Source organism: Ranitomeya imitator, chromosome 9 (genome assembly GCF_032444005.1).
Source record: "Ranitomeya imitator isolate aRanImi1 chromosome 9, aRanImi1.pri, whole genome shotgun sequence".
NCBI lineage: Eukaryota > Metazoa > Chordata > Amphibia > Anura > Dendrobatidae > Ranitomeya > Ranitomeya imitator.
Genome location: NC_091290.1, coordinates 31,034,010 through 31,178,188, shown reverse-complemented (window position 1 = coordinate 31,178,188; position 144,179 = coordinate 31,034,010). Strand labels below are relative to the sequence as shown.

Genomic DNA, 144,179 nt, shown 5'->3' with positions numbered 1-144,179 from the left:
GGTGGTATTAGTGTCTTCTCAGCAGGCTGGCTCTAGCTGCTCATGTGATGCGATAATGATGACTTATGGCATTTATAGAAGACAACATAAGAATATAATGCAGGATGAGAACTAAGAATGAATGGAAGAACACAAGTGGCTTAACCATATGGATGTAAATGCACCCTGTATATGAGAAGTGCATCGTGTGAGAGACAATCAGGTGGGAGTGCGGGAATAAAAAAAAAAATAGGAGTACGTCTTTACATTTCTATTTAACTGTAATCTACCTATAAATGTTGCCTCAAGATGGAAGCTAATGTTATTGTAAGTCTATAGCAAAAACTGCCTCTGCAGAAGAGTCCCAAGGGTTTTAGTAAGTGCTCACATCAATGTTCATTATTTCTCCGTCATTTGTTTCAGGGCTGGAAAACGATCTTCTCTCCAGGTTTTCAAGTCATATATTAGTCGACAACGTTTTTTACTACTTAGAATTTTGCAAACAAAAAGTAGAATTCTTTCATGCAACTCCTTTAATTCTTGAAGGGAATAAGTCACTAGATTTTTCATCACAAACTGCATAGATTATTAAATAGGTCGCTTAGACCTGATGAGGTTGGTGTACTCACTTTGAAAATACATGTCAGCATAACTGTATGATAGTAATATTAAGATGACATTTTACGAGTCTAGATCTGGCTCGAAATGTCAGAAGTTTTGATGAGTAGGGGTTCAAGATGCTTCTTGCTTACTTAAAGCAGCTTTAATCTTGAAGGGGAGCAGCCTTCTACTCTAAACTTTGAGCGACACCAATAGACCCTAAATGGTACAGAGCTCAGCAGACAGAAGTGCACAGCCGCTGTTTAGGGGGTACGGATTCAATAGAAAGTATAGGCTTTGTGGTCAATACTTTCAATTCAATTCATACTCTGCTCTGTGTGCACACCATCTAGGGGGGTTATTAAGTGATTGGTGTACGTCTAAGGACCCTGCCCCCCCACCGATCTGCAGCCAGATCCCTGCCAAATATGAAAAAACACTCAAAGTTTTATTATTCTTTAGTGATCAATGGGGTCCTTAGTTCTTAGAGCCTTAATATAATTCTAGAACACGTCAAAAGTGTTCTAAAAGTGCGCTTACATGTTATAATACTTATCATGGTGTCTGAGGTTCCAAAATGGCAGAATATCTTTTTTTTTTTTAAATCAGAATAATACTCTTACTTATATATACAGTCCTGGCCAAAAGGGTTGGCACAATTGATATTGTTCCAGAAAATGAAATATTTCTCCCAGAAAATTATTACAATTACCAAACACGTTTTGTTATATACATGTTTATTTATTTTGTGTGCATTAGAACAACACAAAAAGAAGAAAATAAGGCAAATTGGACATAATTTGGACAAAAAAGAAGTCTAAGAGGAGACTTAATAGCTGTCTACAAATATCTGAAGAGATGTCATAGTGTAGAGGGATCATCCTTATTCTTATTTGCACATGGAAACACGAGAAACAATGGAGTGAAACTGAAAGGAAGAAGATACAGTTTAGATAATAGAAAAAAAACTTTTTGACAGTGAGGGTAATCAATGAGTGGAACAAGCTGCCACAAGAGGTGGTGAGTTCTCCTTCAATGGAAGTCTTCAAACAGAGGCTGGACAGACATCTGTCTGAGATGGTTTAGTGAATCTTGCACTGAGCAGGGGGTTGGACACGATGACCCTGGAGGTCCCTTCCAACGCTAACATTCTATGGTTCTATAATAATTTCACACAAAACCCCTAAAATGGGCCAGACAAAATTGTTTTGCCAGCTTTCCAAAATTGTTGGCAAACAACTTTGTTTCAAGCATTTGATGCTCATTCAGACTCACCTGTGGCAAGTAACAGGTGTGGGCAATATGAAAATCACACCTGAAACCAGATAAAAAGAGGAGAAATTGACTCAATCTTTGCACTGTGTGTCTGAGTGTGCCGCACTAAGCATGGAGAACAGAAAGAAGAGAAGGGAACTGTCTGAGAACCAAAATTGTTGATAAATATCAACAATCTCAAGGTTACAAGTCCATCACCAGAGATCTTGATGTTCTGTAAGGAGGTTGCTTCCCCTGCTCCTTGCCTGGAACCACTTAGTCAGACAGCTGGGTTGTTGGGGGGGAAGACTTTCTGCCCTGGACAGAGGGAGGGGACGAGGTGACTGCTGGGAAGAGAGAGGGAAGAGAGAGGGAAGTGGTCATAAAAGTGCGGGAGAGAGAGCGCGCCAGAGAGGGGACAGCTGTTATGACCTGGTGGTCAGGACAATAATGGACCTGGTGGTTAAGAGCACACGGAATGACCTGATAGTTACTGATAATAAAGGACGAGCTCTGGGACGTGGGAACTCTGCTGACCGCAAACCCTAAACCTATCAAACACACTAGAAATAGCCGTGGATTGCGCCTAACGCTCCCTATGCAACTCGGCACAGCCTAAGAAACTAGCTAGCCCTGAAGATAGAAAAATAATGCCTACCTTGCCTCAGAGAAATTCCCCAAAGGAAAAGGCAGCCCCCCACATATAATGACTGTGAGTAAAGATGAAAATACAAACACAGAGATGAAATAGATTTAGCAAAGTGAGGCCCGACTTACTGAACAGACCGAGGATAGGAAAGGTTACTTTGCGGTCAGCACAAAAACCTACAAAAAGACCACGCAGAGGGCGCAAAAAGACCCTCTGCACCGACTCACGGTGCGGAGGCGCTCCCTCTGCGTCCCAGAGCTTCCAGCAAGCAAGACAACAAATTAAATAGCAAGCTGGACAGAAAAATAGCAAACCAAAGAAATACAAGCTGGAACTTAGCTTCTGATGGGAAGACAGGTCACAAGAACGATCCAGGAGTGAACAGACCAATACTGGAACATTGACAGGTGGCATGGAGCAAAGATCTAAGTGGAGTTAAATAGAGCAGCAGCTAACGAATTAACCTCGTCACCTGTGAAACTCAGAAACACCCACCAGAGGAAGTCCATGGACAGAACCAGCCGAAGTACCATTCATGACCACAGGAGGGAGCCCGACAACAGAATTCACAACAGTACCCCCCCCTTGAGGAGGGGTCACCGAACCCTCACCAGAGCCCCCAGGCCGACCAGGATGAGCCAAATGAAAGGCACAAACCAGATCGGCAGCATGAACATCAGAGGCAAAAACCCAGGAATTATCTTCCTGACCATAACCCTTCCACTTGACCAGGTACTGGAGTTTCCGTCTCGAAACACGAGAATCCAAAATCTTCTCCACCACATACTCCAACTCCCCCTTAACTAACACCGGGGCAGGAGGATCAACGGATGGAACCACAGGCGCCACGTATCTCCGCAATAACGACCTATGGAACACATTATGGATGGCAAAAGAAGCAGGAAGGGCCAAACGAAATGATGCAGGATTGATAACCTCAGAAATCTTATACGGACCAATGAAACGATGCTTAAACTTAGGAGAGGAAACCTTCATAGGAACATAACGAGATGACAACCAAACCAAATCCCCAACACGAAGTCGGGGACCCACACAGCGCCGGCGGTTAGCGAAACGTTGAGCCTTCTCCTGGGACAATGTCAAATTGTCCACCACATGAGTCCAAATCTGCTGCAACCTATCCACCACAGTATCTATACCAGGACAGTCTGAAGACTCAACCTGCCCTGAAGAGAAACGAGGATGGAAACCAGAATTGCAGAAAAACGGCGAAACCAAAGTAGCCGAGCTGGCCCGATTATTAAGGGCGAACTCAGCCAACGGCAAAAAGGACACCCAATCATCCTGATCAGCAGAAACAAAGCATCTCAGATATGTTTCCAAAGTTTGATTAGTTCGTTCGGTTTGGCCATTTGTCTGAGGATGGAAAGCCGAGGAAAAAGACAAATCAATGCCCATCCTAGCACAAAAGGATCGCCAAAACCTTGAAACAAACTGGGAACCTCTGTCAGAAACGATGTTCTCCGGGATACCATGTAAACGAACCACATGCTGGAAAAATAATGGCACCAAATCAGAGGAGGAAGGCAATTTAGACAAAGGTACCAAATGGACCATCTTAGAAAAGCGATCACAAACCACCCAAATGACCGACATCTTTTGAGAGACGGGGAGATCCGAAATAAAATCCATAGAAATATGCGTCCAGGGCCTCTTCGGGATCGGCAAGGGCAAAAGCAACCTACTGGCACGAGAACAGCAGGGCTTAGCCGGAGCACAAGTCCCACAGGACTGCACAAAAGAACGCACATCCCGCGACAAAGACGGCCACCAGAAGGATCTAGCCACCAAATCTCTGGTACCAAAGATTCCAGGATGCCCAGCCAACACTGAACAATGAATCTCAGAGATAACTCTACTAGTCCATCTATCGGGGACAAACAGTTTCTCCGCTGGGCAACGGTCAGGTCTATCAGCCTGAAATTTTTGCAGCACCCGCCGCAAATCAGGGGAGATGGCAGACAAAATTACCCCCTCTTTGAGAATACCCGCCGGCTCAGGAACACCCGGAGAGTCAGGCACAAAACTCCTTGACAGGGCATCAGCCTTCACATTCTTAGAGCCCGGAAAGTACGAAACCACAAAATCAAAACGGGAGAAAAATAATGACCATCGAGCCTGTCTCGGATTCAACCGTTTGGCAGACTCAAGATAAGTCAAATTCTTGTGATCTGTCAAGACCACCACGCGATGCTTGGCTCCTTCCAGCCAATGACGCCACTCCTCGAATGCCCACTTTATGGCCAACAATTCACGATTACCAACATCATAGTTACGCTCAGCAGGCGAAAACTTTCTAGAAAAGAAAGCACATGGCTTCATCACCGAGCCATCAGAACTTCTTTGCGACAAAACAGCCCCTGCTCCAATCTCAGAAGCATCAACCTCAACCTGAAACGGAAGCGAAACATCTGGCTGGCACAACACAGGGGCAGAAGAAAAACGACGCTTCAACTCCTGAAAAGCCTCTACAGCCGCAGAAGACCAATTGACCACATCAGCACCCTTCTTGGTCAAATCAGTCAACGGTTTAGCAACAGTAGAAAAATTAGCGATGAAGCGCCGATAAAAATTAGCAAAGCCCAGGAACTTTTGCAGGCTCTTCACAGATGTCGGCTGAGTCCAATCGTAAATGGCCTGGACTTTAACAGGGTCCATCTCGATAGTAGAAGGGGAAAAAATGAACCCCAAAAATGAAACCTTCTGAACTCCAAAGAGACACTTTGACCCCTTCACAAACAAGGAATTCGCACGAAGGACCTGGAACACCATTCTGACCTGCTTCACATGAGACTCCCAATCATCCGAAAAGACCAAAATATCATCCAAATACACAATCAGGAATTTATCCAGGTACTCTCGGAAGATGTCATGCATAAAGGACTGAAATACTGATGGAGCATTGGAAAGCCCGAATGGCATAACCAGGTACTCAAAATGGCCCTCGGGCGTATTAAATGCTGTTTTCCATTCATCGCCTTGTTTAATACGCACAAGATTATACGCCCCTCGAAGATCTATCTTGGTGAACCAACTAGCCCCTTTAATACGAGCAAACAAATCAGACAGCAACGGCAAAGGATACTGAAATTTGACTGTAATTTTATTAAGAAGGCGGTAATCAATACAAGGTCTCAAAGAACCATCCTTCTTGGCCACAAAAAAGAACCCTGCTCCTAACGGTGATGACGACGGGTGAATATGGCCTTTCTCCAAGGATTCCTTTATATAACTCCGCATAGCGGCGTGTTCTGGCACAGATAAATTGAACAATCGGCCCTTAGGAAACTTACTACCAGGAATCAAATTAATTGCACAATCGCAATCCCTATGAGGAGGTAGGGCACTGGCTTTGGGCTCATCAAATACATCCCGATAATCCGACAAAAACTCTGGAACTTCAGAAGGAGTGGAAGACGAAATAGACAAAAATGGAACATCACCATGTACCCCCTGGCAACCCCAGCTGGACACAGACATAGATTTCCAGTCCAATACTGGATTATGAACCTGTAGCCATGGCAACCCCAAAACGACCACATCATGCAGATTATGCAACACCAGAAAGCGGATATCCTCCTGATGTGCAGGAGCCATGCACATGGTCAATTGGGTCCAATACTGAGGCTTATTCTTGGCCAAAGGTGTAGCATCAATTCCTCTCAATGGAATAGGATACTGCAAGGGCTCCAAGAAAAAAAACACAGCGCCTAGCATACTCCAAGTCCATCAAATTCAGGGCAGCGCCTGAATCCACAAATGCCATAACAGAATAGGATGACAAAGAGCAAATCAGAGTAACAGACAATAGAAATTTAGACTGTACCGTACCAATGGTGGCAGACCTAGCGAACCGCTTAGTGCGCTTAGGACAATCGGAGATAGCAAGAGTCGAATCACCACAGTAAAAACATAGCCCATTCCGATGTCTGTGTTCTTGCCGTTCAGCTCTGGTCAAAGTCCTATCACATTGCATAGGCTCAGGCCCCTGCTCAGATAGTACCGCCAAATGGTGCACAGCTTTACGCTCACGCAAGCGTCGATCGATCTGAATGGCCAAGGACATAGACTCATTCAGACCAGCAGGCATGGGAAACCCCACCATGACATCCTTAAGGGCTTCAGAGAGACCCTTTCTGAAGATTGCTGCCAGGGCACATTCATTCCACTGAGTGAGCACAGACCACTTTCTAAACTTCTGACAATATATCTCCGCTTCATTCTGACCCTGACACAGAGCCAGCAAGATTTTCTCTGCCTGATCCACTGAATTAGGTTCGTCATAAAGCAATCCAAGCGCCAGGAAAAACGCATCAACATCACGCAATGCCGGATCTCCTGGCGCAAGGGAAAATGCCCAGTCTTGAGGGTCACCATGTAACAAAGAAATAATGATCTTTACTTGTTGAACAGGGTCACCTGAGGAGCGAGGTTTCAAGGCAAGAAACAATTTACAATTATTTTTGAAATTCAAGAACTTAGATCTATCAGCAAAAAACAAATCAGGAATTGGAATCCTAGGCTCTGACATCGGATTCTGAACCACAAAATCTTGAATGTTTTGTATCCTTGTAGTGAGATTATCCATCCAAGAGGACAGACCTTGAATGTCCATGTTTACACCAGTGTCCTGAACCACCCAGAGGTAAAGGGGAAAATAGAGACAAAACACACTGCAAAGAAAAAAAAATGGTCTCAGAACTTCTCTTATCCCTCTATTGAGATACATTAGTACTTTGGGCCACCTGTACTGTTATGACCTGGTGGTCAGGACAATAATGGACCTGGTGGTTAAGAGCACACGGAATGACCTGATAGTTACTGATAATAAGGACGAGCTCTGGGACGTGGGAACTCTGCTGACCGCAATCCCTAAACCTATCAAACACACTAGAAATAGCCGTGGATTGCGCCTAACGCTCCCTATGCAACTCGGCACAGCCTAAGGAACTAGCTAGCCCTGAAGATAGAACAATAAAGCCTACCTTGCCTCAGAGAAATTCCCCAAAGGAAAAGGCAGCCCGCCACATATAATGACTGTGAGTAAAGATGAAAATACAAACACAGAGATGAAATAGATTTAGCAAAGTGAGGCCCGACTTACTGAACAGACCGAGGATAGGAAAGGTTACTTTGCGGTCAGCACAAAAACCTACAAAAAGACCACGCAGAGGGCGCAAAAAGACCCTCCGCACCGACTCACGGTGCGGAGGCGCTCCCTCTGCGTCCCAGAGCTTCCAGCAAGCAAGACAACAAATTAAATAGCAAGCTGGACAGAAAAATAGCAAACCAAAGAAATACAAGCTGGAACTTAGCTTCTGATGGGAAGACAGGTCACAAGAACGATCCAGGAGTGAACAGACCAATACTGGAACATTGACAGGTGGCATGGAGCAAAGATCTAAGTGGAGTTAAATAGAGCAGCAGCTAACGAATTAACCTCGTCACCTGTGAAACTCAGAAACACCCACCAAAGGAAGTCCATGGACAGAACCAGCCGAAGTACCATTCATGACCACAGGAGGGAGCCCGACAACAGAATTCACAACAGACAGCTGCACAGAGAGAGGGCAGGCTGCAGCGTCGTGCTCCCCATGACAGAGTGCTCCCCGTGAGGGCACTAAGGCTGGAGTGAGAGTGGGGACTTGGAAGCCTCCATAATCTGAGAAGACTCTTCCCCTGACAGTGCAGAGACAGTGACTCAGTGCAGCCCTGGTGACCACAGTGACAAGCAAAGATCCCTGAGTGTGATAAGTAACTGCCCAGTGTGTGTGACATCGTTACTACAGAGAAGCTGCCAGGCTTACATATATATGCCATTTGGATCTAACTGATTGTTCAATGTGGAACAAGTTTTAAATGTTTTTAATAGTGTGTTCTGTCTGTTTTTTCTTTGGTGTGTCAAATAAAACTTTAATTTTTGTGATTAGCATTTTGCTGTCTCGTGGTTGATCCTACAAGTATATGCATGTACCTGTCTCTTTGGTTTCTGGAGAATTTTACCCCTGTTAATAAATCCCCTTCAACAGTTGGTCTGTCTGTTCCGTGGTGACATACTCAGTACCTGCATACTATTACAGTTCCTTTGTCCACGGTGCGCAACATAATCAAGAAGATTACAACCCATGACACTGCAGCTAATCTCCCTGGACGTGGACGGCAGAGAAAAATTGATGAAAGGTCTGAATGGTGGATAAGCAGCCCCAATCAAGTTCCAAAGAAATTCAAGCTGTTCAGCAGGCTTGGGGTATATCAGTGTCAGTGCGAACTATCTGTCGACATTTGAATTAAATTTAGCGTTATGGCAAAATATCCAAGAGGACCTCACTGTTGACACATAGACATAAAAAAGCTATATTGAAATTTGCCAAAATGTACGTGAGTAAGCCAAAATCCATCTGTGAAAGCATCTTGTTGACAGATGAGACCAAGATAGAGCTTTTTGGTAAAGCACATAATTCTACTGTTTACCGAAAAAGGAATGAGGCCTACAAAGAAAAAACACAGTACCTACAGTCAAATGTGGTGGAGGTTTAAAGATGTTTTGGGGCTGTTTTTCTGCCTCTGGCACCGGGTGCCTTGGCTGTGTGCAAGGAATAATTAATCTGAAGATTAGCAATAAATTTTCGGTCGCAATGTAGTGCCCAGTGTCAGAAAGCTGGATTTGAGTCCTCGTCGTGAGTCTTCCAGCAGGACAACGACCCCAAACAAACTTCATTAAGCACCCAGAAATGGATGGAAACAAAGTGCTGGAGCGTTCTGAAATAGCATCAATGAGTCGAGATCTAAATCCCATTGATCACCTGTGAAGAGATCTTAAAATTGATGTTGAGAGCAGGTGCCTTCCAATATGAGAGACCTGGAGCAGATTGCAAAAGAAGAGTGGTCCAAAATTCCAGTTGAGAAGTGTAAGAAGCTTGTTGATGGTTATAGGAAGCGATTGTTTTCAGTTATATGTCCAAAGGGTGTACAACTAAATATTAAGTTGATGGTGCCAACAATTTTTTCACCCCATTTATGGGATTTTGCGTAAAATTATGTCCAATTTGACTTTTGTATTGGAACAACACACACAAAAACAAAGGGTGCCAACAATTTTGTCTGACCCCTTTTGGTTTTTTTTGTGTGTGAAATTATGTCCAATTTTTCTTTTTTTCTCCATTTTTTGTTGCTCCAACACATACAAGTTAAATAAATATGTGTATGTGAAAACGTGTAATTTTAATAATTTTCTGGTAGAAATACTTCATTTTCAGGAACAATTTCAATGGTGCCAACACTTTCAACCATGACTGTAAATTCCATAATAGATCTAGAGGTATAAATTCTTGCTCACTCTATGCATAGGAGTCCAGTGGGTGGTCCTACTCAGTTATTGATCGCTATCTCTGTATTATACTTCCACACAGGGAAGGCTGTTAATCGGTAAATGAAACCACCTACTGGACTCCAAAAAAAAAGGACTCAAAGTTACTTTTTCCTATAGACCTATGTGTTAGTCTACTCAGCCACTCCTGCTCTATAATATGCTGCCCACAGATAGACCTGTAGGTTCAATATAACAGATTCCCTTTAACCCTGCTGTTGTCTTCGGTCAAAAACGACCGACCTTGAACTTCAATATTCTTTAAAATATTGAAGATGCGGCTCTGAAACCCGTGGCCGACCGACCCATCCTCATTTAAGTCAATCAACCACAAGTTTCAGAACCGCATCTTGAACACTCCAAAAATACCAAAGTTCAAAATCGGTCTCCCCAGACCGAAGACAACAGCAGGGTTAATAAAAAAAGGTAAGTAACAACTAGCTTTACTAGTATGGCTAAACTGATACCTGAAAATCTTCCAATGTTCTCAGTTCTTTCTGGATTTGGAGCCACTTGTTGAAGCTGTTTCTTAGGCTGAGATAAAACTCGGTAGCTCTTTAGTTCCCCGGTATCAGGGTTGTTCACGTACAGAATTTTACTATTACTGTTACGTAATTCCTAAAGCAATGTGAAAATAGGAAACATCTAATGTTATAGCTCTAGCCTTACAAATTCCCATGCTACTTGATTGACTAATTTAGGCTCCGACCACATCTGTTTTTGTAGGCTCCTTTGGAGTGAATCGCTATTTTTCGAGTCAGGATAACGGCCATCTTGGTGATGCCAATGGGTTCTGTCGGGTGTAATAATGTCAGTGGTGCAACACATCCGTCTCCTCAATAAAGCAAGAATTAGCCCTTAGTGGTTAGTTTGAGTTAAAGAAGGGAAGTATTGCCCAGTGTGTGCAAGGCTGTCACTATCATCAAGTTATGGAAAAGCTGAATACAGCCAATTCTTTAAGTTTGCAATTAATTTATAAGCTGTTATTTGGCACTTAGCAATGCAAATAGCTTAGTTGGCATAAATTGCAGTAGGTGGAGGCACTGACATGCTATTTGGGTGGTCCGCTCTACCTCGTCCCATAGAAATTCCATAGGACTATATATATATATATATATATATATATATATATATATATATAAAAAAAAATATATATATATATATATATATATATATATATATATTGGTAGAGAGATTTAAAGGGAACCTGTCACCTGAATTTGGCGGGACCGATTTTCGGTCATATGGGCGGAGTTTTCGGGTGTTTGATTCACCCTTTCCTTACCCGCTGGCTGCATGCTGGCTGCAATATTGGATTGAAGGCAATCTTGCCTTGCGCAGGCGTGTACTACGAAGGACACAGCATGAACTTCAATCCAATATTGCAGCCAGCATGCAGCCAGCGGGTAAGGAAAGGGTGAATCAAAAACCCCAAAACTCCGCCCATGTGACCGAAAACCAGTCCCGCCAAATTCAGGTGACAGGTTCCCTTTAAAGGGAATCTGTCACCCCCAAAATCGAAGGTGAGCTAAGCCCACCGGCATCAGGGGCTTATCTACAGTATTCTGTAATGCATTCTGTGATGCTGTAGATAAGCCGCTGATGTAACCTGAAAGATGAGAAAAAGAGGTTAGATTATACTCACCCAGGGGCGGTCCCGGTTCTGTTCTGGTCTGATGCGCGTCGCGGTCCAGTTCAGCGCCTCCCATCTTACGATGACGTCCTCTTCTTGTTTTCACGCTCCGGCGCCGGGAAAGGTCAGAGAGGCCCAGCGCCTGCGCACTGCAGTACTTTGCTCTGCCCTCAACAGGGCAGACAATATACGCCTGCGCCGCAGCATGAAGACCAGAACAGGACGTCATTGTAAGAAGATGGGAAGCCCCGGACCGGACTGCGATGCCCATCGGACCAGAACAGAAGCGGGACCGCCCCTGGGTGAGTATAATCTAACCTCTTTTTCTCATCTTTCAGGATACATCAGGGGCTTATCTACAGCATTACAGAATGCATTACAGAATGCTGTAGATAAGCCCCTGATGCCGGTGGGCTTAGCTCATCTTCGATTTTGGGGGTGACAGGTTCCCTTTAAATGGGACGTCATAGGAAGATGGCGCTGCACTCACTTCTCCCTTCTGTCACCCTGCCTGTAACAGGATATCAGGGGGCTGATGTCCTTGCCTCGTTTGTGTGAAGGTGGTGGGTGTGGACTCACTGTGCCACTGGGTTTACCCTGGAGGAGAGTAACTAAATGGCTATGTGGTCTTCACTAGAGCCTCTGATAGTGAGGATAGGCTTGGGCCATTAGGATAGCCTCCAGGTACCACTCTAGGCCAGTGCTCGGACCAGCAGCAGCTGACCGAAGTGTCAGAGGCATAATACGAAGTGCCAAGGGCAAAGACAGAGATGTGATCAGACAGTCCAAGGTCAGGATGGGCAGCACAGGATCAAAATACAAACCTGGTGTCAGGAGTGGAGGGGTCAGACAAAACAGGTGAACAAGCTGGGACGGTAAGGCTACTTTCACACTTGCATCGGCCCGACGTACTGACGGACGTTGTGAAAATAACTGCACGACGTGGGCAGTGGATGCAGATTTTCAACGCATCCGCTGCCCATTCTGCAGTCCGGGGAGGAGGTGGAGGAGTTTCGGCCACGCATGCGCGGTTGAAAATGGCAGACGCAATGCACAAAAAAGTTACATGGAACTTTTTTTGTGCTGACAGTCCGCCAAAACACGACACATCCGTCGCATGACGGATGTGACGTGTGGCCATACGTCACAATGCGTTGCTAATGCAAGTCTATGGAGAAAAAACGCATCCTGCGGGCAACTTTGCAGGATGCGTTTTTTCTCCAAAACGACGCATTGCGACGGAGGCCAAACGACGCAAGTGTGAGAGTAGCCTAATAGGAAAGTCAAAACAAACTTGCACCTTGGCAGATTACTAGAGACGGACTGAAACTAGGAACCTTAGTTCAGGCAAGGTGTAGACGGAGAAGCTGCCTAATATATCCCCTGTTGGCAGAGGATAGGCCAAGGAGGCAAAACTAGGCAGGACACAGCGGGTTAAATTCCTGCAGAGTCTGGCTGAGCCTCCCTAGAGCCAGGTGGAGACTCTCCAGTCACATGAGGATGCAGCAGTGCTGGGCGTGCTGCTAGAGACAGTTCAGCATGATGGCCTGACACTGGAAGGAGCAGAGCGGTGAATGCAGTGAGTAGGACGGCGCTGAGAAGGCGTTTCGAGTTACCGGCTCAACAATTTGGAATAGCTCAGTTCTATCAATTTTCTCATTGTAATGTGAATTCACACTGAAAATGATCCATGGAAAATTTGATCACTTGCTCTTATGCTGCATGCTGGGGCCACAATATCCATATAAAAAAAGGGCCGGGAGGGGTGGGGGGTCTTTAATAGAGCCTGTACATGCATATAATAATACACAATGCATAATATCACTAATAATATACTACACAATCACACCTATGTGCATGACATATTTATATTTACGGGTCACGCTGAGCGGGAGATAATGTAGGATGCACAATATAATCTATACATATAATTGCCTAAGGGTTTTTCACATTCGTCCTCCTCAATCTTAGTTTTTTTATGCACCTGCTAAGTTATAACTTGGCAGGTGGATAAAAAAAATAAACATTAAGTCTTTGGTGACCTCTTGTGGTCAAAAGTGGTATTAACAAATAAAAAAAAATGCAGTCTATCAAAAATTGATGAAAATTGATTTATATATTAATCCTGCTATGGAGCCACAAATAATCCCAATACACTGCTGCAAACATTGTGGGAGATTTCACTTTTGAAAATGAGTTCTGATCCCTACTATAAGTAAAACTGGCTTGTCTTTTTACCTACTGACTTTGTGCTTTTATGCCGGCAGTATTGTTAGGACTCAAATCATTTGCATTTATTTTCTCATGCCGATTGCATGCTGCAAGTGGCTATAGAATTCAGATCAAGCGCCCCTATAGAAGTCTATGCGTGCATGTGAAACATGGGACTGCACTCAGATGTCATCCGATGGACGCTCACAGAGACAATGGAGAAGAGGGAGAAATTAACTTCTCCATCTTCTCTGAACCTGTCCTCCCATTCTCTCAGGCGAGAGAATCGGATCACATTCAGATGACTCCCGGATTAAACTATTCTCTAGCATGAGAGAATATACGCCAGTGGGAGCAAGCCCTTAAAGGCACATGGTGGCCTTTAAATCAGCGGTCATGTGCCGGGAAAGATGCGGGCTCACAATGCAACTAACATTAAATCTAGATGAGGGTCAAACAGAGCACATAACAAGATGAACGTCACAGTCAATGATGCACTTACGTATTGGTCGTCACGGGGAGTGTATAAACTCGCAAAACTTTCTGTTAACAAGCAAAAAAAAAAAAAAAATTAAAAAGTCAAATTTTCTTCTTCACATTTTTTCTCATCAAGGCAGTTCCATCATGAAGGTGATATCATGACTACAAATCGCATGACCGCTGCAGCCAATCACTGGACTCAGTGGCGGCTCTGCAGATGTAGGCAGCACAAGCTGTTGAGACCAGTGATTGGCTGCTCGGAAGTCAGCAGCAGAGAGTCAGCGCCCATGCAGGGGGTCGGTCAGTAAAGCTCTGCTTGATCATTTAAACAGGAGTATGCAGATAGGTTTTTAAAAATTATAAATACCCTTTAAACTTTTTTTTATATATATATTTTGGTGATTTTTTTGCAATTTTCCATAGATAGATGGATGGATAGATAGGTGGATGGATAGATGGATGGATGGATAGAGGGATGGATGGATGGATGGATGGATGGATGGATGGATGGATGGATGGATGGAAGGATAGAGGGATGGATGGATAGATGGATAGTTGGATGGATGGATAGATGGATGGATTGTTGGATGGATGGATATATGGATGGATGGTTGGTTGGATGGAAGGATACAGGGATTGATGGATGGATGGATGGTTGGATGGATAGATATTTGGATGGATGGTTGTATGCATGATGGATAGAGGGATGGATGGATGGATAGAGGGAGAGATGGATAGAGGGATGGATGGATATATGGATGGATGGATGAAGGATAGAGGGATGGATAGATGGATGATGGATGGATAGACGATGGATGGATAGATGGATGGATGGATACATTGATGGAAGGATGGATAGAAGGATGGATAGATTGATGGATATATGGATGGATGGTTGGATGGATGAAGGATAGAGGGATGGATGGTTGGATGGATAGAGGGATGGATGGATGGATAGAGGGATGATGGATATATGGATGGATCGATGAAGGATAGAGGGATAGATAGATGGATGATGGATGGATAGACGATGGATGGATAGATGGATGGATGGATACATTGATGGAAGGATGGATGGAAGGATGGATAGATTGATGGATATATGGATGGATGAAGGATAGAGGGATGGATGGTTGGATGGATAGAGGGATGGATGGATGTTGGATAGATAGATTAGATTAAAAAAATGCTGAAATCTTGCAGTTTGTACTCTGACTGCTGGCCTTCATAATAGCCTGACACTTCCTTTTCTGCAGCAATCACTCCTCAGAGGTCATCTCATCCTCACGTTACTTGTACAATCTGCAGCGGACGTACCAGCAGCGAAATCTGAAGCAGTTGGAGGACGAATGAGTCCACTAAGTGGATGTACGTGTAAGTCCAGTAATCCGGTATTGTCACTATGATATGCTATATATGGCCTGAAGTCCTGCAGGGAAAGAAATATTACTACTCACATATCATAAATCTGCATAATCAGAAGTTACATAATGTGATGTGATATTAAAATGAGTATTTTACAAGTTCAAATAGAGAATTAAATCTCAAGCTCAATCTCCACCAATCCAGCCTGACTGACAGCTGCAGCTTGTACTGAGCAGCGTGAGATCTCAGCCGCCACCAGGTAGGAGAGACAATGAAGAGTTGTGAAACGGTCTGCGATTCAGCAGCAGGGAGGAGGGTCTCAGAGGAGCTGTCAATCAGGCTAGGAGGATAGAGACTCAGTAGCAGCAGGAAGGAGGGTCATTGAGGGGCTTTGAATCGGGCTACATGGGTGGAAATTCTGTAAAGGGAGGGGGTCACTGGGGAGCTGTGAATCAAACTAGGTGGGTGGATATTCAGTAGCAAGGAGGAGGGTCACTGAGGGGCTTTGAATCCAGATAGGTGGGTTGAGATTCAGCAGCAGGGAGGAGGGTCACTGAGGGGCTATGAATCCAGATAAGTGGGTTGAGATTCAGTAGCAGGGAGGAGGGTCACTGAGGGTCTATGAATCCAGGTAGGTGGTCTGAGATTCAGTAAGAGCAAGGGGGGGGGGGTCACTGAGGAGCCGCCAATCAGGCTAGGAGAGTGACAACTCAGTAACAGCAGGGAAGAGGGTCACTGAGGAGCTCTGAATCAGTCTAGGTGGGTGGAAATTCAGCAGCAGGATGGGGGGTTAGTAAAAAGCTGTGAATCAGGTTATTTTGTTGGATATTCGAAAGCAGGGAGGAGATTGAGATTCAGCAGCAGTGAGACGGGTCACTGAGGAGCTGTCAATCAGGCTAGGTGGGCGGAAATTCAGTAGCAAAGAGGAGGGTCACTGGGGAGCTTTAAATCAGGCTAGGTGGTTGGAGATTTGGCAGGAGCAGGGAGGAGGGTCACTGAAGGGCTATGAATCCCTATAGGTGGGTTGAGATTCAGCAGCAGGGAGGACGGTCACTGAGGGGCTATGAATCCAGATACAGTTAGGGCCAGAAATATTTGGACAGTGACACAAGTTTTGTTATTTTAGCTGTTTACAAAAACATGTTCAGAAATAAAATTATATATGTAATATGGGGTGAAAGTGCACACTCCCAGCTGCAATATGATAGTTTCCACATCCAAATCGGAGAAAGGGTTTAGGAATCATAGCTCTGTAATGCATAGCGTCCTCTTTTTCAAGGGACCAAAAGTAATTGGACAATGGACTCTAAGGGCTGCAATTAACTCTGAAGGCGTCTCCCTCGTTAACCTGTAATCAATGAAGTAGTTAAAAGGTCAGGGGTGGATTCCAGGTGTGTGGTTTTGCATTTGGAAGCTGTTGCTGTGAGCAGACAACATGCGGTCAAAGGAACTCTCAATTGAGGTGAAGCAGAACATCCTGAGGCTGAAAAAAAGAAAAAATCCATCAGAGAGATAGCAGACATGCTTGGAGTAGCAAAATCAACAGTTGGGTACATTCTGAGAAAAAAGGAATTGACTGGTGAGCTTGGGAACTCAAAAAGGCCTGGGCGTCCACGGATGACAACAGTGGTGGATGATCGCCGCATACTTAATTGGGTGAAGAAGAACCCGTTCACAACATCAGCTGAAGTCCAGAACACTCTCAGTGAAGTAGGTGTATCTGTCTCTAAGTCAACAGTAAAGAGAAGACTCCATGACAGTAAATACAAAGGGTTCACATCTAGATGCAAACCATTCATCAATACCAAAAATAGACAGGCCAGAGTTAAATGTGCAGAAAAACACCTCAAGAAGCCAGCTCAGTTCTGGAAAAGTATTCTATGGACAGATGAGACAAAGATCAACCTGTACCAGAATGATGGGAAGAAAAAAGTTTGGAGAAGAAAGGGAACGGCACATGATCCAAGGCACACCACATCCTCTGTAAAACATGGTGGAGGCAACGTGATGGCATGGGCATGCATGGCTTTCAATGGCACTGGGTCACTTGTGTTTATTGATGACATAAGAGCAGACAAGAGTAGCCGGATGAATTCTGAAGTGTACCGGGATATACTTTCAGCCCAGATTCAGCCAAATGCTGCAAAGTTGATTGGACGGCGCTTCATAGTACAGATGGACAATGACCCCAAGCATACATCCAAAGCTACCCAGGAGTTCATGAGTGCCAAAAAGTGGAACATTCTGCAATGGCCAAGTCAATCTCCAGATCTAAACCCAATTGAGCATGCATTTCACTTGCTCAAATCCAGACTTAAGACGGAAAGACCCACAAACAAGCAAGACCTGAAGGCTGCGGCTGTAAAGGCCTGGCAAAGCATTAAGAAGGAGGAAACCCAGAGTTTGGTGATGTCCATGGGTTCCAGACTTAAGGCAGTGATTGCCTCCAAAGGATTTGCAACAAAATATTGAAAATAAAAATATTTTGTTTGGGTTATGTTTATTTGTCCAAATACTTTTGACCTCCTAAAATGTGGAGTGTTTGTAAAGAAATGTGTACAATGCCTACATTTTCTATCAGATATTTTTGTTCAACCCTTCAAATTAAACGTTACAATCTGCACTTGAATTCTGTTGTAGAGGTTTCATTTCAAATCCAATGTGGTGGCATGCAGAGCCCAACTCGCGAAAATTGTGTCACTGTCCAAATATTTCTGGCCCTAACTGTAGGTGGGTTGAGATTCAGCAGCAGGGAGGAGGCTCACTGTGGGGCTATGAATCCAGATAAGTGTGTTGAGATTCAGTAGGAGAGAGGAGGGTCGCTGAGGGGCTATGACTCCAGATAGGTGGGTTGAGATTCAGTAGGAGCGTCACTGAGGGGCTATGAATCCAGATAGGTGGGTAAAGATTCAGCAGCAGGGAGGAGGGTCACTGTGGGGCTATGAATCCCTATAGGTGGGTTGAGATTCAGCAGCAGGGAGGACGGTCACTGAGGGGCAATGAATCCAGATAGGTGGGTTGACATTCAGCAGCAGGGAGGAGGGTCACTGTGGGCTATGAATCCAGATAGGTGGGTTGAGATTCAGTAGGAGGGAGAAAGGTCGCTGAGGGGCTATGACTCCAGATAGGTGGGTTGAGATTCAGTAGGAGGGTCACTGAGGGGCTGTGAATCCAGATAGGTGGGTTGACATTCAGCAGCAGGTGGGAGGGACACTGAGGGGCTATGACTCCAGATAGGTGGGTTGAGATTCAGCAGCAGGGAGGAGGGTCACTGAGGGGCTATGAATCCAGATAGGTGGGTTGAGATTCAGCAGCAGGGAGGAGGGTCACTGAGGGGCTATGAATCCAGATAGGTGGGTTGAGATTCAGCAGCAGGGAGGAGGGTCACTGAGGGGCTATGAATCCAGATAGGTGGGTTGAGATTCAGTAGGAGGGAGGAGGGTCACTGAGGGGCTATGACTCCAGATAAGTGGGTTGAGATTCAGTAGGAGGGTCACTGAGGGGCTATGAATCCAGATAGGTGGGTTGAGATTCAGTAGGAAGGAGGAGGGTCGCTGAGGGGCTATGACTCCAGATAGGTGGGTTGAGATTCAGTAGGAGGGTCACTGAGGGGCTATGAATCCAGATAGGTGGGTTGAGATTCAGTAGCAGCGAGGACGGTCACTGAAGGGCTATGAATCTCTATAGGTGGGTAGAGATTCAGTAGCAGGGAGGAGGTTCACTGAGGGGCTATGACTCCAGATAGGTGGGTTGAGATTCAGTAGGCGGGAGGAGGGTGGCTGAGGGGCTATGAATCCAGATAGGTGGGTTGAGATTCAGCAGCAGGGAGGAGGGTCAATGAGCGGCTATGAAACCAGATAGGTGGGTTGAGACTCAGTAGCAGGGAGGAGGTTCACTAAGGGGCTATGACTCCAGATAGGTGGGTTGAGATTCAGCAGCAGGGAGGAGGGTCACTGAGGAGCTATGACTCCAGATAGGTGGGTTGAGATTCAGTAGGAGGGAGGAGGGTCACTGAGGAGCTATGACTCCAGATAGGTGGGTTGAGATTCAGCAGCAGGGAGCAGGGTCAATGAGGGGCTATGAATCCAGATAGGTGGGTTGAGATTCAGTAGGCGGGAGGAGGTTCACTGAGGAGCTATGACTCCAGATAGGTGGGTGAGATTCAGTAGGCGGGAGGAGGGTCGCTGAGGGGCTATGAATCCAGATAGGTGGGTTGAGATTCAGCAGCAGGGAGGAGGGTCTCTGCGAGCTGTGAAGGCTAGGTAGGCAGGGATTAAAGTTACACCAGCCTCACCGGGTCTGAGTTTTATTTAGTAATGTATGCAGTTTTTGTGTCATGAAATCTGGTGATGGATCCGCTTTCAAATAGCCATAAAATTTGCATTTCAAAATACAAAACGTAAGCAGGACTCAAATTCGACAAACCGCCTGACAATTTGGTCAAATATGGAGAAAATGAAATAGCTAAATGTTATAACTGATATAAACTGTGCGAAGATAACACACAAGGGATAGATGGGCATGTATAGGGTCGGCTATATTATGGAGCACATTGTGGCAGGCACTGTTTGGAGGAGGCCATTATCACTAGCACTGTATATAGAGAAAAGAGGCTCCACATTAACTTACATTATTTGGAACCATAATACCTGACACTATATGTGGGGGATTGTGGCTACCACTTTTTGGTGGCTTTGTGGCCCATACGGCTATGGGATTTACTCTAATAATACACTCCTTATCAGCTGCAGAATCTAATTTTGAAATGGAAGAACGTAATTTATATTCTATTAGCGACTGACAAGGCGCCCCCCCATCTCTTCACAATGATGTTCCGCAGCATCTCATATATGCATTATAAGGAATAATGTTCCATACTATAAAGTATTAAGACTATTAGAAAGTAACGGAGAATTCTGTGTAGAAGCCCCTGGTCCTCAGCCACGGGCTTTTATAGTGTCACGGCGACTTCTAATAGTCATTTATTTACAGTATGTGGTAAAGTTGAGAGAAATTCCCAAAGTTTGAATTAAAAATGTAGAGAAAATTATCATCATTTTCAATAAAGAAAGGACGAGCTGCTGAAACCCAACATAACAACACACTTATTAGTCCTAAGTTCATGTTTTCATTGGGTGAGTAAGAAAAATGGATCCATTACAAAAAATACATTAAAAATAATCGGGACTTTAATTATATTTTTAATTCTGGACGTAAAACAGATATATGGATGCCAAAAATGGAAATACAGAACACCATACAAGTTAAAAAAAATAGTATTTTTCTAATATCTTTATAAGGATATTGAATCATCCAAGCTCTCATAGGGAATGTTCTCAAAACACATTGACGATCGAAGGCAGATGTGCAAAGTTTCATTTACTGATTATTAATATTTTTGCTACTGAAGGTGTGTTATTATTACCAGTATTGCAGGTGGTGTCAATACATAAAAGAACAATTATTTTCTCTTGGTTGTACAATCTGGTCTTAAAGGGGGTTGTCTGGTTCAAATCTATCAAGTCTGCAGTCACTCTGTGTCGCCGATTTCTGACCCGAGACCGGAAGGTATATATCTTAGGCCTGTCCCACACGTCCAGATAATTCCGGTACCGGAAAAATCGGTACCGGAATTATCCGTGTGTCCGTGTGCTCACGTGGCACATCAGTGTGGCACACGTGCGGCATCCGTGTGCCGCCCGTGTGCCGACTGGGTACCACATGCACCGTGCAGGAGACAGTGCTACAGTTAAGCGCTGTCCCCTGCATCTGGTGCTGAAGCCGCCATTCATTTCTTCTCTCCAGCAGCGTTCGCTGGAGAGAAGATATGAAAAATCTTTTTTTTTTTTATGTTTTAAAAAAAAGATCCCTGTCCCCAACCCCCTCCCACCCCCTGTGCGCCCCCACGCTGTTAATAAAATACTTACCCGGCTCCCTCGCTGCTTTTTCTCCTCGCCGCAGCTTCTCCTGTATGAGCGGTCACGTGGTGCCGCCCATTACAGTGATGAATATGCGGCTCCACCCCTACGGGAGGTGGAGCCGCATATTCATGACTGTAATCGGCGGCACCACGTGACCGCTCATACAGGAGAAGCTGCGGCAAGGAGAGGAAGCAGCGAGGGAGCCAGGTAAGTATTTTATTAACAGCAGGGGGAGGGGGGGGGGGGCGCACAGGGGGTGGGAGGGGGTTGGGGACAGGGATCTTTTTTTTAAACACCAAAAAAAAAAAGATTTTTCATATCTTATCTCCAGCGAATGCTGCTGGAGAGAAGAAATGAATGGCGGCTTCAGCACCACGCTGGGGGGACAGCGCTTACTGTAGCGCTGTCTCCTGCATGGCACACGGACTGCACATGGATAGCATCCGTGTGTGGTATGTGTTTTACACGGACCCATTGACATTAATGGGTCCGTGTAATACGTGCGCTCCCACGAACACTGACATGTCTCCGTGTTTTTCAAACGGATACACGGTCCGTGAAAACACGCTGACATGTGCAGAGACACATTGATTTTAATCTGTCTACGTGAGTCAGTGTCTCCGGTACGTGAGGAGACTGTCACCTCACGTACCGGAGCCACTGACGTGTGAAACCGGCCTTATACATACTCCTGGCCAGATCCCGGCCAGTTGGTGCTGCCTTGCTCTCTATACAAGTGTATGGAGAGTAAGGCCGCACCCACTGGACAGGCTCTGACCAGGAGCATGTTCAACACTTACATACCCTCCGGTCCAGGCTCAGAAATCGGCAAATCCCTATAGTGCACTGTACGTAGGCTGGAGGGATTCATAAATGTGCAGTCGCACAGTCACTGCAGACTTATTGATTCGGACCAGACAACCCCTTTAAAGTAGATCTCTCACCAGAAATGAAAAAATACAAACTGCATACATTATTAAAAAGATCCTGATGAGGTTGGTATACTTATTTAGAAAAATCCATGACAGAATGACTGTACAATCCTAATATTATATGTAGCATTTTATATTGTAGTTTTAAACCCTTCCCAATATTCAGCGTTCCCCTAGGGAAACTAAAATTAAAAAAGTAAATATATATTTTAATTATAAATTGCTAGAATTGCTGTTTTTCATTCGCTGCACCTCTCCAAAAAAAATGCAGTAAACAGTGATCGAAACATAATACAGTGGTATCAATAAAAACTAGAGCACACCACACAAAAAGCAAATCCCCAAACTGCTCCATCATCATTACAATAGTCATGCAGGGGTGGGCACAGAAAGGAGAGGGTCCATGTGCAAGAACAGTATACAGGACCCTTTCCAGTGCAATAGTGTGTCTGTGACAGAATCGGTTTGCTGTTCTGGAGGTGATAGTGGCCCCCTAACCTCTTTGGCCAAAGTGCGGCTGCAGAGATTACATCAATGATATGTCCGGTCATGTAGCCGTAGATTATCCATCTATTCTGACATCGATTTTCAAGTACACCAGCCTCATCAAGTCTAATACAATACAAACTGCATATATTAGTAAACAGACTTTATGAGGCTACTGTACTGACTTTGAAAATCCGCACCATAATTTCTGTGTTTGCCTGATATCGAGATAAACATCATTCATGTCCTGATTTCATTGTGCTTGAAAATGTTCAGAAATGGCCATTTTTCCACGGAGTTTCAAAGTAAACACGCCAGCCTCATCAAGTCTAATAGATCTATTTAGCAATGTTTACAATTTGCATTGTGAAATCTGCTGATACATCTGCTTTAATGATTCTTTTTCCTCAAGCCCTTTTTCTTATATACAGAGGTAAGGTGTATTGCACCATAAAAAAATCATTTAGGCTTACAGGAGACTCTCTGTCGTCATACTGACATCCTCCGCTTTCACTGCGCAGAGTATCGGGGTACGTGATGGTGCTATCACTCTGTGGTGCCGTAGACGAGAACAGAGGAACCCCGTATTCATGGGAACTCTCAGGATCACGGTTAACCTGGGTCGTATCTGGCCTCGGATTTAGGTTCCCAAAATCATCAAAATGTGAATATCTATAATTCGCCATTGTTTCCTGTATGGGATGAAGATCTTCGGTGATCACGGTCCTCGCGTCTCCGCCAACTTCAAACATTTATTTGCTGACAGTCACAGATAGCAAACCTGCGGAGAAAAAAATAAATGTTTCTGATTAGTTTGCTATATAACATGTATCTGATAGTTCTTAATAACTGGACAATTTTTTTGCTTTTATTTTTTCCTCCAAGAACCAAACCCTCCCCCTCATCTACATCGCCATATCAGGGCTTATTTTCCTCTGAAAATTGTATTCTGAAATTACACCCTTCAATTTACCGTGTGATTTAACAAAAATGGCACCAAGATTCCAAATCGGGTGAAGTGTAAATAAAAAAAGTGCAATTCTGTCATTTGATATATATATATATATATATATATATATATATATATATATATATATATATATATATATATATATCAAATGACAGAATTGCACTTTTTTTATTTACACTTCACCCGATTTGGAATCTTGGTGCCATATATGTACAGTTACGGAAATACCAAACTTGTGTATTTTTTTATATACCTTATATATTTTAATGGTCAAAAAGAATTCTGACGTTTGTAATAATTTTTTTCCATTTGTTTTGCCATTTTCTGAAATCTGTAATTTATCTTATTTTTCCAAGGATGGATCTATATGAGTCTTTTTTTTTTCTCTCCATGTTGAACTAACGTTTTTACTGATACCATTTTGGAGTATATGTGAAGTTTTGATCACTTTTTATTGACATTTTATGAGGGGGAGAAGGGGTTGTGGCGATTAAAAAAACAGCAATTCTGGCACTTCAAAATCTTTTTCACTCATTATAAAGTTTAGAGGAGGCAAAAATGGTATGTGCCTGCAGCCAAAGTGGTAATCTGCATGAAAATACCATTTTTGAAAAATCTGCAGGTGTCTTAAAGGGGTTGTTCAGGTTTGGGGTACACGGCTGTAGCTACTCTAAGTGACTGCAGACTTGTGAATCGTTACAGCGAGCACACTGTGTGCTGTCAGGATTCTCCGGTGGTCATGTGACCGCAAGTAAGTTATTTACTTCTGGCCACATTCTGACTAGACGTGACCAACCTCACTTGTATTGAGCAAGTCTAGTCGGCATGCGACCGCTTGTATGCAAATCCCATACTTGCAATCACGCACCTGTCAACTCCCGATGCCAGATAATCCTGACAGCGCGTATTGTTTATGCTGTGAGGATTCACTGGTCCGCAGTCACATAAGAGTGTCTGCAGACTTGTATCCAAAGGCCAGACAACCCCTTTAAGTGCGGCTGTAGGGAGAATATTTTGTTTTAGTCTCCCTGCAGCCGCCTATTTTCGGTCATCAGAACAGCGTCGGGGGTGTAGCACACTGTAATCATTTCCTCCACGATCTGATTATCATCCTGATCCACAGCGTGTACTCAGCACGATGTCAGTCATAGAGCGGTGAGCAGGATTACAGCACACTCACTGTGTTTAGATCGCTAATAGTGATGAGCAAACGTGCTGGAATAAGGTGTTATCTGAGCATGCTCGGGTGATAACCGACTGTCTTCTGCGTGTTTGAAAAATATGTTCCAATCCCTGCGGCTGCATGTCTTGCAGCTATTGGACAGTCACATCAGATGCATGGATTGGCTGTTTGTTATGCAATCCCTCCATGTGTTTCGGCTGTCGAATAGCAACGAGACATGCAGCCGCAGGGACTGGGAAACATATTATTCGAGCACGCTGAAGTCGCTCTGTTAGTACCTGAGCATGCTGAGAAAACACCTTATCCCAGCACTTTCGCTCATCACTAATCGCTAACTATAAGGGCTCATTCAGACGTCCATATAACAAGGTCCGAGATCAGACTGCAAGGTACGGACTGTCCTCTGGTCTCCCGCTTCATAGAAATAGAAAAAGCCGTCACACTTGGTTTGGGAAACTTGTAGCCAGTCCGTGCATTGCTGACTTACAGTTATATGAAAAAGTTTGGGCACCCCTATTAATCTTAAGCTTAATGTTTTATAAAAATAGTTTTTTTGCAACAGCTATTTCAGTTTCATATATCTAATCACTGTTGGACACAGTAATGTTTCTGCCTTATAATGAGGTTTATTGTACTAACAGAAAATGTGCAATCTGCATTCAAACAAAATTTGACAGGTGCATAAGTATGGGCACCCCACCAGAAAAATGACATTAATATTTAGTATATCCTCCTTTTGCAAAAATAACAGCCTCTAGTCACTTCCTGTAGCTTTTAATGAGTTCCTGGATCCTGGATGAAGGTATTTTTGACCATTCCTCTTTACAAAACAATACCAGTTCAGTTAAGTTTGATGGTCGCCGAGCATGGACAGCCCTCTTCAAATGATCCCACAGATGTTCAATGATATTCAGGTCTGGGGACTGGGATGGTCATTCCAGAACAGTGTAATTGTTCCTCTGCATGAATGCCTGAGTAGATTTGGAGCGGTGTTTTGGATCATTGTCTTGCTGAAAGATCCATCCTCTGCGTAACTTCAACTTTGTCACTGATTCATGAACATTATTGTCAAGAATCTGCTGATACTGAGAGGAATCCATGCGTCCCTCAACTTTAACAAGATTCCCGGTGCCGGCATTGGCCACACAGCCCCAAAGCATGATGGAACCTCCACCAAATTTTACTGTGGGTAGCAAGTGTTTTTCTTGGAATGCTGTGTTTTTTGGCCGCCATGCATAACGCCTTTTTGTATGACCAAACAACTCAATCTTGGTTTCATCAGTCCACAGGACCTTTCTCCAAAAAGAAATTGGCTTCTCCAAATGTGCTTTTGCATACCTCAGCCGACTCTGTTTGTGGCGTGCTTGCAGAAACCGATGCACAGTGACACCATCTGCAGCAAGTTGATGCTGCAGCTCTCTGGAGGTGGTCTGAGGATTGTCCTTGAGGATTGTCTCACCATTCTTCTTCTCTGCCTTTCTGATGTTTTTCTTGGCCTGCCACTTCTGGCCTTAACAAGAACTGTACCTGTGTTCTTCCATTCCCTTACTATGTTCCTCACAGTGGAAATTGACAGGTTAAATCTCTGAGACAGCTTTTTGTATCCTTCCCCTGAACAACTATGTTGAATAATCTTTGTTTTCAGATCACTAGACAGTTGTTTTGAGGAGCCCATGATGCCAATCTTCAGAGGAGATTCAAACAGGAGAACAACTTGCAAGTGGCCACTTTAAGTACCTAGCTTTTCTCATGATTGCATACACCTGGCTATGAACTTCAAAGCTCAATGAGGTTAGAAAACCAAAAAAAAAGTGCTTTAGTAAGTTAGTAAAAAGTAGGTAGGAGTATTTAAACAAGAAAATGATAAGGGTGCCCATACTTATGCACCTGTCATTTTCTGTTAGTACAATAAACCTCATTATAAGGCAGAAACATTACTGTGTCCAACAGTTATTAGATATATGAAACTGAAATAGCTGTTGCAAAAAAAAACAATTTTTATAAAACATTAAGCTTAAGATTAATAGGGGTGCCCAAACTTTTTCATATAACTGTATGTAGATATCTGAACAGGGCCGCCATCAGAGCATTACTGCCCTGACTGGTGTATGGGGCCCGGTGGGCAGAAGGGGCCCGCATTGGGCCCCGTCTCTTCTGCTGCTTCTGGCCCCAGTGGCAGGCGGCTTCTATCATGAACCTGCATCCGAGACGCAGGTTCAGTTTGCCTTGCCCGCAAGGCAGTCGTTAAAGCCGCCAGCCAATCGGAGGCTGGCAGCTGACATCAGCGCACATCGCAGGCGTATGACGTCATTGTCATTCGCCGGCGATTGCGTGCTGAAACGCCGGGAGGGATCTTCGCCGCAGGAGTGTGGCCAGGTAAGAAGAAAGGTTTTTTTAATTATTTTAATTGAAAGCGGCAAGCCGCAATGTTTCAGGATGGAGACACAAAGACGGGAGCAGGATTGGAGACACGGGGCAGAATGGAGACAAGGGGGCAGAATGGAGACACTGGGGCAGAATGCAGACACGGGGGCAGAATGGAGACACTGGGGCAGAATGGAGACACTGGGGCAGAATAGAGACACGGGGGCAGAATGGAGACACTGGGGCAGAATGCAGACACGGGGGCAGAATGGAGACACGGGGGCAGAATGGAGACACTGGGGCAGAATGGAGACACTGGGGCAGAATGGAGACAAGGGGGCAGAATGGAGACACTGGGGCAGAATGGAGACAAGGGGGCAGAATGGAGACACTGGGGCAGAATGCAGACACGGGGGCAGAATGGAGACACTGGGGCAGAATGGAGACACTGGGGCAGAATAGAGACACGGGGGCAGAATGGAGACACTGGGGCAGAATAGAGACACGGGGGCAGAATGGAGACACGGGGGCAGAATGGAGACACGGGGGCAGAATGGAGACACTGGGGCAGAATGGAGACACGGGGGCAGAATGGAGACACTGGGGCAGAATGGAGACACTGGGGCAGAATGGAGACACTGGGGCAGAATGGAGACACTGGGGCAGAATGGAGACACGGGGGCAGAATGGAGACACTGGGGCAGAATGGAGACACTGGGGCAGAATAGAGACACGGGGGCAGAATGGAGACACGGGGGCAGAATGGAGACACGGGGGCAGAATGGAGACACTGGGGCAGAATGGAGACACTGGGGCAGAATGGAGACACGGGGGCAGAATGGAGACACTGGGGCAGAATGGAGACACTGGGGCAGAATAGAGACACTGGGGCAGAATGGAGACACGGGGGCAGAATGGAGACACGGGGGCAGAATGGAGACACGGGGGCAGAATGGAGACACTGGGGCAGAATGGAGACACGGGGCAGAATGGAGACAAGGGGGCAGAATGGAGACAAGGGGCAGAATGGAGACAAGGGGGCAGAATGGAGACAAGGGGCAGAATGGAGACACGGGGCAGAATGGAGAAAAGGGGCAGAATGGAGACACAGGGGCAGGATGGAGACACGGGGGCAGAATGGAGACACTGGGGCAGAATGGAGACACTGGGGCAGAATGGAGACACGTGGCAGAATGGAGACACGGGCAGGATGGAGACACAGGGGCAGGATGGAGACACAGGGGCAGGATGGAGACAAGGAGGCAGAATGGAGACACGGGGCAGAATGGAGACACGGGGCAGGATGGAGACACGGGGGCAGAATGGAGACAAGGGCAGAATACAGACACTGGGGCAGAATTGCAGACAGGAGAGGCAGAATGGAGACACGGGGCAGAATGGAGACAAGGGGCAAAATTGAAGACACGAGGGCAACATGGAGACACGGGCAGGATGGAGACACAGGGGCAGGATGGAGACAAGGAGGCAGAATGGAGACACGGGGCAGGATGGAGACACAGGAGCAGAATGGAGACAAGGGCAGAATACAGACACTGGGGCAGAATTGCAGACAGGAGAGGAGGCAGAGGGGCAGAATGGAGACATGAGGGGCAAAATTGGAGACACGAGGGCAACATGGAGACAAGGGGGCAGAATGGAATAACTGGGGCAGAATGCAGACACGGGGCAGAATGGAGACACTTGGGGCAGAATGCAGACACTGGGGCAGAATGGAGACACTGGGGCAGAATGGAGACACTAGGGCAGAATGGAGACACTGGGGCAGAATTGGAGACAGGAGAGGCAGAATGGAGACACGGGGCAGAATGGAGACAAGGGGCAAAATTGGAGACACGAGGGCAAAATGGAGACAGGGGGCAGAATGGAAACACTGGGGCAGAATGCAGACACGGGGCAGAATGCAGACACTGGGGCAGAATGCAGACACTGGGGCAGAATGGAGACACGGGGGTAGAATGAAGAAACGGGGGCAGAATGGAGACACGAGGGGCAGAATGGAGACACGAGGGGCAGAATGGAGACACTGGGGCAGAATGGAGACACGAGGGGCAGAATGGAGACAGTGGGGCAGAATGGAGACACGGGGCAGAATGGAAACACGGGGCAGAATGCAGACAAGGGGCAGAATGGAGACAAGGGCAGAATGGAGACACGGGGCAGAATGGAAACATGGGGCAGAATGAAAACAAGGGGGCAGAACTGGTGACACGAGGGGCAGAATGGAGACACGGGGGCAGAATGGAGACAAGGGCAGAATGCAGACAAGGGGGCAGAACTGGAGACACGAGGGGCAGAATGGAGACACGGGGCAGAATGGAGACACGAGGGGCAGAATGGAGACACTGGGGCAGAATGGAGACACGAGGGGCAGAATCGAGACACGGGCAGGATGGAGACAAGGGGGCAGAATGGAGACACGGGGCAGAATGGAGACAGATTGGGCAGGAATATGGGGCACGATGAAGACAGATGGGGCAGGATCATGGGACAGATGGGGCAGGATGGAGACAGATGGTGTAGGATGGATACGACAGAGACAAATGGGGCAGGATCATGGGGCAGGATCATGGGACAGATGGGGCAGGATCATGGGGCAGGATGGGGAAATCATATGGGGCAGGATGGGCCATCACATGGGGGCAGGATAGAACATATGGCTGGAGCCAGGAATGACACACACGGGGGCCAGGATGGGGAATATTATTAACATATGGGCTAATTAAGGGATATTATTACTGCAGTAATATATTTATTTTATATTTTGAGGATACTGTTTTAAGTGGGGGTGGGGCGGTCCTGTTAGTGTGCAGACCAACACTGTCGCTTTTTTCTTCATCTGTTGTAGTTTAGAATTTGGGAAAAAAATAAGTAATGTGTTCTGCAAGCGGTGCTCTAGATAACTGTTATTTCCTGCAGAAACGAGTCCTGGCTGGATGAAGTGACGGCGGTCTGTGCTGGATGAAGATTAAAAGCAAAGATGAAGGACTTCACCTAGAGACGTCACTGGTGAGTCAGTGTGTTACCTGTACACTGATGATATACACTGAATACTATATACAGAGCTCCTGTGTATAATCTCACCAGTGATCACTGTATTACCTGTACACTGACACTGCATACTAAGTAAAGATCTCCTGTGAATACTGGCACTTGTGTTTTTTTTTTTTATTACTGATCAGTATTGTAGTATTCAGTCACTATGTGGTGGTAATATGTTGTCCGGCCACGGTGTGGCGGTATTTGTTCCTTATATGTGCTATTATTTGGTCACTATGTGGTGGTAATATGGTGCCTGATCATGGTGCAGTGCTATTTGTCCCCTGTATGTAGTATTGGTCATTTTAAAAATTGAAAAATAAATAAAAATATACCTAAATTGTATTGGATACTTTAACAAATGTTTAATAGGTTAGAGTAAGGTAGGGCCCGACCATGTCGTGGTGGCGGCTTTAAAAATCTTTTGACTGTGGACAGTGCAAGGGGTGGAGGCTCAAGGCGGCCCTGAAAATTTTGTCAGTATGGGGCCCCGAAATTCCTAGTGGCAGCCCTGTATCTCGATTAGGCCGGGGTCACACTTGCGAGTGCAATGCGGGAAACTCGCGCGAATCTGTCACATGAATCGCCGGCACTCGGGACATAGAAATACATGCAACTGCAACCAGGGCCGCCATCAGGGCATGACGGCCGTGACTGGCGTATGGGGCCCGGTGAGCAGAGGGGGCCCGCATCGGGCCCCGTCTTATCTGCTCACCGGGCCCCTACCGGCAGCCGCAGGCTGAACCGGGCCCTTAGCGCCGACGCTGCAGCTGTTTAAAGCTATTGACGTGCGGGCGCGGGCCCGCACGTCAATAGTTAACAGCTGCGGCGCCGCCAGCCAATCTGAGGCTGGCAGGCGCTGACGTCAGCCGCAGCGTGCGTGCATGTCGCCGGCGTCTGACATCATTGTCAGTCGCCGGCGAGTGCATGCACGCTGCAGCTGCGTGGAGACTTCGCCCGCCGCAGGAGCGCGGCAGGTAAGAAGAACTTTTTTTTTTTTTTTCTTGAGAGCGGCGATCCGGGGGCCCAGGGCAAAACACTGGACAGAGATGGGGCAGAGTGCTGGGAAGAGATGGGGCAGAGTGCTGGGAAGAGATGGGGCAGAGTGCTGGGAAGAGATGGGGCAGAGTGCTGGACACAGATGGGGCAGAGTGCTGGACACAGATGGGGCAGAGTGCTGGGAAGAGATGGGGCAGAGTGCTGGGAAGAGATGGGGCAGAGTGCTGGGAAGAGATGGGGCAGAGTGCTGGGCAGAGTGCTGGACAGAGATGGGGCAGAGTGCTGGACAGAGATGGGGCAGAGTGCTGGACAGAGATGGGGCAGAGTGCTGGGCAGAGTGCTGGACAGAGATGGGGCAGAGTGCTGGGCAGAGTGCTGGACAGAGATGGGGCAGAGTGCTGGACAGAGATGGGGCAGAGTGCTGGGAAGAGATGGGGCAGAGTGCTGGACAGAGATGGGGCAGAGTGCTGGACAGAGATGGGGCAGAGTGCTGGACAGAGATGGGGCAGAGTGCTGGACAGAGATGGGGCAGAGTGCTGGACAGAGATGGGGCAGGATTGGACACAGATGGGGCAGAGTGCTGGACACAGATGTGGCAGATATGCTGGACACAGATGGGGCAGAGTGCTGGACACAGATGGGGCAGAGTGCTGGACACAGATGGAGCAGAATGCTGGACACAGATGGGGCAGGATTGGACACAGATGGGGCAGAGTGCTGGACACAGATGGGGCAGGATTGGACACAGATGGGGCAGAGTGCTGGACACAGATGGGGCAGAGTGCTGGACACAGATGGGGCAGGATTGGAAACAGATGGGGCAGAGTGCTGGACACAGATGGGGCAGAGTGCTGGACACAGATGGGGCAGGATTGGAAACAGATGGGGCAGAATGGAGACAGATGGGGCAGGATTAGAGACAGATGGGGCAGGATGGATACGATGGAGACAGATGGGGCAGGATGGGGAGATCATATGGGGCAGAATGGATACTCATGAGGGCAGGATGGGAGAACATATGGCTGGAGCCTGCAATGAGACACACGGGGGCTAGGATGGCGAATATTACCATAGGGGCTAATTAAGGGATATTATTATTGCAGTGATGTATTTATTTTATTTTTTGAGTATACTGTGTTAAATGGGGGGAGGTCCTGTTACTGTGTAGAGTGATACTATGACACCTTCTTTATGTGGTGTAATGTAGAGGCTGTGAAAATTAGGTAATGTGTTCTGCAAATGGAACTCAAGATAACTGTGTTATTTCCTGCAGAGACGAGTCCTGGCTGGAAGAAATGATGGTGGTCTGTGCTGGATGAAAGATGAAGGACTTCACCTAGAGACGTCACTGGTGAGTCAGTGTTAACTATACACTGACACTATACACTGTATACTATATACAGAGCTCCTGTGTATAATGTCACCAGTGATCACTGTATTACCTCTACACAGACACTGCTTACTAATTACAGATCTCCTGTGCATAATGGCACTGGTGGTGATAGTATTGTGTTTTTTTTTTTTAATTACTGATCAGTATTGTAGTATTCAGTCACTATGTGGTGGTAATATGCGGTCTGGTCATGGTGTAGCGGTATTTGTTCCTTGTGTTTGATATTATTCGATCACTGTGGTGGTAATATGTCATCTGGTCATAGTGCTGTGGTATTTGTTCCTTGTATGTAGTATAATAGGTCATTTTAAAAATTGAAAAATAAATAAAAATATATCTAAATTGTATTGCATATTTTAACAAATATTTAGTAGGTTACAGTAGAGTAGGGCCCGGCCAAAAGTGTCAACCGTGTTCTGGTGGCGGCTTAAAAAATCTTTTGGCCAAAACAAAAGCTGCAGCTATATGTGTGATCTGGTGATGGGAACTGTCAATGTGTGATTGGTGAGAAGTGGAGATTTTCCAAGAGAGAGCGGTGGGACTGTGGACAGTTCGAGGGGTGGAGCCTGGAGGCGGGGCTGGGGTGGAGCCTGGAGGCAGGGCTGGGGTGGAGCCTGGAGGCGGGGCTGGGGTGGAGCCTGGAGGCGGGGCTGGGGTGGAGCCTGGGCGGAGTCTCAAGGGGGCCCCGAAAATTTTGCCAGTATGGGGCCCCGAAATTTCTAGTGGCAGCCCTGGCCGCAACCTCCGGTCCCGAGTGCAGGGTGTTGGCGCGAGTTTCTCACATGTGTGTGTGTCAGACCCCCTGCTGTCATGGCAACCCGCGAGAAACGACCATGTCACCGGCACATCTATGGGAGTGTGTGACAGCGTCATTTTACAGGATAACAATCTCCAGCAGCTCCAGACTTATTTTTCTTACGCTCCCTAGGTCAAATATTGGCTTCAAATCCCTTCGTGTCAGGGAAGACGCCATTGTTCTACCTCTCCTGCTGCACGCTGGCCTTAATACACACACAGACCGCCGAGCTGCGCGGTCACCGGCTCACAACAATGAGAGAAGCAGCCAGCACAGGAGGCCGCAGCAACCGCTCCCGTTGCTAAGCAGCGGTTCGAGGCCTTCTCGACGTACGAGCCTACGTTACGCATTACGCAGGAGGAAGAAGCAAAAAAAAAAAAAAAAAAATCATCTCCATTGAGCTTTTATTGTCCCTTTCCGGCTTCCGTACATAGTGGGAAGCGGTTGCATCCCCGCCCCTCTCCGGGTGCAGCGTCACGTGGTTTTCCCGGAGCCGCCGGTGAGTGAGATCACGTGACGTCACCAGCCTCTTCTCCGTCTCGGTCTTGTGCATAGAATGGCGCGTTTCTCGGTATCTGCTGCAGGAGGCGGTTGTGGCGCTCATTCATACCGGCGCATTGTCTGCGGTCACACACGTGCATACATAGATGTGCCGCATGTCAGTCCCGGGGAGGTTAACCCTGCATGTGCTGGGATAGGGGGAGCCTGCTCGGCTGACCGGACTCCTCACACCGGTCTATTGTTTTCCTGGGTGTCTGGCAGCACATAGCTCATCTATGGGGATGGATTTAAAGGGAATGTCTGGAACCTTAAAGGGGTTGTTGAGGTATCTCATGTTGATGACTGATCTTTGGGTCAGGACATCAGTGATTCCCAGAAGCCGATCCATCAGCCATGGTGGTGATCAGTGGCCTCTGGATGGAACCACTGATCAATCCTGAGAGCCAGGGCTCTTCTTTTGATTAGTTGCCTGGTGTGACGCACCATCGTCGCTGCGTGTCGCCGTGTGAATCCATCGTCGCAGTGTGAATCCATCGTCGCTGCGTGTCGCCGTGTAAATCCACCGTCGCTGCGTGACGCCATTGTCGCTGTGTAACTCGGCATCGTCGCTGCGTGATGCCTTCGTCGCCGGGTGACTCCATCATCGCCGCGTGACGCCATAGTGGCTGCATGACTCCCATCGTCGCTGTGTGACTCCATCGTCGCTGCGTGACGCCTTCGTCACTGCGTGATGCCTTCGTCGCCGGGTGACTCCATCATCGCCGCGTGACGCCATAGTGGCTGCGTGACTCCCATCGTCGCTGTGTGACTCCACCGTCGCTGTGTAACTCGGCATCGTCGCTGCGTGACGCCTTCGTCACTGCGTGATGCCTTCGTCGCCGGGTGACTCCATCATCGCCGCGTGACGCCATAGTGGCTGCGTGACTCCCATCGTCGCTGTGTGACTCCACCGTCGCTGTGTGACTCCATCGTCGCTGCGTGACGCCTTCGTCGCTGCGTGAAGCCTTCGTCGCTGCGTGACTCCACCGTCGCTGCGTGACGCCGTCGCCGCGTGAATCCATCGTCGCTGCGTGATGCCTTCGTCGCTGCGTGACTCCACCGTCGCTGCGTGAATCCATCGTCGCTGCGTGACGCCTTTGTCGCTGCGTGACGTCATCGTCGCTTCGGGACTCCGTCGTTGCTGCGTGATGCCATTGTCGCTGTGTAACTCGGCATCGTCGCTGCGTGATGCCTTTGTCGCTGGGTGACTCCCATCGTCGCCGCATGACGCCACAGTGGCTGCGTGACTCCCATCGTCGCTGCGTGACTCCACCGTCGCTGCGTGAATCCATCGTCGCTGCGTGATGCCTTTGTCGCTGGGTGACTCCCATCGTCGCCGCATGACGCCACAGTGGCTGCGTGACTCCCATCGTCGCTGCGTGACTCCACCGTCGCTGCGTGATTCCATCGTCGCTGCGTGACGCCTTTGTCACTGCGTGACGTCATCGTCGCTTCGGGACTCCGTCGTTGCTGCGTGATGCCATTGTCGCTGTGTAACTCGGCATCGTCGCTGCGTGACGCCTTCGTCACTGCGTGATGCCTTTCTCGCTGGGTGACTCCCATCGTCGCCGCGTGACGCCACAGTGGCTGCGTGACTCCCATCGTCGCTGCGTGACGCCATTGTCGCTGTGTAACTCGGCATCGTCGCTGCGTGATGCCTTCGTCGCCGGGTGACTCCATCATCGCCGCGTGACGCCATAGTGGCTGCATGACTCCCATCGTCGCTGTGTGACTCCATCGTCGCTGCGTGACGCCTTCGTCACTGCGTGATGCCTTCGTCGCCGGGTGACTCCATCATCGCCGCGTGACGCCATAGTGGCTGCGTGACTCCCATCGTCGCTGTGTGACTCCACCGTCGCTGTGTAACTCGGCATCGTCGCTGCGTGACGCCTTCGTCACTGCGTGATGCCTTCGTCGCCGGGTGACTCCATCATCGCCGCGTGACGCCATAGTGGCTGCGTGACTCCCATCGTCGCTGTGTGACTCCACCGTCGCTGTGTGACTCCATCGTCGCTGCGTGACGCCTTCGTCGCTGCGTGAAGCCTTCGTCGCTGCGTGACTCCACCGTCGCTGCGTGACGCCGTCGCCGCGTGAATCCATCGTCGCTGCGTGATGCCTTCGTCGCTGCGTGACTCCACCGTCGCTGCGTGAATCCATCGTCGCTGCGTGACGCCTTTGTCGCTGCGTGACGTCATCGTCGCTTCGGGACTCCGTCGTTGCTGCGTGATGCCATTGTCGCTGTGTAACTCGGCATCGTCGCTGCGTGATGCCTTTGTCGCTGGGTGACTCCCATCGTCGCCGCATGACGCCACAGTGGCTGCGTGACTCCCATCGTCGCTGCGTGACTCCACCGTCGCTGCGTGAATCCATCGTCGCTGCGTGATGCCTTTGTCGCTGGGTGACTCCCATCGTCGCCGCATGACGCCACAGTGGCTGCGTGACTCCCATCGTCGCTGCGTGACTCCACCGTCGCTGCGTGATTCCATCGTCGCTGCGTGACGCCTTTGTCACTGCGTGACGTCATCGTCGCTTCGGGACTCCGTCGTTGCTGCGTGATGCCATTGTCGCTGTGTAACTCGGCATCGTCGCTGCGTGACGCCTTCGTCACTGCGTGATGCCTTTCTCGCTGGGTGACTCCCATCGTCGCCGCGTGACGCCACAGTGGCTGCGTGACTCCCATCGTCGCTGCGTGACTCCACCGTCGCTGCGTGACTCCACCGTCGCTGCGTGACTCCACCGTCGCTGCGTGATTCCATCGTCGCTGCGTGATTCCATCGTCGCTGGGTGACGCCTTCGTCGCTGGGTGACTCAATCGTCGCCGCATGACGCCATAGTGGCTGCATGACTCCTTCGTCGATGCGTGACTCCACCGTCGCTGGGTGACGCCTTCGTTGCTGCGTGACTCCACCAATGCTGCGTGACACCTTCGTCGCTGCGTGACTCCACCGTCACTGCGTGACTCCACCAACGCTGCGTGACACCTTCGTCGCTGCGTGATTCCACCGTCACTGCGTGACTCCACCAACGCTGCGTGACACCTTCGTCGCTGCGTGACTCCACCGTCACTGCGTGACTCCACCGTCGGTGCGTGACTCCACCGTCACTGGGTGACTCCACCGTCGGTGCGTGACTTCACCGTCACTGGGTGACTCCACCAATGCTGCGTGACGCCTTCGTCGCTGGGTGACGCCTTCGTCGCTGGGTGACGCCTTCGTCGCTGCGTGACTCCACCGTCGCTGGGTGACGCCTTCGTTGCTGCGTGACTCCACCGTCGCTGCGTGATGCCATTGTCGCTGTGTAACTCGGCATCGTCGCTGCGTGATGCCTTCGTCGCCGGGTGACTCCATCATCGCCGCGTGACGCCATAGTGGCTGCATGACTCCCATCGTCGCTGTGTGACTCCATCGTCGCTGCGTGACGCCTTCGTCACTGCGTGATGCCTTCGTCGCCGGGTGACTCCATCATCGCCGCGTGACGCCATAGTGGCTGCGTGACTCCCATCGTCGCTGTGTGACTCCACCGTCGCTGTGTAACTCGGCATCGTCGCTGCGTGACGCCTTCGTCGCTGCGTGACGCCTTCGTCACTGCGTGATGCCTTCGTCGCCGGGTGACTCCATCATCGCCGCGTGACGCCATAGTGGCTGCGTGACTCCCATCGTCGCTGTGTGACTCCACCGTCGCTGCGTGACTCCATCGTCGCTGCGTGACGCCTTCGTCACTGCGTGATGCCTTCGTCGCCGGGTGACTCCATCATCGCCGCGTGACGCCATAGTGGCTGCGTGACTCCCATCGTCGCTGTGTGACTCCACCGTCGCTGTGTGACTCCATCGTCGCTGCGTGACGCCTTCGTCGCTGCGTGAAGCCTTCGTCGCTGCGTGACTCCACCGTCGCTGCGTGACGCCGTCGCCGCGTGAATCCATCGTCGCTGCGTGATGCCTTCGTCGCTGCGTGACTCCACCGTCGCTGCGTGAATCCATCGTCGCTGCGTGACGCCTTTGTCGCTGCGTGACGTCATCGTCGCTTCGGGACTCCGTCGTTGCTGCGTGATGCCATTGTCGCTGTGTAACTCGGCATCGTCGCTGCGTGATGCCTTTGTCGCTGGGTGACTCCCATCGTCGCCGCATGACGCCACAGTGGCTGCGTGACTCCCATCGTCGCTGCGTGACTCCACCGTCGCTGCGTGATTCCATCGTCGCTGCGTGACGCCTTTGTCACTGCGTGACGTCATCGTCGCTTCGGGACTCCGTCGTTGCTGCGTGATGCCATTGTCGCTGTGTAACTCGGCATCGTCGCTGCGTGACGCCTTCGTCACTGCGTGATGCCTTTGTCACCGGGTGACTCCCATCGTCGCCGCGTGACGCCACAGTGGCTGCGTGACTCCCATCGTCGCTGCGTGACTCCACCGTCGCTGCGTGACTCCACCGTCGCTGCGTGACTCCACCGTCGCTGCGTGATTCCATCGTCGCTGCGTGATTCCATCGTCGCTGGGTGACGCCTTCGTCGCTGGGTGACTCCATCGTCGCCGCATGACGCCATAGTGGCTGCATGACTCCTTCGTCGATGCGTGACTCCACCGTCGCTGGGTGACGCCTTCGTTGCTGCGTGACTCCACCAATGCTGCGTGACACCTTCGTCGCTGCGTGACTCCACCGTCACTGCGTGACTCCACCAACGCTGCGTGACACCTTCGTCGCTGCGTGACTCCACCGTCACTGCGTGACTCCACCAATGCTGCGTGACACCTTCGTCGCTGCGTGACTCCACCGTCGGTGCGTGACTTCACCGTCACTGGGTGACTCCACCGTCGGTGCGTGACTTCACCGTCACTGGGTGACTCCACCAATGCTGCGTGACGCCTTCGTCGCTGGGTGACGCCTTCGTCGCTGGGTGACGCCTTCGTCGCTGGGTGACGCCTTCGTCGCTGCGTGACTCCACCGTCGCTGGGTGACACCTTCGTTGCTGCGTGACTCCACCGTCGCTGCGTGACTCCACCGTCGCTGCATGACTCCACCGTCGCTGCGTGACTCCACTGTCGCTGGGTGATTCCACCGTCACTGGGTGACTCCACCAACACTGCGTGACGCCTTCGTCGCTGCGTGACTCCACCGTCGCTGCGTGACTCCACCGTCGCTGCGTGACTTCACCGACGCTGTGTGCCTCCACCGACGCTGCGTGCCACCTTTGTCGCTGCGTTACTTCATCATTGCTGCGTGACATAGTCGTTGCATTATGATGTGGTACCAGGCCGGCTTATCAAAAGAAGAACCTCAGATGCCAGGCGGTGAGGGGCGGTTTTCAGGGCTCCGTCTGATGGTTCTAGATGGAAGGGGTCCTGCACATCGATTTGCACCAACTCTAATCATCAGTATCAGATTATTGGGGTCCCGCACGTCCCCCCTCTTTAAATCATCTGTTAGTAACTGCACAATAGGAGCAGTTTTTGGCAGCAGCGGATCGGAGGCGACCGCGTGACGGGGATGACCTCCAACCATTGATGACCCATCCGAATGCTTTGTTGTGCGCCCTAACAGCAGGAGAAAATGAAAAAAATACATTATGTGTAAATATTTACGACTAAACAAGCTAATTGTACATACATTTAACAAATGGATAAAATGGCCGCTGCTACCATTGAGATGCATTGTGCGAAGGCATCTGCTTGAGCCAGACATCTCTGAACTGCTGAACATAAAGCTTTTGGGGGGGAGGGGAAGTGGAACTGCTAAAAAAAATGCCTTAAAGATCACTCAAAATGTGTTATGGTTTTTCCTATTGTGTTTTTGAGACATTTTACTCATCACTTAAAGGGGTATTCTACATTTGTAAGTTCCCAACTGCAGGGGGTCCGACTGCTAGGCGATAATGTGAACTGCCCCTCTGTTAAAGGGAATCCGTCAGCAGGTTTTTGCTATGTAATCTGAGGACAGCGTGAGGTAGGGGTTGTCCGGTCCAAACCGATAAGTCTGCATCTAAGTACTCTGTGTCACAACTACTGCACCCAGTAAGTGACACATCTTTGGAATCAGGGTCTCTGCCCCTACATCATGCTGCTTAGATGATGTACCAAAAAACTGCTTGCAGATTCTCTTTTTAATTCTCTATGGGAGGCTGCTGATTTCAGGTCAGGAAAAGTCTGTGTCCAATCTGTGCATCACGGGCTGAGTATGGACTGTGAAATTATGAGCCACGATTACCCCCTCCCCCAGTTCCTGAAATCATCATCCACTCTGGGTTAAAAAAAACAAACAAAAACAAAAAAACAGCTCAAATCTATCTGTCAAGAAATGATGGATTGCCAGGTCACTGCGGGATCAGGTTACAGCTCCTATTCTCTATAAAGAGAGAGGACTCAAGAACACTCAGAACTGGGAGAAACCAGGCAGATTGTGCTGCAGCTTTAGGCCGGTTTCACACGTCAGTGGCTCCGGGACGTGAGGTGACAGTTTCCTCACGTACCGGAGACACTGACTCACGTAGACACATTGAAATCAATGTGTCTCTGCACATGTCAGCGTGTTTTCACGGACCGTGTGTCCGTGTGCAAAACACGAAGACATGTCAGTGTTCGTGGGAGCGCACGGATCACACGGACCCATTAAAGTCAATGGGTCCGTGTAAAACACGTACCGCACACGGACGCTGTCAGTGTGCCGTGCAGGAGACAGCGCTACAGTAAGTGCTGTCCTCCCCCCATGGTGCTGAAACCGCCATGCATATCTTCTCTCCAGCAGCGTTCGCTGGAGAGAAGATATGAAAAATCCTTTGTTTTTAATTTTTCGTGTTTAAAATAAAGATCCCTGTCCCCTCCCCCTCCCACCCCCTGTGCGCCCGCCCGCTGTTAATAAAATACCCGGCTCCCTCGCAGCGTCCTCTCAGCGCCAGCTTCTCCTGTATGAGCGGTCACGTGCCGCCGATTACAGTCATGAATATGCGGCTCCACCTCCCATAGGGGTGGAGCCGCATATTCATGACTGTAATGGGCGGCACCACGTGACCGCTCATACAGGAGAAGGTGCAGTGCGGAGAGGACGCTTCGAGGGAGCCGGGTGAGTATTTTATTAACAGCGGGCGGGCGCACAGGGGGTGGGAGGGGGGTGGGGACAGGGATCTTTATTTTAAACACGAAAAAAAAAAAAAGGATTTTTCATATCTTCTCTCTAGCGAACGCTGCTGGAGAGAAGATATGAATGGCGGCTTCAGCACCAGATGCAGGGGACAGCGCTTACGTGTAGCGCTGTCTCCTGCACGGTCCGTGTGGTACCCAGTTGGCACACGGCTGCCGCACGTGTGCCACACTGATGTTCACGGTAAGGCTACGTTCACATTAGCGTTCCGCTAATGTGCATCGCTGTTGCGTCGGCGATGCGCCCCTATGTGTAACATGGGGGACGCGTGCGTTTTTTTTGTTGCGTTTTCCGACACGTGCGTCGTTTTCTACGCTAGCGTCGGACGCAAGAAAATGCAACAAGTTGCATTTTTCGTGCGTCCGATTTTCGTCAAAAAACGACGCACGCGTCGCAAAACGCAGCGTTTTTGCGTGCGTTTGCGCGCGTTTTTTGTGCGTCGTGCGTTGCGTCGCCGGCGCGCAACGCTAATGTGAACGTAAGCACATGGACACGGATAATTCTGGTACCGATTTTTCCGGTACCGGAATTATCTGGACGTGTGAGACTGGCCTTAGGAAATGTATTTTACTTCCATGCTGGATTCACAGTCGCACAGCTCAGTACTTCTGTATAATGTCCTCTATGCTGCTGTCTGTGCTCTGCGTAGAAGTGAGAGCAGGAACCTCTTTCCTTGAGTGTAGTATATTGAAGGTTTTATAATAGTCTTTTCCAACGAGCGCATGCTTGATCTCACATTTCATGAACCTGTGTGTGTTACTGTTGACACATGGCCGCAATGCTCTGTACCTAAACCACCTGATAAAGCCTGGGTGAAACACATGTCTCTCTGTCTGTACAGTTGTATTAAAATGTATTATTTTGGAGACTCCTGATGTTAAAATATTCTCATATCTATATCTAGAAGATACATTTAGGTTTATACTCTCCTGTAAAAAGTTTCACCATGATGACAAAGTATCACCTATCCTTACATGGCGGTCCATACCTGTGCTGTGAAACGCATGGATTTGTGAAACTTGCCCATGGGCCATTTTCATCTGTCCCCCAGCCTTTGGAGAAAATTTGGGACCCTTGTCTCATTATCAATGGGGACCCCGGTGGTGGGACCCGTATTGGTCACGCACTTGTCTCCAATCGTTTTGATAAATCAGTGTTCCCCAAGTCCGGTCCTCTAGAGCCACCAACAGGTCATGTTTTCAGGATTTCCTTAGTATTGCACAGGTGATAATTGCTTCACCTGGACAGGCAAGCATTCAATCACCTGTGCAATACTAAGGAAATCCTCAAAACATGACCTGTTGGTGGCTCTTGGGGACCGGAGTTGGGGAACACTGTGATAAATGATAAGTTGTAGTCTCGAAAAAACGTACATGATCCATCACCGTTGTACCCTTGTGTTTCCTATTTCTAGAAATGTCCGAGTGTTCAACGCTGGAAAGCCTCATAGAGATGGGATTCCCCCCGAGCAGAGCGTAATATATATATATATATATATATAATTTCTTTTTTCACCTCCTCTATGGTACAGTATGAGAAAAAGAAAAAAATCCTACTGAAACAGCGTCACGAGTTGTGTGTGATATTGCGGCTCAACTCCATTGACTTCAATGGCGCTGACCCGCAGTACCAGGCACGGCCAATTAACCGATAGTGCTCACAAATACAAGCTATTTTGCAATTTTCTGCTTATTAAAACTTTCAGTCGTTCTTGAGATATTAACACTTTTCTTCTTGTTTACAGCTCGTTGCCTTGGAGACCGACCACTGCTGGACAGCAGAACCTGCACAGTGCTTACTTTTCTATTGGGCTTGTTTTAAAGCTAGTCAGGATAGTTGGAGAGCGCCATTTATTTCCATATCCCTGGCAGTGCTTCCAAGCTAGACAGCAGCGTTGGTCGGTCTCCTAGGCAACGAGGAGAAAAACAATAGAAATGTGTTAATATCTCAAGAACTTCTGCAAATTTTGATTAGCAGTAAATTTCGAAATTGCTTGTTTATAAAAGCACTATCCGACAGTAATCGTCTATGAAGACGAGGAGAACTCTATATGGTAAAGGGGACAATATGGCTGAGCAAAAGGATTTGCAGGATTCTGGTCCAGTGTTAATATCCTTGGCCGGCACTCAAAGGTGGCATCCTTGTGATCAGTAGACCCCCGTGACGTCGCATTAGGCCAAGTCACAAGTCGTTAGATGACGTCATTTGGGGGGTGCTCTAGATGTCGGCATTCAAGTGTTGGGCGAGAAAGTCTGGGTCGTCAGCCACCGATACCAGCGTAGACATCGGACCAGGGTCCTGAGAATCTCTTACTATGGGACACCCATGATGGGTGGGGTTATTACATGGTCGGACACTTTTATTCCCGGTGCCTCTGTGAAACTTAGAAGAGGCAAGACATAGTTGGTCTCACTAAAGCCTTTGTTGTAGGGTCACAGTCAAATGATCAGCGATGGAGCAAAAGAAAGTGGATCGTTTAGGCCATGATACGTCAACCCGTTCCCACAAGGCAGCACCTATGCCATAGATCTGAGCTACGGGTGACTTGATATTTGCAAAATCTGTCCACCCATATTTACATTAAAGGGGTATTCCAGCCTAAACTCCCTGGTTTGGTTATAACTGTTAGACCGGTGAGTGTCCCTGGACACAAGTCTGTGGTCATTAAAGGGTGAATGGTGCAACAGGTCCATCGCTCAGGGGGTCCAGCCAGTGGGATCCTCACCAGTCTACCAGTTTAATGGCTAAGGATGAGGACCACTGGGCTGTTGGTTATTTGATTGCACCCTATTCTGTTGAATGGCTTAGAGGGGTCTCTTTTTCAGGAAATTCTGATCTAAGGCGGACAAACCGTGCTTTACTCCCTCTCCCCGTGTCGAGCGCCAATGCTTCCAGTGTTAGTTTTTGGCTGCTGTGCCGATGTCGCGTGGATAGCTCGGCAGCCAATCACTGTGCGTGTGTAGACGGAACACGCCCACTCCAAGCTCACTGATTGGCCGTCGTTGCAGACAATAACACAGCACACAGTAAGCAGCGGTGGAGACCCCACTCTGGACCTGGGGAGGGTGAATAAAGAATAGTGTATAACAAACACTGAATTTTCTGCCTTTAGGTGCTAAACTGCAGAGAGCGTATGTGCCCTATGATCAGCACCTCGGTAATTTGGCGAGTCCTTTTGGCAGGAACTATAGTTGGTGCAGTAGTTAGAGTTGCACCCGTGCCCAGGAGCCTAGGAGGGGCTCAAAATGTCTTAATGAATCTTTGTACCATCTCTTCCTGGAACAGGGAAAAGGCTGTGGCTGCCACTGGAAATCAAGGCATAGAGTCGGCCATGGACTGGTAAGGAGCGTCATCTCTGTGCACAGTGTAGACAGGTCCCAATGTTTGCTGGAGTCTCATTGTGGCTCTTCCAGGCTGGTGGAACATGAAGACGATCCTGACATCGATGAGCCGGCTGTGCTGGACACCAAAGAGGATGCGAGCGGGCAGATGCCACAAGAGATGGACACAGGTTCACCGGAAATGGACGCAAGTTCAGGTCAGAAATTCTAACCTATATATTGGGCAGGACCAGACTTTGGCTCCATGTCGATGGGCGCTCGGCCCACTGTTCTTCAGGTACACCGTCATTGGGGGCTTTAGTCGGGACTACCCATGGTCAGACACCGGCGAGCGGGGTGACATCACGTGCTTTATCTAGGGAGCCAACCTCCGCAGTCAGGCAGGGCTTATCTTTAGGATCCATCAGTGAGAGAAAATGTTAGGACACCCCCCCGGGCTGATCTTGTATTCAGTCCTGTTTTCTATGTGACGTATTAATTGGATATTAGTTGGTCACCGCATATGTGCAAGTATTTGTTGGCCAGGAATTACTAAGTTTATTTCCTTTTAATAATATTAATAAAAGCATAATTTTTAATCATAAGGATTTATGCACCTCGGTAGAAAAACATTATATATATATATATATATATATATATATATATATAGTTATTATATAAATATATATTATAAATATATATTTTATATATATTATATTTTGTCAGTGTGTGCCACAAAATCTCCAATGTCATTATGTCTCACTGGTGTTGACCCTTTTGTTTCCTATTAAGATAGGGCATCTTTAACCGAGGAGGAGAAGGAGCGGCAGACGAGAAGGTAAATTTACTGAGAGCATCGGGGTCTGTAGGGTTCGCAGACGGGGGGCTTATATATGACTAGTGCAGATGGGAAAAGCGATGCCCCAAGCAGCCGCCATTCAGCATATAACTAAACTATCATTATCCGTTACGAGCAGCCTCACTAGGGGCAGAGCCGCGTTGTTGTTTTTTTACGCATGGGCCTGCAATGAGGTTCTCCATAGTTTTTCCCCTCCTGCTATTGATGATGGACATGTTACTCCCTTCCCGACGTTCGATGTACACGTACGTCACGCCCCTGGCTTGGATGTATGGAACGGGCTCAAGAGCTGAGCCTGCTCCTCACACGGTGGCTGCCTGCTGTGTTATACTGCCTGCGACCAGAACTGGCTCAGATTGCTCCAATGCCACCGTCCATCTCCGATCGCAGAGACTTACTATATCTGGTGGCCAACGCCATGACGTGGTTGGACGGACGGTAGGAGACCCATCATTTTCGCTGCAGTATCTACGGCGCCCCCTACTGTTCTTATAATTTTTCTCAGAGTGTCCATGTAATGTGCTAGTGATAGGAAGCCACTGATTCTTATGGACAGCCCGTATGATAGTAGGAATCCCTCTGTAGTTCTTCTGTACAAACTTCCAGGAGGTGGAATTGAGCATGTGTGACTGCTGGTAACGGATAATCATGTGACATTCCCTTTGAAGGGGTATTTCCATCCCCAAAATCCTAAGCCAATATGTAGTAGGTGCAATAATAATATTAGTAAATACCTCCAATTAGAAATGTGGTATAGTTCTCCTGATAATCCATATGCAGAGCATTGCATTTGCTTACGTATATATGGTTACGACCACTCGTATAGTGACAGTTAGTTATAGCGATGGATACATAAGATACTGCAATGTCCTGCACACGGGGTAAGCGACATAGCGAGTCAGAAGAACTATACTACATGTTTAAATGGAGGGATTTGCTATATTATTATTACTGATGACAGACTGAAATCTGTGAATACTACACTAAATGTTGGGAATGATTCCTTGCCGATATCTGTCCACAGGATGATGGAGCTGATAGCACAAAAGCAACAAGAGCGAGAAGAGCGAGAAAAGCGGGAGCGAATCGAGCAGGAGAAACAGAGGCGGAAGCAAGGACAGGAGTTATCCGTAATCCGACAGAAGATGCAAGAGCAAGAAATGCAGAAAGCAGCGGAAGACAGGAGGAGGGAGAAGCAGGAGGAGAGGATGGCAAGGTGACGCGACCGCTGGCAAAAATGCTGATTTAACCCCTTCATGACCTTGGGATTTTCCGTTTTTCCGTGTTCGTTTTTCGCTCCCCTCCTTCCCAGAACCATAACTTTTTTTATTTTTCTGTCAATATGGCCATGTGAGGGCTTGTTTTTTGCGGGACGAGTTGTACTTTTGAACGACATCATTGGTTTTACCGTGTCGTGTACTAGAAAATGGGAAAAAAAAATCCTAGTGCAGTGAAATTGCAAAAAAAAAAGTGCAATCCCATGCGTGGTTTTTGTTTGGCTTTTTTGCTAGGTTCACTAAATTCTAAAACTGAGCTGCCATTGTGATTCTCCAGGTCATTACGAGTTCATAGACCCCAAACATGTCTAGGTTATTTTTTTTATCTAAGTGGTGAAAAATTCCAAACTTTGCTAAAAACAAACAAAAAAAAAGATACCTGTAGCATCTCCATTTTTCGTGATCTGGGGTTGGGTGACGGTTTATTTCTTGCGCGCCGAGCTGATGTTTTTAGTGATACCATTTTGGTGCAGACACGTTCTTTTGATCGCCCGTTATTGCATTTTAATGCAATCTCGCGGCGACCAAAAAAGTAATTCGGGCGTTTCGAATTTTTTTTCTCGCTACGCCGTTTAGCGATCAGGTTAATCCTTTTTTATTGATCGGGCGATTCTGAACGCGGCGATACCAAATATGTGTATATTTGATTTTATTTTTATTGTTTTTATTTTGAATGGGGCGAAAGGGGGGTGACTTAAACTTTATTTTTTTTTTCATTTATTTCATATTTTTTTAATCTTTTTTTTAACTTTGCCATGCTTCAATAGCCTTCATGGGAGGCTAGAAGCTGGCATAGCCTGATCGGCTCTGCTAAATAGGAGCGGCGCTCAGATCGCTCCTATGCAGCTGAATTACAGGGTGGCGCTCACAGCAAGCCGGCATCAGCAACCATAGAGGTCTCAAGGAGACCTCTGGTTACTATACCGACGCATCGTTGACCCCCGATCATGTGACGGGGTCGGCGATGCGGGCATTTCCGGCCGGAAGCGGTAGTTAAATACCGCTGTCAGCGTTTGACAGCGGCATTTAACTAGTTAATAGCGGCAGGTGGATCGCGATTCCACTCACCGCTATTGCATGCACAATACAAAATAGCTGACATGTCCCGGCTTTGGTGAGGACTCACCGCTGGAGCCCACATCAAAGCAGGGGATCTGACCTCGGATGTACTATCCCATCCGAGGTCAGAAAGGGGTTAAGGGAATAGGTTTGCCGGTTTGATTACCCCTCAGTACAGAGCCGCAGGACAGATGGTGGCAGCTCCGACTTTACTTGACTCCCCCATTATAGTCACGTATCACAGAGACAGCTGCGCGGGTGTGTGACCCTCTCCCTAAAGCCTCTCCTAGTTTTCAGGAGTGCAGAAACATAGCCTTTTATCTGCTTAATTGAGAATATAATAATAATAATAATTTTTATTTATATAGCGCCAACATATTCCGCAGCGCTTTACAAATTATAGAGGGGACTTGTACATACAATAGACATTACAGCATAACAGAAATACAGTTCAAAACAGATACCAAGAGGAGTGAGGGCCCTGCTCGTAAGCTTACAAACTATGAGGAAAAGGGGAGACACGAGAGGTGGATGGTAACAATTGCTATAGTTATTCGGACCAGCCATAGTGTAAGGCTTGGGTGTTCATGTAAAGCTGCATGAACCAGTTAAATAATTTTTTTTTTTTTTTTTAATATAGGCCACACAGGGATCGTTAGGTTAATGCATTGAGGCGGTAGGCCAGTCTGAACAAATGAGTTTTTAGGGCACGCTTAAAACTGTGGGGATTGGGGATTAATCGTATTATCCTAGGTAGTGCATTCCAAAGAATCGGCGCAGCACGTGTAAAGTCTTGGAGACGGGAGTGGGAGGTTCTGATTATTGAGGATGCTAACCTGAGGTCATCAGCGGAGCGGAGGGCACGGGTAGGGTGGTAGACTGAGACCAGAGAGGAGATGTAGGGTGGTGCTGAGCCATGGAGTGCTTTGTGGATGAGGGTAGTAGTTTTGTACTGGATTCTTGAGTGGATGGGTAACCAGTGTAATGACTGGCACAAGGTAGAGGCATCGGTGTAACGGTTGGTGAGGAATATGATCCTGGCAGCAGCATTCAGGACAGATTGGAGCGGGGAGAGTTTGGTAAGAGGGAGGCCGATTAGTAGAGAGTTACAATAGTCCAGACGAGAATGAATAAGTGAAACAGTAAGAGTTTTTGCAGAGTCGAAAGTAAGAAAAGGGCGAATTCTAGAAATGTTTTTGAGATGCAGGTAAGAAGAGCGAGCCAGTGATCGGATGTGGGGGGTGAATGAAAGGTCAGAATCAAGGATGACCCCAAGGCAGCGGGCATGTTGCTTTGGAGTAATGGTGGAACCGCAAACGGAGATGGCAATGTCAGGCAAAGGTAGGTTAGTAGAGGGAGAAAACACGAGGAGTTCAGTTTTTGACAGGTTTAGTTTCAGATAGAGGGAGGACATGATGCTAGAGACAGCGGTAAGACAATCACTGGTGTTTTCTAATAAGGCAGGCGTGAGATCAGGAGAAGAAGTGTATAGTTGGGTGTCGTCAGCATAGAGATGGTACTGGAAGCCAAATCTACTGATTGTTTGTCCAATAGGGGCAGTATACAAAGAGAAGAGGAGGGGGCCTAGGACTGATCCTTGAGGAACCCCAACAGTAAGGGGAAGGTGAGAGGAGGAGGAACCAGCGAAACATACAGTGAAGGATCGGTCAGAGAGATAGGAGGAGAACCAGGAGAGAACGGTGTCCTTGAGGCCGATGGAGCGGAGCATAGTGAGGAGGAGCTGATGATCCACAGTGTCGAATGCTGCAGAGAGATCCAAGAGAATTAGCATGGAGTAGTGACCATTAGATTTAGCTGTTAGTAGGTCATTAGAGACTTTAGTGAGGGCAGTTTCAGTAGAGTGTAAAGAGCGGAAACCAGATTGAAGAGGGTCGAGAAGAGAGTTATCTGAGAGATAGCGGGTAAGACGGGAGTGGACCAGGCGTTCGAGGAGTTTAGAGATGAAGGGAAGATTAGAGACAGGTCTATAATTAGCGGCACAGTTTTGGTCGAGGGATGGTTTTTTAAGTAATGGATGTATGATGGCATGCTTAAATGAGGAGGGAAAAATACCGGAAGTGAGGGAAAGGTTGAATATTTTAGTTAGGTGAGAGGTGACAGCCGGGGAAAGGGACTGGAGGAAGTGTGACGGAATGGGGTCACTGGTGCAAGTGGTCGGGCGAGAAGATGCAAGGAGCCTGCTTACTTCTTCTTCTGTAACTGGTTCAAAGTCAGAGAGTGAACTAGATGCAGTGGGGGAGGGAGGACAGTGCATGGTATGAAGAGATTGGGAGATGATTTCCTGTCGAATATGGTCAATTTTTTCTTTGAAGTAATTGGCCAGATTGTCAGCACGGAGATCCGTGGTTGGGGCCTGCGCTCTTGGGTTGAGTAGGGACTGGAACGTGTCAAAGAGACGTTTAGGGTTATTGGACAGGGAGGTGATGAGGGTGTTGAAGTAGGTTTGTTTGGAGAGGTGAAGGGCAGAATTGTATGTCTTTAGCATGAACTTATAATGGATGAAATCTTCGGGTAGAATAGATTTTCTCCACAGACGTTCTGCGCACCTGGAGCACCGCTGCAGGAAACGTGTTTGCAGCGTGTGCCACGGTTGTTGCCGTCTGTGCCGAGTTGTTTTATGTATAGGAGGAGCAGCTTCATCCAGGGCACTTTGCAGGGTTTCATTGTAATGCTTCAGAGCAGAATCAGGACATGAGATGGAGGAGATTGGGGCCAATGAGGACTGCAAGTTCTTCATAAGTTCCTGGGTGTTAATGGCCTGTATGTTTCTATAAGTGTGGAAAGTGGGGGTGACCTGAGCGGGATGGCAGTTCTTGATAGAGAATGAAAGAAGGTGGTGGTCAGAGAGTGGGAGAGGGGAGTTTGTGAAATCATCCACTGAGCAAATCCGGGAGAAGACCAAGTCAAGGGAGTTTCCATCTTCATGTGTTGGCGAGTTAGTATGCTGCGAGAGGCCGAAAGAGGAGGTTAGAGCCAAAAGGTGAGAAGCAGATGGGGAGAGGGGAGAGACAATAGGGATGTTGAAATCACCCATGATAAGGGTGGGGGTGTCACAGGAAAGAAAGTGTGGAAGCCAGGTGGCAAAGTGATCCAGGAACTGATGAGAGGGGCCGGGAGGACGATACACCACCGCCACTCGCATGGAGTAGGGGACGTAGAGTCTGACCACATGGACCTCAAAGGAAGGGAAGACAAGTGAGGGTACTTGGGGGATAACTTGGAAAGTACATTTTGGTGAAAGGAGCAGACCAACGCCTCCACCTGCTCTGTTGTCCGATCTTGGGGTATGAGAAAAGTGTAGTGCACCATATGAAAGAGCAGCAGCAGCGGTGGTGTCTGACTGCTGGATCCAGGTTTCAGTAAGAGCCAGGAGGTTAAGAGAATTAGAAAGGAAGAAGTCATGGATGAAGGAGAGTTTATTACACACAGAGCGAGAATTCCAAAGGGCACAATTCAAAGAGACAGAAGGCATGCAGGGAATATTAATAAGGTTAGAGGGGTTTCTGGGTGTAGCAATTGGGAGGTTTGACTGGCTAACAAAGGGATTGCCCACACCTGTCCATGAAATAGCTTTGGAGTCAATTGTCCAATTACTTCTGGTCCCTTTAAAAACAGGGTGGCGCATGTTAAGGAGCTGAACCTCCTAAACCCTTCATCCAATTTTAATGTGGATACCCTCAAATGAAAGCTGAAAGTCTGAACTTCAACTGCATCTGAATTGTTTTGTTTAAAATTCATTGTGGTGATGTCTATAACCAAAATTAGAAAAATGTTGTCTCTGTCCAAATATATATGGACCTATCTGTACTTCCTAGAACTTTGTTCACACAGAGTTTTAGGGTTTTTTTTGTTGGGGGGGGGGGGGGGGGTTCTGCTTCCAAATGAATCCTCCTTTAAAAATTCTTCCCATATGTTTCCATGAAAAAAACTCACCTTGTTGTTGTCATATCAGAGTTTTTTTTGTCCAGTCAAAAGCTACAAAAGAGAAATGCTTCAGGGAAAAATTACTTTCTCCTTCGCCTCATTGGGGGACACAGACCGTGGGTGTATGCTGCTGCCACTAGGAGGCGACACTAAGTGATACAAAGACAGTTCTCTCCTCCCCTGCAGTATACACCCTCCTGCTGGCTCTCGGCTCCTCCCCTGCAGTATACACCCTCCTGCTGCCTTTCGGCTCCTCCCCTGCAGTATACACCCTCCTGCTGCCTCTCGGCTCCTCCCCTGCAGTATACACCCTCCTGCTGCCTCTCGGCTCCTCCCCTGCAGTATACACCCTCCTGCTGCCTCTCGGCTCCTCCCCTGCAGTATACACCCTCCTGCTGCCTCTCGGCTCCTCCCCTGCAGTATACACCCTCCTGCTGCCTCTCGGCTCCTCCCCTGCAGTATACACCCTCCTGCTGCCTCTCGGCTCCTCCCCTGCAGTATACACCCTCCTGCTGGCTCTCGGCTCCTCCCCTGCAGTATACACCCTCCTGCTGGCTCTCGGCTCCTCCCCTGCAGTATACACCCTCCTGCTGGCTCTCGGCTCCTCCCCTGCAGTATACACCCTCCTGCTGGCTCTCGGCTCCTCCCCTGCAGTATACACCCTCCTGCTGGCTCTCGGCTCCTCCCCTGCAGTATACACCCTCCTGCTGGCTCTCGGCTCCTCCCCTGCAGTATACACCCTCCTGCTGGCTCTCGGCTCCTCCCCTGCAGTATACACCCTCCTGCTGGCTCTCAGCTCCTCCCCTGCAGTATACACCCTCCTGCTGGCTCTCGGCTCCTCCCCTGCAGTATACACCCTCCTGCTGGCTCTCGGCTCCTCCCCTGCAGTATACACCCTCCTGCTGGCTCTCAGCCAAACCAGTTCATGCTTGGTGTTTGTAGGAGGCACACTGGCATCTGCTATTCAGACAATACCTTTTTTATTTTATTTTTCAAGTTTTACTTTTTTAAACCTTTTTTACAAGGTAGACTGGGGCAATGGATCCTTTCAAGGGGCCAATCTCCCGCAACCAACAACAGGCGAGCCCAGAGAGTGCCGCCTCCCCATAGCCTCTCCTGAGCTACACTAGGAGTGACAGTTCCCTTCAGGGCACCGATCTCACCGCACCAGCAACACATGGGAACATGGAGTGTCGCCTCCATGTACCCCCTTCTGAGCCAGGCTACAGCCAGACACAGCCCTGTGAAATCCTAGGGGAGTGAACCCTTAGGATACACAGAAGCCCCTATGGCGTCCGTGCTGCTCCCACTGCACCACCACTGATACAACAGCGGCGCTGCATGGGGCTGGACGGTCCCTCTTCACCTCCCCCTCAAAGGGGATGGTGGATTGAGGGTTCCTGCACCGTCCGTTGCAATCCTAACCTGCATGCAGAGTGGCAGCCCTGCTCTTCACTCCCTCCAGGCTTCCGGCGGTGAGTTTTTTGTATGGGGGGGGCTCCTGAACGCGTTGCGGGCCCGGTTGTTTTTTTCTGACCAGGCACCGCTAATTAAGTCCCAGGCTTCGGCCCTTGCAAGCCGGTAACCCCGCCCACAACCGCACGTCACGCTGGCGGTCCCGCCCACCTGCAGTGTGCGAGAAGCGCCTTCCTAATCTCGGCGCCCATTTTCAGCAGGAACCCTAGTCCACCTCTCAGGATGGTTAGCACCGTCGCTGCACCGCTTGGGGATAAGGTTTGTCGGGGGCACAGGACCTGGGTAAGTGCTCTGCTACACTGCCCTCAGGTCCCTCCTTTCCACACAAAGTGCTCTGCTGACCGCTGCACACACATAGCCCTTCCTGCAGTATATTGGGAGATAACAGGGGTTCAGCATGTCCCTACCTAAAACCTCCATAAAGTCCACTAAACACATAGTCTTTATTGCTTCATGCACCTCCTGTCAGGTTGCGTTACCAAGGGGGCATACTACTTCGCTCTGTGATGCTTAAGAACCTAAATGCGCTCAGGAGCCCCCCACCGCAACCGACCCCACGGCGGCTAGTTCCCCTGAGTGGGTTTCCTCATCGCAATCTATGGCTTCTTTAATTAAGGCAATAAGGCCAGGTTATCAGGCTACAGTGGATAGCCTTATAGAAGCTGTCAGCCAGTCGACAAAGAGCCTACTACTTCCCACGCGGATAACGCAGTGTCCTTTAAAAGGACCAAACGTCCTCATAGGGTTTTTGCCAATCACCCTGAGTTCCAGGACATAATTCGGTGGCTTAGAGAGCAGCCAGACATCTGGTAGCCAAAGCTGTGGCTTCCTGGGCAGATTCCCTGCATAAGGCTATACAGAAGACTGTTCTTCCCCCGGAGATAGCGGAGCTGGCCAATCAAATTTCCTTGGCCGGTGATTATTTGGTAAACGCCTCCCTAGACGCGGCTAATTGCTCTGCGCTTGCAGCCTCTAACGCAGTAGCTATTAGAAGGGCGCTATGTCTCAGGGACTGGCGAGTGGACTCTGCATCCAAAAGGTCCCTAAGATCTCTGCCTTACCACAGCAGCCGCTTATTCGGAGAAAAGCTAGACCAGCTTATCTCGTATGCTACAGGTGGGACGAGTAAGTCCCTTCCCCAGCAGAGGGTTAGGTGCCCTATCCGCCGACAGCTGAAGACACGATTCCGGTCTTTTTGCCCCGCTCACAGAGATAAGAGTCCATAGGCCTAATACAAACCCAACCATTCTTTTGGGAAGGATCGCCCCAAGCAGGCCAGATCTAGGGGATCCAGACCCCCAAAGACCCTCGGCTAAATGACTCGCAACCCTGTCCGGTCGATACCAGCAGAGTAGGCGGCCGCCTACTCCAGTCTCCTCATGTCTGGCTCACTGTTGTTCACGACGAATGGGTCAGTGATCTGGTGTCCTCCGGATCCAAAATAGAATTTTCTTCCCCCCCCCCCTCCATCCCGGTTCTTTGCCTCCCGTCCCCCAAAACGTGAATGAGATCTCGATCCTTTTACCAAGCCATCGAGTCACTCCGCAAAGACTGAGTCATTACCCCGGTTCTGGAAAACGAAAGGTTCGAGGGTTTCTATTCAAATCTGTTTGTGGTCTCAAAAAAGGATGGTACAGTCAGACCCATCCTGGACCTAAAGCTACTAAACAAATTTATCAAAGTCCGGCATTTCAGGATGGAATCTCTCCATTCCTTCATCTCCTCGATTGAGCAAGGGGAGTTCCTAGCCACCATTGATATTCAGGATGCGTATCTTCACATCCCAAATCTTCCCCCCTCACCAAAGGCTCCTTCGCTTCACCGTTCGTGGAGAACATTTTCAGTTCACGGCTTTGCCCTTTGGCCTCGCCACTGCCCCCATTGGGGATTCTCCCTCGGGACAAGGTCTTAGTCCTTCAGCAGAGGGTCCGGGCACTTTGACAACCGTCTCCTCGTTCCACCCATTTAGGCATGAGGGTCCTCGGGAAGATGGTAGCCGCAATGGAAGCAATTCCATTTGTGCAGCTGCATCTTCGTCCCCTACAACATGCATTTTTGGACACATGGGACAAGAGCCCCCTTTTCCCTCGATCGACCGTGTCAGCTGATCCCCCTTGTCAAGCAGGAAGTCCAGTGGTGGACGCTCCGGTCCTCCCTTCTCCAAGGGAAGTCTTTTCTCCCGGTCCATTGGCTGGTGGTCCCTACCGACGCCAGCCGTCTCGGGTGGTGAGCGGTTTTCCGTCATCACACTGCCCAGGGGAGTTGGTCTCCTCAGGAGTCACACCTTCCCATCAATGTCCTGGGGATCCGAGCGATTCGGCTGTCCCTGCGGCGGTTCCATCATCTTCTAGCCTGCCCCATCCGTATCAAGTCAGACAATGCCACGGCTGTGGCCTATATCAATCATCAGGGGGGCACTTGCAGCAAGACTGCAATGCGCGAGGTGGAACACATTCTTCGCTGGGCCGAAAGGATCACTTATCTCGGCTGGTTACATTCCAGGAGTGGAAAATTAGGCCGACGATTTCCTCAGCCGTCAAGGCCGGGCCTCGGGGGAGTGGTCTCTCCATTCGGAGATTTTCCAGCAGATCTGTCATCGCTAGGGAACTCCGGACGTGGACCTGTTGGTGTCCTGGTTAAAGGCCCAAGGTGCCCGACTTTGTGGCCCAGGACCAGAGAGCCATTGGGGTGGACGCGCTGGTCTTTCCATGGAGTCCCTTCTGTTTTCCATACCTGTTTCCCCCCCTTACCCTTGATTCCGAAAGTCATCAGGAATATCAAGGCGGAGGGGGTACCGGTGATCCTAGTGGCTTCGGACTGGCCACGCCGAGTGTGGTACGCAGAACTGGTCCAACTGTTCGCAGACGTCCCTTGGCGACTACCGGATTGACCGGACCTGCTTTCATGGGGTCCGATTTACCACCAGAACTCAGGGGCCCTGTGTTTGATGGCTTGGCTGTTGAATCCTGGGTCCTGATTCAAGCGGAGTTTTCCCACGAGGTAGTTTCCACCATGATCAATGCTCGAAAGCTGGTGTTTGGTGCGTATCCATCATCGGACCTGGAAAACCTTTTTCCAATGGTGCAGAAGCAGAGGTCGGTCTCTGCTAGTTTTCAACATTACCATTTTGGAATTCCTTTGGTCTGGACTTAGGCCTAGCGCCGAGCTCCCTCAAGGGGCAAGTTTCGGCCTTGTCCATCCTGCTCCAGCATAAGATCGCTTCCAAACCCCAGGTGACAACGTTCTTTCAGGGAGTCTCCCATGTGGTACCTCCCTATAGAGCACCCCTAGACACCTGGGACCTTAATCTAGTCCTGGGTGTCCTACAAGAATCTCCGTTCGAACAGTTGCAGGATATTTCTCTATCCCACCTCTCATGGAAGGTCGCCTTTCTAGTTGCGATTACTTCAATCAGAAGGGTCTCGGAGTTCGCTGCTCTCTCCTGTCGAGCTCCTTTTCTGACTTTTCACTGAGACAAGGTGGTCCTCAGGCCATCCCCATCCTTCCTCCCAAAATTGGTGTCTTCATTTCACCTTAACGAGGATATTGTCCTATCCTAGTTTTGTCCTGCATCGGTGCACCGTGTGGAGAAAAGCTCTTTACTCTTTGGACGTTGTGAGGGCTCTCAGGAGGTACGTGTCAAGGACGGCATCTTTTCGTCAGATGGATGAGCTGTTCGTACTCAATGAGGAGCACCGGAATGAGTGGCTCGGAGAAAAGGATTTTATGGCGAGTACACAAAAATCCTTTATTTTTTGACCATATAAAAATTAAAATAAATAAAAACCCTGTACAAGTTTGATACATTTTATCCTGTTTTCCGGAATGGTAAACTAAGTCATCCAGGACTACAAATCGTTCTATAATAAATAACCCCACGTACAGTTATGTCGGTGGAAAAATAAGAAAAGTTTTGGCTCTTGGAAGAAGGGGAGAGAAAAAAAGCATAAAAAATGAAAAATGTCTCGGTCCTGATGGGGTCAGTAAGGCAAAGAGGTTACGTTGGATATTTGGGCTTCATAAATGGTGATACAGTGTGAATAATGCGATAAACAAGCCTAGAGTTTATCACCTCTCTTTGTCCTTCCTTGCAGAGAACGCGTCAAAGAGAAAATCGCACGAGACAAAGCGGAGCGAGCGAGAAGGGTGAGTGCGACTAGCTGATCTTGGACTGTAACATGCACCTCCATTCTTTCCCGCTGACCAGTAAAGCCAGTAGTGTCTCAGTGTGTGACCTTCCAGGATCCTCGCCGCAGCTTCTGACGTTGTGATTGTGGTGAGACACAGATGACATCGCAGCCGACTGGCTAATATAAACCCGTGGCGAAGATCCTGGAAGACTCATGTTTAGAGGTCATAGGGCACCGACCAGGCCGGAGTCCTGGGAATGAATCTGATTTATTTTCTTCATTCACAGTTCTTTGTTTGATGGCTTGTGACTATCCATCATCCTCTTGATTACATTCGGGAGGTTTTCAGTGGGGTTCAGGTCTGGAGATTGGGCTGCCCATGACACAGGGTTTTGATGTGGTGGTCTCTTAATTTTTGCCAGAGCTCGGTTGTAGTCTCTGATTGTGATGTGAACCTTAGTAATATCCGTCTTCATGTGCTGCAGCCGATTCAGCTTTGCCTTACAAATTTTGTTTTAGTACGGAGGGTCCACATCAGATCAGATATCCCCCCCTGCAGAGTCGCCCCCGGCAGCGCCCACTCCCTCCCCATCGTCCCCTGTACAGGAGCCTCTCACCAAGAAGGAATATGATGAGTGCCGGATTCAGGTAAATGAGGAAAATAACCCTGGCTGAAAATCTGCAGCTTAAATTAAAAAGACCGAGGATATAACATCGGCAAAACCGGTCAATGTCTGCTGCACATGAAAACCGTAATGTCCTGGGTGTGCACATACCCTAATAGTGTTCTCCACCCACAGGTGCGCCTACTTGATGGCACAGCCCTGTCTCATACATTTCGTGCCCGTGAACAACTGGCAGCCGTCCGCTTATATGTGGAGCTAAACTGGCCGGGCGGTCCAGAGGAGCCGTTCAACCTTCTGACTTCTTTCCCCCGGCGAGTCTTCACAGAGGAAGATATGGAGAAACCACTACAGGAACTTGGTGAGAAGTCATTTTATTTATAGTCCACTACTCACCCGCTTGGACTTTTGTGTTATACTGGAAATAATAGACCCCCTTACCATAGATACTCTGCAAACCCAGGGACAGGGGCATTATTAAAAACATCCACATTATTCTTCCTTAGAGGAAAACTTTGTTTACAGTCCGTCATTAGCTCAGACTGGATAATTCCATAGTCTCACTCATACAGTAAAGAATCTGTAGTTTCACTACTCATACAGTAAAGAATCCATAGTCTCACTGCTCTTACAGTGGAGTCCGTAATCTCACTGCTCTTACAGTAAAGAATCAGTAGTCTCACTGCTCTTACAGTAAAGAATCCATAGTCCCATTACTCACAGTAAAGAATCTATAGTCCCACTGCTCTTACAGTAGAGAATCCATAGTCTCACTGCTTACAGTAAAGAATCCATAGTCTCACTATTCATACAGTAAAGAATCCATAGTCCCAGTGCTCTTACAATAAAGAATCCATAGTCTCACTGCTCTTACAATAAAGAATCCATAGTCTCACTATTCTTGTAGTAAAGAGTCCGAAATCTCACTGCACTGATCCTACAGTAAACAATCTATAGTCCCACTGCTCTCACAATAATAGTTGTCTCACTGCTTGCACAGTAAAGACCCTGCAGTCTTATTACTTGCACATTAAAGAATTCAGTCTCACTGTTCTTACAGTAAAGAATCCATAGTCCCACTGCTCTTACAGTAAATACAGTAAAGAATCCATAGTCCCACTGCTCTTACAATAAAGAATCCATAGTCCCACTGCTCTTACAATAAACAATCCATAGTCCCACTGCTCTTACAATAAAGAATCCATAGTGTCACTGCTCTTACAATAAACAATCCATAGTCCCACTGCTCTTACAATAAAGAATCCATAGTGTCACTGCTCTTACAATAAAGAATCCATAGTGTCACTGCTCTTACAATAAAGAATCCATAGTGTCACTGCTCTTACAATAAAGAATCCATAGTCTCACTGCTCTTACAATAAAGAATCCATAGTCCCACTGCTCTTACAATAAAGAATCCATAGTCCCACTGCTCTTATAGTAAATACAGTAAAGAATCCATAGTCCCACTGCTCTTACAATAAAGAATCCATAGTCTCACTGCTCTTACAATAAAGAATCCATAGTCCCACTTCTCTTACAGTAAATACAGTAAAGAATCCATAGTCCCACTGCTCTTACAATAAAGAATCCATAGTCCCACTGCTCTTACAATAAACAATCCATAGTCCCACTGCTCTTACAATAAAGAATCCATAGTCCCACTGCTCTTACAATAAACAATCCATAGTCCCACTGCTCTTACAATAAAGAATCCATAGTGTCACTGCTCTTACAATAAAGAATCCATAGTCTCACTGCTCTTACAATAAAGAATCCATAGTCCCACTGCTCTTACAATAAAGAATCCATAGTCCCACTGCTCTTATAGTAAATACAGTAAAGAATCCATAGTCTCACTGCTCTTACAATAAAGAATCCATAGTCCCACTTCTTACAGTAAATACAGTAAAGAATCCATAGTCCCACTGCTCTTACAATAAAGAATCCATAGTGTCACTGCTCTTACAATAAAGAATCCATAGTCTCACTGCTCTTACAATAAAGAATCCATAGTCTCACTGCTCTTACAATAAAGAATCCATAGTCTCACTGCTCTTACAATAAAGAATCCATAGTCTCACTGTTCTTGTAGGAAAGAGTCCGTATTCTCACTGCTCTTGCAGTAAAATCTCACAGACAAAACAATACCCAATGGAGTAAATTATAATAAGAGTGGGAGCTATCCCTAGATCTCACCCTACCTATCAGCGGAGGTTGGCACCCTAAACCTGCGCAATGGCGCCCCCGCTCCTCGATGGCTATCCCAAGCAAGTTTGCCCTATCAAAAAGATATCAGAGCCTCCTGTGTAGGGTGCTGAGATGTGAGGCCATGGTGAACCAGGAGGGAGAGAAAAAAAAAATCTCTGACTCCTGATGAACCTCTTGAGAGGGGAAACGCGTTGAGTTATGAGACTGATTATCTTTTCCTTTAGCGTTATGAGACCGAGTATTATTTTTGTTGCTCTATGCCTATTCATTGAACTGTGAGGTCTAGAGTTTGTGAATCTGAGGCTGATCTATTTATGGCTAATTGGGGGTTTATGAATTTGAAAACTTGGGAGACGGATCTGTGTTTTTTCACGGCCCCACTGGTAAAATGTGTGAACCGGGTTTTTCTTTGGGATGCAGCGTTGTCTGCATATAAATATCTGTATACAATTTGAAGTTTGTTCTGATATCACTGTGGGCATTGTGCAATATATCTTGTACTATTGAGGTTGATTACCTTTCTCTAAACTAGTATTTTGTGCCTTTACCTTATATCAAGATTTAGGGCTGCTAAAATCTGGATTATCGCGATATAATACAGTAATTTTGTTGATTACAACATCTCCTGCAGAATACCAACTGGGAGATTTTTTTTCCCCCTCCTGGTTAACCACGGCCTCACGTCTCAGCACCTTACATGGAGGCTCTGATATCTTTTTGATAGGGAAAACTTGCTTGGGACAGCCGTCGAGCAGGGGACGCCATTGCGCAGGTCTAGGGTGCCAACCTCCGCTGATAGGTAGGGTGAGATCTAGGGATAGCTCCCACCCTTATTATAATTTTTTGCCCCTATTTTTTAGGATTACACATGCACCTTTCCCTCACTCCCTTATAGGGGGTTTTAGATTAGAAGGGACAGTCGACGGTGAGCGGGGGCGCCATTGGCACCCTAGACCTGCGCAACCTCCGCTGATAGGTAGGGTACTTACAAGTGATAGGCTATTAGGGACAGGCACCTCCCTAGGTTCTTTTTCTATCTTCAAGTGTCGATTATCTGGTGATGGTTTTGTATACACTAGTTTTTAAATGAATAAAGAAAGATATTTTTTAAGGATTCTTGGGGTTTTTCTGTGAACTGATGCTCTTACAGTAAAGAATCCATAGTCCCACTGCTCTTACAATAAAAAATCCAAAGTCTCACTGCTCTTACAGTAAAGAATCCATAGTCTCACTGCTCTTTCAGTAAAGAGTCTAATCTCACTGCTCATACAGGAAAGAATGTATAGACTGACAGCTCACAATGATAATAGTTGCCTCACTGCTTGCACAGTAAAGACCCTGTTGTTTTAATGCTCATAAAGTAAAGGATCCACATTCTGTGCTGATTGTTAAACCTTCTTTCTGTTTAGGCTTTTTCTGGTAATATTTTTGCTGCTTTTATGAGTTTTTATCGTGGCATTTTGTCTCTCGCCTGTTCTGATTGTTGTGACTTTTCTCCAGGTTTGGTGCCTTCTGCAGTCTTAATTGTTGCTAAAAAATAAAACTGCACAAAGATGTTTCCGGGCTGAAATCAACCAAAAAAAAAAAAGAAATGCGGAGAAAACCTGAAAACTGAGACCAACACGGAAGAAAATCATCAAGTTGTGTTGTACGGAGGATCACACAGACTGACTCCCTCACCTCCCGGAGTGTGATGTGCTAGATTAAGTATTTCCGGGGGTAATAAAGCCGTTGTGTGACACCCTGCTTTCTCGTCATGTCTGTTATAGGGGGTCATTATAGTGTTTTCCACCGACAGAGAAGGACTAGAAAATCTACCTGAAAATCCATCAGAACCCATTGATTCTATCCTGACATCAAACACTTACAGGGAATGTGTCATCAGAAAGTGACCCATTGTTTAATTCATGTTTTGTTTTACATTATTTGTTATATTTTTCCCAATTACAATCTTTATAAAAAAAAAAAAAAAATAATTATCTTGTAGGTTTCACATCGGTCACTGGGGTTTTTAGACTCCAGTTTCAGGAAACAACACATGTACATAGCCACAATACTCAGATCAAGACCATTATCTTCTGTATTGAAGTGTCTAATGAGCATGTGCAAAGGTCATTGTGAATGGTGGATCCTGTGTTATCTACTGTATATAAAGGTGTTATCAGCCATTGTACAGGAGGAGAGCTGTGACATCACCTATTGTGAATGGTGGATCCTGTGTTATCTACTGTATATAGAGGTGTTATCAGCCATTGTACAGGAGGAGGTGAGCTGTGACATCTATTATGAATGGTGGATCCTGTGTTATCTACTGTATATAGGTGTTATCAGTCATTGTACAGGAGGAGGAGGTGAGCTGTGACATCACCTATTGTGGATCCTGTGTTATCTACTGTATATAGGTGTTATCAGTCATTGTACAGGAGGAGGAGGTGAGCTGTGACATCACCTATTGTGGATCCTGTGTTATCTACTGTATATAGGTGTTATCAGTCATTGTACAGGAGGAGGAGGTGAGATGTGACATCACCTATTGAGAATGGTGGATCCTGTGTTATCTACTGTATATAGAGGTGTTATCAGTCATTGTACAGGAGGAGGAGGTGAGCTGTGACATCCCCTATTGTGAATGGTAGATCCTGTGTTATCTACTGTATATAGAGGGGTTATCAGTCATTGTACAGGAGGAGGAGGTGAGCTGTGACATCACCTATTGTGGATCCTGTGTTATCTAGTGTATATAGGTGTTATCAGTCATTGTACAGGAGGAGGTGGTGAGCTGTGACACCTATTGTGAATGGTGGATCCTGTGTTATCTACTGTATATAGGTGTTTTCAGTCATTGTACAATAGGGAGAGAAGATGAGCTGAGTGTAGAAGTGTTAATAGCAGATCCACTATTCAGAATAGGCGATGTCACAGCTCACCTCCTCTTCCATTAACAATGACCTTTTGCTATGATTAGAGCTTGCTCAGTTAAGGCGTCTACACAAGTAGGGCTTGTGCACACATTGCAGATTTGCTAGAAAAAAACTGAAGCAATCCTGATGCCAGCAAACTGAACGAGAAACCGGAAGTGTCATGCACGCGTTGCTTATTGGTGACTTGCAGATTTGGCGCACAAAATAATCCGCAGCTCGTCAATTCTATGCGGTTTTGACCATTGACTTCACTCAAAAGCGCAGGGCAAAAACACGCGATTTTCTAGCTGCCTTTATCCTACCAAGAGATACAGAAATTTCTGCATCCAAATACTCAACGTGTGCACAGAGTCTTAGGGTTTCAGTCATTCTGTTGCTGCTAATGTTGATGTGACCAACAGAGAGCAAAAGTCTTAACATTAGGCCTTATGGCCAGTGTGTTAATTGCAAGATTTCTTTTTAATATAAATGATATAAAAAAAAGATAAAATAACTGTGTTTAAATGTGATTTTAATGTATTTCCTGATGACAAATTTCCTTAATCCGTGCCGCATCGCTGATCTTTACAGGGAGGGTTTACATCCTGAAGTGTGAATTGTGCTGAATAGTGACGAGCGCGCGTGCTGGGATCAGGTGTTATCTGAGCATGCTTGAGTCCCCGCGGCTGCATGTCTCGTGGCTGTTCGACATTCTCAACATATGCAGAGATTCCCTGACAATCCCTGCGTCTCTTGCAGCTTTCGAACAGCCACGAGACATGCAGCCGCGGGGACTCATTAGGACATGAGCATGCTCAGATAACACCTGATCCCTGCACCCTCGCTCATCACTAGTACTGAACTCATCAGGGGGGTCTGCAGTATACACCGGGGGGCTGTTATCAGTCATGAGAACGGCTTTTCCCACCCATAACAGACTGCTCTGCTGATAGCAAGCAAAGGGGATAAAGACCTGAGAGCTAACAATGAAGCCCGGGCCGAGATCCGCCATACGTTAAACAGTACTTGGGTCTCTGAGACCCTCTCCCTCTATAGGCCCCATGGGGGTCTTATGATACAATCGCATGTCTTGTTATATAATGCCAATTATTGATTCCCACAAATTCCAGCCATCCACAGAAGTAGCGTGTAGGTGAAGCATGAACACGGCAGATCCTGGAGACTTTCTATGAGCCGTACACTGCTCTGTGCATGCTTTCCTGCAGAGATCGCACGCTCCGGCTTTCTGAGCAGTGCCCATATGGCAGGCGCTTACGACAATTGGTCTCAGACCAGAGATCAGAAATAACAATATACACCCCCTTTAAGAAACCACAAACGAGCGGTAATCCAACATTCCGTAGCGCTGGTTTATTGGTGCACAAATCTTTATTCTATCATGGCGGAGGCCATGAAGCAGTCCTGGAAAAAGCGGTGGCATCGGTCCACTAGTCCCCGATGGTGCGGAGAAGTCCTGGGCGCTCGCTCAGACAGATGAGGTATAGGGACCCCCCATTAGGCCAGGACCACCTGGTGATATGAAGGTGGTGATGACATTGCTGTGCATTACGCAACTAGTGGCTGATTTTTTTCGGCTGCAGACGATCTCACCTCATAGGCTTCAATGCAACTGGAGCGCCACTAGTCTTTTAAGGGTCACATGATGTCATGCACACGGTCTTCAGGCCTCAAGAGGGGTCTCCAACCCCGAGACCGAAGCCCCTGCGCCATCTTGCCATGTTTGGCTCCTCATCCCCATGGCAGCTGTAGAGGATGACTGCCGGCCAGGGGACAAGTCATTAATACCCGGCCCGATGCACCGGATCGTCCCCTACTTAGCGGGCGGTGAACCTTGTGGTGGCCTCGCTAGTACGGTAATTCCAAATGCCGCCAAACCTGAGAGACAAAACATTGTGAGCAATGATATTTACAACACTTAAAGGGGTTGTCCATAATTTATTTTATTTTTTTATAAATAGCTGGGGTCCGACCTCTGTGCCCCACAGCCATCCTGACAATCGGTGCGCTGACTAATGGCTGCTGTGGGCAGGGCCGGCTCCAGGTTTTTGAGGGCCCCGGGCGAAAGAGTCTCAGTGGGCCCCCCCTTTAACACATACCCCGATTCATGATCGCATATAAACACAGCCATGTAGTATATAACACTGCCCACGTAGTATATAGCAGCCCACGTAGCATATAGCAGCCCATGTAGTATATAACACTGCCCATGTAGTATATAGCAGCCCACGTAGCATATAGCAGCCCATGTAGTATATAACACTGCCCATGTAGTATATAACACTGCCCATGTAGTATATAGCAGCCCACGTAGCATATAGCAGCCCACGTAGTATATAGCAGCGCAGCCCACATAGTATATAGCAGTGCCACTCACTCAGGCACTGGTAGGACTAGGAGCTCCTCCTGAATCTGCCTCATAACTTCAGCAGCACGGCAGCCAGCCAGGGGCGGAGAGCAGAGCAGAGAACGTGCTCTCTCCCCCCACAAACAATGTCACACTGGCTGCCTTCTATTAACCCCTACGTGTGCCTGCCTGGCTGCACTGACTGAGTGAGAAGATGCTTGTGTCAGAGCTGGCACATAGGGGTTAAGAGAACGCAGCCAGCAGTGACTTTGTGGGCGGAGAGAGCACGTTATCTCCTGCTCTGCTCTCCCAGCTGTATCTATGACAGCATGAGTGGGCCCCCCTCTCTCCCCAGGGCCCCGGCATTTGCCCGCTGTGCCGGGTGCTGACGCTGGCCCTGGCTGTGGGGCATCGATGTGGGAATTATTTCATCCCAAACTAATCATAGCCACTAGAAATCCATTTTAAATGGCTTGGCCCAAATCAAACAAGAAAAAAAATGTATTTATTGGACCCCCAGTGATCACTAAATCTGGGGTCTGGAGCCCCCCCATTTCAGAAGGAATTCTCATTTCATTGGCTGCCATTACTCCACTACTCTCACCTGATTGGCTTCCGTTATCCCACAATTCTCATTTCATTGGTTGCCATTACTCCCACCTGATTGGCTGCCATTATTCCACGAGTCTCATTTCATTGGTTGCCATTTCGCATTACTCTTATCTGATTGGCTGCCATTACTCCACTACCGCCAAAACTCTCATCTGATTGGATGACATCGTTCCTGCACTGGCATCGGCCTCTTTTATAGCTTACCCATAGCGAACATGATCTGAGCCATGGTGCCCATAGAGCTCATGTTTCCCACCACGTGTCTCCGAGCTTTAGCGTACACGTAGCCGCCGGCACCAATCAGGCCGCCCCCGCACAATAATCTGCAGGTAAAGCAGTTCTCCAAAGTCCGCGGGGACAGCAGAGACTCACGGCCGCCGGCGGTTGACATGACGGGCAGCGGAAGTGTTACCGGAAGTGGTGCAGCTGAAAGTCACCCGCTCTGACCACGCCCCCGCAGCACGTGTCTGCAGATGAACGTCACCACGCTCTGACCACGCCCCCGCAACGTGTCTGCCGCTGAACGTCACCCAGCTCTGACCACGCCCCAGCAGCACGTGTCTGCAGCTGAACGTCACCCCGCTCTGACCACGCCCCCAGCAGTCTGCAGATGAACATCACCCCGCTCTGACCACGCCCCCCGCAGCACGTGTGTGTGCCGTGTCCCGCCTCCTCCCGTGTCTGTGCTCAGCTCTCCCGGTGCCGCACTGTATGAGCCTCCGGGCCTCATTCACATGCTGCGGTTTTATCACGTTTTCGTAGTTTTTTTCGTTTTAATGCTTTTATTCCCCTCTCATCTGCCGAAGGCCATATCATTTTTTTAATGTTCTCATTTTCCCGTCCCCATAGCCGTATCAGGATTTATCTTTTTTTTTTTAGTTTCACCTTATAATTTATTGAAAAGGGGGTTAAAAATTTGGTGAAATAGCAAAAAAAAAAAAAAGCAATTCTGACTTTATTTTTTACATTCGTTATTGGAGTTTAAAAAATGTAAAGCAAAAAAAAAATTGGTTTCAGTTGTCGCTTCCCAGATCTACAACTTTTTTTTAGTTTTTCTGTCTACATAGCTGTGAGGGCTTGGGTTTTGTTTTCTTTGCGTGCTGAGCATTTTTTTTTTTTGCATTTTAATTTATACATTTTTATTAATATTTTCTATTGGATATTTTCATTGCATTTTGTAGGGAGGTGCAGAAACAAATACGACAATTCTGGGGTTTCCATTTTTCCCCATTTACCTTAAGGCACATACGTCAAACACTGGCCCTCAGGGTGATTATATTTGGCCCATGAAGCCAGAGACTGTGTGGCCATTATACTGTATAGAGGACTATGTGGGGCCATTATACTGTATAGAGGACTATGTAGGGCCATTATACTGTATAGAGCACTATGTGGAGCCATTATACTGTATAGAGGACTATGTGGGGCCATTATACTGTATAGAGGACTATGTGGGGCCATTGTACTGTATAGAGGACTATGTGGGGCCATTATACTGTATAGAGCACTATGTGGGGCCATTATACTGTATAGAGGACTATGTGGGGCCATTGTACTGTATAGAGGACTATGTGGGGCCATTATACTGTATAGAGGACTATGTGGGGCCATTATACTGTATAGAGGACTATGTGGGGCCATTATACTGTATAGAGGACTATGTGGGGCCATTATACTGTATAGAGGACTATGTGGGGCCATTATACTGTATAGAGGACTATGTGGGGCCATTATACTGTATAGAGGACTATGTGGTGCCATTATACTGTATAGAGGACTATGTGGGGCCATTATACTGTATAGAGCACTATGTGGGGCCATTATACTGTATAGAGGACTATGTGGGGCCATTGTACTGTATAGAGGACTATGTGGGGCCATTAATAATAATAATAATAATCTTTATTTATATTATTATTATTATTAATGGCCCCACATAGTCCTCTATACAGTATAATGGCCCCACATAGTGCTCTATACAGTATAATGGCCCCACATAGTCCTCTATACAGTATAATGGCACCACATAGTCCTCTATACAGTATAATGGCCCCACATATTATACTGTATAGAGGACTATGTGGGGCCATTATACTGTATAGAGGACTATGTGGTGCCATTATACTGTATAGAGGACTATGTGGGGCCATTATACTGTATAGAGGACTATGTGGGGCCATTATACTGTATAGAGGGCTATGTGGGGCCATTATACTGTATAGAGGACTATGTGGGGCCATTATACTGTATAGAGCACTATGTGGGGCCATTATACTGTATAGAGGACTATGTGGGGCCATTATACTGTATAGAGGACTATGTGGGGCCATTATACTGTATAGAGCACTATGTGGGGCCATTATACTGTATAGAGGACTATGTGGGGCCATTATACTGTATAGAGGACTATGTGGGGCCATTATACTGTATAGAGGACTATGTGGGGCCATTATACTGTATAGAGGACTATGTGGGGCCATTATACTGTATAGAGGGCTATGTGGGGCCATTATACTGCATAGAGGGCTATGTGGCACCATTATACTGTATAGAGGACTATGTGGGGCCATTATACTGTATAGAGCACTATGTGGGGCCATTATACTGTATAGAGCACTATGTGGGGCCATTATACTGTTTAGAGGACTATGTGGGGCCATTATACTGTATAGAGGGCTATGTGGGGCCATTATACTGTATAGAGGACTATGTGGGGCCATTATACTGTAGAGAGGGCTATGTGGGGCCATTATACTGTATAGAGGACTATGTGGGGCCATTATACTGTATAGAGGACTATGTGGTGCCATTATACTGTATAAAGGACTATGTAGGGCTATTATACTGTATAGAGGACTATGTGGGGCCATTTTACTGTATAGAGAGCTATGTGGGGCCATTATACTGTATAGAGGACTATGTGGTGCCATTATACTGTATAGAGGACTATGTGGTGCCATTATACTGTATAGAGGACTATATGGTGCCATTATACTGTATAGAGGGCTATGTGGGGCCATTATACTGTATAGAGGACTATGTGGGGCCATTATACTGTATAGAGGACTATGTGGTGCCATTATACTGTATAGAGGACTATGTGGTGCCATTATACTGTATAGAGGACTATATGGTGCCATTATACTGTATAGAGGGCTATGTGGGGCCATTATACTGTATAGAGGACTATGTGGTGCCATTATACTGTATAGAGGGCTATGTGGGGCCATTATACTGTATAGAGGACTATGTGGGGCCATTATACTGTTTAGAGGGCTATGTGGGGCCATTATACTGTATAGAGGACTATCTAGGGCTATTATACTGTATAGAGGACTATGTGGGGCCATTTTACTGTATAGAGAGCTATGTGGGGCCATTATACTGTATAGAGGACTATGTGGGGCGATTATACTGTATAGAGGGCTATGTGGGGCCATTATACTGTATAGAGGACTATGTGGGGCCATTATACTGTAGAGAGGGCTATGTGGGGCCATTATACTGTAGAGAGGACTATGTGGGGCCATTATACTGTATAGAGGACTATGTGGTGTCATTATACTGTATAAAGGACTATGTGGGGCCATTATAATAATAATAATTTTTATTTATATAGCGCCAACAAATTCCGCAGCACTTTACAATTAAGCGGGGGCATGTACAGACAAATTCAGTACAAGTTAAGACAATTTAAACAGTGACATTAGGGGTGAGGTCCCTGCTCGCAAGCTTACAATCTACAAGGAAATGGGAGGACACAATAGGTGAAAAGTGCGTGTTATTTCAGGTCTGGCAATTATAATAAATAGGGATTTTCATATAAAGCTGCATGATCCGGTCATCAGCCCGTGTGTTTAAGTGCAATAGTCAAGCATCAAGTGCAGTTATCATGTGCATGGAGGGTGTGGAGACAGATGAATAGTAGGGTGCAGATTCACATGCAGATAATATTTGGAAGGAGGGAACAGGACAAAGTTAGTTTACAGAGTAGTTGATTTGGTAGGCTTGTTTATACTGTAGAGAGGGCTATGTGGGGCCATTATACTGTATAGAGGACTATGTGGGGCCATTATACTGTATAAAGGACTATGTAGGGCTATTATACTGTATAGAGGACTATGTGGGGCCATTTTACTGTATAGAGAGCTATGTGGGGCCATTATACTGTATAGAGGACTATGTGGTGCCATTATACTGTATAGAGGACTATGTGGGGCCATTATACTGTTTAGAGGGCTATGTGGGGCCATTATACTGTATAGAGGACTATGTAGGGCTATTATACTGTATAGAGGACTATGTGGGGCCATGTTACTGTATAGAGAGCTATGTGGGGCCATTATACTGTACAGAGGACTACGTGGGGCCATTTTACTGTATAGACGACTATGTGGGGCCATTATACTGTATAGGGGACTATTTGGGGCCATTTTACTGTAGAGGACTATGTGGGGCCATTTTACTGTATAGAGGACTGAGTGGGGCCATTCTACTGTATAGAGGGCTATTTTACTGTATAGAGGACTATCACCTCTCCTTAGGATGATAGATGATAACTTGTTGATCGTTGTAGGTCCCAGGGGTCGGACCTTCACTGATCGGCAGGATGGGAAATTTTTATTCTCGAAGTGGAACAATTACCCGGTTACAAAATGGATTATCAGGTTGGACACCCAACCGCCTCTCCATTCCTTCTCTATGTGGCTGCCTGAAAAATCAGAGCGTGGAGCTCAAAAGACCCATAGAAAATGAATGCAGCGGAAGCAGGGCAGGAGGTAAAAGTGCCCCAGTGGTCGGACCCCCACCAATCAATAAGTTATCACCTATCCTGCAGTTAACTTATAACTTGTTTTCCTCTTAGAATAAGTTTATTATGAAAAAACAAGCACAAAAAACCCGAATACTTTATGGGCGCAGTCAGAAGGCCATATAAGTTGGAGCAAGATCGGACAGCAGTGTGCGGACTGGTTGGCAGCTCTACCGACCCAAGCGTGAGAGCTGCATAGAAACACGTGAAGCTGTTATGCTTAGGTCGTGAAAGCCACCTGCCAGTCCGTGGAGTGTTCCAATTTGCTCCGACTTATACGGCCGCCTGACTGCACCCTAAGAAGAGCTTTTTTTATTTTTTCTTGAAAAAATACATAAAAAAATAATGCTCAAAATACTAGAAACTGCCAGAGGAACGATAGATATACAGCTTTTATAGGCATGAGGGTTGCTTCACACACACTTTATTAACCCAAAGGATGCAAGTGGAGGAAACCACCCCAGGAATTTTTTTATTTTATTTTTGTATTTCCTTTAATATTTCCCTCTCTGGCTTTCTCGTAAAAGGAAAGTCGAGTGTCAGGATCTTGATCTTTGAGCTGAAGCTCCTCCTGCGCAGGTCTTTGTGCTTGTTCTGCTCCCGAGATCAGAGGTTCCTTTGTGTAATACAAGCGACACGCTGCCCGAGTGGACGTCACGCAGATCCATAACGTCGCCTTCCCGGTGAGAACCTTGATGCATGGGAATAACAAGTCCTTGTATAAATTGCTCTCATAGCAAGAACTGCAGGATATCACTAGTGGAAATGAAGTCACAAAACAGCCCAAGTCCAACACTGGAGGTACCCATACCCTGCCAATGTTTGGAGAACGGAGAGGGGGACAGATGATGCTGTGCACCTAGGGACAAATTTTGGCCATACCCCAATACTCGCCCATTTCTTTCTCCCCTGGCAGGAGTTGTCAGAGGGGTGCTTGCAGTGAGGGGTAGTCAGCAGACGCCAGAGACTGCAGGGTGTAGACCCAAATCCGGGATTGTCCGCTGTATCTGGGACAGTTGGCAGTAGAGAGGAGCAGATCGATTCCCGGGTCTCTGGTCCAGCATCGCGGTCAAGTGGTACCTGGCAGATGGATGGGAGGCCTCGAATCTCTAACCTTCTGGCATCCCCGACGTGGCTTTTCATAGTCCGGGCAGCGGTACATCATCTGGGCGTCTTGTTCCATCTCTAATTGGGACCTGTGTGTTTAATTTCTGTTGATTCACAATTGGAACCTCCAGAACTTTCTCTCCTTTATGTAGCTTCACTATACGACATTCGGCTTTTTTGCGTCTCTAAGGCAGTGTTCACACGTTGCAGAAATAGTTTTTTGTTTTCTGCAGGATCCGCACCAAACTACACAATAAACAATCTTCTCCCCCTTATTTGATGCGTTTTTGGTGCAGGTGTGTAGTGTTTTTAATAGTACAGAAAAGCTTCAAAAAACGTAATAAAGGAACGGCAGGTTTTTTTTTTTTACATGTGCTTTTTTTTTTGGGTCCATACAGAAGGGAGAAAAACAAAACCGCACAGTTCAGCAGCGTCTGTAGATGCACAGCGGGCGCAGTTCTCATGAAATCACATGCACTTTGCTTGGACAGTTAAGTACAGCAGAATTTTTGTGCAGAAAATACGCAGCATTTACGCTACATGTCAACACGGTCTAAATTTCCAAGCACAGTGGATGTCATTCCATTAAATCGCTGTCCTCGGTGCGTTTAAAAATGCTGCTGAACTCTGCTGTTTTGGTGGAATTCTTCTTCGGGAAAAAAAAAACTGTTGCATTTTTAAGTACAGTTTTTCTGTACTGTTAAAAAAACAAAAAACTCTGCTTCACATCTGCCCCAAAATCGCACCATAAAAGAAACACAGCAAACACGCAATAATCAGAGAAGATTGCTATTGTGTTGTGTGGTGCAGACACCTGCAGAAAAAAAAAAGCAGCAGAAAGAACTCAACATTTACGCTACGTGTGAACACGCCCTCACCATTAAAGTTTTATTTTTTTCTCTATTAAACCCATGAAAAAAAAGTATCACGCTTTTTTTTTAACGTTACTTACCGATCCCCGTAAACAATGATTGCTGTCTTATGCGGGTCGTTACGATTACGAGGACACATATGTCTGTATGCAACCCTCAACCTACTGTCTCCTTCCCCATAATCCTGTAGAATGTAAGCCCTCAAGGGCAGAGTCCTCGCCCCTCTGTATCAGTCTGTCATTGATAGTTTGTTTACTGTATGTGATATTTGTAACTTGTATGTAACCCCTTCTCATGTACAGCACCATGGAATCAATGGTGCTATATAAATAAATAATAATAATAATAATATTTGCCGATTTGTGATGTTTATTTTTAAAAAAATAAAATAATTACTTTTTCATTAATCAAGTGTTTTTCATTATTTTTTTTTAGTAATTTTATAGGATGAAAAAAATCTGTTATTCTCCTTCTAGAATACAGAGACACACACTTTACATAGAAATACACTGCTATCAGAATAATCTGCCTGTAGTCAGGGCCTAAAATATAGATCAAGTACACAAAATTCTTCACATTACCATCAACAGAGCTGGTGGCTCAGTAGCTTATAATGTTAAGTTTGTGAGTTCGAGATCTGGGGTGACTCCCAGAAAAAAAAAAAATATTTTTTTTACACTTTTATAGGAGCAAAAAATAATTTTTTTCTTCACCTCAGTATACAAGGACCATAGAAATAGATTGTTATATATACAGTGTATCCCTATGGACATGTGCAATCTGCTTCTGGGTTCACTGCCTGCAATACAGGTCAAGATTACCAAATTCTCCAATCTATATCATTGTGGGCTATGGCTCCTAGGTAGATTGAATCCTGGGGATCAACGGAGAAGCAGTGAATATATAATTTAATATATTGAGATATCGGTACCAAGATCTCAAGCTGTTGTGCGCTGCCATTTTACCGTAGTCCACCGCATTGTAAACAATGGAAGTGAGGGGGACTCCGGGATTTCATAAAATGTCAGCGGAGTCCCCGCACTGCTGAATACCCATAGTGTCACATCTCTGAACTCCCCCTCCTCCCAGCCAGGGGCGTGCCACATTGCCCCACTTCTGACTCCGCCAGTTTCCTGCAGCAGCGACCTTAGGACCCCGCTCCACTGCAGCCAATAAGGTATATTTGGTCACACTTGCGAGTGCAATGCGAGAAACTTGCACGACTCTCTCGCATCAATACCCGGCACTGCCGCCGGCACTCGGGACCGGAGCATTCAGCTGCATGTATTTCTATGCAGCCGCACGCTCCGGACCAGAGTGCCGGGTATTGATGCGAGAGACTCACTCGAGTTTCTCGCATTGAACTTGCAAGTGTGACCCCGGCGGCCTAAGACACACACCTATTTTCTGAGGAAAAAGTGTGTCTTATAATACAAAAAATATGGTCAGGCGTCTTTTGTCCATATATATTATTTTCTTAATGGTTAATAGTATTATGTATCTGGTCTATGTATATCTGAATTGATGGGTATACTGAGAAAAAAAAAATCTATACATGTCAAGTCTGTGAATATATTTATTTATAGGTCTATTAAACTTTAAAAAAAAAAATTATATACAGATACACACATCCGTGTCTGGTATTGAGCAAAATAAATATCACGTGTTAGTGTACACACACACATTACTTATGGTTGAAAGATAAAGTTGGCAAGTACCTGGGCTGCTAATCACACGAGGTGCTGGGTATAATAATAGCTAGGAGAAGGTTCACATGGGATTCTCAACTTTGCCACATTGTTCGTAAAAAAAAGTCCAGCTTTTGTCCAATTTGCTAGTATTATATGTATGAGAAAAAGAGGCAGCATTCCATCAAACTGTACAAAAGGTGGACTGTGGTGTGATCAGACCATGTTCCTGTACAGTCAGACATGGCCATTACACAGTACACAACACATTTATAAGATTATCTCAGCACAGGAACTTTTTTTTTTTTAAATACATCCAATTGAGGAAATTATTATTCCAAGATGTATTGATTAAAATCAACTTTTGTTTGTGGGAAAACCTCTAGTTCTAATGCACTTAGACGTTACTGGAGTCATTTTCACTCAGATTGAGACGTCAAAAGTTCAGCAGATGACACACATTGGCAGAGAGAAAAGCAAGGTTGGCAGATCATATCTGCATGGGACAGGCAGCACGCGTTGTGACATTTGTGGCATTCATAATTTGACAACCTTCGGTGACCAGTTTCCGTGGTGCATGTGGTGCATCTACGTCTTTTGGGAGGTGATTTTTCTAGATCGTCTTTGGAGAGATATCTTTTTATCCGGTCTTCCAGGCTAGAGTGGATTCCAGTAGTTCTTCGGCGTAGCTCTCCACTCACCAGTTCGTTAGCCAATGTTTTCAGGTACACTCGTCTACGCAGTGGTTGTAGTTGATTGCCGAGGTAAATCACTTGGGAATTGATACCACCCACATTCAACATCGTAAAGAAGATGACCATTGGCCAGCGCTTGGTGTTTCGGCTAACGCTGTAAGCGGCGCACATTTGATCTAAAGTATCAACGCCACTTTTGGTTAAATTATAAAAAGTGATCACCTCTGGTTTCTTTTGTACTCCGGACCCAGGATCAATGGCGTCATCATCATGCAGCGAAGAGACAAGAATCACGTTTTTCTTCTCACGCGGAATGTATGACACCAAAACCTTCCCATCATTGAAGCCAAACATACTCCTGTATTGTTTTTTCCCTTTTACATTTACAAAATTTGGGGGCAACTGTTTATTATTTTTTCTGACAGTTCCGACATACGACAGCTTCTGCATTCTCAAATCATCGATAAGATCAAAGTCAGAAAACCAATTATCAGCTGTAATATTGCGACCAGATCCAAATAAGGGTTCAGCCAGTCTCTTCACCACTTCCCTTGGCTTGTTGCTGATACAGAAAGGACCCGTTGGCTGTTTTCCAGCATAAATTTCCATGTTCACTGTATAAATCATCCTGGCGTCAACAAGTGCAAAAAGTTTTATACCATATTTGTTTGGTTTTGATGGTATGTGTTGCCGAAAAGCACATCTACCACGAAAACCTGGAAGCATTTCGTCAATGGTGACGTTCTCCCCAGGGAGATAGCTATTTTGACAATTTCCGACAAATTTTTCAAACACATCACGAATTGCAGCAAGCCGGTCAGATTCTTTTCGATGGGTCCGGGTAGTCCGGTCGTCAAAACGCAGGCAACGTAGCAAGGTCTTGAATCGTTTGAGATTCATCACAAGGCTAAATTTTGGAATGCCGTCACCTTCTGTTCCCCAAAGTTCCTCCAAACTTTGACAATTCCCCCTGTATGCTCCTGCTAGGTACAACAAGCCAATGAAAGCCCGGACTTCAATTTCATCTGTGGGTCTGACGTCTCCCTCTCCGGAAAATTTGTCCTTGATGGCGTCAATATATTGGTTTGTGCATCTAACAATAATGTCCAGAATGTCAGTGAATAAATTATTCCAACATTCAACTGCAGTTCTAGCATTCTTAGCACTTCCTATAACTTCAGGAAGGCGAGTGAGAATGTTGTCAGATTCCCTAATTTTCTTGGGCGGCTTCTTGCTCCACTTGGTCTTTTTATCTTTTCCCAAATAATAGGGGTTATCTGTATCTTGTTCATCTTCATCAGTCTCCTCACCATCTTGCTCTGTTCCTGAATCGCCTTGACATTCTTCAACCTCATCTTGAGATTCAATGTCACTCTCTTCCCCTAAATCTTCAGTAAGTGCGGGGTCTCCCTCATCATCCAACAGCAGATTCTTCACTTCATCATGAAGGGGGTTAGAGAAATCATCGATTTTCCACTCCATTTCAGCAGAGAACCTGAAGCAAGACAGAGTACATGTTAGGCTGGAGGCACCCCTGCAAATGCGAGAAACTCACACGAGTCTCTCACATCAATAACCGGCGCTGCCACCGGCACTCAGACAGTAGCGTGCGGCTGCATGTATTTCTATGCAGTGCCGGGTACTGATGCGCAAGTTTCTCGCATCACACTAACAAGTGTGACCCCCGGCCTTAGGGCGCAATGTGCCTGAGAGGCCACCCTCTTATTTCTAAGAAAACCTAAATATTTTTTATGAAATATACACAAACTTTGCACTTCGTTCATTAAACAAGCTAAACAATGGTAATTAATAAAAACAAAGTACAAACCTTGATAAGTAAGACAAGTTCGGGCGCAATCAGCCCGAGAAGCCACAGAAGTCAGATCTGCTCTCCACAAGGTCTGCAGTAAAACTGTATGGGAAGGTTGCAAGGAGCATCTAAAGACAGGTAGGTCCTGGGAAGGGCGAGACTTCCTGAAAACTTGAAAAGGAGAGAGAAGTGAAACTAGATGAGCTGTGGCCGGTAAGATCAGGCGTGCCTGAATATTCATTTCCGAATGCTGTAAACAGGATTGTGAGCCCTCGAGGGCAGGTTCCTCTCCTTCTGTACCAGTCGTGACTTGTATTGTTTAAGGTTACTGTACTTGTTAATGTAAATGGCACTATAATAAATAATAATGTGCTGCCTATAAGATTATGCTGTAAGGCAGTAGCCCCCAACTTTTACCTTGAGAGCCACTTTGTGCTCTGAGATGGTCGTGAGCCATAATCTGGGCAAAGAAGTCATAGAAGCCATATTGCGACCAATAACGGATAACAAGTTATTAAAGGGTTATAACCGGTTGTTAGTGGGATATTGTGGGTCAGAAGGCGAGTTTATCTACAATTTTTTTAAATTTTTTTTAATACACACCAAAGAGCAGCAGTGTAGAGAATAAAATATGTTTTTATTGGCAAACACAATTACCGTAAAGGTTGTACAAATAGCTAATGTAATCAAGGTGACTGCTAAACAAGCATGAATGACCACACTATGTAGAATATAAAGTGATAGAGGCGCCTCCTGACGAAGTAGTGAAACGTGCGTTGCGGTGGCGGAGACGCCACACAAATCACCTATGCAAGTGCTCTTTCTATTTATTTTTTATCAGCCATATGATTCTATAGGGAGCATTATATCCCACTGAATAATCTATATACTATTGGCCATACTTATACTAAACCGTACATGCACTTCTATCACTTTATATTCTACATTTGTGTGGTTATCACGGCTTGTTTAGCAGTCACCTTGATTACATTTAGCTATCTGTACAACTTTTAATTGTGTTAAATAAAATCTGTTTTATAGGCAATCTATACTGTTGCTTCTTGGTGTTTGTTTAATTCAGTTTATTTGCTACTTTACTTTGATTTATGGGTTTAATTCCGTACTCATTTTTTTATGCTATATTCATGTAGCTATTGTAAAATTTGTACCAGTCACGTCTGTCGTTTAGAAATTGGCTTTGGGTGCAGCGCCCTGTGTCTGTCCACATAGTGGACGGGTGCAAAAACTATCTGCCCTATAAATTGGGCCAGACTACTGCATACAGTGATTTTTTTTCACTGAAATTTGACAATATACAGGCCAAAAATAAGTTTGTTTTAATGTAATGTACCTTAGAGAACACATTGTGTGAAAAACTAATAACCTGCAGATACAGGGTCATTCTGCAGGTGATTAGAATTCTAACGTCATGCATCCACCGCACTGAAAGCCCAGAAACAGCGAGGAAATTAACTTTATTCCTCCTGGCAGCCTCAGGATTTCAGTCATAGCAGTGCAGGTTCAGCTCCGCGTCAGCTACAGTAGGTGTAAACAGGTTCCAACACTGACTGACAGCCAGCTCAACAGGCACTGAGCCGACTGTCAGTCAGTGCCTGGGTGTGGTCACAGCCACCACTCACTCTGTACTGAAGTCGTGCCTCTATGAAAAAAGACATTTCTTTGCGGCAGTGGCCACACAACATCAGAATGTGATTAACCTGCAGGAAAATATTGTTTTTTTTCCCACAGGACAGGTTCTCTTTAAGGGTGAATATAAAAAAAAAAATCCTTAACACACGGTTCCAACACGGATCGTGAATTTTTTTTTTTTTTCACTGACCGCTTGATTCCTGGCCTGAACTCTACAACCTCATAGGCATTGATGAAGCTGTTAAGTTCGGGAGAAGAAACCTAGTGTCAGTCATTAAACAGCAGTCTCAGACCACGATATATGAACGTGTGAATACCGCCTTAGGACGAATTCAGCCATCCGTGTTTTACAGTCCGAGCGTGGACCGTGATGCAGAGTAACAGTGGGCTTCCCAAACTCAACAGCCTCAGCCTACCAACTATGAAACATAACAGGGATACCTACTGCAGCATGGTAATTCTTATTTTACACCAAGTCAGGACCCTAACCCTCCTGTACATGTGTCCACACAAATATTGCTCCTAGTGATGCCAGATCGTGTTCTCACTCAGTATGGTACCATATTCATGTTCTCCACAATGCTACACAGTGTAATGTCCCCAGAACTCTGCTACATCAACACACGTGTGTCCTGCTCCTCGCCTCCGCCACAGTTCAGTCTGTGCAGAGACTGGATTTCCTGCCAGGACCTTTACACCATGTGAGGACGATAGATGAACGAATTTGCTCGCTCTTATTCAGCGAGCTGCAGAGGGAACCCGACTTCCTGGATCGCTATGGCCGATCAGCTGATTGGCACCCCAGCTCCATGTGTCGTGGCTGTGTCACGTGTGTTGGGCTCTCCACGCATGTGTCGTGACATGACTTGGTTCAGTCTGTAAGCTATAGACTGGACCAAGGAGTCATTGCACGTGGTACATCTTGATTTTTCCAAAACATTTGATACCGTGCCACGCAAGATGATGGTACACAAAATGAGAATGCTGGATCTGAGGGAAAATGTGCGTAAATGGGTAAGTAACTGGCTTAGTGATAGAGAGTATACCATTTATAACCACCATCTGCTTTCTAACTGGGTCGCTGTGACCAGTGGGGTACCGTAGGGGTCCGTGTTGGGACCTATTCTCCAACATGTTTATTAACGATCTGGTAGAATGTTCACTCAGTAAAATATCGATATTTGCAGATAAAACAAAACTATGTAAAGCAGTCAATACAAGAGACTATAGTATTCTGCTACAGGTGGATCTGGATACGTTGGAAACTTGGGCTGAGCAGCGGCAGATGCGGTTTAACAATGATAAATGTAAGGTTATACACATGGGAAGAAGGAATCAATATCACCATTACACACTGAATGGAAACCACGGGGTAAATCTGACATGGAGAAGGACTTGGGGATCCTAGCTAATGATAAACCTACCTGGAGCAGCCAGTGCCAGGCAGCAGCTGCCAAGGCAAACAGGATCATGGGGTGCATTAAAAGAGGTCTGGATACACGATGAGAGCATTATACTGCCTCTGTACAAATCCTTGGTTAGACCGCACATGGAGTACTGGATACAGTTTTGGGCACCGATGCGTAGGAAGGACATAATGGAATAGAGCGAGTACAAAAGGAGGGCAACAAAATTAATAAAGGAGATGAGGGAACTACAATACCCAGAGAGATTAGCAAAATTAGGATTATTTAGTCTATAAAAAAAGACAACTGAGGGGCGATCTAATAACTATGTATAAGTATATAAGGGGACCATACAAATATCTCTCCAAGGATCTGTTTATACCAAGGAAGGTGAAGGTCACAAGGGGTAATTCTCTGCATCTGGAGGAGAGGTTTTTCCACCAACATAATTCTTTTCTATTTACTGTTAGGCAAGGAATTCCCGATTCTCACGGCCCTGAGGAGGTGGTAATAGCAAACTCAGTCGAGGGGTTCAAGACAGGCCTGGATGTCTTCCTGGAGCGTAACAATATTGTATCTTACAGTTATTAGGTTCCTTAGAAGGACGTAGATCTGGGGATTTATTCTGACTGAATATAAGCTGAACCGGATGGACTATTTTTTATGGCCTTGCTAACTTATGTATTTGTGGGGAAAATGTAATTTATATTTTTACAGTTCAACATTATAAACTTCTGTGAAGCACCTCAGGGTTTAAAAGCCCTGCTGTTCTGTTCGCATTTGCTATACCACTTCTACTGTTCCCGGGTCAAAATGACCTGACCTAATAATTCTTGATTTTTAGCTGCTCTTAAGTGTTTTATTTGAATACTTTTTCCATTATTATACTGTATGTGAACATGGTTGATCATAAACAAATGAAAAATTTAAATTTAAACTTTTTTTTTCATAAAAAGGTTACACAGGCTTTTTACAATTATCTTTGATTGTTGGCATTCTGCACACAAATAACAAAGAAGCTTTACATTACTATTACTAAAACATGAAATTTAACTTTTTGAAAACAATATTTATAAATCAACAAATGAAAAATCATAAAAAACTTCAACCTTTTTAGAAAGAAAAACTGAACAAGTTCATGCGTTTTTACACTGAAAACAATAATAAGACACATGTCCTTTACACAGATATTTTGAACATCCAGCACATGTCAGATTAGTCTTATTGTCACAGGAAGATGGACAGAAGCTACATCTCTTCCTTTTTTTGCTGGTAGCTGTGCTGCTGGAGGCCGTGGATGTGGAGTCTCTTTCTTGAGCATGCTGGACACTTTTTACAATGGCTGTTGCTTCTTCACTTCTGGGGGTCACTTTTCTGCTCTCAATGTATGGCCTAACCAGGGATTTGCCCAATTCCTCAAGAAATAATCTTCGTTTATGCAGCTTATTCCGGTTCCAATCGGGGTCGATTTCTCTCCATAAGACAAATGCATTGTATGCAGAAACGTCCAGTATGTTATAAAATAAAATCATTGGCCACCGATTGGTTTTGCGTTTGCATGTATATGTTGATATTGCTTGGTCTAAAGTATCAACTGCTCCCTTTGTGGCATTATAATCCAAAATAATGTCAGGCTTTCTGTCTTCTCTATCGCTTACGGCATTGTCATGGTGCATTGTGCTCATTAGAATTACCTGCTTGTTTTTTTTTGGAACATAAGAAACAACAGTTGTATTTCCAGAAAAAAAAAAAGTAGAACTGTACACCCCTCTCTTGCTAAGGATACCTTGCGGTAGTTCAGGTTTGTCTTTTCTTATAGTACCCACCATGGTAAGTTGTTTTTTCTTCAACATCTGGCCTAGTTGATAGGATGTAAAAAAGTTGTCACATGTGACATTTTGTCCTTTTAGTCCATGAGTCAAATCGAGAACAACACGCATACCCTGATTTTTTTCAGGTCTTTCACCAGGGGTTTTTCCGGTATACACTTGAACATTTAGAGCATATGAAGTTTTGCTGTCGCAAAGTGTCCAGATCTTGATGCCGTATTTTGCTGGCTTACTTGGTATATATTGTCTGAATGGGCACCTACCTTGGAATGCCACCAGTTGCTCGTCAACAGTTACATTTTCACCACTATTATACAATTTTGGTAGAATCTCTACCCATTGATTCCAAACATTTCTAATAGGTGCTAGTTTATCTTTAGCTCTTCTTTCCATTCTATCTGTTTTAGAATCAAACCGCAGTACTCTAGAAATTTCGTGAAACTTTTCAAGACACATTGTAGCTCTAAATATGTGGCGACCGGTTTCGCAATTCCACAAACTTTTAGTTGATTCACCATAAGTTTTGTATACTCCCGCTAAAAGAAGTAAACCAATATAAGCATTTAGAGCTGTCACATCTAGTTTTTCCCATTTATCACCATAAACTACTTGTCCGTCAATGTTTGTCATTTGTATTATAATATTTAGGATAGTCATATTTAGGAACAATGCGAATGCTGATCCTATATCAGATATTCTTGATGTAGCGTAGCTTGTAGGACCAGGAGTAGCTTTTATCATATTTTCAGAGGGCAATCTACCAGCCTTACTAGGCTCCAAGTTCCAAATTACACACTTGTTTTTAGAAGGGATTTCTATCATCCGGCTAGTTGTCTGGGTATCATGTTCCTCTTCATACTCCACTTCAGAATCCGAATTTTCAACATTGCTTTCCATCTCGCTTATGTGGTCCTCCACTTCAGACATTATTTCCTGTGGGACATCATCTTCTGAATCAGAAGCGTTGACAAGCTCTTCCAATTCAGCGTCAGTCAATATTCTTTTTCTAAACATTTTTATCTAAGTTTGGAAAAGAAAAGAATAGTTGTAAAGATATGTATTCGCAGCGTCAGTCAATAGACATTTTAGAAACATTTTTATCCAAGTTTTGAAAAAAAAAAAAAAAAAGAAAGAATACCTGTAAAGAGGTGTATTCACAGCTCAGTGCTCTCTCTCTCACAGATTCCAGTGTCTCTTTCACAGGACTTAGGGTACCGTCACACAGTGGCATTTTGATCGCTACGATGGCACGATTCGTGATGTTCCAGCGATATCCTTACGATCTCGCTGTGTCTGACACGCTCCTGCGATCAGGGACCCCGCTGAGAATCGTACGTCGTAGCAGATCGTTTGAAACTTTTTTTCGTCGCTGGATCTCCCGCTGACATCGCTGAATCGGCGTGTGTGACGCCGATTCAGCGATGTCTTCACTGGTAACCAGGGTAAACATCGGGTTACTAAGCGCAGGGCCGCGCTTAGTAACCCGATGTTTACCCTGGTTACCAGCGTAGACGTAAAAAAAACAAACACTACATACTTACCTTCTGCTGTCTGTCCCTGGCGCTCTGCTTCTCTGCACTCCTCCTGCATCCTGTGTCAGCGCCAGCCAGCCGGAAAGCAAAGCGGTGACGTCACCGCTGTGCTTTCCGGCCGCTGTGCTCACAGTCAGTGCAGGAAGCACAGCGCCGGGGACAGACAGCGGTAGGTAAGTATGTAGTGTTTGTTTTTTTTTACTTTTACGATGGTAACCAGGGTAAACATCGGGTTACTAAGCGCGGCCCTGCGCTTAGTAACCCGATGTTTACCCTGGTTACCAGGGGACTTCGGGATCGTTGGTCGCTGGAGAGCTGTCTGTGTGACAGCTCTCCAGCGACCACACAGCGATGCTGCAGCGATCGACATCGTTGTCGTATCGCTGCAGCGTCATTTCAGTGTGACGGTACCCTTAGCTTCAGGGTGTAAGGGTACCGTCACACACTGCCATTTCGATCGCTACGACGGTACGATTCGTGACGTTCCAGCGATATCGTTACGATATCGCTGTGTCTGACACGCAGCAGCGATCAGGGATCCTGCTGAGAATCGTACGTCGTAGAAGATCGTTTAGAACTTTCTTTTGTCGCTGGATCTCCCGCTGGCATCGCTAGATCGGTGTGTGTGACACCGATCTAGCGATGCGTTCGCTTGTAACCAGGGTAAACATCGGGTTACTAAGCGCAGGGCCGCGCTTAGTAACCCGATGTTTACCCTGGTTACAAGCGTAAAACTAAAAAAAAAAAACAGCACATACTTCCATTCTGGTGTCCGTCAGGTCCCTTGCCGTCTGCTTCCCGCACTCAGTGACTGCCGGCCGTAAAGTGAAAGCAGAGCACAGCGGTGACGTCACCGCTGTGCTGTGCTTTCACTTTACGGCCGACAGTCAGTGAGTGCGGGAAGCAGACGGCAAGGGACTTGACGGACACCGGAATGTAAGAATGTGCTGTTTGTTTTTTTTTACGCTGGTAACCAGGGTAAACATCGGGTTACTAAGCGCGGTCCTGCGCTTAGTAACCCGATGTTTACCCTGGTTACCCGGGTACCTCGGCATCGTTGGTCGCTGGAGAGCTGTCTGTGTGACAGCTCCCACACTACGATTTACCTACGATCACGGCCAGGTCATATCGCTGGTCGTGATCGTAGGTAAATCGTATAGTGTGACGGTACCCTTAGTCAAATGACTAGTGTCCAATTTATAAGACAACAGTGTCTTCTCTCACAAACTGAAAACGCATTTGACTAAATAAATACTTGATCACTGATAACAGTGAAACCTCCAGCCTTTGAATGATAGACAACCAGTCTCCTCTCTCACAAACAGCAAATGGATCATACTAGATAATTACTTGTTTACTGATACGAACAGTGAAACCACCACCATTTTGAGATGAAGTACACATAAAAAAACATAACTTTTGCCGTCAGAAATAATCAGAGACCTGTAGAACAGTATAAAATGCTATCGGGTCATATTGACCCGAACAGTACAAGTGTAACAATCAGCGTGTAGCAAAAAGTAAACAAAAAAAAACAAACAAAAAAAATATATAGAGAGCTCCACAAATGAGGAGAAGTCAAGATACCACTAGTTTCAAATCCTCATATAAAAAATCTACAGGGTCTCAAAAATCATTTCTCAAAAATCATTTCGGGTCATATTGACCCAAACAGTACAGCAGGGTTTTAATGTGCTTACCACACATCTAGATCAGTCTAAGGGGATTAATTTCCAAAATGGTGTCACTTGTGGGGGATTTTCACTGTTTCAGCACATCAAAGCTTCTCCAAAACATGGCATGGCTTCCGCTATTTGTTCAATTCAATTCAAATGAGCTTTATTGGCAGGACTAAGTACATGTTAGCACTGCCAAAGCATATGGTAAAAATACGGGGGTGGGGGAGGGGGTGATATAGAGGTCCAAGGAATATCAAATTCCTTTTAGAGGATAGGGGATGTTTCCAGGGTGTTCCAGGAAATTTTGCAAAGAGTCAAATAGTGCTCCTTCCCTTCTGAACTCTGCCATGCGCCCAAACAGTATTAGCATTCTCAGGAGAAGTCACACAATTTTTATAGTCAATTTTTTCCTCTTTACGTAAAAAAAAAAAATTGAATCTGAATTTTGTGGAAAAAAGTTCATTTCTCCTCACATTCCAAAAAATCCTGTGAAGCACTTGAAGGGTTAACTTCTTGAATGTTGTTTTGAGCACCTTGAGGACATGCTGGATGGAACAGCTTTGATGCAAATGACCTAGGAGTGGTGGACTCCCTAGTCTTGTAGAAACAAGAGAACAATTACAGAACCAGAAACAGAGTATTTTGACCTCACTGTGCTCTTTTGTGTCTTCAAGTTTCTTGGTGGTGTGTGAACAGGTTCCTACAGACTTGTTCATTGTGCAAGTAGCCCATGTGTTTCTGGTTCTGTAATTGTTCCCTTGTTTCTACAAGACAAGGGAGTCCACCACTCCTTATAGGTCATTTGCATCAAAGTTGTTCCATCCAGCATTTTCCACATGAAAATTTCCTCTCTGAACCCTGCTTATACAGGTACTATACAGATGAACAGGTTTTTAAATACATCAGACAGGGATTATATACATTAGGTAGGACTGCTGTCTATGGGTATACCTTGACGATTGGTGGAGCAGCTTAGTATACATTTTTTTTGCAAAAAAAGTATCAACTTAAATACCCTGTTTTTCCATCTTTTTGACTAGCACTTGCTTATTACTGTGAATTTTTTTTTACAACAGAGTATTTTTGACCTCAGTGTGCTCTTTTGTGTCTTCAAGTTGTGTTTCTGGTTCCTCCCACAATGTCTGCAGCAGTGAAGCATAGAATGCCTCAGTGATCATGGTACCCTTTGCAAGGAAATCCATCAATACTACCCCATGTTGGTCCCAAAATACTGTGAGCATGACCTTGCCTGCCAAGGGTTGAGCACATGCCTTCTTTGGAGGCGGTGAGTCATGATTCTTCCATTGCATTGACTGGACTTTAGTCTCAGGATCATAGTGATGGACCCATCTTTCACCCTGTGTGATCAGTCTGTTGAAAAAGTCCTCCTGGCTTCCATGGCACATCGTCAATAGAGCCTGAGAGCATTTGACTCGTTCCTGCTTCTGGAAAGTGTGAGCAGCCGGGGGACCCAGCGAGCAGATACCTTATGCATGTGAAGATGATCTTGGATGATTTTTTCCACAGGCCCCACACTAATCTTGACATTTTGAGCTAGGTGGCGAATGGTTACATAGGGATTTTTTAAAATGGCGGCCTCCACTTGCTGGATGGTGTGTTCATCAATAGCAGAGTGGGGTTGCCCTGGAATTGTAGCCGTTTGGATCGAAGCCTGACCACATTTGAACTGACGATGCAGATTTTGCTGCAGATCTGCAGCGGATTTGACGCTGTGGATCAGCAGCAGTTTTCCATGCGTTGTACAGTATCATGTAAACCTATGGAAAACAAAATCTGCAGTGCACATGCTGCTGAAATAGTGCACGGAAACGCAGTGGTTTACATTCCACAGCATGTCAATTCTTTGTGCAGATTCCGCAGCGGTTTACACCTGCTCCTCAATAGGAATCTGCAGGTGTAAAACCACAGGCGGAATCCACACAAAAACCGCAGTGCGGTTTACCTGTGGATTTACCAAAATCAGTGTGGAAAAATCCACACCTTTCCGCAGCATGTGCACATGCCCTTGCAGGTACTTCAGCAATTAGCTCAGAGAGTGTATGTTGTCTTCCTGATGCTCATTACTGTGTTCAGTTAGGACCTGCGATGTCATGGCCTTGACATTGGGCAGGGGGAGTCAGTCTCCCTCCCTAGATCACATGGCCATTAAATCAAAGGCATGATCAACCCCCTCCCCAGCAACCCTGACTACACTAACAGTAAGTTGAGACAAACACTGACCAGTACAAGATAAACATAAGGGCCTAAAGGTCAAGATTCTGTAAATATGTCATTTCCCAAATACATTGTTATACCAAAATGCCCATCGCATAATATGATATTAACTAGATGTTACCAACAATGATATACTTGAGGAATACCTAGAGTTTCAAAATTCTAACAAGTAATTTTGCAGAAAGTAGCAAAAAAGTAAGCTACAAGTTCACACATTCTTGGGCAGTTATGGCGAACTTGTGGCACATGTGCCACGGGGGCACACTCCACTGCCTTCCGACATGTTCAAATGTATTTGCATCTTTTAGACGCTAAAACATTTAAACAATGCTGTGCCGGACGGGGCAGATTAGCTGTTGTCAGCCCAGATTCAACATGTAGCAGTGTATCATGCTACTGATCTCATCATATTGCTTCCAGGGCCAAAGAGGAGCATAGAGTGCAGGTGGGCACTGGTAAGAGCTCCAGCAGCAGCCGAACATTAAATAGTTTACTTATGAAAGAGTACAGTTTTGAGAGGGGCAGTGTGGGGATGGGGGACTGCTTTATTCAGAGGGACTATTTTGCACAGAGGCAGTGTGTACATGTACAAATATTTTGCAGAGGGGTAGTGTGTATGATTGAGAGATACCATATACACTAGAGTATAAGCCGACCCAGAGTATAAGCCGGGTATGCATTCTCCCCCCATCCCTGTATGCATGGCTGGGCTCCCCCCATGCAGTCGCTGCATCTCTCCTCTGCTGAGCGGTCACATGGTACTGCTCATTAAGGCTATGAATATGCGCACCATGCCTATGGGAGTGGTGATGCATGCATATTCATTATCTTAATGAGCAGTACCACTTGACCACTCCGCACAGGAGAGCCGCCGGCGCCCGACAAGATGCCGGGACGTTCAGCTACGGTGCGAGGGCAAGTGTGATGTCACAGCCGCCAACTCCTGCCGTGCCCCTTCCATGCTGGCTTTCTGGACAATTACTTGTGCATAAGCCGAGGGGGGACGGGGCGCATTTTCAGCACAAGAATGTGCTGAAAATCTCGGCTTATACAAGCGTATATGCACAGTAGATATAAATTGCAGAGTGTGTAAGGGGGAGTATTTTGCATGCCACCTGTTCTGACAAGACTACAACCTTCAGTAACCACCGATCGACCAAACCACTGCACGACCAGCTCTATCCTCACCTACTGTATCCTCACCCATCCCTTGTAGATTGTGAGCCCTCGCGGGCAGGGTCCTCTCTCCTCCTGTACCAGTTATGACTTGTATTGTTCAAGATTATTGTACCTGTTTTTATTATGTATACCCCTCCTCACATGTAAAGCGCCATGGAATAAATGGCACTATAATAAAATAAATAACGCCTCCTGTAATGTTAAATTGCCGTATTGGCACTTTTTGATAAAGTGGGTTTGGGGTTGCTGTTTCGGCATGGTCTCAAAGATTTGCCATCACTGTTCTAGGGATAAAAAGGTTTGGGATTTCCACTTTAAACACAAAGGGGAGCAGCTACTAAAATTTGATAAAAACCCTAGTGCATCATATTGAAAAACACACGCTTAATCGGGATATTGATGGATATACCTCCAATGTACTGTAGTTATGCATAGATTTATAGTTCTAGTTTACTCCCTGTACTATTTATATTGTACTTTCTAAATACAAAAATTAAAACTTGAATTTGAAAAAAAAACCCTAGTGTACAACTAGCTCACATTAGAACTGCAGTAAATATGGGCTGAAACTGTGGTCACTCAGCCCCTCCCCTTCTGGGAGTTTAAGGGTTACAAAAGGATAAGGTTTAGGATCACAGCGTGGAGCTCTCTTGTTGGTGACTGTAAAGTTATACTGATAAACACAACATCACAGAGGATAGCCAGCAGCATAGCTTGTTAGTTGGTGCTGTTTGCTGTATCAAACTGGAGTTAGATGTATCTGGCAAATTTGCAGCACACAAAACTGCAGCGGTCTGGGGAGTATCACATGATGGAATTAGATATTTCACTTTATACTGCATTTCTCATTTGAGGTAGCAGCGTCTGATCTCTGCTACTATACACAGTTAAATACACATGCACACTTACAGCCTGGCATACATGCCCCCACCCCAGCCAGCCTGGCATGCATGACACCCACCCCAGCCAGCATACCACTGCAACACCCCAGCCTGGCATACATGACCACCCCAGCAACCCTGGCAAACATACATGTCCCCCACAACCCCGCATGCCTGGCATACATGCCCCCAGCCAGCCTGCCTGGAATGCATGACACCCCACCCCCAGCAACCCTGGCATACATACATGTCCCCATCTCAGCCACACGCCACCAGAAGAACTGGCAAATCGCGCGTCGGGGTGGGACGTTCATCCAGGCTTGGGCACGCCACAGGTAATATACCTATATATGCCCTTTAATCTCCGCTTCTATATGGCTCATGCTATACATAGTTTATAAGTTTCCCTTCCGCTTGCTTCCCACTTAGGCTTTTCAATACCAGTGGCTGCATTTGATGCTGTATTTAAGGTTCACTGTGATTGTTAATCAACACTTGGGTCATTATGAATGCAGTTCAGCATTGATTATCCAGAATGCCTTAGCCTTGGTGACTCATAGTTGTGTTTTGAGGTAGTCATGTGACATTATTTTATGTTTATTTTGTGAATTGGTGTATTTTCCATTCCTTGAGCCATAGCAATTTTTTGTGGCTTTTGTGTATTGATATAGTTCTACGGAATGGGACCAAACTTCTTTTAAGGTACCGTCACACTCAGCGACGCTGCAGCGATACCGACAACGATGTCGATCGCTGCAGCGTCGCTGGAGAGCTGTCACACAGACCGCTCTCCAGCGACCAACGATCCCGAGGTCCCCGGGTAAACATCGGGTTACTAAGCACAGGGCCGCGCTTAGTAACCCGATGTTTACCCTGGTTACCAGCGTAAAAGTAAAAAAAAAAACAAACACTACATACTTACCTACCGCTGTCTGTCCCCGGCGCTCTGCTTCTCTGCACTGACTGAGCACAGCGGCCGGAAAGCAGAGTGGTGACGTCACCGCTCTGCTTTCCGGCTGACCGACGCTCACAGCCAGAGCAGGAGGAGTGCAGAGAAGCAGAGCGCCGGGGACAGACAGCGGTAGGCAAGTATGTAGTGTTGTTTTTTTACTTTTACACTGGTAACCAGGGTAAACATCGGGTTACTAAGCGCGGCCCTGCACTTAGTAACCCGATGTTTACCCTGGTTACCAGTGAAGACATCGCTGGATCGGTGTCACACACGCCGATCCAGCGATGTCTGCAGGGAGTCCAGCGACGAAATAAAGTTCTGGACTTTCCTCAGCGACCAACGATCTCCCAGCAGGGGCCTGATCATTGGTCAATGTCACACATAACGATTTCCTTAACGATATTGTTGCTACGTCACAAAAAGCAACGATATCGTTATGTGTGAAGGTACCTTTAGCTTAAGGTCAATTGGATTAACATGTATGCATACGAGACCCACCCCAGCCTACACACCACTGCAACACCCCAGCCACCCTGGCAAACATACATGTCCCCACACCCCTGCATGCCTGGCATACATGCCCCCAGCCAGCCTGGAGTGCACGACACCCCAGTCTACATACCACTGCAACCCCCAGCCTGGCATACATGACCACCACAGCATACATACATGTCCCCAGCCAGCCTGGCATGCATGACACTTACCCCACAAACCACTGCAACCCCCAGCCTGGCATACATGACCACCCCAGCAACCCTGACATACATACATGTCCCCACATGCCTAGCATACATGCCCACCCCACCCCCAGCAACCCTGGCATACATGGCCCTTATTCTATACAGATTAAAAAAATAAAAAAAACACTTATACATGGTTAGAAGCAACACCGAAAGTTAGGAAGGTACTGGGAGGGGCAGGATCCCCTGCCACCTTGGAGCAGAGGGAAACAAGGTGTGAGCTGTGCCTGATGTAGGTATAAAGGGATATTCCAATCTCCAAAATTCTATCTTAATATGTAGTAGGTGTTGCAATATTAGCAAATACCTCCACCTCTCGTGTCTCCCCTTTTCCTCATAGTTTGTAAGCTTGCGAGCAGGGCCCTCATTCCTCCTGGTATCTGTTTTGAACTGTATTTCTGTTATGCTGTAATGTCTATTGTCTGTACAAGTCCCCTCTATAATTTGTAAAGCGCTGCGGAATGTTGGCGCTATATAGAAATTATTATTAATTATTATAATAAGAGATTTAGCATAGTTCTGATACTGCCTTTCCTCAAGTGGAGGCCCTTGAGTATTATTTATTTATATAGCACCATTAATTCCATGGTGCTGTACATGAGAAAAGGTTACATAGAGTTATAGATATCATTTACAGTAAACAAGTTAACAGTGACAGACTGGTGCAGAGGGGAGAGGACCCTGTCCTTGCGGACTTACATTCTATGGGATAGTGGGGAAGAGGCAGAAGGTAGGGGCGAGGCAGCGGCTCTGGCGAGGCGGCAGAATGGTTATTGCAGGCTGTAAGCTCTTGAAGAGATAGGTTTTCAGGTTCCGTCTGAAGGAGCCAAGGGTGGTCTATAGTCGGACGTGTTGAGGCATGGACTTCCAGAGGATGGGGATATTCAGGAGAAATCTTGGAGGCGGTTGTGTGAGGAACGAATAAGTGTGGAGGAGGGTAGGTCAGCAGTTAGGAAAGAGGGAGAGAAGTACATGGGATTCAGGGGTGCAGTGGCTATTCCAGAGTAGGAGATCAGACGTACCTGTGAATGAATGCAGATGAATCAGGGCATGACAGCATGAAGAATATACCATGGGTTATCATTGTGGTACATTTCAGATGATACACTTAAAATGTCACTTGAAATTATGTCACATCTGACTGAAGTCAGATCTGACCCACACCATGCAACTTATACCATTTAAAAAAAACCTTATCCGGCTGAATAGGTACAATTGTAACTATTCCGTTTTAAAATTGCAATAACTTTTTTTTGAAAAGACGTAGAGGGCTGAAATTTCGTGACATCTCTACATTTTTGGTCCAGAATATATTGGCCAAATTTCAATAAAATATCTCCACCCGCTTCCGAGATAAGGGGTCGAGATCTTTTTGCATCCATAACAAGCTGCATAGGTACAAATGTACCTCATATATTTTGAATGAAGATAATGCAAGGGAAAAAGCATACATTTTTTTAATGATAATGCTATTTAACTATTATAAACAAGTAAAAAACTGTTCATTTACATTATAAAAGAAAATGTAAGAAACTTTTTTTTATTGATTTTCTTTGCAAGTAATGCATGTTGGCTTTGCTACAGAGTGTTCATCGCAAATGGGTTTCACACAAACCACACAAGACTTTCTAGTCTTGCGTTTTCGCCTCAGGTCTCTGCAGACATAGCAACTACTAACAACAGGGGAGGGTCCACGACTACCATGAGGTATTTTGGGGCCAGCTGCTGGCTGCGATGCTACCACAATGCATCGTCCAAGCACCATTTCTACTGCACCTCGAAGAAAATGGTTTCTCATTATCATTTTGTTTGTACTACGATCTTCAATTGCAATCATACACAGCTGATTTGCGAGATCTTTCAGGAACTCTCTTCGTTGATCCTTTGCCCTGAAGCTTGGATTGTGTTCTCTGTAGATGATGTAGGATGCTAACCCACTGACATCAATCATATTGTAGAAAAATGCCAAAGTCCAACGTGATGTTCGTCGTTTCACAGTGTACTCTCCCAACATTTTATCCATAACATCAACGCCACCTTTTGTTATGTTGTAGTATTTTATTATCTCTGGCTTGGCTGCTAGTGTCTCTTCAACTTCTCCCGTCATGTGCATAGATGATAGAAGCACGACTGATTTGTTCTTCTTTGGTACATATGAACAGACTGTTGCATCATGATTGTAGGCAAAATTTGTCGAGTATACAGGCCTTTCTTTGGCAGGCTGCATGTTGTTAGGTAGGAACCTTTTGTTTTTTCTCACTGTACCAACTAGTGTCATGTTCCAGGAGTTCAATACCTTAGCTAGTTCCATGGTTGTAAAGAAGTTATCGGTGGTGACATTTCTTCCAGAGCCTTTATACGAGCTCACTAGGTCCAATACTGTTCGTTCTCCAATGTTTACTTGTCGAGGACCATCAGTTGGTTTCCCAGTGTAGAGCTGACCTTGTAAAGGGTAGGCATTTGATGAGTCACAAGCCCAGAAAATCTTTATGCCATATTTAGCTGGTTTTGAAGGTATATACTGGGTAAATTTAGTATGACCTCTAAATGGAAATAATTGCTCGTCGACGGTGATACAATGATATGGCTTGTAGGCTCTCTCCAGATTACTGTTCAGCATTGTCCAGATGTCCCGTATTGGTGCAGCTTTATCTGTTTGCACACGTTCTGCACGTGTATTTTCGTTGTCAAACCTGATAAATCTGAGTATCATCTTGAAGCGGTCACGAGACATGGCTGCACGTATAAGAGGCAGAGCAGCAACATTCCACATTTCCTCCAGATTCTCTTTGTTGGCTCTGTGCACACCAGCAGCAATCAGTATGCCCAAAAATGCATGAAGTTCAGTTTCAGTAAATTGCTTGAATGTTTTTTGTGGTGGCCGTTTGGAAGAATCAGGAAAACGTTGTACCAGTTCGTTGTTGTAAGCATCACAAACTCTCTTGGCCTTTCGATTCGTTTCCCGTAATATGATGTCACACATCTCGGGAGTCATGATGGACTTGAATAGCTCTTTTGCTGTATATAGGTTGCTGATTGCTGCAGGGCCACCTCTTTGTCGTAGGACATTACGAGATTTTGTTTGTGCATTTGGCAGTGGATTACTGCACCATTGAGTTTCATCCTTAGCAGTCCAAATGTCGCCTGCACTTTGAGGCACAGAATCATCCTCAACACTTTCGTCTGATTCGTATTCATTTTCATGCTCTATGACCATTTCTTGTTCAATGTCTGAATCTTCTTCAGTAACATCCACTTGTGGTACATAGTTTTCATCATCAGATGGAACATATGGTTCATCCTCATGCTCAGAATCAGATTCTTCTAGCATTCGCATTATTTCGTCAGACGTAAATCTGTAAATATGAAAAAATGTAAAATAAATAATTTTCCGAAATACTACATTATTGGCTTTTCACAAAATTATACTAACCTGCAAACACGTTTTCTTGGATTATGGCGGAAACTAGATCCAGCATTACTATCACTCATGATGACTTGCTAGATGAATTTTGGCTTCGTATTTTGTGCTGAATATAAATAAAACATCGTAAAACAATATGTAGATACTAATTATTATCCATTTTTCGTATAAAAATTATACCTATAGTGATAAGTTTCATACAAAATATATGTAAGCCAAGTCCAGGCTGAAAGACAATTTGACTGTTCTGTCCCCACATAATGAGAATAAAGGTATAACTGGCTGTTAGATGCTGTGAGACTTTCCTACCTTCGTTTCCAAGAAATTGAAGACTTCGCCTAGAAATGTGTGCTCACAGCAATGAGATGAACAGCAAAATGGCTAATGAGAGGAGGGAGGCAGGAAGACAAGTAGAAGCCACTCCCAGTTTGAATTAACTTAATTGACAGCAACATAAGTGACCAGTAACAACACTGAACAATAGATATCAGCATAACATTTGTAGCTGAATGAACTTTAGTTTCTGAAACCAAGTAAAGTCTTCCCACAGTGGAGGTATATGTGAAGGTACAATTGTACCTATGCAGCCTGTTAAGGTTGTAAAATTATGCAGCCTGACAAGGGTTAAGGGTATTTTTATAAGCACTATTAACTCGCTATATCAGTGGTCATAACCATGGGTATCAAAGGTTATGCAATGGCCAGGGACAGACTGAGCATCGGGCATTTCCGGCAGAGGAGAGACCGGGGGAGGTGCCGGGACAGAGCTGATGCTGCTGTCTAAGCAGGAGGACCTGAAGAGCTGCACATGGACATCAGCCTGCTCTGCATACAGAAGTGTATGTGTAATGTGTGCGCGGTATCTGTAGTGTGTGTGTAATGTGTGCAGTATCTGTAGTGTGTGTAATGCTTGTGTGCAGTATCTGTAGTGTGTGTAATGTGTGCGTGGTATCTAGTGTGTAATGCTTGTGTGCAGTATCTGTAGTGTGTGTAATGTGTGCGGTATCTGTAGTGTGTGTAGTATCTGTAGTGTGTAATGTGTGCGCGGTATCTATAGTGTAATGTGTGTGCGGTATCTGTAGTGTGTGCAGTATCTGTAGTGTGTGTAATGTGTGCAGTATCTGTAGTGTGTGTAATGTGTGCGGTATCTGTAGTGTGTGTAGTATCTGTAGTGTGTAATGTGTGCACGGTATCTATAGTGTAATGTGTGTGCGGTATCTGTAGTGTGTAATGTGTGTGTGCAGTATCTGTAGTGTGTGTAATGTGTGTGCAGTATCTGTAGTGTGTGTAATGTGTGTGCAGTATCTGTAGTGTGTGTAATGTGTGCGTGGTATCTAGTGTGTAATGCTTGTGTGCAGTATCTGTAGTGTGTGTAATGTGTGCGGTATCTGTAGTGTGTGTAGTATCTGTAGTGTGTAATGTGTGCGCGGTATCTATAGTGTAGTGTGTGCAGTATCTGTAGTGTGTGTAATGTGTGCAGTATCTGTAGTGTGTGTAATGTGTGTGCAGTATCTGTAGTGTGTGTAATGTGTGTGCAGTATCTGTAGTGTGTGTAATGTGTGTGCAGTATCTGTAGTGTGTGTAATGTGTGCGTGGTATCTAGTGTGTAATGCTTGTGTGCAGTATCTGTAGTGTGTGTAATGTGTGCGGTATCTGTAGTGTGTGGTATCTGTAGTGTGTAATGTGTGCGCGGTATCTAGTGTGTGCGCGGTATCTGTAGTGTGTGTAATGCTTGTGTGCAGTATCTGTAGTGTGTGTAATGTGTGTGCAGTATCTAGTGTGTAGTGTGTGCGGTATCTGTAGTGTGTAATGCTTGTGTGCAGTATCTGTAGTGTGTGTAATGTGTGTGCAGTATCTAGTGTGTAATGTGTGTGCGGTATCTGTAGTGTGTGTAATGCTTGTGTGCAGTATCTGTAGTGTGTGTAATGTGTGCGCGGTATCTGTAGTGTGTGTAATGCTTGTGTGCAGTATCTGTAGTGTGTGTAATGTGTGTGCAGTATCTAGTGTGTAATGTGTGCACGGTATCTGTAGTGTGTAATGCTTGTGTGCAGTATCTGTAGTGTGTGTAATGTGTGCGTGGTATCTAGTGTGTAATGCTTGTGTGCAGTATCTGTAGTGTGTGTAATGTGTGCGGTATCTGTAGTGTGTGTAGTATCTGTAGTGTGTAATGTGTGTGCGGTATCTGTAGTGTGTGTGCGGTATCTGTAGTGTGTGTAATGCTTGTGTGCAGTATCTGTAGTGTGTGTAATGTGTGTGCGGTATCTGTAGTGTGTAATGCTTGTGTGCAGTATCTGTAGTGTGTGTAATGTGTGTGCAGTATCTAGTGTGTAATGTGTGTGCGGTATCTGTAGTGTGTGTAATGCTTGTGTGCAGTATCTGTAGTGTGTGTAATGTGTGCGCGGTATCTGTAGTGTGTGTAATGCTTGTGTGCAGTATCTGTAGTGTGTGTGATGTGTGTGCAGTATCTAGTGTGTAATGTGTGTGCGGTATCTGTAGTGTGTGTAATGCTTGTGTGCAGTATCTGTAGTGTGTGCGCGGTATCTGTAGTGTGTAATGCTTGTGTGCAGTATCTGTAGTGTGTGTGATGTGTGTGCAGTATCTAGTGTGTAATGTGTGTGCGGTATCTGTAGTGTGTGTAATGCTTGTGTGCAGTATCTGTAGTGTGTGTAATGTGTGCGCGGTATCTGTAGTGTGTGTGGTATCTGTAGTGTGTGTAATGCTTGTGTGCAGTATCTGTAGTGTGTGTAATGTGTGTGCAGTATCTAGTGTGTAATGTGTGCGCGGTATCTGTAGTGTGTGTAATGCTTGTGTGCAGTATCTGTAGTGTGTGTGATGTGTGTGCAGTATCTAGTGTGTAATGTGTGTGCGGTATCTGTAGTGTGTGTAATGCTTGTGTGCAGTATCTGTAGTGTGTGTAATGTGTGCGCGGTATCTGTAGTGTGTGTAATGCTTGTGTGCAGTATCTGTAGTGTGTGTGATGTGTGTGCAGTATCTAGTGTGTAATGTGTGTGCGGTATCTGTAGTGTGTGTAATGCTTGTGTGCAGTATCTGTAGTGTGTGTAATGTGTGCGCGGTATCTGTAGTGTGTGTGGTATCTGTAGTGTGTGTAATGCTTGTGTGCAGTATCTGTAGTGTGTGTAATGTGTGTGCAGTATCTAGTGTGTAATGTGTGCGCGGTATCTGTAGTGTGTGTAATGCTTGTGTGCAGTATCTGTAGTGTGTGTGATGTGTGTGCAGTATCTAGTGTGTAATGTGTGTGCGGTATCTGTAGTGTGTGTAATGCTTGTGTGCAGTATCTGTAGTGTGTGTAATGTGTGCGCGGTATCTGTAGTGTGTGTAATGCTTGTGTGCAGTATCTGTAGTGTGTAATGTGTGCGCGGTATCTGTAGTGTGTACTGCTTGTGTGCGGTATCTGTACTGTGTGTAATGTGTGTGGTATCTGTAGTTTGCATGTGTGCAATACTTGTATTTGTGTGTAATACATGTGTGTTAAGGCTAGGTTCACATTGCGTTCGTGCAATCCATTTAGCGCATACGCTAACGGAATGCGCTAACGCAATGTACAAAAAGGGATTGCGTTTAGTGATCCCGCTAGCGCAGATGCCCGATCTGCGCTAGCGAGAACGGACCCAAAAACGCTGCAAGCAGCGTTCGAGGTCCGTCAGAAATTAATGGGACATTGCAAACGCATGCCAAAATGGCATACGTTAGCGATGCGTTACATACATTGCGGTCAATGGGTGCGCTAATGGATCCGTTACATTGCATTAGTGGCGCTAGGCAACGGATTCAGTTAGCGGACTGCCACTAACGCAATGTGAACCCAGCCTAATACTTGTGTGTAATGAGTAATGTGTACATAACGAGCCTGTGTTGTCCACCACGTGTGCTGTGTACATGTATGATGTGTGTGTCTGTGTGACCATATCAGGTGTATGTAATGAGTCTGATGTCCACCATGCGTGCTGTGTACATGTATGATGTGTGTGACTATATGAAGTATAAGTAACAAGCCTGTGTTGTCCAGAATGTGTGCCGTGTACATGTATGTGTGTCTGTGTGACTATCAGGTGTATGTAATGAGCCTGTGTTGTCCACCATGTGTGCTGTGTACATGTATGATGTGTGTGTCTGTGTGACTATCAGGTGTATGTAATGAGTCTGATGTCCACCATGTGTGCTGTGTACATGTATGTGTGTTTCTGTGTGACTATATGAAGTATAAACAACAAGCCGGTGTTGTCCAGCATGTGTGCGCCGTGTACATGTATGTGTGTCTGTGTGACTATTTGAGGTGTATGTAATGACCTTGTGTTGTCCAGCATGTGTGCGGTGTACATGTATGTGTGTGACTATTTGATGTGTATGTAATGAGCTTGTGTTGTCCAGCATGTGTGCCGTGTACATGTATGTGTGTCTATTTGATGTGTATGTAATGAGCTTGTGTTGTCCAGCATGTGTGCCGTGTACATGTATGTGTGTGACTATTTGATGTGTATGTAATGAGCTTGTGTTGTCCAGCATGTGTGCCGTGTACATGTATGTGTGTCTGTGTGACTATTTGATGTCTATGTAATGAGCTTGTGTTGTCCAGCATGTGTGCCGTGTACATGTATGTGTGTCTATTTGATGTGTATGTAATGAGCTTGTGTTGTCCAGCATGTGTGCCGTGTACATGTATGTGTGTCTGTGTGACTATTTGATGTCTATGTAATGAGCTTGTGTTGTCCAGCATGTGTGCCGTGTACATGTATGTGTGTCTATTTGATGTGTATGTAATGAGCTTGTGTTGTCCAGCATGTGTGCCGTGTACATGTATGTGTGTCTGTGTGACTATTTGATGTCTATGTAATGAGCTTGTGTTGTCCAGCATGTGTGCCGTGTACATGTATGTGTGTCTATTTGATGTGTATGTAATGAGCTTGTGTTGTCCAGCATGTGTGCCATGTACATGTATGTGTGTCTATTTGATGTGTATGTAATGGGCTAGTGTTGTCCAGCATGTGTGCGGTGTACATCATATATGAAATTTATTTAATTCATTGTATGGGGGCTGGTTAATTTTTTGTGCCGGGGCTGCTTTTTGGTCCCAGTCCGGCCCTGGCAATGGCTGCACACGAGTAAAGCCATAGCTAATCAGAAGAACTATACATTTCTAATTGGAGGAATTTGCAAGTATCACACCCACTACATATTGGGGTAGGATGTTGAGATGGGATTAACACTAAGCCAAGGGTAAATCTTCTAGTAGGGTCTGAGGACAACGTCTCCAGCAGATATCAGACATGTAGTGTAGCATTAAAGTGGGATAATCATTACAACATCGCTTATAAGCTAAAGAACCACCTACATACCCAGAATGCATCAGTGCTGGGCCTCTACACAACGTGTCCCAGTGATTGAGGATAGAACCAGCCCAGGAGAGGAGCTGGCACCGAAGACATAGCACCGGAAATCATCTACCTCCGCACATAACACACAGGGGTACAGACAACACCCTGCATGCCAAGAAATGGAGGCCCACAACAGCCCAGCCATGCCCGCATCCCTTCCCCACCGTCCGCCCCTCTCACCTGACACACCACGAAGAGGTGAAACCGCGCGCGGCCAGCGCTTATATACCACGCCGCAACACGCACGACACGCCCACTTACCGACTAGCGATTGGCTATCCAAACTGAGTGTTGGAACGCAGGAGAAACCGGAAGTTGTTCGTCAGGGAGCGCACACGTGACGGCAGCATGGCTCCGGGAGGAAAGATCAACCGGCCGAAAACGGTATGAACCTCTCGGTATTTGGCAACTACACATTGCTAGCAAGGAAAGAGGGAGAGTTTTCCAAACAAGATGAGAAGGAAGTGGAGGCATTACTCTTATAGCAACCAATCAGAATCTAGGTGACATTTTGCTGTGGCCTTTGGCTAAATAAAAGCCACGATCTGATTGGTTGCCTTTACTTTAATGCATTGTTTCTTTCCTAGATCTATTCACCCCACACTTTTTCTTTAATCTCACATTAAGTGTTTTATTCTGTAAATATATATAATCCCATCATTAGAATTCTCTAATGATGACACGATGTCATCTGCTCAGTAGGTTTAGGAAGTCTGCACCCAATAACAAAAAAAAAAAACAATAGCAGAATTCTGTTTATTGTTCCTTCCACTTCCCAAAAACTGGAATGAGAAAGAGAAAATTGCTTGTGTGTCCCTCCCTAGACTCACACTCCTCCATCAAGAAAAGTGTAGGATTACTGACAATATCCCAAAGAAAATCCTTTTTCATAAACTATTAAGGCTGCATTCCCACTATGAGCTTTTGGAGAGTTTTTGATGTGGATTTTCTGCATCTATTAAGTAAATTACCGTATATACTGAGTATAAGCCGACCCGAGTATAAGCCGACCCCCCTAATTTTGCCGCAAAAAACTGGGAAAACTTAATGACTGGAGTATAAGCCTAGGGTGGAAAATGCAGCAGCTACCGGTAAATGTCAAAAGTAAAAATAGATACCAATAAAAGTAAAATTAATTGAGACATCAGTAGGTTAAGTGTTTTTGAATATCCATATTGAGTCAGGAGCCCCATATAATGCTCCATAAAGTTCATGATGGCCCCATAAGATGCTCCAAACAAAATACACCCCATATAATGCTGCATAAAGGTTAATAATGGCCCCGTAAGATGCTCCATAAAGATATTTGCCCCTCACAGTGCTGCACAAACCTTGATTATGGCCCTATAAGATGCTCCATTCAGACACTTGCCCCATATAATGCCGCACAAACATTAATTATGGCCCCATAAGATGCTCCATAAAGATATTTGCGCCATATAGTGCTGCACAAATGTTATGGCCCCATAAGATGCTCCATGCAGACACTTGCCCCATTTGCTGTTGTGCCCCCCGCACTTTCAATATTCACCTGACTTCGTTCTGGCGCCGCTCCATCTTCAGCATCTTCTGCACTGACGTTCAGGCAGAGGGCGCGCACTAATCACGTCACCTATGACCTGAGCATCACTGCAGAAGACGCTGAAGAAGGAGCGGCGCCGGAACAAGGAGCAGGTGAATATCGCGCAGTGCTCCCCATTATACTCACCTGCTCCTGGCGCGGTGCAGTCCCTTCTGTAGTGAGCGGTCACCGTTACTGCTCATTACAGTAATGAATATGCGGCTCCACCCCTATGGGAGGTGGAGCCACATATTCATTACTGTAATGAGTGGTACCATGTGACCGCTCAGTACAGGAAGAAGCTGCGGTGCTGGGGAAGCCAGGGACTGTGCCAGGAGCTGGTGAGTATAATTAGACAGTCCCCCCTCCCCTGCCGACCCCTGGGTATGACTCGAGTATAAGCCGAGAGGGAGACTTTCAGCCCCAAAAAATGGGCTGAAAATCTCGGCTTATACTCAAGTATATACGGTAGATAACGTGCGGTTTTATCAAATTTTGACGCTGCGGCTTTTGTCTCTTTTTGATATGTTATGGCTTAAATAAAGCTGCTTTGTTTTTGATTCTTTCTGGTATTTGACATTGAACTTATTGACACAGATATAGGGATTGAAAACAGAATAAAACAAAGTATATACAATATATTATTTATATATATATATATATACATACGGTATATATATATATACACACAGTACAGACCAAAAGTTTGGACACACCTCATTTAAAGATTTTTCTGAATTTTCATGTCTATGAAAATTGTACATTCACACTGAAGGCATCAAAACTTTGAATTAACACATGTGGAATTATATACTTAACAAAAAAGTGTGAAACAACTGAAAATATGTCTTATATTCTAGGCTCTTCAAAGTAGCCACCTTTTGCTTTGATGACTGCTTTGTACACTCTTGGCATTCTCCGCACAAAGTATTGACATGCTGTGGAATAAACTACGTTTCTGCGCGTTTTTTTTCCGCAGCATGTGCACTGCGGATTTTGTTTTCCATAGGTTTACGTGGTACTGTAAACTCATGGAAAACTGCTGCAAATCCGCAGCGGCCAATCCGCTGTGGATCTGCAGCAAAATCCGCAACGTGTGCACATAGCCTTACTGTCCTGGAGGACGCCATTGCACGCATTGCATGTCCCTGGACAATGGCTTCGGTTCCTAGCATGAGAAGAAACTCCTGATTCACAGAAGTAATAAGGACCATGATTTTTGTAGCCACTACCTATAAATTGCCATATATACACAGGATTTTCTACTAAAATCTCAAGACACTTGTCAGAAAATGGCATCCATTGACTTCCCCTGAGCTCTTACATGCAACCGATGAGGGTCTCATCAATTAGGTGAATACTGATCTCTAGAATGAAGGGACTAGATTGAAAGCTCAGTCGGAGTCCATAAAGAGCCAAACGACATGTATAAGGAAACCTTAGAGGTACAGGGGCACATCGAGTAGAGGAACGGGAGGCCGCTTCATTTTTTTTTTTTGCCATACTATATAAGGGGGTGGTCTACTACTGAAAAACCCCAAATAATGGACCCATGATAGTAAAAAAAAATGCCAGCAGATTGGTAGGGGGATGCAGTGATTATTACAGAAGAGCTTTCCTACTCCAGGAAATGATTTTATATACTGTATAAGTGTATATATATAATTTTATTTTTTATGCTTTGCTTACATAGCACCATCATATTCCGTAGCGCTTTACAGACATTATCATCACTGTCCCCATTGGGGCTCACAATCTACATTCCCTATCAGTATATCTTTGGGAGTGTGGGACGAAACCGGAGAACCCGGAGGAAACCCACGCAGACACGGGGAGAGCATACAAACTCCTTGCAGGTGTTGTCCTTGGTGGGATTTGAACCCAGGACCCCAGCGCTGCAGAGCAACAGTGCTAACCACTGAGCATATATAGATATATTAGTGGACAATCCCTTTAAAATTGGTACCAGGCGTAATATTCACTATGCTTTTCTACAACAGGACTTGCAAAAAAGTATCTTGAAACGTCGTCGTTTAATTACCCGGGAGAAACGGAAGAAGCATAAAATAGTTGGAGCTGTGGTAGACAAAGAGTTGATAACCGTTCATCACTTAAGGAAGAGAAGGTGAGTTGCCAAAAAGTTGGATTTATATGGGTTGTCCCATTTAAACAAAATGTAAGGTAATTGCTGTATAAATGAGCAGTTCAGAAACTTTCCTGTGAAGTTGGTTTTACAATTCTATTCAGTTGTCCAAATACTGATTTGTGGTCATTGAATAAAAACCCTTTTTGCTTAAAGCACCATTCCAGCGTGTTTTTTTTTTTTTATTGCATCGCTGGAATAGTGCTTTAAATGCACTTCCCCTACCCCCTGTCTCATACTCACCTTGTCACTGCCTTTATCGTTTTCTAGCTTCACTCTCATCTGACTCTGGCGAAAAATTGACCTGCCGGCTGCTCCAGTGTTTCATGGAGGTCACTTTTCAATATAAGTCCATGAGAGCTTCTTTCTGGCCTCGTTCTGGCTCTCCTAGACTTGTATTAAGAGCTTGTGACTAGAGATGCGCGGACACCTGGATGTTCGGGTTCGGTTGAACAGTTACAAAAAGTTCAGGTTCGGATGCCAGAACAGTACCCAGGCCCCATTCATTTGAATGGGGGCACGAACATCCAGTTTCTGCCACTCTGTCATTGCAAGACAGCGCGGCAAACATTGCTTCTGATCGGTGGTAAAATCATCAGCACTGGTCAGAGATCCGTGGTTCCCACGCCGTCAAAAGAGAGCGTGAGCCCGCAGCTGTGATCGGAGGTATAGAGCTTACCTCCAGTCACTAGTGTCAGCTGATGGGACTACTCCTGCCAATTAATAACAGTGAGAGCAGGAGCGGCTGATGGGAGTCTTCAACAGCCATCGCCTGCACTGTAAATAAATTTAAAAAAAACCTGGCGTTTTTGTTCCCATGTAGTTTTGATAACTAGCCAGGCATCTATCAGCAGAGCCCAGGCTGCAACCTACCACAGCATTTAGTCTGTGAATGGATCATCAGGCTACAGACTGACGCTGAATTGTTCCCCCGTCTATTATTCGAAAGGTTTACATTCCCTATTTACACAAAGTTACGTTATTTCATCCATACATTTCCTAAGTGAAATTCTATCCTGGCTCCTGATTATGGCGGCATGGATCTGGATTGTACGGTCATTTGTCCTCTACGACTAATAATAGTCTGATATCTGTTACATGTAAATTCTCTTTTTGTCTTTCTAGTTCTAGCGCTAGAGCAAACATCACACTTTCTGGGAAGAAGAAAAGAAAATTGATCAAGCAGATACGACATCTAGAGAAGGGAAAAGAGGTCATGGATGGTACTGTTTGTAAAAATACGAATTACACTTCATATTTGTGGCTATCAATAATCCAGGTTGTCTGATAAATCTGTCTGTCCTCTAACTTTTCTCAAAATGCTTGTTAGACTCTGTTCACATTAGGGATAAGGCTTCTACTTTTAAAAGGTTTTGCAGTCACATGGATTATTATAGGGGTTGTCCAGGCTTGGAATAAAAAGTCTGCAGTCACATTGTCGTTTTCCCGAAAATTGCTGTCCCGTGCTGACTAAATATGCTCAGCTTATGACTCATTTTTCCCCTACATTACAATGTTCCTGTGTAGGGACCAATGTCCGCACATGTAACATTACTGATGGCAGGAGGGTGTCAGGATATCACATACTCAGGGAATTGGGACAAATGTTAGGAAGGAGAAACTGTGTGCAGTGATTTATCCATCCTGAGACTATAGGAGTCTCATGATGGTGCTTTGTAGGTGGAGTGTGTGAGGGAGGGTGGGATAGATTCAGCTTTGCCTTTTGGGAAAAGTTTAGAGACACAGAGGGAGATCTGTTAGGAAATTCGGCAATGTAAGGAATAACAACTAATCACAAGGATAGCTGCAGGGGGCCTAAAAAAATTTAAAATAAAGGTAAGGGGGCTTGTGACTTACTTTTTGGACAGACCTATATTACTTTTTTTTGCCTGGAAAAGCTTTTTAATAGATTGAAAAAGAAACATGACAGATCCTGAAAAAAGGCATATGTTCGCTTTTATTTTGTAACTAGTTACATTATTTCAGCCATTAAAATTATTGTAAGAACAGTGCAGTGGATGGGCATACTGACCTACCAAAATTCAAACTGGACACCTTTTTGCTCCCATAATACAATCCCTTCTTCTACATACTTTTTTCTCTTGTGAAGATCTAAAGGCAAAAGAGAGATCAGTCTATTTAACCTCCAGTTCTACTACAAGACACCCCTACTGACTTCAAGTCATTGACTCATGTCCTAGTAAGGAGTTGGACATACTGCCCACGTTCCCACTTAAAGACACGCATAGTGTTATGATGTGTATTGTGACGTGTTATTAGTGACAGCGCTGTAGTTTGACCGACAGTAGTGAGAGTCAGGGTTAATGTTTGGCACTGGCCCAGAGTGGCGGTGGGGGGGGGGCTAAAAGTGCAGGGATTTCATCGATTGAAATCCTTGCCTTGCACCCCTCTTTTTCGTTGTCAGAATCAGATTCTGGTTTGGTTTTTATCCTAAGTCATGTGACAAGGCTCGTTAAAGGGTCGACATTGACTTTTAGGATTGCTACTTCCAATACGTGGCACTAGAGTTCTAGTCCTCTTCCTCTCTGAAGAGACAATTTGCATGTTGTCTCTTCTTCATGTTGATACAGTTTAGTTGCTCAAAAAAAAAGCCTGATTTATCGTCCTAAGGTTTTTGCACCTGTGTTTATTGCTACGTTTTTACATTTACCCATTTTTACTTATGGGTGAAAAAACACTGCAAATATGCAGAAAAAAAAACGCTGAAAGAAGTGACGTGATGCAGTTTACAAAAACGTAGCAGTTTTCCAAATCGGTCTGGTCTTATTTTCCTAGTGTGTGCATGAGATTGCTGAAATCTCATACCTTTTGCTGGTACTGTAAAACGCAGCTTAACATTTGCATTTAAAAAAAGGCAGCAAAAATACACTGCAAAAACTCAACGTGTGAACATTGGCTTTAGTCTAAGTAATTGGTTGCTAAAAATATTCATTTATTTTTATTTCCTAGTGGGAACTATTTCAAAGACTCAAAATCCTGTCCGTACCATGGAAGTTGAAATTGGCCCAACAAAAAGAAAATCCAAGAAGCCTCAGCCGGATGTGGAAATGGAGGAGGTTGCTCCAGAAACCAGTAACGAGGGCAAATAGGCTTTCATCAACCTTTAAGGGAACCTGTCACCCCCAAAATCGATGGTGAGGTAAGCTCACAGTCATCAGGGGCTTATCTACAGTATTCTGTAACGCATTCTGTAATGCTGTAGATAAGCCCCCGATGTAACCTGAAAGAGGAGAAAAAGAGGTTATATTATACTCACCCAGGGGCGGCCCTGCTCCGATGGGTGTCTCAGGTCCGAAACAGCGCCTCCCATCTTTATTCCATGACGTCCTCTTCTGATCTTCACACTCCGGCGCAGGCGTACTTTGTCTGCCCTGTTGAGGGCAGAGCAAAGTACTGCAGTGCGCAGACGCCGGGCCTCTCTGACCTTTCCTGGTGCCTGCGCACTGCAGTACTTTGCTCTGCCCTCAACAGGGCAGACAAAGTACGCCTGCGCCGGAGCCGCGGCGTGAAGACCAGAAGAGGACGTCATGGAATGAAGATAGGAGGCGCCGGAGCGGACCTGAGACACCCATTTGACGGGACCGCCCCTGGGTGAGTATAATCTAACCTCTTTTTTTCCTCTTTCAGGTTACATCAGGGGCTTATCTACAGCATTACAGAATGCTGTAGATAAGCCCCTGATGACGGTGAACTTACCTCACCATCGATTTTGGGGGTGACAGGTTCCCTTTAAGGTGACTTTCCTCCCCCATATTAAAAGTGACTATATATTTCTAATGTATAGGGACTATATGAACGCAACATTATCGTCATTAGCGCTGCTCTAACCCATAGTAATAAATCGCCAGGGGAGCCGTGGTTCAGACTTTTCACTTTTTTCCCCATCAGTTGCTATCTTAGACATGAGGAAACAGAGCACCAGTGTTCATGGCTGGAGACCATTCCAAAGTCCTATTTATTGTGGGGAGGGGTTGAGCGAGCCTTTTATTCTGGACATATGCCTCTTTAGGGACACGTTGTGGTGAGCCAGAAGGAAACAATGGATCACTAGTATGAATGCACAAGTCACTCATCTCCAGAAGTGGATGGATTTTTTTTTCCAATGAGCAGCAGCTATTTCCACATTTGACTTTGCTACTTGCCCAAGTCCAATACTTCAAGAGCTGGAAGCCATGTCATCATGCTATTCTTGTGCTGTCCGTTGGATACGCAGAAGTGTGAATTCAGCCATATACTTTTTTTTTATTAAATATTCTCCTTTTTAGGAGTGTATTCGTGTGTCTTGTGTAAAGGTTTTCTGATCCCAGGTATCCAAGACAGTAACTCCTACATGCCTGGTATACATGGGTTATTATATTAAACAATATTGCGCACATCATTCATTTTTTTTTAACTCATAAATTTGCTTTCCTTTTGTAGTTTGGACTCAATACGATTTGTGATTACAAGTGATCCTTAAAAGTCCCCAAAATGACAGTATATTGTTTAAGGCACACTTTTTAGCAAGTATGAATCTTGCTAAAAAGTCTGTGCGTTTTGTAGTTGAGGAAGCTTCCTGTGATCAAGGCGAATGCTAGCACAACATCTTTCCCGATCACTGATAGAACTTCTTTCCTCAAGCCAGATGCTGATCTATCTGATTGATGCAGGGCAGGAGTAGAATCCACCATTGTTCATGAATGGATTCTGCACATACTGAGTAGTTGAAGAACTTTTCTGGTCGTGATCAGTCACATGCCTAGAAGTTACTTCAAAATACTGTAATGTATATAGTGTGTTTGTGTTGTATCTGAGCAGAGGGTGTGTATTGATGCGGCTGAGTTGAATATGTATGTAGCAGGGCTGTGTTTGTCTATACAGCTGAGCTTAGTGTACGAGTATTGTGCATGCAGCCATCTTTTGTGTATATGTGCGCTGCAGAATGTACATATTGTGTGTGCTGTAGAGCATATATGTATAATACACTCTGCAGAGAAACACTAATAATATATGTTTTACTGTTTTACTTTGCTATTATACGCTATTTCATTAAAATAGTGACATTTACCTGTCCATGTCTTTACACCACCACCACCACCAAAGTTTTAATTTCATGGAAATAGATTTTTTGCTATTTTCTGCTGTATAAACTTGGGACTGTGAGATAGATATATATATATATACGGTATGTGTATTTTTTGTTGTTTTTTTATGGGGCTCTGAATTAATTAAGCATTGGTTGTGCCATAGTGGACAACCCCTTTGATGCAGTGCTTCACACCAGAATGCTTACTGATTTTTTTATTCAGAAAATTCCTTATACACAGACATCTGAAAAAGTGATGGAAGACTCCTGATCATTCATACGTACAGAGCGATATATGAATGTTTTTATAGCAGTGAGGATCCACTCCCTCAGAGCTGGTGGTCGGTTGGCCATCTTCTACCTCACTCCACAAGTAAAGGCTATGAAGAGCACTTTAATGCCAGCAAAGAGAACCAACATTCAGCACTACACATAACATGTACGAGTGGTATTCTCGAGTCTGAAAGCTGTTCTCTGTATAAAAAATAGGGACTAACTTTCCAATCACTGTGGCCCTAATCTATACCGGGAACCCCCACCTGTAGGAAGCGGAGGTCGATCATAAGCACTGCTGCTGCATTCATTCTAATTGGGGGTTGCCTATAATTAGCCAAATGCAGCGATTGCTTGTCTCTGGTGTTCCCACTAAGATTGAATGGAATGGTAGTGCCCATGATGCACAACCGCTCCATTCACACGGATCTTTAAAGCCCCGATGCTTGGGATCTCTGAAGGGATAGCGGTCGGACGCCCAGTGATCAAAAATTCAGCCACTATTCCTTGGATAAGGAGATAACTTGCAAACTGACAGCCACAGCTCTCACTTATACTTGATTACCAATACATTGGAAGGCGGGGACAGCAACGCCAGCGGTGATTGGGTGCCAGGCTCATGTGTCACGTGAACCACGGGAAAGCGAGTGCCGACACCACTGTAATGGTGCCGGCACAGGAGTTGAGTATAAGCTTTTTTTATTTTAACTGGGACAAACGTGGGAAATAAGAAGTGGTTGTCCAAGTAGTGGACTTCTCCTTTAATCTTAAAAAAAATCGCCAATCCAGAGCACTGGCTTCTCCCTTTGCTGTTCTAATAAAAGAAATGCTGGAAGATGAGGTGGGTGTAAAGCCGCGCTGCCAGAGATGCGATACATTATAGGAAACCAAATGGAGTGTAGATGCGGTTTTATTTGTCAACTCGTGTCGAGGTAATCTAAGCACAATTGTGGTTTGTCCTGATGAAGAGGTTGGATTGCCTTGAAACGAATTGTCGAATAAAACCGCATCTACACTCCATTTGGCTTCCTATTGTGTATCATATGTCTGGCAGCGCGGCTTTACACCCACCTCATCTTCCAGCATTTTATGATATCCATGTGGTGATGCAGCAGCCTTTTACAAGCCTTAAAAAGGGGTTGTGATTGTCACTACCCTTCCAGGTGAGCATACTCTGATTTTATCTATTCTCTTTACTGAGTAAGACCCTATTGTGCTTTTTTTTTGTCTTTTTAGTCTTGTATTTATTAATTCTCCTAATAACAGCTCTCCGCCCCATTTTGAGCTTTGTTCCCATGCCCTGTTTTCTTTGTGTTTGCTATGTAGAAGAGCCCAGCAATGTACCGGATATGTCCAGAAACGCATCACAATGTAGTCAAGCCCAGCGATGTAGCAGAGCTGGGTGTGTCTGGAGGCACACAGTGGCAATATAACCGAGTTGGGTATGTCAGGGAGCACAGCAGTAGCAGAATGGAACGATGATGGTCCTCATATCCGTATCCCTTCCAATTGATTAAAGGGGTTGTCCACTCCTAATCAACATCTGCTTAATGAATTCAAGACCCCATAGAAAATTAAAAAAAATAATATATACTCTCTCCTGCAGCATTCTGATGTCGGCGCTGCTGTTTCCGGCAGGTGATGTGACCTAGGTGCATAAAATGATTGTTGCAGCTAATAAACATCCACTGATTGGCTACAGTTTTGTCAAAATTTTTACATCTAACAAGCATCGTGCCTGGATTTGAGTAACGTCTGTGGCATAGCGAACGCCTCCGCCCATCGTAAATTTGACGAGGGGCGCTCACAACGCCCTTGACCCACCCCAGCTCTGCCCACGTTGTTGGAGCTCGGCAAGAAGTGGCAGGAGAACGCCAAAAGTCGCAACGTTTTAGCGCAGCTTTGAGTTGAGCCAACATTTTGATGAATTGGGCCCAGAGAATAAAAAAATATAACAAAAATGTAAATTGCCCTCCTTTTCCTTCATTAAAAAATAAATATATTTGGTATTGCTGCATCCGTAAAAGCCTGGTCTTATTAAAATATAAAATTAGAAACCGCTGTAATGATAATTGGAAAAAAAATTTCCCAAAGTGGTATCAATAAAACCGCCAGCTCGCTCTGCAAAAAAGAATAAGCCCTAACACAGCTCAAATGACAGAAGAAAAATAATAATTTTTATTTCTATAGCTTAAACATATTCCGCAGCACTTCACAGTTTAGAGGTAACTTATACAGATAATAATGACATTATAGAGTAAACACATAACTCAGATACCAAGAGGACTGAGGGCCTTGCTGCTCACACGCTTACAATCTATGAGGAAATAGGGGAGACCGGAAAGGTGAATGGTAAGAAATGCTTGTATTGTATGGTCCGACCATCAATATAAATACGGGGATTCAAATAACACTCCATGAATCGGTCACCAGCCAGAATCAGTACAGGAGTCAGTACAGGCACAGGGCTATTAAGTGAATGTAGGCAATGTGAACAGATGCTACGAGGGTCCTAGTTTTGAAGAAAGTTTTATATGGGCAAAACAGGGATAGTTAGATAAGTGTGGTGAGACGATAGGCCACTCTAAAGAAACGCGTTTTAGGCCACGCTTAAAACTGTGGATATTGGGAATTGAATTGTCTTCAACCTATCACTAACAACTGGTGTTTTCCCCTCAAGCTTTAAACATGCCTCAATCACACCTATCCTCAAAAAGCCCTCTCTTGACCCATCCTCTGTATCTAGCTATCGTCCTATATCACTTCTCCCCTATGCCTCCAAACTACTGGAACAACACGTTTACCTTGAACTGTCCTCCCATCTCTCTTCTTGCTCCCTCTTTGACTGCCTACAATCTGGCTTCCGGTCACACCATTCCACCGAAACTGCCCTAACTAAAGTCACCAATGACCTCTTAACCGCCAAGAGCAAGCAACACTACTCTGTCCTCCTCCTCCTCGACCTGTCGGCTGCCTTTGACACAGTGGACCATTCCCTATTATTACAAACCCTCTCATCCCTTGACATCACAGACTTGGCCCTATCCTGGATCTCATCATACCTAACAGACCGGACATTCAGCGTCTCCCACTCACACACCACCTCCTCACCTCGCCCCCTATCTGTCAGAGTCCCACAAGGTTCAGTCCTTGCTCTTCTCCATTTACACCTTTGGCCTGGGACAGCTCATAGAATCTCACGGCTTTCAGTATCATCTCTATGCTGATGACACACAGATCTACATCTCTGGACCAGATATCACTAAAACTTAACATGGATAAAGCAGAATTTATCATCTTTCCCCCTTCTCACGTGACCCCCTCCAACGAACCTATCCATTACAGTAAACGGATGCCCACTCTCCCCAGTCCCACAAGCTCGCTGCCTCGGGGTAATCCTTGACACTAATCTCTCCTTCAAACCACATATCCAAGCTCTTTCCACTTCCTGCTGACTTCAACTCAAAAATATTTCACGGATTTGTACATTCCTCAACCAGGAATCTGCAAAAACCCTAGTCCATGTCCTCATCATCTCTCGCCTTGACTACTGCAACCTCCTGCTCTGTGGCCTCCCCTCGAACCCTCTCGCAACCCTCCAATCTATTCTAAACTCTGCTGCCTGACTAATCCACCTGTCACCCCGCTATTCCCCGGCCTCTCCCCTCTGTCAATCCCTTCACTGGCTGCCCATTGCACAGAGACTCCAGTACAAAACCTTATCCATGACATACAAAGCCATCCACAACCTGTGTCCTCCATACATCTGTGACCTCGTCTCCCGGTACTTACCTGCACTCAACCTCCGATCCTCACAAGATCTCCTTCTCTACTCCCCTTTTATCTCCTCTTCCCACAATCGTATACAAGATTTCTATCGCACATCACCTCTACTCTGGAACCCTCTACCACAACATATTATACTCTCGCCTACCATCGAAACCTTCAAAAAGAACCTAAAGACCTACCTCTTCCGACAAGCCTACAACCTGCAGTAACCACCGATCGACCCATCCACTGCACGACCAGCTCTACCCTCACCTACTGTATTCTCACCCATCCCTTGTAGATTGTGAGCCCTCGCGGGGAGGGTCCTCTCTCCACCTGTACCAGTTGTGACTTGTATTGTTTCAGATTATTGTACTTGTTTTTATTATGTATACCCCTCCTCACATGTAAAGCGCCATGGAATAAGTGGCGCTATAATAATAAATAATAATAATAACAGTGCATTCCAAAGAATTGGTGCAGCATGTGGGAAGACTAGGACATGGGAGTGGGAGGTTCGGATTATTGAGGATGTTAGTCTTAGGTGAGAACGGAGGGCACAGGTAGAGGTAGTAGACTGAGACGAGGGAGGAGAAGTAGGGTGGTGCTGAACCGTGATGCGCTTTGTGTGTGAGAGTGAGAACTTTATATTGGACTAGTGAATGGGCAACCAGTGCAACGACTGGAACAGGGTAGAGGCATCAGTGTAACGGTTGAAAAGGAATATGATCCTGGCTGCTGCATTCAGGGCGGATTGGAGAGGGAAAAATTAGGTAAGAGGAAGACCGATCAGTAGAGAGTTGCAATAGTCCAGACGAAAATGAATAAGAGCGACAGTAAGGCTGGGGTCACACTTGTGTGTGCAATGTGAGAAACTCGCACAAGTCTCTTGCATCAATACCCGACACAGCCGCTGGCACTCAGGATCGGAGCATGCAGCCACACGCTCCGATTGCTAAACGGTGTAACGAGAAAAAAATTAAAAACGCCAGAATTACTCTTTTGGGTCGCAGCTACGTTGCAAAAAAATTCAATAAAAGATAATCAAAAGATCGTATCTACACCAAAGTGGTATCAATAAAAATGTCAGCTCGGCATGCAAAAAAAAAGCCCTCACTGATTCCCAGATCACAAAAAAAAAATGGAGACGCTACAGGTGTAGGAAAATGTCACCATTTTATTTTTACATTTTGGATTATTTTTTCACCACTTAAATAAAAAATACATGTTTGGTGTTTGTGAACTCGTAATGACCTGGAGAATCATAAGAGCAGGTTAGTTTTCAAGTTTTCACATTTATTGAACATGGTAAAAAAAAACAACAACTTCGGAATTGCACTTTTTTGCAATTTCACCGCACTTGGAAATTTTTTCCCATTTTCCAGTACACGATATGTGAAAACAAAAGTACAACTTGTCCCACAAAAAACAAGCCCTCACATGGCCAAACTGACAAAAAAAATAGAAAAGTTATGCCTCTGGGAAGAAGGGGAGCAAAAAATGCAAATGCAAAAACTGAAATACCCCTGGCTTAACATGAGCTTTTACAGAGCTATCAGAATAGCCTTTGCTGGTTATTAATTATAGGGGGACCCTACGTCATCTTTTGGGGGGGATCCTCCATTTTAATAACCATTAAATGCTAAGTATACAGCTATGAGCTGATATTAACAGCCTGGGAAGATCCATGGGTATTACCCGCTTCCCAGGCTATACACATCTGCCTCCCACTGTCCCACTGCTGGTTTATAAAATGCTAGGGGATTCTACACCATTTTTTAAAGATATTTATTAAATACATGTACAGTAAGCTGCACATCCACTGTACTCAGTCATTATATGTCACTGACATCTTTATATCTATCTATTCTATGTGTATATATAAATTTTATTCTGTCGGGTCATGCTGTGATTTTACTGTATGTGGCTGCAGAAATGTCTTCTTTTCATGGGTGTGTAAAAATCTCATGGTCCGAGTGCTGTGCGATTTTTTTTCTCCCACCCATTGACTTGCATTAGTGAGTCTTGTCCGATATATACGAGGACAATCTCAGCATGCTGCCATTTTTTTTCTCAGTCCGATTTCAGCTGAGATAAAAATTGCAGGTGAGCAAGGACTCGTAGATTAAGATTGGTCAGAGTGCAATCCGATTTTTTATCAGATTGCACTCATCCGTTTTTCTCGTAATTGAATATGAGCCCTTAGATAGAGGGAGGACACAATGCTAGAGACAGCGGAAAGACAAGTCTAAAAAAAAGGTGACACAATCCCCTTCCACCCACCCAACAAAAAAAAAATACATTTATTACTTTTTTACCACTTAAAAGCAAAAAAAAACTACCCAAGTTTGGTATCTTCATGATCTTACGACAATGAAAATCATATTTCCAGGAAACTATTTTTTTATTACCTCACCCTGAAAACTTTAAAACTATCAATGGTGAAATTGCATTTTTTTTTCCGCATCATTACATCCCATTTAGGTTGGTTTCACATTAGCGTATCTGTGGGCAGCGTATGATCCGCATACGTAATGCGTACATATCTTTAACACGGTGTACGCAGGGATATGCCTTTGCATGCGGATACATACGTCGTTTCGCGGTGTGCGGCAGTGTCCGGCGAACGCAATATGTTGCATTTTTTTGAGACGTCAAATACTGCACAATCATGCACATGCGGATGAGTGCATCAAAACAACGCATTACGATCTGTGGGAACGCATTGGTACGCAAGGACATGCGTATGCATGCGTTCGATGCGCTTGCGTACTTCGGACTGCGCAGGTCCAGGAACTGATTGAGTCACGCCAATTGAGACACGCCCTCCTAGAAATATCAAACGCATGCACATCAACAACGCAAGCGCAGGCAAAAAAACGCATGCACGCGCTGCATGTTTTTTTTCATCATGCGTAAGCTGATGCAGAGTAAGCATGCATTTAAATGCGTTTTGGCATGCTTTTTCACATGCAGATGAAACGTTGCGCACAAATACGCTGTGAACCTAGCCTTAGGCTAGGTTCACATTGCGTTAGTGCAGTCCGTTTAGCGCATACGCTAATGGACTGCGTTAACGCAATGTCTAAAAAGGTATCGCGTTTAGGGATCTCGCTAGCGCAGATGCCCGATCTGCGCTAGCGAGAACGGACCCAAAAACGCTGCAAGCAGCGTTCGAGGTCCGTCAGAGAATAAGGGAACATCGCTAACGCTTGCCAAAAATGACATGCGTTAGGGATGCGTTACATACATTGCGGACAATGGATGCGCTAACGGATCCGTTACATAGCGTTAATTGCGCCATGCAACGGATTCCGTCAGCGGACACCCACTAACGCAAGTGAACCCAGCCTTAGACTTATGTTTCACATTTTCCAGTATATTGTTTGTTAAACTGAATGGCTTCATTCGGAAAAAAAACCTCGTCTTTAAAAAAAAAAGCCAAAAACAAGCCTTCCTATGGCCATAGCGACATAAGAAAATGTTATAGCGCTTTTAAGAAAGGAAGAAGCAAAAATGGAAAAAATGCTTCAGTTGTATAAGGGCTCATCTCCACTTGTGTGAGAAAAAAACGGTCCGATCTACGGACCGAAAAAACTGATGTAACGTCTGCGAGTGCCATGCGAGTGTCATGCAATTTTTTTATCGCAACATCCGTATGACATCCATATTGCTGTCCGATTTTTACGCACGGGTCTCCTTTGAAAAGCCGGTAATTCAGCGCAGAGTACAGTAAAATCACACTGACAGGTTAGATTAGAGTAGATATATACACATAGAATAGGTATATATATATATATATATATATGTCAGGGAGACACCTATATATATATATATATTTATATTTAATGCAGCGCTAGATAGCTTTAAAGCTGGTAATTCAATTACCGGCTTTTGCTTTCTCCTTCCTAAACCCGACATGATATGAGACCTGGTTTACATACAGTAAACCATCTCATATCACCATTTTTTTTTGCATATTCCACACTACTAATGTCAGTAGTGTGTCTATGCAAAATTTGGGCGTTCTAGCTATTATATTTAAGGGTTAAATGGCGGAAAAAATTGGCGTGGGCTCCCACGCAATTTTCTCCGCCAGAGTAGTAAAGCCAGTGACTGAGGGCAGATATTAATAGCCTGGAGAGGGTCCATGGTTATTGGCCCCCCCCTGGCTAAAAACATCTGCCCTCAGCCACCTCAAAAAAGGCACATCTGGAAGATGCGCCTATACTGGCACTTGGCCACTCTCTTCCCATTCCCGTGTAGCAGTGGGATATGGGGTAATGAAGGGTTAATGCCACCTTGCTATTGTAAGGTGACATTAAGCCTAATTAATAATGGAGAGGCGTCAATTATGACACCTATCCATTATTAATCCAATTGAATGAAAGGGTTAAAAAAAACACACACACATTATTAAAAATTATTTTAATGAAATAAAAACAAAGGTTGTTGTAATATTTTATTTAACGCCCAATCCAATCACTGAAGACCCTCGTTCTGTAAAAGAAAAAACATAATAAGCCAACAATATACTTACCTTCCGCAGATCTGTAAAGTCCAACGATGTAAATCCTTCTGAAGGGGTTAAAATATTTTGCAGCCAGGAGCTTTGCTAATGCAATGCTACTCCTCGCTGCAAAACCCCGGAGATTGAAGCTAAATATAGATCAATGAGCTATATTTAGCTTCATTTGCGGTGAGGCGCCCTCTGCTGGCTGTTCATAGATCGTGGGAACTTTCCTAGAAAACCTGGGAGCTTTCAAGGAAAGTTCCCACGATCTAGGAACAGCCAGCAGAGGGCGCCTCACCGCAAATGAAGCTAAATATAGCTCATTGATCTATATTTAGCTTCATTCTCTGGGGTTTTGCAGAAATGAGCAGCCTGCATTAGCGGAGCTCGTGTCTGCAAAATATTTTAACCCCTTCAGATGGATTTACATCGTTGGACTTTACGGATCTGCGGAAGGTAAGTATATTGTTGGTTTATTATGTTTTTTCCTTTACAGAACGAGGGTCTTCAGTGATTGGATTGGGCGTTAAATAAAATATTACAACAACCTTTGTTTTTATTTCATTAAAATAATTTTTAATAATGTGGTTTTTTTAACCCTTTCATTCAATTGGATTAATAATGGATAGGTGTCATAATTGACGCCTCTCCATTATTAATTAGGCTTAATGTCACCTTACAATAGCAAGGTGGCATTAACCCTTCACTACCCCATATCCCACTGCTACACGGGAATGGGAAGAGAGTGGCCAAGTGCCAGAATAGGCGCATCTTCCAGATGTGCCTTTTCTGGGGTGGCTGGGGGCAGGTATTTTTAGCCAGGGGGGGGGCCAATAACCATGGACCCTCTCCAGGCTATTAATATTTGCCCCCAGTCACTGGCTTTACTACTCTGGCGGAGAAAATTGCGCGGGAGCCCACGCCAATTTTTTCCGAGATTTAACCCTTAAATATAATAGCTAGAACGCCCAAATTTTGCATATACACACTACTAACATTAGTAGTGTGGAATCTGCAAAAAAAATGGTGATATGAGATGGTTTACTGTATGTAAACCAGGTCTCATATCATGTCGGGTTTAGGAAGGAGAAAGCAAAAGCCGGTAATTGAATTACCAGCTTTAAAGCTGTCTCACGCTGCATTAAATATAAATATATAGGTGTCTCCCTGACATATATATATGTATATATACCTATTCTATGTGTATATATCTACTCTCATCTAACCTGTCAGTGTGATTTTACTGTACTCTGCGCTGAATTGCCGGCTTTTCTAAGGACACGGGTGCGTAAAAATCGGACAGCATTCGCATGGTGCGAGTGCTGTGCGTTTTTTTTCTCGCACCCATTGACTTGCATTGGCGAGTCTCGTCCGAGAATCTCAGCAATACGCAGCATGCTGCGATTTTTTTCTCAGCCGACACAGATTTTTCTCAGTCCGATTTCGGCTGGGAAAAAAATCGCTAATGGAATGTCACCTATTGAAAAACATTGGTCCGAGTGCAATCCGATTTTTTATCGGATTGCACTCGTCCGTTTTTCTCACAAGTGGAGATGAGCCCTAAGGCTGAGATTTTACGTTGAGACTGCATGTTACTGCTTACATGTGATAAAACAGGAATTGAAAAAAAACGTGACAGAACGGTATCTCAAAGTTACCTCAGCATAATATGGCTGCGTAGGTGAGGTAAAAAAACTTCAGTATCGCATATGCGCTAACTCTTTCTACAGTTTCTGTAATGGGCGGTTTTCCTGGCACCATTTTACACTACGCCATTTCCCAGGAAACAGAGAACGAACGTGACGTATGATGAATCACTGAACCACAAAATGGCGGCCGCGGCGCCTCAGAGATCAGGAGGCGTGCTAGGTGACGAGTAACGATCCACTTCCTGTCCACCAAGGCGGGAAACAGAACTAGCCAATCATGATCTAGCAGGCAGCCTGAGCCGGCCAATCAACTTCCCCTACGTGTGAGCTCCGCCCATCTCTTTCACAGATCTTACAGAGAAGCGTCGATAGTTGCCATTTTGTGTTTGTCCTGCCGTGAAGTAGTACGGTGAGTGTTATCCGGGGGTTAGAGGGATTTAGCGCCGAATAACGGCGGCATAGGCGCTATTGTTTGGTGAAATTGGCCCGCGAATGTTCGGTATATGTGTGCGAGCTGGTGTAATGGCGTCTTTAGGGTTGATGTTTGATGTCGTACCCCCTAGTGATGGGAGTTTTCCTGAGGACTTCCCTATAGGCTCACTGCAGCCCTGCTCGGTTTTCCAGAACTTTCCTTGTATATTCAGAAACCGCAGATATTAAGGAAGAAAGTTTAACAAAAATATTTGCGTTATCTGCCCCTTTGTGACGTGTTTTTTTTTTTTTTTAATTGTGCTTAAGCTTAATTTATAATGTTTTGAGTATTCAATGGGAGGATGGGTTATTTTTATTTTTTTTCAAGATGAGTTTAGTACTAAATTTATACTATAAAAGTACTAGAAAATGGGTGACAAATGTCTTTAATTTTATGTTGGCTTGTCATAAGATGACCTGGCAGCTTGATTATACAAGTACGCTGCACATACTTGCCTGCGCCATGTTCCCCTTATATTGCTGCCGCTCCCTTTGTTTTCCAGCAGTTTTGTGACCTCCAGCAAACTCCATTGTTTGCTGGAGGTCACAGCTGACTACAAATGTATGAGCCTTCTCCTGCCTCTCAGACTCTAATTGAGAACTTGTGACTAGTGATAAGTGCGAGTGCTTGTTACTCGAGGTTGCCTGGCGTACTTGGGTTTGCACTGAGTATCCTGGGTGCTGGAAGTGACATTTTAAGTGTCTCTGCTTCCTCCCTAGTGTTTTGCAACTATTAGTGACAAAGCCTGCAGGGATTGCCTTAGGCTACTTTCACACTTACGTCGGTACGGGGCCGTCGCAAACCATCGGCCCGACGGACGTTGTGCTAAATTTAGCACAACGTGGGCAGCGGATGCAGTTCTACAACGCATCCGCTGTCCATTGTGATGAGCGGGGAGGAAAGGGGCGGAGTTTCGGTGGCGCATGCGCTGTCGAAAATGGCACACGTCGCACAAAAAAAGTTACATTTAACTTTATTTTGCCGGTGGTCTGCCAAAACACGACGCAGCCGTCGCACGACGGATGCAACGTGTGGCCATACGTCGCTAATGCAAGTCTATGGAGAAAAAAAACGCATCCTGCGGGCAACTCTGCAGGATGTTTTTTTTTTTTTTTTTTGCAGCTGCGAAACATGCGAGTGCGGGGACTTGAACATGTCACTTGTGCACCCTCTATACTCGGTGCGTACCCGAGCACATTAGACAAGCTTGGTAACGGACACTTGCGCTCACTGATACCTCTTGACTAAAGCTGTGGTCATAAGATGCAATTTTTGTCAAGCTCTTACAAAACACGTGGATTTGGATTGCGTCATGTATCGATTCCAGGGATGTAGTTAGTTCCTTTGCTATGTCTATATTCACTTGTTGAGTGTAATTGAAAGCCTATGTAGCTGACTGTCTATTTCTTTTCTTTTGTCGTTTTTTTTTGTTTGTTTTTTTAGCTTGCCAAGATGGTGAAACTATTTATTGGTAACATCCCACCTGAGGCGACTCCTTCAGAGCTGAAGGCATTGTTTGAACAGTATGGGAAAGTGACAGAATGTGACATCATAACAAATTATGGCTTTGTCCATATGGAAGATAAAAAGTCAGCCGACGAAGCTGTCGCAAATCTAAACCAATATAAATTGCATGATGTCTCCATTAATGTGGAGCACAGCAGGGGAAAGCCAAAAGCTTCAACCAAACTTCATGTCAGTAGCATCAGCCCCGACTGCACCAGTGACGAGTTAAGAGAAAAGTTTGAAGAGTACGGCGCGGTCTTAGAATGTGACATTGTCAAGGATTTCGCATTTGTTCACATGGAGAAAGCGGAGGAAGCACTTGAAGCCATCAGAAATTTAAACAACTATGATTTTAAAGGTGAAATATATAATTGGGATAATTTGTGAAAATGTGTAGCGGAGCTGGTTAGGCCTCTTTCACTCTTCCTTGTATGATAAAGAACTGAACAAACATTTCTTTTTGAAAGTGATGTCCACTGCTAGACAATGTCTTAATGCTCCAGAGCCCATCCTAAAATAAACCCTTGATACTTTTCTGGAGTGGAAGTTCCCACACTGCGCTTGCGTGACTATGGCAACCAATTGGCTGCAGCTTTTATTCCATCAAACAGGAGTCTGCTATAACAAATGGTGGATTCTGCAGTCAATCAGGGCTCAATGGCTGGCGCAAGGCTGTCAGTGATTGTAGCACTAACATCACTGGAACAGTGCCGCTGTGTAAGGAAAGTTTCAAAGGTGTATATTTTGATAGTCACTGCAGCGATTAAGGTGTTTGTTCATGTGCTTTTTTTAAAGCCATATTAAAGGGAACCCGTCTCTCCCCCCAACCCCCCCCCCTCCCCGTCGTTTGTAACTAAAAGAGCCAACTTGTGCAGCAGTAATGCTGCATTCTGACAAGGTGGCTCTCTTAGTTCGGGTGCCTGGCACTGATGCGATCGCTTTTGAAATGTGTCCCTCACACCTGTGAAATCGTCCGGGGGCAGGTCTTTTCCCCCTAATCCAGAAGCCTCACATCCGTCACTCGTGGCCTCTTCGCCGGGCGACGCCTCCTCTTCCTTTATTAGCGTCACCAGCGCTGTTTTTTTTTTTTTTTTCGGGGCATGCGCGGTTGCGCTGCCCTTTGAACTTACAGCGCAGGCGCCAGGGACGCTACTGAAGGAAGATGAGGCGGCGCGCATAGACCATGAGTGATTGATGTGAGGCATCTGGATTAGTGGGAAAGACCCCCCCCCCCCCCCCCCCCCTACGGACGATTTCACAGGTATGAGGCACAAATTTCAAAAGCGATGATCGCAGCGGTGCCAGGGACCCGAACTAAAAGAGCCATCTTGTCAGAATGCAGCATTAGTGCTTCACAAGGTGGCTTTTAGTTACAAACGCCAGGGGGAGTGACAGGTTCCCTGTAAGCTGTGCCTTCAAGGAACAGAAGTTTAAATCTTGAATATATAGTTTTTTTGGTTTTTTTACTATTTAGATGCCTTTATTGCTGACTTCCTCATGGGTCTCTGGGATTGAGCTAGTGTTCATGTGTATTTTGAGACTAAGATGCCATCACACTTCTAGCTGCACATATGATGGATTTGGAAGAGCCAAAGATCTTGCATGTTAAAATGCAATGTGCTCAATATTCAACTTCACCGATGTCAGGCCATGACTGTACACATCATTGTTGGCTCTTGCCAAATGGCTAGATTCTGCAAACTTGTGTATAGCCACTTGCATTATAAAACATTGATTAAAGTTTTTTTTTTTTTAGGTAGTCCTTCAAAAATGTAGATTAAAAACTAGGCTTGCCTCATTTTTCTTCCTACAAATGAACAAAGGCCTGATTAAAGCACTGCTTTTCCCCTGACACTTCACATTGCTAACAGCCAAGTGCTTCTGGGTTCACTAAGGCTACGTTCACACTAGCGTTCGGCTAGTGTGCGTCGCGCTAGCGTCGGGCGACGCACGCGTCATGCGCCCCTATGTTTAACATGGGGGACGCATGCGATTTTGCTTGTTGCGTTTTCCGACACGTGCGTCTTTTTTGACGCTAGCGTCGGACCAAGAAGACGCAACAAGTTGCATTTTTCTTGCGTCCGATTTTCGTCAAAAAGCGACGCACGCGTCGAAAAACGCAGCGTTTTTGCGTGCGTTTGCACGCGTTTTTCGGTGCATTTCGCGTCGGCGGCGCACAACGCTAGTGTGAACGTAGCCTAAGAAGGTGCTCCATAGACAATCCAATTCAGATTCTTCTCGCCCCAGTAACTTGTCAGTGGAGAGTTGGGAGGCCTCTATACTTAAACTGCAAATATCATTGGGTTTGACCCAGTTTAGTGTATTGTATTTGCTAATTTTGGAAAATAGAAAAAATTGGGAGTCCGGCTCAACAGGACTGGATTTTCCTTTTCAAAAGAAAATATAGTGCATACAAAAGAGAAATTTACATTTTCGACATGACTGCCTAGTGCAGTCGAAACGCGGCCTATGCAGCATCAATACTAAAAAGATCTAATGTTAAAATAATTAAAAAACAAAATCATGATATTCTCACCTTCCGGCGTCCCCGGCAGTCTTCCCGCTCCTTGCGTTCCCAATAATGCCTAGCGGCAAGGACCCCAGATGACGTAGCGGTCTCACGAGACTGCTACATCATCGCCGCAGTGCCTTATTGGGAACGCAAGCATATTGAGTGGGAAGACTGGCGGGGACGCCGGAAGGTGAGAATATAATTTTTTTTCTTTTTTAGTTTACTACTTCTTACATTTTTTTTTTTTTTTTTTTTTTTAACAATTATATGGTTCCCAGGGCCTGGAGGAGAGTCCTCTCCTCCACCCTGGGTACAAACCGCACATGATCCGCTTACTTCCCGCATGGTGGGCATAGCCACATGTGGAAAGTGGATCAATGCATTCATAAATGCTGTAGATAAGCCCCCGATGTATCCTGAAAGATGAGAAAGAGGTTATATTATACTCACCCGGGGGGCGGTCTCGCTGCGGTCCGGGTCCAATGGGTGTCGTAGGTGGGGCCTCCCATCTTCTTAAGATGGCGTCCTCTTCTTGCAGTGTGCCGGGCCTCTGACCTTTCCTGCCGCCTGTGCACTGCCCTCAACAGAGCAAACAAAGTACGCCTGTGCCGCGGTGTGAATGCAAGAAGAGGATGTCTTCGTAAGAAGATGGGAGGCCCCGGACCGTGACACCCATCGGACCCGGAAAGCAGCGGGACCGCCCCTGGGTGAGTATAATCTATCCTTTTTCTCATCTTTCAGGTTATATCGGGGGCTTATCTACAGCATTTGTGAATGCTGTAGATGAGCCCCTGAGGCTGGTGGGCTTAGCTCATCTTCGATTTTGGGGGTGATGGGTTCCCTTTAAGTGGTGAAAGAAAAATCTAAAGTTTGTCAAAAAAAAAAAAATTCTTTTCCGAGACCCATGGGCTTTCCACTTTTCATGATCTTGGGTTGGGTGAGGGCTTATTTTTTGTGTGCCAAAAAATAGGTTTGCTGGAGACCTCTGGTTGTCACGCCGACCCACAATCACGTGACTGGATTTCCAGCACGCTTGCCGGAAGCGCGTGTTAAATGCCAGTCAGTTTGACTGTGGAATTTAATGGGTTAACAGCCGCAGGTGGATTGCGATTTCACCCGCAGCTGTTGCAGGCACACGTCAGCTGTTCAAAACAGCTGACGTGCCAGAAAAGGTGGGCTTAGCGCTGGAGCCCACATCAAAGGAGACATGACATGTGCCATGCTAGTACGGCACATGTCGTGATGGGGTTATCCCCTTTCCCCACCTTTAAACGTCTAGTTACATCTAAGGTGGGTTCCCCCTGTTTGCTGCGGGCTCCAGTGGTGAGCCTGCAACTTTAACAGCACATGTCAGCTGAATTCATCAGCTTGCGTGTGCCCCTAACAGCTGCTGGTGGAACCTCGATCCACCCACATCTCGCATGTTAAATGCCGCTGTCAATCTGACAGTGACATTTAACCTGCTCACTCCGGATGCACGTCCACTAATCCTGCCCATCGGCGCCTGTCACCTAAGGGTACCGTCACACTATACGATTTACCTACGATCACGACCAGCGATATGACCTGGCCGTGATCGTAGGTAAATCGTAGTGTGGTCGCTGGGGAGCTGTCACACACAGCTCTCCAGCGACCAACGATGCCGAGGTCCCTGGGTAACCAGGGTAAACATCGGGTAACTAAGCGCAGGACCGCGCTTAGTTACCCGATGTTTACCCTGGTTACAAGCGTTAAACTAAAAAAAAAAAAACAGCACATGCTTACATTCTGGTGTCCGTCAGGTCCCTTGCAGTCTGCTTCCCACACTCAGTGACTGCCGGCCGTAAAGTGAAAGTGAAAGCACAGCCGCTGTGCTCTGCTTTCACTTTACGGCCGGCAGTCACAGTGCGGGAAGCAGAGACGGCAAGGGACCTGACGGACACCAGAATGTAAGTATGTGCTGTTTGTTTGTTTTTTAGTTTAACGCTTGTAACCAGGGTAAACATCGGGTAACTAAGCGCGGTCCTGCGCTTAGTTACCTGATGTTTACCCTGGTTACAAGCGAACGCATCGCTGGATCGCATCGCTAGATCAGTGTCACACACCGATCTAGCGATGACAGCGGGAGATCCAGCGATGAAAGAAAGTTCCATACGATCTGCTACGACGTACGATTCTCAGCAGGATCCCTGATCGCTGCTGCGTGTCAGACACAGCGATATCGTAACGATATCGCTGGAACGTCACGAATCGTACCGTCGTAGCGATCGAAATGTTATAGTGTGACGGTACCCTTACTGCGGGTCACCGATAGGTTGGCATGACAACCCAGGGTCTGCAGCACACACCCCTGTTGTCATTGCCAGATAACTGAGCACCGCCTAGCAGTCGACTCTACTAGCAATTGAGCGTTTTAGCTACATAGAGCTGGGCTGCACAAGTAGATCGCAGCTTCTAGCCTCCCATGGATGCTATTAAAGCAGGTAAACAAAAAAAAAAAACTTCAAATCAACCCTCCCTGATTCAGAATAAAACAGTGTGGTGCCAAGTTCGGATTTTTTATATATACAATTCTGATCAGTAAACGGTGTAATGACGACAAGTCAAATGTTTTTTGGGTCGGTGCAACATTGCATTAAAATGCAATAACAAGTGATCAAAAGATTGTATCTACACCAAAACTGTATCGATAAAAAAAATCACCTTGGTGCGCAAAAAAATGAGCCCTCACCCAGCCCCAGATCACAAAAAATGGACTCACCTGGTCTCAAAAACTTTTTTTTTTTTAAACATTGGAATTTTTTTCACCATGTATACATTACATGTTTAGTATATACAGACTCCTAATGGCAGGTCAGATTAAGCATTTAGTGAACATGGCAAAATGGCAAAACAAAACCGCAATTGTGGAATTGCACTTTATTGCAATTTCACTGTGCTTTGAAATTATATTTTTTTTTCTTGGTTTTGCCATAGTGTACTGGAAAACAATGGTGTCGTTCTATAGTACAACTCGTCCCGCAAAAAACAAGCCTTCACATGGCCATATTCAAGGCCGTGGAGTCGGTAAGGCTACGTTCACATTAGCGTTGCGGCGCCGTGCGTCGGCGACGCACGCTAAAACGCACGCGTTTTGCGACGCGTGCGTCGTTTTCCGACGAAAATCGGACGCACAGAAAATGCTACATGTAGCGTTTTCTTGCGTCCGACGCACGTGGCGAAAAACGCCACCAAAACGACGCACGCGTCCCCTATGTTAAACATAGGGGCGCGTCGCCGGCGCAACAGCGACGCACATTGGCGGAACGCCAATGTGAACGTAGCCTAAGCCAACTCCTAAATTTCCCTGACATCACCAAAATGGGGTCAGACTCCACAGCCCTGGCCATATTGACGAAAAAATAAGTTATGCCTCTTGGCAGAAGGAGCAAAAAAAAAATGGAAAAACCCAAGGTGAGGAAGGGGTGAATGATCAGTCGCCGTACAACATAGTGTTGTGCGCAGCACTGGGACTAGGGGATAATTGTGAACAAGTTTCTTTATTGAGTAAATTTGTTGCTTCCTTGCATGCAGTAACCAGAAAGGCGGCTTGACATAAAAAAAAAAAAAAAAAAAAACTGAGCAACATTTCTGTTTACGGATTGTGAAATGTTACCAGCGGCACAGTGAGTTTGGCTTAAATTCACGTCAAAGAAAAGACGAAAAAAAGGTCCCAGCTATTAGCACAGTGGTTACATGACTTTGGGTCCCTGTAAAAGTCATTAAAGGCAGATTATAATATATCTAATCACACAGACGCTTTAACTATACAGGAAGTGTTATCAAAGTTTAGAACTGTTTAACTACGTGTCTGCATTTTTTTTTAAAGTTACAAATCTAGTTTTTCAAATTGATTCCATGGCAACAGAAGAATCCAAGAAGGTAAATTTGTGTTTTGGTTTTTTTTTTTTTCTTCCCCTCGTTGGTAAGTAAATTTGTCCTTGGTGCCAGGTAGCACTGCCCTCGTCGCACTTCAACGCGTATACACCACCTACCATTTAGCAATATTGAGGTTGTTGGCCATTTGGCTCATCATTTCGGCAAGCCTTCAGGCATAATGCTGAATGGATGACCGTTTAAAACTTTGTATGAACACCTGACTATAAGTTACAGAAACAATGATTTTTTTTTTTTTTGTATATATATTTTTACACATCCATAGCTGTGACATCTTATTTTTGTGCTTTATGTACTAATTCAGATCTGATTTAAAATTTGTAGTTGGTCATATTAGTGTTTTGAGTAAGGGAGCTGTCCTGACCCTTGTTGGTTGTTGTTGCTCTCTTGAAGGCAAACGGATGCACGTTCAGCTCTCTACGAGTCGTCTGCGAGTCACCCCGGGGATGGGAGAACGAAGTCAGTGTTATCGTTGCGGGAAGGATGGCCACTGGTCCGGAGTGTGTCCATTAGACCAAATGGCTCAGGAGGTGGATCTGGCGTCGCCCTACGGTCATGACCCTTTCGCAGATCCTTATGTCCCTATGCGCAATGCGGCGGCTACTGCCTACGAGCAGATGTACTATGAACGGGAACGCCGGAACCTCATTGACTATTACCATCGCTATCGTATACGCCCCTCAACATATGATGCCTATATGGATCGTCGAATGCCTCCTATCCCCCCTCCAACAATGTCCGGTATAACACACAGAAAACGTCTGGAGACCTCTCCATACGAGAGGCAAGCGTTGCCGCCACCTCCTCCGATTCCCAGCTATTACGCACGAGAGCGAAGCCCAATTCGTCGGCCGCCGCCTCCTCCTGCGACCGCCGCTGTGGATGAATATGTCGCTGATCGCAGTTTAGCCCCTACAATGCGTAGCACTCTCTATGAAACCCCTCGATACATGCGGAATACCTACGCTGATCGCACGCGGTATTACTAAGCTCAGGAGGTGAGGGTTTTTTATTTAACTTCCCCCTCGTGATTTTATACTTTGGTAACTAATCCTTTTCAATTCTGTCTTCTGCCTTTTTCCAGATAGTATTTTTAATCTGTCTTCCTCCTTTTCACAAACGGTTCATTTAAGAGAACGCATAAACAGAAGCTGTTAATTTGCTTTAGTGTAGTCATTTTTCCTGTCTGACAATCATCGTTTGCATTTGAGCAGTGTATGCGTTAGGTTTTTAAATGAATTTTAGGTGCCCTATATTTGCAGGTAAGTTATTACATCTTTGTTCTACAAGGTTAGGAGAATGTTATTAATAAGAAGGGAGTATTGAAAATGCAGTCCTGTGGCTTGCAGTTGTCTGAATGCACCTAGCTGCGATTGTGATTAACTTCACTTTTTAATACAGTTGAGTTATTATAAGAGCGACCTAGCTGCCACTGCTTTGCAAAAAGAACTATGTAACTTTGCTACTGTTATAAAAGTTTCTACGTTTTTCTATCTATAAATGACTGATAAAAATTGTTCGGCCACTGAATATTTTTTATTTTTATAATCACTGAAATGGTGCTTTAAACACAAGTCCCCCTGCCCTCCATCTTGTACTGTACCTCTGGCATCTTCAGTTTTTCGGGGCTGCTCCAGTCCTTCTGTGCTATCTTGTGAGCGCAGCTTCTGACTGGTTGGATGTCAGATGCTATCTCACAAGCTCTAAAGTCTTGAAAGCCAGAAAGAGAGGCTTTCATAGACTTGCATTGATTAGTGACCTCCCGCATGCTCGATGAGACCTGCAGACTGCAGTATTGTTTCAAACTGCAGGAGACTGACAGGAGTAGTGGTGAAAATGTCAGAAGGGGAGGGAGTATCAGACGGGGCAGGGGACTTGGATTTTAAGCACCACTCTGGTGGTAAAAAAAGGCGCTTCTAAGTTCTCAAGTGGGCTGAAAACGTAGTAATTCTGCTGATGCCCTGTTGCTCTGGCTTTGATTCCTGGTCTCTTGCTGCACAAAGAAACCGCTTGCTCAGTTAGGTACTGGTTGCAGTGATAACTTGTGACAGTTAATAGATATAGTTAAATTATATTCCAAACTTACAATTGATTAGCCAACCTCCTATGGATGGCAGTTTAGTCACAGCTTACAGCCAGTGCAGTTCTACTTTAGAGAAAGTAAGCTACACAAAGAATTGCAAATGTTTTAAAAATGACTGTAGTCTGAGCTTATGACAGAGCGGAAAAGAATGAAATTGTATAAACCATGGAACACTTTTTTTTTTTTTTTTTTTTTTTTTTCTTCCCTTGTTGGCCACAATGTGCTGCAATTTGATATTGGTGTTATACTCCACTGATGCCACTCTTATCTAAAGTAATACATATTGTATGTTTTAACTGCAATTTTCTACCCTTTTTGTATTTTAGGTAAGATATATTTTCGGCTCCGTTGTGGTCTTCAGTCGCATTTGCTATAAAGTTTTCGGACGAACTTCTAAATTGTGTAACATTGCTACATAACTTTTTTTTTTTACAATTCTAATGAATTATTAATAGGGTTGAATAATATAGATGTAGTTTCCTCCTAAAACAATACTCTAGATGGCTTTGAGCCAAATGTACGTTTGGCCGACAGCTATTCTGGCTACCCCTAATTCATCAAAGCATGCATGTTTTCAACGTGGCAAGAGGTATAGGATGCCACCAGGCCCTTCTGGTAGTGTCTTATTTCCCATGATTACAAAGGGATTGGGCATGTTGAAATACAATATGCCTCAACCCTGTGCTATTGGAATAGTCAAAATACCGCTATAACCCAGCGTTCATCTGATCTTCATGATACTGGATTGTCAACCTTGATTTGTCATTCTGGAGGATCACAGCACAATGCAAAAGCTTCAAAGCAAATCCACTTCATCTGAAGACAGATTCCTATACACTTACATGCCCTATTTGATTTATTTCCATTTATTACCCTAATACAGTTTGCTTTTACAAAAAGCTTTTCCGGCTTAATCCATAATTTTCTGTAAATGCCTTCCCTTTTGTAGTTGTAGTAGTAGTATGCACTTCTTCATGGAGAAGGAATATAATTTTTCATTGAAAGACTATTTGTACTAGAACTGTAAAGCTATTAAACATTTCCTATGTGTAGTCATCCTACTTGACGCCCTTGGCCTTCTTTCCTTGCTGGCATGGTTTAGTCATTTTACTGCCCTCCTAATGCAACTGTGCAGCCATCTATGAAGCAGGAGGACAAGAACACTGTCTCGGCAAAGGAGGTGAATGGAGGCCACCAAGTACAGTGACTATACATGAGAAATGCCCCTTCAATACCAGGATAGAAGGTCGCTTTTAAAGAGTTAAAAGGCTTATGGCCTGTAACATTGTTACAACATGGGCTGATTGCTTTGCCTCCAAAATATAAATCCTCCAAATATACTGGTGTAAAATATCACCCCACCCTCAAATTGTGGAAGGGGTTTGGTGTTGTGTGCATAGTATATTTAAATACATCTTTATTAATTGTGCTTTTGCAAGCTCTTAGGAATACATATTTCAAGCTTTTTGTTTTCCTGCTCCTTCCATAGATGTTTTAGCAAGGAGGGAAGTAATGTGCAGTAAAATTTAGAAAATTGTTATCTTGCTGGTATGAGATGTATGTTAACAATGTTTCGTTTTTCCTTAATAAAGAGCTGTTTTGAAAGTGCATGTGTTAATTTGTGCAGATCTAAACTATGCTGAGGATCAAGCATGTTCAAAAATAGTTGCATGAAATGAACACTCTCCTATATGTAGAGGTAAAGTCAGTGACTATTTTATTCAATCATCTTGAGTCTTGCATGGATAAACGGGAAATGTGAGTAGAAAATTCAGAGGCTCTTCCCTTTTGTGGAAGCAATCTCAAAAGAACATCAGATGTGGAATGTGCCTCCTGTTAGTATTCGAAGTAGTGATTATGATACTTTGGTGCTCGTTAAACTTATTTTAAAAATCCATAGTCAGTAATGATCTTTGCATGCTAGTTATAAATAAAATGGCAAGAGAAACCTAAAATGATTTAAAAAAAAAAAAGCATTTCAGCTCTGAAAGCCTTCCTCAGGGGTATAAACTAAAATGACATGTGGGGAGTTCTATATACACCATCAATTGTGGGCACGGTTTCCACTTTTAAAGCTTTTTTTTTTTATGCTGTGTTCGAATGGAGCCATACACTGTTTGGAGCCATTAGAAAGGATATCTAATAAACTCCATTTAAAAAATGTACCAGAGTGAAAGACCAGAGCCCCCCGGCACCACTTCCATGCGTTCCTGTATGACTGACACTGGGAAAATGGCCGCCGGAATCTCGGGAGATGAGATTTCAGCACTGAGATCTCATCTCTAGATTCCGGCGGCCATTTTCCCAGAGTCAGTCATACAGGAATGCATGGAAGAAGTGCCGGGGGGCTCTGATCTTTCACAAAATGTCGCCAGAGCCCCCCACAGCACTGGAGAAAGCCCTGCAGACCCCCCTCATCCCAGCCTGCAGCCCAAAAGCCCCCTGCAGCACCTGAGCTCTCCTGCAGACCCCATCATCCCAGCCTGCAGCACAGAAGCCCCCCTGCAGACCCCCTCATCCCAGCCTGCAGCAATGCTCCATTCCTGCCTCCAGCAATGACCCTGGGACCCTGATCCACCGCAGCCACAACCCCTGGTAAGTAAGACGCATGGATTATAAGACGCCCCACCAATTTATTAAAAAAAAGTTTTTTTCCTATTTTTCTCCTCAAAATTTGGGGTGCGTCTTATAATCCGGAGCGTCTTACAAAGCGAAAAATACGGTATATATATATATATATATATATATATTCACCTTGCAGGGAGAGAACTCCTTAGACGCTTCCTCCTTTCTGTATACCTTATATCTAAAACAAAAAGGAAATTAAGTCCAACACAACATTTATTTTTCCAAAATCTTCTGTTGATCCAAAATTATAGCAATCATATTCCTTTTATGACCCTTCAATTTCCTTTGCCCCATGTTAAATTTCCAAGTTCCCCCTCATTCAAAAAAAATTTAAGGGGATTCCATCACAATACAATTTAAGGTATACACAATGGCATAAGCTTCTACATAGTTCTCTGCAAGGTGAATTTACCAATTTTTTTTTAAGGAGTTTGATCCTTACTAATGGCTCTAGTCTAGACAGAATTTATGGCTACATTTGAACACAAAATTTTGTTTCAAGAAAGTAGAAACAAAAAGCTTTCAAAGTGGAAATCGTGCCCAGTTGATGGGGATGTATATAAAACTCCCCATGTCATTTTGTTTTATATACCTGAGGAAGTCTTTCAGAGCAGAAATGCGTTGACTTTCGTTTTTTCTTTTCTATTTTATTTGTAACCAGCATGCAAAGATCGTTACCGCTTATGGATTTTTAAAATGTAATTCAACAAGCAGTAAGGTGTCATAATCGCCTGCGGGTACTATTTGGAGAAGCATGTTCAACTTCTGATATTTGTTTGGGATTTCTTCCACAAAAAGGAAGAGTCTCCAAATGTTGTTGTTTCCCTATGGAGAGTCAGGAATGCAACAGGACTAACACAAGTCCACACCAATCAGAAGGGTGGCAGGCCACGAGGTTGGATCCCAACTAGTTGTCAAATTTCAACAGTGGTGTACCTGTCTTGCACAACCTTCACAGGTGAGTGTATGTGTAATTTATTGCCCTTGGGTAGCGCTCTCTTGTTCTCCCCTCACTTCAGCCTCCTGCTAAATTCCTACATATGGATAAACAGGGAAAAGGATTTCGGAATGTTTCCACAAGTCTGGGTTATTTGACATGATAGAGGAACTGAAGTCTTTCTGGGAGTGAAATTTAAATAAAGATTTGTCACCAGATTTATATTATAAAATGGGGCACACACCTCACTCTTAACTATTATGGCTCTGGTTTTTCTTAAGAGTTATGTGATGACTACTGCTGTTAAGAAGAGTGTGCTTGCTACTCGAGTGAGCATCGGAGTGTTCGGGTACGCATGGAGTATCGCAGGTACTCAATCACCATTCTCGAGTCCCCAGCCTGCATGTTTCGTGGCTGTTAGAAAGCATGTGTATGGTGTATGGAAGGCAATGCCTGCATGTTTTTTGGATGTCTACATGCGGCGCAGCAACTTGAGCACCCTGATACTTGAGTGCTCCCATAGCTGGCACCTACAGTGTTAAGTGATTATAGTTGGGGGAGGGGAGAAGGGCAGAACTCATTACAAACCCTTCTTGCAGCTCTCCTCTCCCAACAGTCAGCTTTGCTTTACTGATCGATCTTAACCCCTTAATGACCGCCAATGTCTTTTAACTCAGGGGTCCCCAACTCCAGTCCTCAAGGCCCACCAACAGGTCATGTTTTCAGGATTTCCTTTCCATTGCACAGGTGATGCAATTATTACCTGGGCAAGACTAAGGAAATCCTGAAAACATGACATGTTGGTGGGCCTTGAGGACTGGAGTTGGGGACCCCTGTTTTAACTGACCTGAGATATAAGAGAATAGCCTCCCCATACAGGTGACAATGCAGCAGCTGTACATTATAACTGACAACTTGCTGTATAAGGCTACTTTCACAGTAGCGTCGTATGACTCATGTCACAATGCGACGTACCGACGCATACTGTGAAAGCGCCGCACAACGGGGGCAGCGGATGCAGTTTTTCAACGCATCCGCTGCCCCATTCTGAGCTGAGGGGGTGGAGTTCCCGCTGCATGTGCGGTCGGAAATGGTGGACTCGATGCACCTAAACGTTACTTGCAACATTTTTTGGTTTCGACGGTTTGATACAACCGTCGCACGACGGTTGCGACATGTGGCAATGCGTCGCTAATGTTAGTCAATGGAGAAAAAACGCATCCTGCAAGCAATTTTGCAGGATGCGTTTTTTCGCCAAAACGACGCATTGCGATGTGCGTCGTATGACGCTAGTGTGAAAGTAGCCTAAGCCACGATCAGTATTTGCACTGTTAATCTGTTAAACCCCCTTAGATGCTGCTGTCAATAGTGACTACATCATATAAATGGTTAACGAAGTGTGGGGGCTTCCTATTTATCCCAATTGGTGCCCTCAGATCATGATTGTGTGGTCCTGATGTTTGCTGTGGCAGTTCATGACCAAATGGCTGACTAGTAATCTGTTCAGAAGTTAGCGGCATTTAGGTGGTAAAGATACACATTTTCACTTCTGTCATGCCACTTTGCATTAATTCCTGAAAATCACCTGAAGGGTTAATAAACAGTCTGACAGCAGTTTTCAATATCTTAGGGGTGCTGTTTTTAAAATGTTATAACTTTTACGGGTTTCCTAATATATGGGACCCCTAGAGGCACTTCAAACATGGATAGGTCCCTAAAAAATGCATTTTGTAAATTTCCTTGAAAAAAATGAAAAATTACTGCTACGTCTTTAAACCTAAAATGCTAACAAAATAAAAACGTATAAATTATGCTGGTTTAAAGCAGACATGAGGGAAATGTTTATGAATGTTATGTGGTATGACTATCTGGATTTAAGGGATAATCATTCAAAGTTTGAAAATTGCTAATTAACATTTTTCTCAAATTTCTGATATTTTTTATAAATAATAAATTTACCATTATCATAAAGTATAACTAACATGTCACGAAAAAACAATCTCAACCACTGGGATATGTTGAAGCGTCCCAGAGTTACCACATAAAGTGACACTGGTCAGACTTAACCGGAAATTTTTTAAGAAAAGCTGCAGGAGATGTTTTATGACAGGGCTTGGCTCTACTGCTTTTCCTCACTAAGAACATCAGAAGATGTTGTCAGTGCTAAGGGTCATTACAAACATCACACGTGTGTGGGGGTGGTTTAGAGGGGTGCTGTAAAAGTACCATTACACTAAACGATTTACCAACGATCATGACCAGCGATACGACCTGGCCGTGATCGTTGGTAAGTCGTGTGGTCGCTGGGGAGCTGTCACACACAGCTCTCTCCAGCAACCAACAATCAGGGGAACGACAAGCATCGTTGAAACTGTCTTCAACTATGCCGAAGTCCCCCTGCAACACCCGGGTAACCAGGGTAAACATCGGGTTACTAAGTGCAGGGCCGCGCTTAGTAACCCGATATTTACCCTGGTTACCATTGTAAAAGTTAAAAAAAAAAAAACCACATACAATCTGATGTCTGTCATGTCCCTCAGCATCCACAGGGTTAAAACTGCTTTCAGCAGGAGCGCTGCTAATGCACACGCTCCGGCCGAGAGCTTCCCTTCACTTACTGTCAGCGCCGGCAGTAACAGCAGTGACGTCACCGCTGTGCTCTACTTTACGGCCGGCACTGACAGTCAGTGCAGGGAAGCTCTCGGCACCAGCGTGTGCATTAGCAGCGCTCCTGCCGAAAGCAGTTTTAACCCTGTGGACGCCAGGGGATGTGACAGACATCAGAATAGGAGTATGTATTGTTGTTTTTTTTTGTTTTGTTTTACTTCTACAATGGTAACCAGGGTACATATCTGGTTACTAAGCGCAGCCCTGCGCTTAGTAACCCGATATTTACCCTGGTTATAAGTGAACACCGCTGGATCGGTGTCACACGCCGATCCAGCGATGACAACGGGTGATCAGCGACCAAAAAAAGGTCCTGATCATTCCCCAGCGACCAATGATCTCCCAGCAGGGGCCTGATCGTTGGTTGCTGTCACACATAACGAGATCGTTAGCAGCATCGTTGCTACGTCATAAAGCGTGTCGTTGGAACGATATCGTTGTGTGAAGGTACCTTAAAAGGTTTGTGACATAGCTATGCATTCATCCACCTGCACATCTTGTGACTTGAGGAGAAACACCAGATTGTCCATATCACAGAGCTGGTTGTAACCTTTGCCACAGGTGTGTTCTTCCCCTGTATGACACCTCAAGCTTAGTCTCTGGAAGCAGTCACACTCTTCCCCTGCATGATGTTGACTAATCTATTAACCTCATTGATCTGTATAAAATACTAGATGGTGGCCCGATTATAACACATCGGGTATTCTAGAATATGGATGTAGTTTATTTATGAAGATTTGCGGTTGAACTGCACCTGATGCTGATTGGTCGCAGCCAGCACCAATCAGCAAAGCGGTGTTTAAATCCCGCGCCAATATTGCTGACTGGTTGCAGCCGGCCGCAACAAATCAGCTAAGCGTGGTTCAAATCCTGCCCCAACTCGTGGCCGGACTGCACCTGTTGCTAACTGGTCGTGTCAGCCGCCCGCAACCAATCAGCGACTCGGGATTTCCGTTAGACAAACAGACAGAATTAGACGATTATATAGTAGATAGATTTTTTTTTAATTTTTCCAAATCTCCGACTGAGATGACAAATGAAAAATATCTTACTCTGCAGCTGCTATTTTATGATGTGGCTCAAACTTATGAATGGTCATCTTTAAATAAAAACACTATGCAGTTTTGACCCCGATCACCTCACCATTTGCACTTTTACATAGTAAAAAAAAAAAAACACAGACAGTTGCAGATTTTTCAAATCCTCTCTAATATATGGACAGTGTAAAAATGTGCGCAATGCAGCTTATTGTGGATGACAAATTTAAGGCAGCTGTAGATACTATTGTTCCACAAGGATAATTTTTTTTGTCCATTAATTTTGGCAACAGATTCTAGGAACAATTGCGTTAGTAAATGTCACAGGCTAGTTTCACACTAGCGTTTTAAGGAGCTGCGGACTTCCTCCGTGAAGCCCTGCCCTTGGCCACGTCTCTGCCACTAGCTCCGCCTACTTCTGCATGCTGCCTGCGTATCTTTAACATTAGGTAAGCAGGTCGTGCGGCTGTATGTGGATGCTTCCGCATGTGTCGTTTTGATGATGCGGAAAATAAATTTCTACCAGCTGCGTCCTACGCTGGTCGCCGCATCGCAATGCTATTCTGTAACTCACCATTAATTTCTGAGGGAACAATGCAAACAGCATAACGGCTGCTCACTTTTTTTTTTTTTTAAATCTCCCTCCTCTGGTAGCCGGAGCACAGGCGGCTATATGAATTTTAACTCTCTAAAAGGCAGAAGGAGGACTAACCTTTTAAACTGTACAGGGTTTTATAGTGCAAACGTGTATAATAACAAGTGTACAAATTAACACTAGAAGTCCCACAGAAGGGTCATTTAACATTTCTACCTTTGGAACTTGAAATTTCTGGGACTTCTAGTGTTAAGGAGCGGACTTCCAATATCTTACCGTATTAGGTGTTGTCTATTTATTTTCTGCCATGCCCAACAGACAAACAAATTGAGCTGTTAAACTTTTGCAAATACACAATTAGGGTATGGTCATGTGCAGCAGATTATATTTTTTTATTTTTCCTTCTGCTCTCTTGCTAGTAACTGCACATTCAAAGGTGTGGGTTTGTGGCATTCACGTTATGATTTATCTGCAGTACATGTTTTTTTGTTTTGTTCCTCCCCCCCCCCACAAGTTATTTTGCACTTATTCTTCTTTGCTCTTATGGGTTCAAAATGCTGAGAGCACAAATCGAGCTGTTTCTCCCCCACCCCCCCATCACACTGCTGGAGTGAAGCTTCTAATGTAAGGTCCCTGCCCCCACTATTATTCTCACCCTCCAACGTTGTGGGGTGTTTTGGGGGGCCATGCCCACAATGCCATCTTGTGACTGCATCTTCAGACTGGTGGAAACCATGTGCTACATCACAAGCTCGTAATGTTAGTCTGTGAGAGCAAGAACAAGGCTTTCATAGATTTGTATTGAGTTGTAACCGCTGGTGTATTCTGGTAAACACTGGAGCGATCTGGCAAGTCACAAGCTGGCGGGAGCAACGGTGAAAAATAGTTGTCGCTGGCAGGTGCGTATAAGAGAAGGGTCAGGGACCGAAGATAAAGGCTGGAACCACAATAGCCTTTAGCATTCGATGCGAGATGCTAATGACACTCTGCTGCAAGCCTAAGCTAAGGGCCGTGGTACTATAAAACGCAGCTTTTCTGCAGAAAATAAACATAAAACATGGTGTGTGAACATAATCTTAAAGTTTACTTGTATCCAACTCCATAATTCCATGTGACATTATAACTGATGAAATTGGTGGGGAAAAAAAATGCACCTTTTTATTTGCAGGTTAGGTCTGAAGTCTAAACTGCACATGGGGGCACTGTAGATTTACACTCTTGGAGCACTGTATGTCTCATTGTTGATAACTGTCGTTTTTCCCACGGATTAATCAGTATTGTAAAGCAGCATTTTGCTTGATTTTTCCCAGTCACGAAGCACAGCGTGTTGATGATGCTATTACTAATGGCTATGCACTCAACGATGTAGTAAAGGGCTATCGCGTATCTTTCTCGTAGAAGCAGAGCGGGAAAGAAATCTCTTACAATTGCATAACTATAAAAGGGCGACCAGCACAGAACATAAGCCGAAAGCACAGCAACCAACACCAGGACGCTTTTTCTCCTGGCTTGTAGTCTGTTCCGTAGCTGTTGTGTTTGTTCTCCTGGTAAACTCTTAAACCAAAGCTCATGACAAATGCGAACATAGCACATGCTCATAATAAACACGGGAATTATGAATTCTACGGCCAACAGAAATAAAGAGTAAGATTTGTAGTACACAGCTCTGTCGGCAGGCCAAATTTGGCCACAGAAAACCTTCCCTCCAGACTCCCGTGGAGCGTCAAAAACAGTTTCCGTAGCAAAATAAGCAGCGGGAGCTGCGATCACGGTAGCAGATAGCCAAATAAGAACCAAGACTCCACAGGCAGTCTGCAACTTCATACGTGGCTTCAATGGATGCAGAATCACAAGGTATCTAGAAAAGATAAACGGTTTGTTTCATTAGGCTGGTTTTGGTCATTTGCAGAAAGTGATTACACAAAACTACATCCTGTTTTGCATGTATAGTTGCAATCAAAATTAACCCTTCACATTGCAAATTAGGGTTTATTAGCAAAATGTACTAACTTTCTGCTGCTTGCAATGAACTGGTCAAATAAGGCTAGTTTCACACTTCCGTCGGTACGTGGCCATCGCCATGCGTCAGCCCGACGGACGTTGTGAAATAAAAACGGGGGCAGTGGATTCAGTTTTTCTTCTTTTTTTTTTATCAGATAGATTTTTATTATCCGCAAAGAATAAACAATCAGAATATTTCTCATGACAATGTTTCATTACACATTTACAGATAACTTTTTCCCCCCGACCCAGAGCTCCCCCACCCCGCCCAACCCCAGAGACCTCAGCCAGAGCCACCCCACTTCCCATCATCATACAAACATTTGAATAAACATCCGTTATATTTCCATTGAATACTAGGCTCCCTATGTTCTCATTTATCATCCTAATTCAAGTCCATCCACGGTTGCCACAGCTTGTGCGGATTCAGTTTTTCAACGCATCCGCTGCCCCATTGTAATGTCCGTGGAGGAAGGGGCAGAGTTCCGGCCGCGCATGCGCGGTCGGAAATGGGGGACACATCCCACAAAAAAATATTACATGGAACATTTTTTTGTGCCGACGGTCTGCCAAAACACGACGCATCCGTCGCATGACGGATGCGACGTGTGGCCATACGTCGCTAATGCAAGTCTATGGAGAAAAAACGCATCCGGGCAACTTTGAAGGATACGTTTTTTTCTCCAAAATGATGCATTGCGACCGACATCACACAACGCTAGTGTGAAAGTAGCCTAAGAATCATTTGAATAGCGAACTACAACCACAACTTAGTGACTACTGCTGTCTCAGAATTATTCAGCCCTCTGAAACAGAATCCATCATTAGAGCACACTTGAATATCAGGTGTTGTCTTAGGGTATGTGCACACGTTGCGGATTTTGCAGTTTTCCATGAATTTACAGTACCATGTAAACCTATGGGAAACAAAATCTGCAGTGCACATGCTGCGGGGAAAAAATGCGCGGAATCGCTGCATTGTTTATTCCACAGCATGTCAATTCTTTGTGCGGATTCCGCAGCGGCTTACACCTGCTCCATAATAGGAATCCAAGGGTGTAAAACCGAAGGTGGAATCCGCAAAAAAAATTGCGGGAAATCCGCAGTGCGGATTTACCAAAATCAGTCTGGAAAAATCCGCACCACTTTCCGCAAAGCGTGCACGTGGCCTTAAAGAGAATCTGTCACCCCTGGGACATATATGACCTGTTAATCTGGGCATACAGGTAATAGAAATGTTACACTAGTCCTACCAGTATGCCTCATATTAATGGTCTTGATGAGAAATGTTATATTCTTTCTATATGCTAATGTTTTTTCCAGACTCTGGGGATTGCGGTGCCTGTACGAAATCCCTGCCTTCTGTCTTGATTATACTATCCTCTCATGCACGTCAGTTATGGCCCCGGAATATTGCGCCCTGCGCTCCCTCAGAAATGCATACCTCATCCTCCTTTCTGTGGGTATTGCACTCGGGAATCTTAACCCCTTCCCGACCTGTGACACAGCGTATGCGTCATGAAAGTCGGTGCCAATCCGACCTGTGACGCATATGCTGTGTCACAGAAAGATCGCGTCCCTGCAGATCGGGTGAAAGGGTTAACTCCCATTTCACCCGATCTGCAGGGACAGGGGGAATGGTAGTTCAGCCCAGGGGGGGTGGCTTCACCCGGCCCCCCCCGTGGCTACGATCGCTCTGATTGGCTGTTGAAAGTGAAACTGCCAATCAGAGCGGCCATGGCTGGAAACACTACTGTGCCCCCACCCCACCGATCGCCCCCCCAGCCCCCCGATCTGTGCTCCGCTCCCCCGTCCTCCTGCCCGCTCCCTCGTGCTCCAATCACACCCCCCGTCTTCCGATCCACACCCCCCTGTGCTCCGATCCACCCCCCCGTGCTCCGACGTCAGTCCCCCCCCCCCCCCCCCGTGCCCTGATCTCTTCCCCCCCCCCCTTATACCTACCCAGCCTCCCGGGGTCCGTCCGTCTTCTTTCCCGGGCGCCGCCATCTTCCAAAATGGCGGGCGCATGTGCAGTGCGCCCGCCGAATCTGCCGGCCGGCAGATTCGTTCCAAAGTGAGTTTTGATCACTGAGAGGTTATATCTCAGTGATCAAAATAAAAAAAATAGTAAATGACCCCCCCCCCCCCTTTGTCACCCCCATAGGTAGGGACAATAAAAAAAAATAAAGAATTTTTTTTTTTTTTCACTAATGTTGGGGTAAGAACTAGGGTTAGGGTTCGGGATGTGCACACGTATTCTGGTCCTCTGCGGATTTTTCCGCAGAGGATTTGATAAATCCGCAGGGCTAAACCACTGTGGATTTATCACGGATTTACCGCGGTTTTTCTGCGCATTTCACTGCGGTTTTACAACTGCGATTTTCTATTGGAGCAGTTGTAAAACCGCTGCGGAATCCGCACAAAGAAGTGACGTGCTGCGGAATGTAAACCGCTGCGTTTCCGTGCAGTTTTTCCGCAGCATGTGTACAGCGATTTTTGTTTCCCATAGGTTTACATTGAACTGTAAACTCATGGGAAACTGCTGCGGATCCGCAGCGTTTTCCGCAGCGTGTGCACATACCTTCAGAATTAGGCTATGTGCACACGGTGCGGATTTGGCTGCGGATCCGCAGCAGTGTTCCATCAGGTTTACAGTACCATGTAAACATGTGGAAAACCAAATCCGCTGTGCCCATGGTGCGGAAAATACCACGCGGAAACGCTGCGTTGTATTTTCCGCAGCATGTCAATTCTTTGTGCGGATTCCGCAGCGTTTTACACCTGTTCCTCAATAGGAATCCACAGGTGAAATCCGCACAAAAAACACTGGCAATCCGCGGTAAATCCGCAGGTAAAACGCAGTGCCTTTTACCCACGGATTTTTCAAAAATGGTGCTGAAAAATCTCATACGAATCCGCAACGTGGGCACATAGCCTTAGGGTTAGGGTTGTGGTTAGGGTTGTGGTTAGGGGTGTGTTGGGGTTAGGGTTGTGATTAGGGTTATGGCTACAGTTGGGATTAGGGTTAGGGGTGTGTTGGGGTTAGTGTTGGAGGTAGAATTGAGGGGTTACCACTGTTTAGGCACATCAGGGGTCTCCAAACGCAACATGGCGCCACCATTGATTCCAGCCAATCTTGTATTCAAAAAGTCAAATGGTGCTCCCTCACTTCCGAGCCCCGACGTGTGCCCAAACAGTGGTTTACCCCCACATATGGGGTACCAGCATACTCAGGACAAACTGCGCAACAATTACTGGGGTCCAATTTCTCCTGTTACCCTTGAGAAAATAAAAAATTGCTTGCTAAAACATCATTTTTGAGGAAAGAAAAATGATTTTTTATTTTCACGGCTATGCGTAGTAAACGTCTGTGAAGCACTTGGGGGTTCAAAGTGCTCACCACATATCTAGATAAGTTCCTTTGGGGGTCTAGTTTCCAAAATGGGGTCACTTGTGGGGGGTTTCTACTGTTTAGGCACACCAGGGGCTCTGCAAACGCAACGTGACGTCCGCAGACCATTCCATCAAAGTCTGCATTTCAAAAGTCACTACTTCCCTTCTGAGCCCCGACGTGTGCACTAACAGTGGTTTACCCCCACACATGGGGTATCAGCGTACTCAGGAGAAACTGGACAACCACTTTTGTGGTCCAATTTCTCCTGTAACCCTTGGGAAAATAAAAAATTCTGGGCTAAATTATTTTTGAGGAAAGAAAACGTATTTATTATTTTCACGGCTCTGCGTTATAAACTTCTGTAAAGCACTTGGGGGTTGAAAGTGCTCACCACATATCTAGATAAGTTCCTTTGGGGGTCTAGTTTCCAAAATGGGGTCACTTGTGGGGGGTTTCTAGTGTTTAGGCACATCAGGTGCTCTGCAAACGCAATGTGATGCCCGCAGAGCATTCCATCAAAGTCTGCATTCCAAAACGTCACTACTTCACTTCCGAGCCCCAGCATGTGCCTAAACAGTGGTTTACCCCCACATATGGGGTATCAGCGTACTCAGGAGAAACTGGACAACAACTTTTGGGGTCAAATTTCTCCTGTTACCCTTGGGAAAATAAAAAATTGCGGGCTAAAAAATCATTTTTGAGAAAAGAAATTTTTTTTATTTTTATTTTCATGGCTCTGCGTTATAAACTTCTGTGAAGCACTTTGGGGTTCAAAGTCCTCACCACACATCTAGATTAGTTCCTTGGGGGGTCTAGTTTCCAAAATGGGGTCATTTGTGGGGGATCTCCAATGTTTAGGCACACAGGGGCTCTCCAAACGCGACATGGTGTCCGCTAATGATTGGAGCTAATTTTCCATTTAAAAAGCCAAATGGCTTGCCTTCCCTTCTGAGCCCTGCCGTGCGCCCAAACAGTGGTTTACCCCCACATATGGGGTATCTGCGTACTCGGGACAAACTGGACAACAACATTTGTGGTCCAATTTCTCCTATTACCATTGGCAAAATAGGAAATTCCAGGCTAAAAAAATCATTTTTGAGAAAAAAATTATTTTTTATTTTCATGGCTCTGCATTATAAACTTCTGTGAAGCACCTGGGGGTTTAAAGTGCTCAGTATGCATCTAGATAAGTTCCTTGGGGGGTCTAGTTTCCAAAATGGGGTCACTTGTGGGGGAGCTCCAATGCATAGGCACACAGGGGCTCTCCAAATGCGACATGGTGTCCGCTAACAATTGGAGCTAATTTTCAATTCAAAAAGTCAAAAGGCGCGCCTTCCCTTCCGAGCCCTGCCGTGTGCCCACACAGTGGTTTACCCCCACATATGAGGTATCGGCGTACTCGGGAGAAATTGCTCAACAAATTTTAGGATCCATTTTATCCTATTGCCCATGTGAAA

The 144,179-nt window shown here is 45.5% G+C and overlaps 6 protein-coding genes and 1 non-coding gene across 8 annotated transcripts in view; 3 read left to right on the top strand and 4 right to left on the bottom strand.

Annotated features, from left to right (window-relative positions):
- Positions 1 to 34,018: 34,018 nt before the first annotated feature.
- UBXN1 (UBX domain protein 1) lies at positions 34,019 to 61,969 on the top strand. The gene is made up of 10 exons (XM_069739311.1): positions 34,019 to 34,158; positions 42,738 to 42,798; positions 44,609 to 44,662; positions 44,737 to 44,861; positions 45,436 to 45,481; positions 46,527 to 46,718; positions 57,354 to 57,405; positions 57,909 to 58,037; positions 58,190 to 58,373; positions 61,724 to 61,969. The coding sequence occupies exons 2-10, from the start codon at positions 42,740 to 42,742 to the stop codon at positions 61,762 to 61,764; spliced, it is 882 nt and encodes a 293-aa protein (XP_069595412.1). The 5' UTR covers positions 34,019 to 34,158; positions 42,738 to 42,739; the 3' UTR covers positions 61,765 to 61,969.
- Positions 61,970 to 74,447: 12,478 nt separating this feature from the next.
- On the bottom strand, positions 74,448 to 100,182 carry LOC138649616 (piggyBac transposable element-derived protein 4-like). Its single transcript, XM_069740155.1, has 3 exons — positions 100,163 to 100,182; positions 77,101 to 77,253; positions 74,448 to 76,767 (listed from the first exon to the last, which is right to left on the bottom strand). The coding sequence occupies exon 3, from the start codon at positions 76,752 to 76,754 to the stop codon at positions 74,997 to 74,999; it is 1,758 nt and encodes a 585-aa protein (XP_069596256.1). The 5' UTR covers positions 76,755 to 76,767; positions 77,101 to 77,253; positions 100,163 to 100,182; the 3' UTR covers positions 74,448 to 74,996.
- On the bottom strand, positions 91,692 to 100,174 carry LOC138649617 (piggyBac transposable element-derived protein 4-like). The gene is made up of 4 exons (XM_069740157.1): positions 99,944 to 100,174; positions 94,599 to 94,695; positions 93,462 to 94,521; positions 91,692 to 92,187 (listed from the first exon to the last, which is right to left on the bottom strand). Exons 2-4 carry the CDS (start codon positions 94,655 to 94,657, stop codon positions 92,050 to 92,052), a joined length of 1,257 nt encoding a protein of 418 aa, XP_069596258.1. The 5' UTR covers positions 94,658 to 94,695; positions 99,944 to 100,174; the 3' UTR covers positions 91,692 to 92,049.
- LOC138649889 (small nucleolar RNA SNORA57) lies at positions 99,975 to 100,108 on the bottom strand. The gene has a single exon (XR_011315394.1). It is a non-coding gene; the product is annotated as a small nucleolar RNA SNORA57 (small nucleolar RNA).
- Positions 100,183 to 100,284: 102 nt separating the features above from the next.
- On the top strand, positions 100,285 to 107,013 carry C9H11orf98 (chromosome 9 C11orf98 homolog). The gene is made up of 4 exons (XM_069740158.1): positions 100,285 to 100,366; positions 103,544 to 103,668; positions 104,812 to 104,909; positions 106,657 to 107,013. The coding sequence occupies exons 1-4, from the start codon at positions 100,331 to 100,333 to the stop codon at positions 106,794 to 106,796; spliced, it is 399 nt and encodes a 132-aa protein (XP_069596259.1). The 5' UTR covers positions 100,285 to 100,330; the 3' UTR covers positions 106,797 to 107,013.
- Positions 107,014 to 119,302: 12,289 nt separating this feature from the next.
- On the top strand, positions 119,303 to 131,071 carry LOC138648759 (RNA-binding protein 4B-like). 2 transcript variants are annotated; one of them, XM_069738626.1, is made up of 4 exons: positions 119,303 to 119,384; positions 120,891 to 121,311; positions 127,774 to 128,378; positions 129,790 to 131,071. In XM_069738626.1, exons 2-3 carry the CDS (start codon positions 120,900 to 120,902, stop codon positions 128,367 to 128,369), a joined length of 1,008 nt encoding a protein of 335 aa, XP_069594727.1. In that variant the 5' UTR covers positions 119,303 to 119,384; positions 120,891 to 120,899; the 3' UTR covers positions 128,370 to 128,378; positions 129,790 to 131,071. The 2 variants fall into 2 exon arrangements, with proteins under 2 accessions (XP_069594727.1, XP_069594728.1); XM_069738627.1 differs by lacking the exon at positions 127,774 to 128,378.
- Positions 131,072 to 136,680: 5,609 nt separating this feature from the next.
- LOC138648889 (prokineticin receptor 1-like) overlaps positions 136,681 to 144,179 on the bottom strand; it is a 15,242-nt gene continuing 7,743 nt past the window's right edge. Inside the window, exon 3 of the mRNA XM_069738861.1 lies at positions 136,681 to 139,185. Coding sequence (XP_069594962.1) covers positions 138,510 to 139,185 — 676 coding nt within the window. The 3' untranslated portion in view covers positions 136,681 to 138,509. The remainder of the gene's footprint in view (positions 139,186 to 144,179) is intronic.

Excerpts from the sequence above, each read along its gene's own strand:
- UBXN1 (XM_069739311.1), top strand. The coding sequence starts at position 42,740 with ATGTCCGAGTGTTCAACGCTGGAAAGCCTCATAGAGATGGGATTCCCC. Across the intron at positions 44,663-44,736 it reads ATAGAGTCGGCCATGGACTG|GCTGGTGGAACATGAAGACG; the intron begins GTAAGGAGCGTC and ends TGGCTCTTCCAG. Across the intron at positions 57,406-57,908 it reads AAGCGGAGCGAGCGAGAAGG|TACGGAGGGTCCACATCAGA; the intron begins GTGAGTGCGACT and ends ATTTTGTTTTAG.
- LOC138649616 (XM_069740155.1), bottom strand. The coding sequence starts at position 76,754 with ATGGAGTGGAAAATCGATGATTTCTCTAACCCCCTTCATGATGAAGTG.
- LOC138649617 (XM_069740157.1), bottom strand. The coding sequence starts at position 94,657 with ATGAGTGATAGTAATGCTGGATCTAGTTTCCGCCATAATCCAAGAAAA. Across the intron at positions 94,522-94,598 it reads CCAAGAAAACGTGTTTGCAG|ATTTACGTCTGACGAAATAA; the intron begins GTTAGTATAATT and ends TCATATTTACAG. Across the intron at positions 92,188-93,461 it reads CAACCATGGAACTAGCTAAG|GTACGTCTGATCTCCTACTC; the intron begins GTATTGAACTCC and ends ATTCATTCACAG.
- C9H11orf98 (XM_069740158.1), top strand. The coding sequence starts at position 100,331 with ATGGCTCCGGGAGGAAAGATCAACCGGCCGAAAACG. Across the intron at positions 100,367-103,543 it reads AGATCAACCGGCCGAAAACG|GACTTGCAAAAAAGTATCTT; the intron begins GTATGAACCTCT and ends TTTCTACAACAG. Across the intron at positions 104,910-106,656 it reads GGGAAAAGAGGTCATGGATG|TGGGAACTATTTCAAAGACT; the intron begins GTACTGTTTGTA and ends TTTATTTCCTAG.
- LOC138648759 (XM_069738626.1), top strand. The coding sequence starts at position 120,900 with ATGGTGAAACTATTTATTGGTAACATCCCACCTGAGGCGACTCCTTCA. Across the intron at positions 121,312-127,773 it reads AAACAACTATGATTTTAAAG|GCAAACGGATGCACGTTCAG; the intron begins GTGAAATATATA and ends GCTCTCTTGAAG.